The following is a 139539-nucleotide window of genomic DNA, read 5'->3' on the forward strand; positions in this document are numbered from 1 at the left end:
CTGGAGTTTATACACCTGCCTTTGAGAAGTCCGTCCAGCTCTAGGGCTTTGTGAAGAGCTCACAGAGTCACCTGTCTGCTTTCCTGGCCACCTCTAACAGGAGGGCATTGGAGCACAGTCCCATGAAAATCAGAGCGTCAGAAATTACCTTCTATGGGTTTTGACAAATGCAGAATGATGTGTATCCATCATTATAGTACCACCCAGAGTAGTTTCGCTGTCCTAAAAATCCTCCGTGCTCCACCCGTTCACACTTTCCCCACCTCCAGCCCCTGGCAACCTCTGATCTTTTTACTGTCTCCAAAGTTCTGCCTCTTCCAGCATGTCAGGTAGTTGGAATCATACAGTATGTGGCCTTTTCAGATCGGCTCCTTTCACTGAGCGATATGCCTTCAAGTCTTCCTGGTCTGTTTGTGACTTCATAGCTCATTTCTTTTTAGCTCAGAATAATATCGCACTGTCTGGATGGGCCACGGTTTCTTTACCTGCTCGCCTTTTGGAAGGTATCTTGGTTGCATCCAAGTTTTGGCAATGGTAACTAAAGCTGCCATAAACATTCACGTGCAGGTTTTTGTGTGGATGTAAATAAACGTTCAGCTCATTTCAACCAGGTGAATACACATGTTGGATCGTTTGGTTAAGAGTGTGTTTAATTCTGTAAGAAACTGTCACGCTGCCTGCCAAAGTGACCACATTGCCTCCCCCCCAGTGACGTACGAGAGTTCCTTCCGCTCCACATCCTCGTCAGCATTTGGAGTCGTCAGAGTCCTGGATTCGGGCTACTCTAATAGGGGTGTGGTGGCATCTCTTGGTGGTTTTAATTGGCCATTCCCTGATGACATATGATATTGAACATTGTTTCATACCCTGTTACCCAGGTGTTTTCTCCTTCATGGGCCTAATGCAGACATTTCTTCCTCCAAGCAGAAAGAATTGGCTTATCGTTGTGGGAGAAATATGTTTCTAGACTGATTGGGCTAAACATTCCCTTAACACATCTTTTGAAAGTGATGGAGAAGGATATTAATACCAAGTAACTTTTCCTTTTTTAGATGCTTTCAAATTAGACAATCAGTGCTAAAATAGGGAATAACTGGGGCCCTCCTTAGGGGGTCCTGGCTGGGGATGGAGCTTTCTCAGCCACATGGATCCTTGGAGAACGGAGTTTGCTGCTTTGCAATGGAGGGAAAGTAACCAATCCAGACTGTTCATTACTTTGCAGAGAGTAAGATACTAATTGATTTGAGATGTTTCTACATTCCTGCTTCCCACGTACGTACTTTAGGCCAGGCCAGCTGGATTTTAAGAGAGAAAGGAAAGCATTATCTCTCTGACAGAACCAGTTTGCTTTTAATTCTGTCAAACAGAAGAAGTCTAGTGTCCGAGCTTGCTCTTACTAGGACAGCAACATTGAAGACCACCATGTCAGCTACGGTGAGGAGCACACAGAGGGGTGGCCCTGTCCTGTCATGGGAAAACAGTAATAACATGCAGACATCAGCCGGGATAGCAAACATCTACAGATAAGAAAATGACGGCCAGGAGTATCGATGTCCAGCTTGACTATGACGCTTGGGCTGGTGAAATCTCTAGTTGGACATTAGTGGTGGACACTGTCTGCTCTCAGGCACACCTCTTGAGGTGGGACTGCCTGACATCTGAGTGGCTGTTGGCCCAAGATCCTTAATAGGACCCCACAACAGTCAGTGCGTAGGCAGCACTGGTCCTAGAGACTTGGATTATTTTCCTCCTTAAGCATTGGGAATTAATGAACCCTTAGCTTTCTGAAATGTCTCTTTAATTCATTATGCCCAAGAATCCAGGCCAGATTCTTCCTAAACTCACCTGGACTTGTGCAACTTGACCATGAGCTTCCTGGTCCTCAGGCCCATCCTGGCCAAGCTCTGGTGAGTGTCACTCTGAGATGAAAGATGGGGAAGTGACACATCTTTTCACATCGTCTGAGGTTTGTGTCTGGCCAAAGACCCTTCACTGACGGTGCTTTTCAACCAGCTCTGAGTATCACACAAAGCTTTCCCAAATAGTCTTTCCAGAACACAGAGTTTTAACAATCTCAGTCATTCTTTCCTAACCAGCTCTTCTGTAGGTGCAGAAGAACCCATTCTTCCAGTGTTATCCAAAAAGCAACCCGGTTTCGGCAACTTCCTAAACGAGATGTCAAGTTAGAGAGGCACAGTGGCAAAGGGCCCTCCGACGGCAGGGCTCTTCTACCTGGAGGCCTGCATCAGTCTTCGGAGGATGTAGGTTTGACCTCCTCTTTCCCACTCGGGGCTGAAACAATGCTCACCACGGAACTAGTATGGATGTTGTAGACGTCCAGTCTCCCCAAGACCCTCCCTCAAGCATCTACGCTCCAGTCCAGGTGGGCAGTCTCGTCTCCTTCCTGGTGGGAGAAGAAGGCCCACCATTCTTCCAGAATGCAGGTGAATGATGTCTAAGCCTTTATGCCCTGCCTCACAGACGGATACCTGCCCATTTGCCCGCAGATGTCTAGACACACCCCTAAATGCAGAGGGATTGATATACTGTTCCATTATATACCTGTTCGTCTTAGATAAAAACTGACTGCTTTAGCAGAAACAGGCATTGAAGAAATAACAATGTAATATTTTGTTTATATTATATTTGACTGCATGGAGGCTTTTATAAATGAAAGGTGAACACTCTGAAATAGTATCCTTGAATTCTGTTAGTCAGCAGTGATAAAAATATGACTTTTTAACCCCATTTTCTTCAAGGAAAAGGGGAGAATATCATTAAAAAAAATAAAGCCCTGGGAAAGTGGTCTCCTTCCAGCAGTTTTTGGCTGGGGCACAGTTGATCGACAGTGCTCATTAGATCCCGTCACCCTGCAGTGAGGCCCAGGGAGTCCAGAGAAATGGTTTTGCTGACTTAGCATTCCATTTATTTTCTTCTGACACGTTGGGTGTTGAAATGACCCAAAACAAAGTGGCGCCTGGGTGGCTCCGTCTTTTAAGTGTCTGCCTTCGGCTCGGGTCACGATCCCAGGGTCCTGGGATCAAGCCCCACATCAGGCTCCCTGCTCTGCGGGGAACCTGCTTCTCTCTCTCTCCCTCTGCCTGCTGCTCCCCCTGCTTGTGCTCCCTCACTCTCTGTCTTTCTCTCTGTCAAATACATAAATAAAATACTTTTTTAAAAAAGAAAGAAATGACCCCAAACAGCTGCAGCAGTATGACCAGAGCATTCTACCACCAGTGATTAGGACAGACAGAGAGATGAAAGGGCATCTTCCAACAGGAAGGTCTGGTTCCTTGCCAGGTACAACTGGCATCCCGACACATGGGGATCTGTCTTAGCTGTTTGGAGTTTTCCGTCCCCGGTCAATTGTGGTTTCTGAAAAAAGCGAAGCATCATACGCTCTACAATCATGTTCAGTATCTGTTATTGCCTCGTGGTGGGACCACAAACGCAGAGGTGGAAAACCACGCACGCTTGTGACCTCAGGGCTTCTGGGGCCCAGGAGTCTGGGCACAGCTTAGCAGGGACCGCTGCACACGTCTCTCCAGGCTGCAGACAAGGTGTCAGTGGGGCTGGGGTCCCATCAGAGACTCTACTGGGAGAGGATCCCCTTCTAAGCTCATGCAGTTGTTGGCAGTGCTCAGTACCGGCGCGTGTGGGACTGAGGTTGCCGTTTGTGGCTTTGAAGAAGCCAGAAGGGGAGCATCGCCTCAGAAGGTGGGTGTTGCAATCCTGCGTATCATAATCACAGGAGGAGACGTCATGGCTAATTCTCTGTGGTAACTGGACTAGGACATGGGCTACCCAGATATTTGGATTAGGGCATGCCTGTGAGTGTGTTTGTATTTGAATGAAGGACGGAGCAAAGCAGATTGTCCTCCCCAGCGCGGGTGGGCCTCACCCAGTCAGGCAGAGGTCTGAGCAGAACAAAAGGCAGAGTAAGGACGTCCTTCTCTGTCTTTTTCAAGGTGGGACGTTGGTCTTTCCTGCCCTAGGACTGGCTCTCCTGCTATTGGCTTGCCTGGTTCTCAGGCCTCTGGACTCAAACTACTTGGAATTACACCGCTGACTTTCCTGAGTCCCAGTTTGGCAGAGGCTGGTCATGGGACTTCTCAGCCTTCATCATTGCATAAGCCAATGCCATATAATAAATTACATACCTATGATCTGTGAGACTGTGAGCCCCAGGAGGGAGGGATCACGGGGCTGCTGTAGATGCAATCTGTTACAATTAGACACCTTCTGAAGTTATTAAATATTGTACTTCTCTATAGAAAAATGTCACTTTTGGAGCATAAGGCAAGCAGGCGAGGGTGCTCATGGACTTCAGAAGGAATCCAGTTAAGACCATGGGGCAGCAGAGCATCTTTCTCAGAAGTGGGTGATTTCAATAGTATTTGGGGGCAGAGTGGAAGGCACCATACTGATACTCTCCAATAATGCAAACATTATCTTTTAATATTTTTAAATATATCCATGTGCCAGACCGTGTCTGAGAGCTTTCCAAATGTTATTTCACTTCATGCTCCCACCTGGGCCAGGTGGCCAATGCTATTATCATCCTTGTTATGCAAATGAGGAAGCGGAGGCACAAAATTTGGGTGACTTATTCAAGGTCACGTGTAGGAAACTGTGGAACTAGGATTCAGCCCAGTGATTTCCACGGCTCTGCGTGTCCTCCCAGCCTCCACAAAGTTGGAGCGGGGGCCATGGCCTGGCAGAGGTGTCCTCTAGTGAACAGCTCATTTGTGCTCCCTGAAACTCACACTCATCGGGCAGGTCGGACCATGATGGAAGTCAAGGCAGGGATCCAGGGGAAAGGGAGGGCTTGCATCAGGGTAGGGAGAGAGGCAGCTGAGCCCAAGTGAGGAATGGCAGAAGGAGGTATGACCTGTGTTAGAAGCTGGGATGGGCAGGGCAGCAGGTGGTCCGAGACACCCCTGGAGATGGGCTGGTGCAGTTAGAATGAGGGCTCTGTGCTGTCTGGGGTCGTCGGAGTGCCTGGCACAGCAGCGTCTCTGACTTGCAGATTGGAAGCTCCAGCATGGTGGCCGTGGTGGGACAGCCTGACACTGTTTCTTGTGATGAATTTGGAGAAAGGCTGCAAAGGGTGTGGCTTCAGAGGGCCAGCACACCTGGTTCCTCAAAACAGCCACCGAAAGTCTCCAGAAAAAAAGCAAGACGTGACTTTCTCTCTTATGAATTCTCCATCTCTTTGTATCATATCAGATGTCTTTTCCCCCCAGTTGTTCTAAAATATAATTGGACTTCTGAACTATGGATTTGAATGTAAATTGTGTAAAAACATGATTCAAATGAGTTTTTTAGAGCTGAAAGTGCTTTCCCTGACTCCTGGCAGAGTCCGCAAGTCTCAGGTTGCAAGTGTGCCTAGATCCAAAGGACGGTGTCCCCTTCAGGCTGGCCAGGGGAGGGCAAGGCTTCCCTGCAGAAGCTGAGCCTCCTTCACTTCTCTGTGCTGTCGTGGAGGGTTCTGCCCAACAGGACAGGAGATTCTCCAAATGGAATCAGTGGGGCAAAGGAATCCAGACGGCAGTGCCTTGGAACCCTGGATCCAGAAGAGATTGAAGTCACTAGAGGATTTTAAAAAGGACCGCCTGGGGACGAAGCCTGTGCTTGCTGTGTCCCCAGGACGGTGATGGTGGGAGTCGGCTGGAGCACGCTGATCGGGGTTTGGCCACCACGACGGCCTGGGAAGGAGGTTCAGTCACCATTGAGGCTCTTAATCCCTTCACTTGGCCTTGAGGGTATGTTTGTCACTTTTCCCTGCCGGCTGTTATTTTAGCTACTTACTTGTTTCCAGCCTTTCTCAGCACCTGGGCAGGACTGCTTCAGCTGCCCTTCTGCTAGAGCACCTCTGACTGTGCTTGGCACTGTGCGTGGAAGGCACTCCTGACCCTGGGAAGCATTCTTTGTGGAGGGTACAAGAAGTTCTCTGCCTCGGCGCATTTCTACTTTGAGCAAGATGGCCAGTGGGTATAGTCTTCCCACAGTTGGCAGCCATTGAGCATTCCCAGATCGCATGTGAAGGAGGCCGTCCCCGGAGGCCTTGCTGAGGCAGAAGCTGGGACACAGAAGGATTGGGAAAAAAACAGGTAAAAGGTGGGAGGGAAGTCCCTGCCAGGAAGAGTGCCAGATGCCGCGAAGTCAAATGGGGAAAAGCTTCACAACTGAGCCCTAAGGGTGCTGGAGGGGTTCTCAGTCAGTGCAGGAGCGGCCGTAGGGCAGATGGGAAATCACCTGCTGCTGGTGATTGGTTGTTTTTTGTTTTTTGACTTAAATGCTAAAGATTTTACTTCTCTCTTATATAAAGTTTCTGTTACCACAGGCCTTTGGAAAACCTCATTGCTCATGTTGATTCCAGAATCCAGGTTCCTTCCATTACGTAGCTCCACAATCTCTCGGGTTTTTGTTTTTTTTTGTTTTTTTTTTTGTTTTTTTTTAAAGATTTTATTTATTTATTTGACAGAGATAGAGACAGCCAGTGAGAGAGGGAACACAAGCAGGGGGAGTGGGAGAGGAAGAAGCAGGCTCATAGCAGAGGAGCCTGATGTGGGGCTCGATCCCATCACGCCGGGATCACGCCCTGAGCCGAAGGCAGACGCTTAACCGCTGTGCCACCCAGGCGCCCCCTTTTTTTGGTTTTGTTGTTGTTGTTGTTGTTGACATCTGTATGTTTGTATCTGTGGTTTTTTTTTTTTTTTTGATGTAAAGTTCGAAGATTCATTAGCTGCGTATAACACCCAGTGCACCATGCAATACGTGCCCTTCTTAGTACCCATCACCAATCTATCCCATCCCCGCACCCCCCTCCCTTCTAAAGCCCTCAGTTTGTTTCCCAGAGTCCATAGCTGCTGGTGATTGTTAAGACAACCTCTGGAACGCCCCCTGACTTCAACCCCTTCTTGCCAGGCCAGCCCCACCCTCTGCCCTAGCATGTGTGACATCCAAATCATAAGGCTGAGGTCGCAGACAGGCTGGGTAGCAGAGGATGAGCTCGGGAGCCTGCCTCTTCCAACAGGGGAGGACACTGAAGTGTGGAAGGAGGTGCTGTCAGACCCTGGCTCCAAGTGGGGGGGGCAGATGAGCCAGGAGACACTGTGGGAAAGGGCTTTTGCCTCTGCCCTCAGCCCAGAGACAGGCACTACACGGTAATTTTGGCTGAGGGAGGCCAAGGGTGGGGACATAGGAGCTCACAAGGGCCTCCAGACTCGGAGGGGTGGCTCCGAAGGGAGCAGAGCAGTGAACGGGGTGCCTGGATGCACCTGCTTCCCCAAGGATCCCCAGCCACAACGGAGGGCTGCGGCCAGGGGAGCGGGCCAGGGGCCACACCGCTGACCAATTAAGGCTGGGACACAGGTTCCCCGAGGAGAGGCTGCAGGCCCAGCAGTGGGGCTATTTCCCTGCCCAGTGGGCACTAGTGGACAGGGCCGGGGTCCCATGTTGAATCCTAGCTAAGAGCTGCTCACAGTGGGGTTGGGGATGCATGCTCACACATGGGAGAAAACAAAGGCAGTGGGCCTCCCGGGGGGGGGGGTGCGTAGAAGGCCGGCCGGACCAGCAACCACTGACTTATACTTACTACAGGGGTGAGTCTGTGCTTTGAGAATGAGGCCATGGCACAGCCCAGCGGCAGATGTAGGGGCTCAAACTGGCCTAGGGAGGGGCTGAAGCTTCTGGAAGTTGCTTCTGCCCCAAGATGGCCACCCCCACACAGGCACTACTAACTTGCTTCCAAGGAGACAGGGTCCCAAGACTGTGATGGTTTGAAAATACACTGGCCAGTGGTGTTCGGTGGCAGACTGGAAGGCAGTGACAGGCACGGCGCTCCAGACCCTCCTCCTGAAAGCCGCCACCTCCCTGCGCAACTCTTACTTCGGGATCCAGACCCTTGGGCTTTGGTGCCCTGGCCCGCCTTCCGCTGAAGCAGGGGCTGTTCCACCGTGGCCTTCCTGCTCCAGCCAGAAGCAAAGTGAAAGCTGTTTTCTGTCTTTAACAAGGGTTTTGAACCCTGTGCATGATTCCAGCCTCTCTACTGGTCTTCACATGGACCTCGGTGGACAGTGGGATGTAGCGTGAACCACGAAGGTCACGCGGCGCTCACCTCAGATCCTTGGCGCCCAGCCTCCTGGGCACCCACCAACCCTCGTGTGTGGAACATGCTGGGGTGTCTACCGCTTGGGCAGCCGCTAGCAACAACTTGGGGAAATGGCAATGTTTTAGATAAATAATTAGCATGGAACCATTCCACATCTGGACAATTTAACATGTTCACAATCAACCTCTTGGTTGTGTTGAATATGTGTCCGATAGCCTCGCACAGTGTCGTCGTCACCGTGACGGGTCCCACAGACGCACGCGGTGCTGGTGTGTCAGAGAGACAGTGTGAGGAATCAAAAGGCAGATAGCAGAAAATGAAAGAGCAAATCACTCACGTCTCTTCCACTGTGATCGAGCAAAGGTGTATCTTTATAGGATGAGGCCACTTTTGGACTAGTTTTTTTTTTTTAATGACAAAATTGGGTTAAAATGTGAATAAAAACGATATTTTTAGTTAATAATATTCCCTTTTTTTCTGGTCCAGTTTACACTGTACCTGGAGAACCTCCACTTGGAACAAACTGGTAGTTTTTAAACGGTTTATGTAAATGTGAAAATATTTAATGAAGCCTTAAAACTTAGTATCGTGTACATAACTCAGCATGTGTATACACACACACACACACACACACACACACACACAGCACAGTAGCATCAGTTAGAGCGTACATCGTATATATATGCTATATACACAGTATAGTAGTATAACTTCATGACTTTGAGTGTTCCTGGGAAAATGTTCATATTTTGGCGATTACCACATTTAGAATGAATTTTTAAAGGTTTCAGCTTTTCACATCAAAGAGCTATGTGCAAAGCTGGCTGATGTAGGAGCCTGTGAACTCTTGCGTTATGAATCATCAAATGTCTTCATGGCTTGACATCTCTAGAAAGAACCAAGTGGGGCGACAGTGTAGAAATGGTTCTTGCGTGTGCATTCTGTTCTTTGCAGGGCCAAGACTTTGAAAATGAATGTATTATTTCATGAATGAAATTATTAGGTTTTCACAAATGAAATTTACGAACAAAAATATTCATAAATATTTTCAAATGTCTTTCAAATATATTTCAAAAATATTTTCAACTATATCTCAAAATATTACTCATAAATATAATATTCATAAAATATATTCTGAATGAAAGTATTTATTCATAAATGAAGTTATTATTACTTATTCAAACTGAAATTTTACTTTCTTTTTAAGTACAGAACTCTTAAGCCTGAATTATGTCTGCCTGCCAACTTGAACTAGAATTTCTTATGGTTTTAGAGTCCATACTTAGTATGTGATAAACTGTTTCCAAATCCTCCAATAACACACTCGTGATTTAGTCCGTGGGATAAATCCTTCTGAGCTTTGACAATAAAGCAAAACTTTCAGTAATTTTAAGTCCAGGGATAATGAATATCAGAAACGTAATTATTAAAATTTGCAATGGTGCACTTATTAAATTCACACTGAATGTTCTTCAAAGAACATGCAAAAAATTTTTTTTAAATTCAATGATTGTTTACGGCTAAAACTTCCTAAGTTTTGAGAGAAATCAGCTAAACTTTGAAACTCACAGTTAAAAGATTAAGAAAATGTTATGTTCTTGAGTGTAGTGGGTAGATGACCCTTTAGAGACCAACCGCGCTTGGGGTTCATGATTGAGCGGTGGCAAACTGTAAGACCATCAATTACTGGGACTTTGATTAGCATTAACTACCTGACAATCAAAAAAAAAAAAAAGGTGAGAATGAGAGAAGGAAAGGAAGGGAAAGAGAAAAAGAGAGAAGGAAAAAGAAGGAAATTGAAATTTGGAGATTTTCCCCAAGCAGCCTCACTGCTTCACCCCCCCCACACACACACTCCCTCCACCCCCTCCACCCCCACCCCCTGCAATGCAGGATGACAGCTCCTGGCACGGGACATCCTCACCAGCACTTAGTACAGTCAGGCCTGTTAATTTCAGCCATTCTATCACCTGTGTGGGGTATGTTATGGTTTTACTTTGCATTTCCCTTGTGACTAAAGATATTAAACAGCTTTCCATGTGCTTATCTGTCACAGGCATATCTTCTTCAGTCACATGTCTGTTCAAATCATTGAAAAATCCAGCCTTTGACTCCCACTCCCAAATGTGGTTCATATTCACCTCCTCCAATACTTCATTAGTTCCGATCTTCGTTTCCTCTTCTCTGAACTCACTGCCTCCCAGCCCCTTCCCCGCACCCCGCACTGAGTCTCCACATTGCTACCCCAGAGGGACAGTGTCTTTCTGTCTCCTTCAGCTGCCACGTGGACACCTTCTTGCTCTGCTCCTCACCTGCCTGTTTCATCATGGTCCCTCCCCCTCCCCCTTCTCACTTTGTTTTCACCAACATTGACTAAATGTTGAGCCTCCTTCCTCTTCCACACTCCAGGCCCCTACAGGTATGACTTGTGCCCAGACTGTTTCTCCCTGAATCATGCAAGTACTCTCTCCTCTCTGAGCGGATGTGGCGGCCCTCTGTCCTTTCAGTTTTCCATAATGCAAACGTCAGGTTGTATTTTCATGTACATCTGTCTCCACACCGGCCCACAGATCTCCTGAGGACAAAACTGTATTTTGCCTTTGATCGGCCTTGTCTCATGCAGAGCCTGAGCACCGTGGGCCATGGTCTTCTCCAGAGCCCTACTGACTGAGCGGCCTGTCCCTGAGGTTCTCCCTTGGGCCCCAGGACTCAGCGGATGTAGTATTTATCCCGTGAAACTCCCCCCCACCCCCACCAGTCTGCAGAGGGCTTCAAGAACTCCCTGTGCTGCCTTGGACCCCGAATCACAACAACTAAGACAACAAAGGCATGTTAAAGACTCTGTCCTAGGAATCCAGGGGCAGCCACGTGGGTCTCTCCAGGGTCCCGCTCGGATCCGCGAGATGTGCCTGCCTTGTTGCCCCATGTCTCCCTTCCGATTTACATATCTTGGCTTCACTCTTCTCACAATCTAGGCTCCATGGCCCTTCTTTATATTCTCTTTTTTTAGAATTAAGAAATAAACAACACATAAAACCACAAAATATAACATAACCACCCAGTATAAACAGTCATATCTGAAAAATTAGATTTGATATATTTTCTTCAGATTTCTCAAACCATCAAGAAGAAATGACCATCACAGAACACTAAACTCACCTAGACTCCCTCCTCAGTCCCCCTCGTCCTCAAAGATAACCACAGTCATGGGCTTAATGCGTCTCCAGTCCACATTTTCATACTTTTATTACACACGCGCTCTCGTTTCCTCTCAAATTGCAAACACTGTATTATTCTCCAGTGACTCACTCTGTCACGTGCTTCCTTCTCTCACCAAAAAGGTAACTAGGTCTGGCGGTTCTAGTGAGACCACTTTGTCTCGCAGGTCACCTTGAAGCAAACCTCTGATCAGCTTTTGTGGAGAGAGTGTCTGAAACCATCCCGGTCACAGAAGTACAGAGAATGCTTTTCTGTAACACGCACAGGTCAGATGTTGGACGTCTTAATTGATCTCGTGTTTCTCGGCTCTTGGCCTTTTGTTGTATTTTCTAGGATCAACTTGATTTTACCCTCTACCTCTTCTACCGCATTTTTGTTTTCTAATTTCCTAGGTTCACTGTTCTCGGATAATTTTGTTTTCATTGCATCCTGTTGTTGTCTGGGTATAAAAACTTTTGTCTTTAAAACACTGAGGTATAACGGACATTCAGTGAACTGCATATATTTACAGTATAATTTGATGCATACAGATGGGAAACCATCACACAAGCAAGATAATGAGCATCAACCCCAAATGTTTTCTCTTGCCCTGCTGTAAACCTCCCCCCCTTGCTCCCACCCGCGGGCAAACACTTACCCTATACAGTACAGTCCGTGCTCTTTTCTGTCGTGTTTCTTTCAGTCAGCATGGTGATTCTGAGACTCTGTCACTTCGTTGCTGCCGCTGAGTGTATTCCTCTCTTATGGCACGGCAGTATTCCGCTGTATGGACATAACCACCAGACGGTTAGTCATTCACCTCCTGAGGGACACCTGGATTGTTTCTAGTTTTTGGCTGTTGCAAACAAAGCTGTTATGAACATTCATGTAAAAGTCTTTGATTAGATATATGTTTTCACGTCTCTTGGGTACTTAATTACCTAGGAGTGAAATGTTTGCATCATATAGCAAGTGTGTGTTTAACTTCTCAAGAAACTGCCAGAATGCTCTCACCATGGCACATTCTCACTAGCAGCATCTATGAGTTTCGGAGCCTCCGCATCCTTGCCAAGACTCCATTGGTCATTTTCTTCAATTTTAGTTATTCTGAGAGATAGGTAGTGCTGTGTCTCATTGTGGTTTGATTGGCGTTTCTCTCATGAGCAAAGATGGTAAGCATCTTTGCATGTGCTTACTTGCCATTTGTATGTATTCTGTGGTGAAGGGTCTGTTTAAATCTTTTGCCCATTGAAAAGATTGTCTTAACATTTTTACTGTTGGAATTTGAGAGTTCTTTATGTATTTGGATGCAGAACACTTATCGGGTATGCAATTTGTCAATCACACCAGCGGTCCATTCCTGTACATCACTGGGTCATATTCCAGGGCACCATGACCCTCTGTCCACACACCTGCAGATGCCCAATCTCCCCGATGTTACATTTTTTCCTAAAACATTTCCTTTTTGCTTCTGGAGTGATGTTTTTTCCAGAGGCGTTTGCTTTCCTTTCATGATGTAGACTTCTCTAAGCATCTGGTGATCCTTGGTCATCAGTGCCCATTGCTGAAAAGGCTCCAGAAAAGCTGAGTGGGGGCCTGTACCTGAAGAGACCATGCCTCCCTGGGCCCCCAGGGGACACAGGGCAGATGGTGGCCAGCGACTACACTGGTGGATCGCTAAGAACCAAAACGTGGGGAATGTATTTTTCTGGAACACCAATCCCTAGTTATTCTGGGTCTCCCCAAATAGCTAATTTTTATTTATGAAAGGCCCCCTGCTCCTTCCCCAGCCCTGTTCCCACTGTGTTTTTCCCAGAAATGGGTATAAATACAGCTTCTGGATTTTATGTGCTATTTGCGGGGTGCAGGAATGGAGGGGGCACTGTTGGCCTGCATTTCGAGGTGTGCATTTCACTCCCCCCTTCCATCAGCCGTGGCATTAGGAGCTGCCATTTCAGCAGGGCACACTGTGGGCTCTCCACCGCTATGGCCCCCTCACCTGCCTTATCAGCCCCATCCCTGTGCCCTTCAGTTCCCTCACAGTGATTGTCACGGGTCAGGGTCGGGAGGGGGAGTAAAAGCATGTGTTCAGTTCATCATATTGAACTGGGAGATTTTTTTTTAAAAGATTTTATTTATTTATTAGACAGAGATAGAGACAGCCAGCGAGAGAGGGAACACAAGCGGGGGGAGTGGGAGAGGAAGAAGCAGGCTCACAGCGGAGGAGCCTGATGTGGGGCTCGATCCCAGAACGCCGGGATCACGCCCTGAGCTGAAGGCAGACGCCCAACCGCTGTGCCACCCTGGCGCCCCTGAACTGGGAAATTTAAGTGTACTTCTAAAAAACATAAAAACCGTTCCTAATGTTTTTTTTTTTTTAAGAAAATACCTTTCTAAATCACTATAGAAAATGAAAAAAAAAGGAAGTTGCAAACAAATAATAAAAACAGAAAACATGATATAAGGCATCTCAGTATAGCAGTTAGTGGGAGAATTTGAGCCAACTTATTCAATGGCAAAGTCTGCTTATCATGTTGTTAAAGATAACCAAACAAAGGGAGGGCTAGGAAATGCTGCATGAATTTGCCAATGAAAGCAGCAGAGTGGTAGTTTTCTCATGAAAGCTGGGTCCCAGGAGAGCAGCATTCGGCAGGAAGAGCATCTTATATTGTTAGCAGGGATAGATAGAAAGTTTTGCAGAATGCCAGCATCAAAACACAGAGCACTGGGTGTTATACGCAACTGATGGGTTATTGAACACTGCATCTGAAACTAATGATGTATGTATGTTGGCTAATTAAAACACACACACACACACACACACACACACACACACAGCAAGACCTCTTAGAAATACAAGGAAAATTGGACACGGAAGAAAAATAAGGCTGCAGAGAATTTTAACAATATGATCAATATACCCGAATTAACAAACCACAGAATAAATAGCATCAACTATAGAGAATGGCCTTGTTACTGTTATAAAAGCCTCAAGTCTGCAAAAGGAAAAGTCAAAATCTGCAAAGGAGAGACCTCACAGCACACCACCTCTACTATATCCACACGTGTGAAAAAGAACAAAAGCCTTTCAATGAAATCTCCCAAATGGTTGAAAAGAAAAAAGCACCATTTCCAATAAAAATTAATTTCCCAGAACTATTGAGATCAAAGCAAACCTAAGAAGTACAGCTGGAGACCATTTAGGGTCATAATTCTAGGAAAATGTGGTCAGCGTCACTTCGCAGAAACACACAGGCTTAAAGGCTGAAAATACACCTACTGAGAAAGCGGCTGAATGAGGCGCTCCTCCTAAGCGGTTATGAGCACAATGAAAAGATCTCCCCTCCATTAGAACAATGAAAATAAGATAAAAGCAGATAAGAAGTTAGGAGGTACAAGGGAAATCACTATAACAAAAATTAGTTTAGAGTAAAACAAGATAAATGGAGAATATCCAATGAGGAAAACAACCCACCAGGATCAGAGTGTCCAAGTGGGTGTGTTCTCATGGGCTGCCCCCCACACCTGCTGGCAAACCCTCCTCCTCGTTTCTGATCTGTATAGAGTATCTGTGAGAATCTCAAAAGAAATACCACAGATTTTTTTTTAAAGCAAAGAAATGATCCCATTGGCTGAAGTAGAAAACAGACCAATAAGTGTGTAAGAAAATAAAAGAATGCTCCAAACAGTAATCTCAAAGAAAGGCATTCCTGTTCAAATTGCACGAGAACCCTGACATCACCTTTGATTCAGTATTGTCTTCAAATTTCTTGCTATTCTAAGAAGCGAATAACGACAAAAGCAACAGCTTCAAATATTGCCAAACAAGAATGTGACATGTTTGCAAATGATATGACTGTGAAGCTAGGGAACTGGAGAGTAACCAAAGAACACCGTAGGAATTCATGAAATACTTCCAGCAGCATGGCTAGATGGGACAAATATGCAAACATCAATAGCTTTGATCCATCCTAGTTATAGAATGTAGTTGGGGACGCATTCTCAGTCACAATGTACAGAACATCAAACACCTAGGAATGACCTTCACAGAAATGCACGAGATTCACATGGAAGGTGTCCATTGCACAGCTCCACCGAGACCTGAGAGTATATGACACTGTGAAATTGTTAATATGTGGGAAGCAGGTTTCAGGGCTCACGATGCTGTTATTGTCTGAACGTCTAGAGTGAAGACGTGTGGACAGAATGGAGTCACACTGAAGACAAAATGACTGGACTTTACGTAATTTTATTAATTTCCTTATTGTAATTAACACAGTAATTGTTGACAGTTTACTAAGCTACAGTTTTTCGGAAACGGAGGGCAGGGAGCCCAGACAGAACAGCGATTCTTCCTATTAATCGTGCACCCAGTGCAGGCCGGCGAAACCAGTAAGGGCGCATCAAAGCCTGAGTGAACGCAAAGGTCCGGTGGCCCGGGCCGCTCCCGTGAAGGAGGAGCATTTGGGGAAGCTCCCCACTCTCATACCAGCATCCTGCCTCCGCCCGCCTGGTGCCCCTTCCAGAACACAGCAGCCCCAATCTGTCCTGATGTGCTCAGCATTCTGAGTGTCCCTGAGGAGATCCACAGTAATTATTGCTTCATGTTTTCAAGTAATTGGAAAATGGCCAGGAAAAGGAATGATGCTTATTTAATAACAAAATTTCTCTTAAAAAATGTGCTGTTTGCAGTTAAAATGAAGCATAGCTGCATTGGACAAGTTTTCTGTGAATTCTGAAACCACAAGAGACTCTAAAAATCACAAACCCTGAGAACACGGCTTCTACGTAAACCCTCGTGAGGGACACGGACCCTAGTTGGGAAGGCCAGCCAGGACAGGGTGCGGGGGGCCCGCTGGGTGCTCCGGACACCCCCCATCCCCTGCAGTGTCAGCGGGCCAGGGTGAACAGTCTGCTCCTGTCCCCGCTCCTGTGGTTTCCTGCGGTTTCCCCTCCACAGACGTGGCGTCCGCCCAAGCAGCACTGTCCCAGGCCCGGAGGGGAACTCCACCGTCTGTCTGTCCGAACTTGTGCAGTGGCCCAGAAATTTAAGAGCCTTCTAGTTCGAGATTTCTTTTAAATATCTGGCAATACCTGGTAAATTTTACGACTGCCATTTATCTCCATGGACCTGTCAAGGGCATCTAGAGCAAGAAATTCTGTTTCAAGATACTGTTTTGCAATATTGAGGGTACTTAAAAAACGTGCTTTCCAACATCCTAGTTCTACCCAAAAGGAAGAAAAAATCATCTTAAACCAGAGACTACCGATGCCTCTGGCAATCAGCATAAGGAGGCCCCCTGCCGCCCGGGGGCCTCTAAGAAGTCCGTTCAGTGGAAGACGGAGCCGCTTACCCCTTATAAGTACACCCAGCCCCCTGTCCTGCAGTGGAGTCACCTGGGGAGCCAGGCTGTAGAAAGTGCCAGACGCCTTTTGTCCAAGACTCAGCTGGGCCTCCTGTGTCTCCTTTCTGTGTCCCAAGTTCTCTGCCCCACAGCACCCACAGTGAGATCCCAGGCGTTTCCCTGGGGCTGTGGCCACACTGTGGGTGCCCCCGGGGGCCTCTCTGACCCAGCGAGATGAGAGGGACCATACAGGCAGTCCTGCCTTTATCAGGGGAGGGAGCAACAACACCTTTGGCCTTGAACTGCTGGCTGGAGTGGGTGGCATGAGGGGCGGCGACATGTTTCAGCCCACAGAGGCCACCAGAGGCAGCTTGTCATTCTCGTCTTGCACACACTTAGCTGTACGTAGTCAAAACAGGAGACTCCAGAAGCAGAGAAATGGTTTTTTCTCTGGAATGACCCAGAGTTCCAGGTTCTCGACCCGGTGTACAGCCTGATCCATCAACCCTCATCTCAGTCTGATTAGTCTGTTATTAGGTAGCTTACAGATTCATAGGAAACAATTGCTACGGCAAATCTTGAAAAAGATGAAGTAGCAGGAAAATGACAGAGACATCATTCATTTATATAATCATGAAATTCTTCAAGTCAAAGATCGTTCCACTGACAATGGACTTAAAACAAAAATGGGATTATAATTTTTCTGAACTTTGGATAATCTTCAAATTTCTCAAGGTACCACCTAAAATAAGACAAAAAAGGAACAGTAAGAAAAAGAAATAATTCTGTCATTTAAATATTTAATGGATGCTGGCAAAAGGGACAACAGTTTTCATTATGCAGGAATATGGGGATTTTTAGGAGTAATACTAAAAACTTTGGCATTTCATATACATAGTGTGATTTTGTCTCTATGATGAATAATTAAATATATTTGATTCTAAAGCATGATTCATAAGCAGTAACGCATGTAATTCACTCAGGAGTGTCTCCAACGTCTTCTTCCTCTGGTGACTCTCCACGGCTTTCCAGCAGTCCCCAGGAGAGCTCCAGCTCCAGCCGCAGGATCTGTGGAACAGGCACCGGGCTGTGTGCCAGGGGGGCTCTCAGACAAATCTGGGAAGATGCGGTAGGGCCCAGTGCTCGGAACAAACACGCATTTTTGCTGTTGATATAAATGACATCAACAAGGCACCCCCATTCATTTTGGGGTAGTGGCCAGTTGGGGAGGGCGGCAGCTAAGGGGATGGAGTGAAAACTTAAAATAATTTGACAAGACAGAGAAATAGCCAGAAAACAAGGAGTTTTAGTAAGTACAAAAGATAAACAGATGAAAAGTCATTATGGGAAGCAACTCTGAGCTCATACAGGAGAATGTGTGCCGACAGCAACCTGACAGGGAGTGGGCAAACTCTGTCGGTTTCAGATGGCAGTGGGCAGACAGGGGACTGCAGCCCATCAGACCGCGGTGGGCACTTCCACATGCTGTCCTGCACCCTTGGGGAAGCCACGCACTCAGGAGCTGGGCCGCCGGCCTCCGGATCAAGCGTCACTTCTGACACGACCCCTTTCTCTTCCAGATTGGGATGCACTGGGAGACCAGAGCGCCCATCTCAGGGTGGCCTCTTCAAAGCCTCAGTGGTTTCTCTGGCTCACAAACAGCTTCAGTGCCTCCACGCTCGTCTCCTGGCAGTCCTACTCCTTCCGAGAGCTCGCAGTGCTGCCTGGAGAACAAGGAAGTCCTTCACAAACTTCTTCTGATAGGTCTTTCTCTTTTTAGCTCACGACGCCATCTGTCATCATGTCTTGAAGACGTATGGACTTCAACTTTCTAAGTGACATTACACATAATCTTTTATTTCAACAGAACCCCTTCTCCAAGGCTGTCCTAGATGGCCGGCCTCCACCTGCGGGAGTTTGGGGTGGACAAGCAGGCCCCTGCGCTCAAAGTACCGCTTCGCCGGGCACCACCGCAGCGTGTCCAAGCCAGCGTGGCTCCCGCATGTTAGCGCAATGCTCGAGGCTGGCGGGGAACAGAACAGTCTGAAAACATTCCTCTTTCCCATTCCTTGACATTTTGCCCTCAAACCACGGTATCTGTTAGCAACTTGGCCCAACTGCCCCAATGCTTCTGACCTAGAGCTTGATTATCAGTATGATTCTACATGAATTTAAATATTTCACATCCAATTATAGAAATAAACTCAGTGCAATAAAATACTCCTTTGAGAACATCATAATAAATCAAATACAGGGCTAGGAATAGCCCCATGGATTAATTAGCTGGTTTCACTGGATTATAAAAAAAAAAAAAAAAAAAAAAGGATAGCTTTTATTTTGTCCTCAGCTTGTAAATCCAACTTTCCTTTCCTTTCCTTTTCCTTTCCTTTCCTTTCCTTTCCTTTCCTTTCCTTTCCTTTCCTTCCCTTCCCTTCCCTTCCCTTCCCTTCCCTTCCCTTCCCCTTCCCCTTCCCCTTCCCCTTCCCCTTCCCCTTCCCCTTCCCCTTCCCCTTCCCCTTCCCCTTCCCCTTTCCCTTTCCCTTTCTTTTCTTTGACAGAGACAGCCATCGAGAGAGGGAACACAAGCAGGGGGAGTGGGAGAGGAAGAAGCAGGCTCCCAGTGGAGGAGCCTGATGTGGGGCTCGATCCCAGAACGCCGGGATCACGCCCTGAGCCGAAGGCAGACGCTTAACGACTGCGCCACCCGGCGCCCCAGTAAATCCAACATTTTGAACATACTTCCACTAAACTGAATTCATTAATTTTTCAGCAATTAAAATTGGTTTTGCACTGACATCAATATAAATAGCAAATGAATGAAAAAGAATCCTTTCAACTTGTGAAGCTTTAGGCAAAGAATACCTTTGGGTTTTTATTAACAGAGACTTTCATTCGGAAAATGAAATTATTTATTTCTATTCGTTTATATTTCCTACTCAAATGTTAAGAGAGATTTTTCCATTTTCATTTGAGAAAACAAAACATCTTTACCACTGGCTTGGCATGCTCTTGTTCAATCTTCCTCTGATGCAATTTCTTAAGATATCAGTATCATCTCATTTTTTTTCTATTATTAGAAACCAGGCAATATTCACTTTTTACTCTCTAATGTAACCAATGTGCAAGCAAAGCATGTTCCTCCAGAGGCCATGCCAGGGATGAGAAGGAGATCTCAGGGTGGGGGAGGGGGGGCGCTGCCTGGGGAGGGGGAGGATGGAAGGGAGGAAGAAGACTGCGGAAAGGAAGAAAGGAGGAGGGGAGGAGGGAGGAGGGAGGAGGGAGGAGGGGGGTGGGAGAAACGGAGGAAGGGAGTAGGGGTCCCCAGGACACAGGAGTGTTGGGCTGGGCCAAGATTCACTGGTTGTTGTCATCACTGTTCTTTCTCTCTTTGCTCATGTCCGGGCAAATGCCTTGTAAGACAACCCAAGCTCCAAGCTCCAGGACAGGCTCCAGGACAGGCCGGCGTGGCGTCATCTGGCAGAGGAGGACAGGAACGCTCCAGAATTCTCACACACGTTGCCTTTCTCTTTCCTTGTGGCCCAGTGGATTTGGGATGGCTGAAAGGCGGGTGTCTTGGTTTCCTAGGGCTTCTGTAACAAAGGACCCCACGAGGTGCCAGCAGGGCCGTGCTGCCTCCCAAGCTCTCAGGGAGGATCCTGTCTGCCTTTCTCAGCCTCTGGCAGCCTCAGGAGTGTGTGACAGCGTCACCGCACTCTGCCTCCACACATCACACGGCTGTCTTCGTGTGTGTGTGTCTTCACATGGCCTTCTCTTCCTTGTGCGCACCTGTGCGATTTCCCTCCTTATGAAGTCAGCAGTCCCGCTGGATCAGGGACCCACTCACTCCAGGGTGACCTCACCCTAACTAATTACATCTGTGATGACCCCTGTTGCCAAATAAGTTCATTCGTGGGGTTAGGACAACATATTTTCCGGGGGGTGGGGAGAAGACATAATTCAATCCATCATAGCAAATCATTACGTTTTCTGTCACCTTTGATGCTGTCACCCCTTTCCCAAGCCTTCCTTGGTGTGAGCTTTTCCTACCTCCGTCCCCCTCCTCAGCTCTGGCATAGAGACCGGTCCCGGCTCTCAGATCCCCCACTATCTGGAGCACGGTGGAGCACCTCGAAACATGGAGGCCTGGAGGGTGCTTCTCCTCGGATCTCAATAACCCTCAGGCTTTTGGCATAATGTCAACAAATATTAGCCAAAGAGACCTTCCAGTTCTGCCCGTTCTCTTCGTTATCTCTGGAAATAACCGTCTGCATCTTTAAATACTGCGCTGCAAAGAAACCTATGGATTCCGACTCTAGAAATTCTGCACGCGCTCCACTATGCCATGACATCAGTCCGTGCTTCTGGAGGCTTCTCTCTGCCCTGTTCCCAAGAGACGGCAGGCACTGTGGAGTCGGGACAATGCTCTGTGTCTACACATGCCTCCTAGGGCGTCAGGGGCTTTGAAGATCTTCATGAAATGTGTTTGGGGGAATGAAGCCAAGGAAGGGGGCAGAGCCCTTTCTAGCTCGGGGCGGGGGTGGGGGGGCAAAAGCGATCCACGGGGGCATCGGCGTGAGCTACCTGCGCCCTATTTCCACGATCACTGTGGCCTCAGGGGACGGCCCGAGATCTCTCCCTTCTGATAAGCCTGAGACTTTGCTCCCTGAGCCTCAGTCCCTTCATGCGTTGGACTGGGAGGGCCGTTCCCTAAGTGCACTTCAGCTATGACAGCCTTGGATTGGTTTTTATGAGTTTATATCGGTCACGAAGATCACAGGCCCTTTGGGGGATCTGATAAAGGCTGTGGCCCCACAGCTTGGAAAACAATGTGATTTCGAGGGTGCACAGAGCCCGGGCGCTCGACAGCGACCACAGGTCTGCAGAGGTGCAGGGCGCTCGCATGCCGGAGCCATGGGAGGGCCAAGCCGGGCTTCCTCCACACATGTCGTGCCTCTGGGCCCGGTCGCAGGCACTCGGCCTTCCGCACTGCGGACTGCATGTTTCCGGCCAGACCATGAGTCCCTTGCCTGACCTTCCACTTGACCATCAGCTCCAGCAGCAAACGTTCAAAGGAACTCAGAGTCAGGTGGTGCCAATGATGACGCTGACGTGTACCTGACGATTCCCTAGAAAAGGTTCTCCTCTGGATGTCTGTGTGGTTTTGAACTTGGTTAGCTAATGCCAGGTATGCCCTGGGATTCGGCAGTTCAAACGAATGTGAACATTTCGAACACTGAACGTGAGAATTGATATAACAAGGCCAGAGCACAAATTCAACATGTGAAAGTGTTTGAGAACTTACTGGTGATGCCGCTGGGCCCGGGTGAGTAAAATGCAGAAGGTGAAGAAAGCAAAGGCCCAGCCCTGGACGGACCAGCTGGCCAGGCCGTAGCCACACCACTCGACCACCTCCCCAAAGTAGTTGGCCGCTGTCACATATTCAAACAAGCCTCCTGCAAGGAAACACAGGCAAGGGGTGCACTTCCTACAAAACAATGCCCAGTAAAACACTGACCCACGAGACAGCTGTGGGCACTTACTTGGAGAACATAAACGCACTCTGGGAAACACACCTGTTCCAGAATTGTAATCAATGAATCACACCCAACATTACTAGTTCCACGATTTCATACCAGATTGCTGGTAACTATATACCTACACTGTTCATCTGAATATAAACTGCGGCAGCTTTCATGTACTTTAGTATGTCACTTCTCTAGTCAATGAGTCACAAGGATAAAACCTAAGGACACACGGAGGCCACGAAATGACAGTTAAGGAACTAGCTTAATCAGATGGCCCTATGCAGAGCCCTGGACCCAAAATGGAAGAAAATAATAATTTTCGAGGGCAGACTTATTCATTCAGTCGTCCATTTTCACAGATCCTTCAAATCTACCTGAAAGGCCAGGCCCTGCTCTAGGCACTGGGAGTGCACCGTGGACACCACCACCCCCTGTTGGAACACTAACCCCCAGTGTAGCCCGCGAGGCAAGCATGGAGCCCAGCAGATGGTTGGGAGTGCTGTGGAGCAGAGCAGGTGAGAGGGGTCCAGAGGTCAGGCTGGGGGCAGAGGGAGGTCTGGTCGTGGCTGTGGCTGGGAAGGGGCCTCGCTGGCAGGTGAGGTTTCAGGCCGCAGTGGTTGGGACTGGGGCGCTCCAGGCAGCAAAGGCTCTGAGCTGGGACAGCAGAGTGGCATGCTCCAAGGACCACCTTCGGGCCACAGTTTAAACACCTGGGATTTATAGGGTTTTTTCTGTCATTTGTTTGTTGTGTTGCTTTTCCCCCTGTAGGGTTTCCAGGAAGATAAGGATTCCAAACTAAGCCCGGCCATGTGATTTCTAGTTCCACTGGCGTTTTAGTTTTACCTACTGAGTCTTAGAATATTTTTTAGTTTTAGAAGCTCCCTTGCTTTCTATCTTTTATCTATTTAGTCCTTTCTATAGTATATTACTCCTTTTCTAATTTCCCTTTTAATTATTTAATTATTTTATTTTAATTATTATATTTTATTATTTTAATTATTATATTGTTAATTATTTAATTTCTCATTTCCCTTTTAATTATTTAAACAATTAGGTATTCACTTTATGATGTGTTTCTATTAACTCTAAGATCTGAAATTTCGCAAGTTTAATTAGCTTTTACTTGAGGCACCATATGTCGTCATGGGTTTTGTGGCTCTTATTTTGTGGTGTGTGGTCTGCTAGGCTCTCCGAGGCCTGAGTTGAAGACAGACCTCTTTGGGGATCTGGGTTTGCGTGGGCCGGATGTGTGAGAGCACCCCCTCCTTAGGACCACACAGATCTTAACGCATGGCTTGAGGTTTTCGGACCGTCCACAGTTGGCGCACATGTGGGCTACAAACCGCACGAGGGCAGCTAGTGGTTGCGGACTCCCACGAGTTGGGTCCTAGACCCAAGCACTTGCCCAGCTTTTGCCCTCTGATGATTAGGATTTCCTTTCTCGACACTACACGGATCCATTTTAAAAGATTTTAAAAAAACGTACCCAATGTTTTTAACTGTTTTCAGACAGAGGACCAGTTGTCTATCCTGCTATTGCCAGAAATGAGGTATTGGGCACCCCTGTAAACTGTGAATTCTTCCTCATATTCTCTTTCTAAACAGATACAACTAGTTTCCTTTATGCTTAATAACCACTCAGCCAGAATCGGGTCTTTTATCATTCTAATAAACAGTAGTCATAGTGATTGCTGTCAGTAATCCTGACTCACAGGGCAAACTCCCGGCTACGGCTATGCGTTAGTTATCTGATCTGACAAAACCGAAACAGCAAGGCATCCTGCAGAGCAATCTGGATTTAAGCCTCCCGTTTTCAGTACATACCCCTTGGTATCTTATATCCAGTCTCCCCTGGCTTTCGGAGATTCCTCAGGATATGGTCTGAATGGATGTTTACCAGCATGCCTATTAACCACAAGCAGAAACCTACAGAAAAGACAATACAGAAGAGTATTTTGGTCAATAAACCGGGAAACTCCCAACGCCAAGCCTGAATGAACGGTATTACTGTAGTCCATCCTATTATCATTGAGCCACGTGAGCCACAACCGATAGGGAACATCATTGTAATAAATATCATGCTTCACTTAGAGAAGTGCTGCACGCGGGTCTGGGAAAGAGGCCTTTGTTCTTCTAATATCAATAAATTATGTCGTCCGTTCAGAATACTCCCATGTGACGACTGGCGGGCTCTGGAGTAGGACTTAGGACCCTGACCCGGGCTTCTTTCCAGGAAGAGGAGGCACCACGCTCTGTGGGTCCGCCCCGCAGGAACGCTGTGTAAGGCGTGGCCAAGCGCTCCACGGGACCACGAGAAGACGGGCCAGCTGCCCAGGGGCCCCTGCATCGTCACTCCTGCTAGCTCATCCCTGGTGCTTCTCTCTTCTTTCTTCAGCGCCTCGTTGACACAGGTCCATGTCCGTCCATGACTTCGCCTGCCACTCCCTTCCTGCTCTTCGCCAGCCCTGTTCCTGGGTCTGGCCCTCTGCCTCGGCTCCCGACAGAATCCCCAGGGGCTGGCTGCATGGCTCCCCAGACACTTCCTGTAGCAGATGTTGCCTCTGCCGTCCCTAAAAGTCTTTGGAAGTTTTTCATCACTTAGAGGGAGACTTGTTAGTATCAGGCAAATTAATTCCAACAAGAAAAGGCAAGACATCCAAATAGTGTTTTATAAAAGGAATAACTTGATCTGATAAAAAGAGTTAATTCGATAGTCTTGTGGTCCAATGGTGCTGATTGGTGGCACCCGATTCCATATCGAGGAAACCTCCAAGTGGAATAACACTGTCATCACTGTGTCCTCGGTCAGCCAGCGGCATGGAACCCTCTTCCAGCTATGACAGGGACAGGGGATACATTCGGGTCCACAGCAAGAATCCTCCTGATTTCACCACTGTCGACAGTTTTCTTTGTAAATAGCTCCTGCCAAAGCTCGTGATGTGTTTTATAAGTCACTCACTAGATCCATAAATGTATAGTTGATTTGAGACCTATTTTGCATTTTGGTATGTCCCCTGTAGATGATCTGGCCCCCAATGTGAGGTTCCAGAAAGAATCATGTTCTCAAAATGCCATGTTTTCCTTATTTCTTTTCTAGGAGACAAGCTCCCTTTATTGCCCAGATTGGTAAGAAAACTAGTATTTGTGCTCCTCTAAGCTAAACATTTAATTCTGTTTTTGGGGATCTTAAAGTTAAAATCTTTTAGATTAATGACTTCTACTGCTCTGAAAAGCTTTTTTGTTAGGAATTATTACTATTTGCTTAACTCTTCATGGTAAGTAGGATAAATGCAATTAATTATTCATGTTATTTTATATTAATCTCCTTACAAAAACTATAAACTCTATGAAATAAGTATAACAGAAAAGTAACCTAGTTTGTTTCCCTGTTGGCATTTTTTTTCATTTTTGATTCCTCCTGTTCACTTGTAGAGAGGTTGAGAGGTCTGTATAAAATTTAGTGGTGTTTTTAATGTTAGACCACCTTCAAAGACACTTGCAGGTGATGTGGTCTATCTGCCGAGCTACTTCTAATCACATTTAAATTCACATTCACATCAAACTCACAAAGGATTCTTTGCTTTGTCGTTGTTCATCAAACATACCCAAACAATTCATCATAGAAATGATTTGTGGGGGAATCTCAAATGAACAGGTAAGGCTTACATCCTTTAGTTAACAATCCCCTTCCCCTTGCCCCCAGCCACCTGCTCTCTGGTGCTCAGGTCATGGACCCTAGGTCACGGACCAATAGAGAACCAGCACGGCGGCTCTGCTATTTTCTCAGTGCAGACCTTGGGCTGCATGTTTAGCCATCGGTCTCCCTTGCTCGTGTCAAAGGTCCCTAATTTCTGTCCTCTCAGGAACTTGGGGTTGCAGAAAGCATGTGCGGGGCTCCTGGCAGAGAACGAGGCCTTCTCTGTAGGGCCCCTGCAGCCTGCTTTCTCCTCCTGCTGGCAGGGGCATAAGAAAATCAGGTAGTCAAAAAGCGGGTAAGTCAAGAAGGTTTTGGGGGGGGGGGCACTGCACCAACAAAATCACTTGGGTCTGGAGTCTGGTGGAGGCGGGCTCTGGGGAGCTGCCAAGGCCCGTGGGGACTCTCACCCATCCCCCACCTGGTGGCTGCGGGGGCACGTGCCCTGCTGCCACGGCGCCCCGGTATGACACGTGAGGACATGGCCTTGGAAACGGAATTTTAATTCACAGAAAAAAATATGACTGAGAAATGGGAACGTGCGTTGTCAACAACAGAGTACTCCTCCTGCGTCAGGCTCTCCATGGTCATGTGCTCGCACATAGAGAGATGCCAAATGAAATGGGAGGCCATGTTAGGGTGCTAAAGCCAAGAGCTAGAGGACCCTCCGAAACTTAGAAGAAACTTCCTCAAAAAGAGCCTCAAGGTGATGTATTTTTTGACACTCTTCCATATTACTTTTGACTGCTTATGTTTTATTTTAATTTTTGCTCAGAACTCACAAGGCTCTAATTAGAACTCAAAAATGATAAAGATTTTAAAAAATCAAAAACTTTACACACGTAAAAGCTTATTCAAATTAGAATAATCAGGAAACTCTACCTGCCTTGTTGGAAGGTGACCCAGTAGGCCTTTTTCTCATCTTCCAGAGGGAACCGTGGGAGGCTTAGATTACACGGCCAGCCAGTGATGGAGTTCCTCAACCTTCATCTGCTGCTCACTCTGCTGGAGCCTGTTGCTATTTTTAGGTCTGCTTTAGGAACAAGTATTTATGCTTTCTGTGCCAACTTGGCAATGGTGCCGGGCACCTGCATCATCCGCTGCTGCTGGGGCCACCTGCCTCTCTGGTGCTCAGGTCATGGACCCTAGGTCATGGACCATCATAGACTCCTGTCTCTCTCAAGGGTGTGGGCTTTCTAACCAGGAACTGTGGGAACATGAAAACCCACGTTCTGATGAAAATGACGGAGTGCATCCCTGGGGGGACACTTACCTACTAGAAATCGGGGATCCGTGACCCAGTCGTCAGCATACACAGCGTGCTGGCTCAAGTATCTGCTTTGCAAGTAGCCATTATAGACACAGAACATGGATGCCAATACAAATGTAGGTAAAGGCACCGGCTTTCCTCCTCGGATCAGGAATGGGAAAATCAAGGACCTTAGGAAACATGAAACAGAAACACATTTAAATAAACACAGACCAATGATAAGGAATCTCATTTCTGCAATTCTATTTCATGTCTTGGGTTCTTAATCTTGTTTCCTTGTCCAGAAGTCATTCTCAGTAATGCTCATACTGATATACTCTGTTCAAAGCAGAATTTCTAGATAAAGAATTAACCATGTTTCAATAATGTTCACCACAGTGCACAAACTCAGGATTTTTTTTTAAAAGATTTTATTTATTTATTGGACAGAGAGAGACACAGCGAGAGAGGGAACACCAGCAGGGGAGGGGGGAGAGGGAGAAGCAGACTTCCTGCCGAGCAGGGACCCTGAGATCATGACCTGAGCTGAAGGCAGACGCTTAATGACTGAGCCACCCAGGTGCCCCCAAACTCAGGATTCTAATTACACTGAACGTGAGACAGACACACAGAGAGAAAACTAAAGGCTTCAAAAAGCTCAACATTTGCATTAGCCTCCCTTGCTCTCCTCTGAGCAACGCGACTCGGGGGTCACCATGATGCCATCCTCAGGACGGTGGCGGTATTTGCTGACCACTCACCACCCAACTCATGGCACCTGGAGGCACCCGCACAGGACACCATGACACACAAGAGACAGAGCACGAGATGGACTTAGAGTGGGTAAGCCATCTGCTCACGGTCATAGAACTAGTGAGTGGCTGAGCTTCAGTGTAAACCTGGGTAGCTCAAGGGTAACATTTTTCTGTTTCGCCACACTAGTGAACGGTTAGGGAGAGAAAATAGAAGGACAAGAAAGCGGACCCTTATGAAGAAAAGAGGATGCAATATCATACTCTGAATTTCCTCTGTAAAATCAGTATGTAATATGCTGAGAGAGGGCTATCGCTACATAGCCTATGGACCTTAAGGAGATAGTAAGGAACTACCGTCTACAGCTTCATGCCAATAAATGTGACCATCTGGACAATACAAACAAAATCCTTAAAAGACGCAGGTGACCAAAACTGACCCAAGAAGAAATTGACAACTCGAATAGTCCTCTATGAATGAAAGAAATTGAAGTGACTTGTGAAGTTCTAGAAAAGGCCCAACTCTTGGGGGACGGGACCAGCTGCACAGAGACACAGGGACATTTCAGGGGATCCAACTGCTCTGTATCTTGATTGTAGTGACGATTACATGCTGTATGCAATCATCAAAATTGACCAAACCACACGCTTAAAATGAGTGAATTTTATCCTACATAATTTATATCTTAAAATGGGGAAAACATAAAAGCTTATTATTTGTTTCCATTCTGGCCATCTGCTCCAGGGCGAAAACAGAGCTGATTCTTAGCAGCAGCAGTAACAGCCTGATAGCACAACGCTGGCTATGTGTTCTCGAGGTATTCTCTTGTGACATGCTCACGCAGATCCTGGGGAGAACATTTCTGTGATCAAAGGCAGTCTTCAACCTTCTCATCTTGTTCAGGCCAGCTCCCCCCGAAGCAGAATTCATATGGGTTTAGGGCAAAGCACTAGTTGGATGTAAGCATGGGTCTGGCCATGGTGTCATCAGTGAGGTTAGTTGTTTGCCTGGAAACCAGTGTTGAGAAGCACCTCAAAAAGAACAGGGAATCTCAGCCATTTCTCTCTGCATTGTGGAAGCATGGTTCACACCTGAGCAGAGTTGGGACAGTGAGCTGGCGTCTAGGATGCAGGCCCACTGCAAACGTCTGTACTGCACTGGGTGGATTTGGTTTTGACTGGGGTAACTGTGTGTGTCTTGGACCATTGGGTGCCTTTAAAAACATTAAATAAGATTTTGACTTGCTGTGCCCCGGTATTGTGGTTATGGTGCTTTTCCCCCACCCTGTTCCTTGGCCAGGAAAGCCAGAAGCAAACAATCAATGCAGAAGACAAAACAGTTCTCACTGTCTCCCTTAGCATCGAGGATGCAGCCCCGTGGCTACAGTCGGCTTAGGGGACTAATTCTCTAGCCAGGGGAACACAGAAAAGGGCCAGAGGATGAGGAATTGAGAGAAAACGTCCCTGGGAGTTGTGGTCTCAGGGAATTTTCCAGAGGGCAAACTATAGGACAAAGCCGACAAAATGATACAATTTCGAGTTTGAAGACCTACGTACAAAAGAGCAGGAAGCAAGAACCATGAGAGATGCCAAGGCTGGACTTGGTTAGAAAGAAGCCTGTGAAAACATGGAGTGCTCAGCTCCCGAGAGCCTGAAACTGGTGACCTGAACAAAACCCACGTAAATTCAACGCAGGGTAATAGGGACACAGGGTCAAAAAGGGGAAAGAACAAAGTGTGGAAGGCTGAAACATAAAGAATCGATACTAAAGGATAATGACGTGGGAAGACTTCCGGGCGAGATGTCACAAATGTCTACATTATAGATGAGCAAAGTGTTATAGAAGCAAAGCCGAGCGAACAGTTTGCAGATGTGGTAGACACTGCTCTCTGGAATATGCAAAAAAAGTTAAAGACTTTCCAAGTGAGAATCATGCACAGCCAAACTGATTTGTTTCTCCTCATTCAGTTTCAAGTTCAGGGCTGAAATGTGAACAACTGGCAAACGGGCTGGCACCTTATGCAGGTGAAACCCAAACCTGTCTTGTGTTGTATTCACATCCCCCTCCTCATCTGTCACGAATGTCCCTTCCATGCCCGTGATAGCAACAGGAGTCTGGACTAGGTGTCAGCAAATACAGTCTCTGGCCCAATTCCAGCTCACCATCTGTTTTCATACAGCCTGTGAATTAAGAATGGCTTTTACCTTTTCAAATGGTAGGGGGAGAAAAGTCAAAAGGATATTTCATGACACGTGAGAATTATGTGACATGCCAATTTCTGCGTCCAGAGTACCATTGCAACACGGCCCCAGTCACTTGTTTGCATACGTTCTGTGGCTGCTCCAGAGCTCCCGCAGAGCTGGGCAGGTGTGACCCGGCGTGTAATATGGTGGTCTCATCTGTCTGCGTCCCTGTGCGGGGCATGCACGTCAGCGGGAAGCAGCATTCTGAGGGCATGTCGCTGTACCACGCATCTCACTTTATTCTCTCATCAGTGCCTCCCTGTCCCGTGAAGACAGGGAAAGTGGTCCGGAGACCCAGTGGAGTGTGGCTCACTTTGTTACCACGTCAGATGGCACGGCAGTCTCTGCGGTACAAGGACATCTTGGCCGTGTCAGAAGACCACACTAGAGGTTGGCATTCACAGACTAAGCGGTCCTTGCGACATCATCCCCAACTCACAGGAGAGCAACAGTCAGAAAAAATCAAGAACTTAAAACAGAATCTAGTTACAGAGTTTTACAAAAGGAAGGAAAACAGGGCTATGACCACTGGAAGTTACCAGGTGCCACCTTTTGTTATCAAGCAAGGAGAGTCGCACGCCCACGGTGAGCTCACTGACTGCAGCAAAGAGACACAGCCAGATGATAGAAACTTGGTGAACACAGCGAGCCTTTCGGTGAGGATGTCAGAATGGAGAAGTCAGGATGCCAGAAGTGAGGTCAGCAATAAGTTAAAAAGCAAGGTCAAAATCTGAGTGAGCAGTCTTGTGGGCTCCTGGGGGGTCACGGATGCTGACATGGCTCAGTGGTGGGAGCCTGGGCTGAGTTCTGAGTGACCGAGGAGGAATCAGGCTCTAAATGGTCCTCATGCAACAACCAATGGTGACAGGATGTGCACAGAAGTTGAGGAAACACTAATTCAGTACAATCTGAGGTGAGATCTGCTAAGATGTTGTAAATGCTGGAGTTTTGTAAAAACAAACACGGGACAGACTTCAAAGCTTGTGAAAATGTAAGGTGTTTAAAGCTATTCTCTGTATCACGAGGTACTTTGCCAAAATAAAACCAAACCAAACCAAAATCAAATCTATTATTGCATGTGATTGAACCAATCGAGTTAACAGTGAACTTGACCTTCTGTCCATGGACTTAACCACTGTTCTGAGTTCATCAGGCTCCCTACTCAGCGGGACAGTCTGCTTCTTCTCCCTCTGCCCCTCTCTCCTCCCTGCTTGTGCTCTCTCTCTCTCAAATAAATTTTAAAAATCTTAAAAAGAGAGAGAGAGAGAAAATCTCATTGCCCATCAATCAGCATTAAGGGGTGAACACTTGCCATGGATATTGATTATGGGGAAAGCTAACTCTGAAGCCCAATTAAGTGAATGTTATCCCCAACAAATAAAGAGTTCTCCTCTTCGTGTTCCACCTGTTACAGAAATTAAGGTACTAGAACTGCATTTTCTCAATAGAAATCTCCGTGAAGTCTCTTTTGCAGCATCCCTTATTTTGTCTCTTGGCCCACAAAGCTTAAAAAAAAGCACTTTATGGCCGTTTTCAAAAAGTTTTGACCCTTGACATAGATTAAAATAGGAGTTACACTGCGGAAACCTTACTGTGACTTTCTTAGCCAATGCTCTCGCTCAAGGCCCCAGGACTTGGATTGCAGGCAGCCTCTTTGGTCTGGGGTCCACCTGGCCTGTGAGATGGGGTCTGTGCATCTGGGTCCTCAGGTGCACAACGGGACAGAGAGTGGCACTGATTCACTCCAGGGTGTGCCCTGGGGGAGCCTGGAAAACACATGCCTAGAGGACCCAGGAGAAGATTCACTTTTCTGTGGTCTCACATGAACATCAGAAGCACGGCAAGGACTGGGAACAGGGATTTAGAAAGGTTGATGCAGATCTCTTCTTTTCCTCTCTTATCTCTACCCTTGAAGGGATAGCAGTGTCCCTGACGTCCACAGGCCTGGCCATAAAATCACTGAGGTCAGGAGAACAAGCTGGCTCAGGCAATGCCACCTATGCCTTTAGACCTTGGGGACGGGGCAACATCCTCCTCCCGCAGCCTCTCCTTCCCCACAGGCTGAGTTCACCGATGTGGACCAAGCACTCCCGGCTCTGGGGTCCTCAGCAAGCCAGATGGTGATGCAACGCGCTTTCCAGAGGGGAGCACTCTGCTCCCTCTTGCTGTTTTTGGGATTGTCTTTTTCTTTTTAGATTATTTCCTTCCGCTCTACTTCTTTTCCTTGGAAGTCCATGCAGCACATCAAGGGTTTCAAAGGAAAGGGTTTCCTTTGGATTGGGCCAATTAGGAACCAAAATGGGGCAGGGGGGCTTCTGCGCATGACTTTTATCTGAGCCTTCATCTAGACACTAGAGGGACAAGGGCAAACCAAGGGTTGCAATGAACCCCAGGCTGTTTATCATGGTGAAGGATCCATTTCAAGACGTTGAGGCCAGGCTCTGTGAGGAAGGTCGACATGGCTGCTGGACCCACAAAGCACTTGTGCCGATTCAGTGCTGGGGCCCAGGCCATCTCAGTTCTGACAGGCATGGGCATTCCAAAGCCCTTCTCACATGGTGTCTCTCTACTGATGAGCACCCTTCCACATAGGAATTGTGGGAAACAGATACTAGCTCTCTTTGAGAAAACATATGAAGTCAGAAGTTGAAAATCCCTTAATGTGGAAATCATCTGTAAGATAAATCGTGAAGAGCTTGCACTTAAAAGTGCCTTATTTAGGTAATGTGTTATATAAATCTATGCTCTGTTCTGATAATGAGCTAAAGGACAAAACTGTCGGGTCCCAGGGAGCTACAAAGAGATTCTGTTTTCTACCTCATCAGATGGAGTGTGGGATTGAATTTGACACTTTGTTTTCTACCACGTTACAATATTCCTTTTTTCCCCCTTCTGTTCCACCTAAAGAAACAGTACTTACTTTTCATCAAGTTGTTATTACCATGGAAACTATTATCCATGGAAAATCTCTGGGGCTGTGAGACAACGGGGATGGCAGGACACGTTTGACGAGGGATTGAACTAGGAGCTTTCAGAACCTGAATGTTTGTAGACCTCTGATGGCCAGGCAGCCTGCTGTCTGCCTCCTGCATGGGTGAGTTTCTAAGCTTGGAGAGAGCTAAGTGTTTCTCGCAGTTCCTGATGCAGTGTGTCTAATAACTCCTAATCCCACACAACATGCCTTTTTTTTTTTCCACACTTCACAACTGTTACTATTAACCTATGTAACGGATTGGGGCCCGGAGGCCCAGAGCAGGGTGGTGACTTGTGTGATGAACGTAGAGACTCGGAAGTGGCAGCTCCAAGGCCATGTCCCCTGCCCAGGTGTTCTCCCAACAAACTATAAGGATAACATCCAGTTACTTTGCAATGAGAAACTGGGTATTCATTCAACAAATGATTTGACTCTCAAAATAAAAGCAATTGGAAATTGGGTCCCAGGTACAATGAAACATCCGATTTGGTGATTTGGCAGCAAACCTAACAGAATCATTTTTAAATACTTAAAACTGAAAGTGGTTGTTATAATTTTAACAACTATATTACTTTTTCTCAACAATTTGACATCTTTGAAATCTACAGCACTTCCAAGATGTGGGTCAGTTCCTGCTAATTTCCTCCCTTTTTTTTTTTTAAAGATTTTATTTATTTACTTGACAGAGAGAGAGAGACAGCCAGCGAGAGAGGGAACACAAGCAGGGGGAGTGGGAGAGGAAGAAGCAGGCTCCCAGGAGAGGAGCCCGACGTGGGGCTCGCTCGATCCCAGAACACTGGGATCACGCCCTGAGCCGAAGGCAGACGCCTAACGACTGAACCACCCAGGCGCCCCTAATTTCTTCCCTTCTGTAATGCTCTTTTGCAATGAAAGGCACAGATACCTCATAAAGCCACACACTTAAATAAGCTCTCTGTGCTTTTAAGGCAAGGTTACGAATGCAATGAATATTTCACTACCTGTCATTCTATACTTTTGAATAAAAGTTTTTTTTTTTTAATTATTTGAATCCACAAGGCAAGGGCCAAGGGTTTAGTGTATCCTTCATCTTCTCCAGTTCCCTGACGTATTTTAATATTACACGTGACACACAGCACATTTAAAAGAGAGACTAGGGCCAGTTTCTCCCCACAGGGCCACCACTAGAAGAGAGCAGGAAAAACGAGGAATCCATGCAGGTATGATTCTTTGAGGATCACCATCAGGGGTAACAACAGACTCGAGACCCTGCAAGCTCAGGGATCTGGCTGAGCACCGACCTTGGGGAAGGTGTTAGAAAGACGAGGCCTTGTGGGCATGAAATTCTACACTCTGGGAGCCATTCAGCGCTCTCCTTCTGCCTCATGGTAAAGGTGGTCCCTGGGCCCTCAGTGGTAATCGGCACCATGTGCTCAAGTGGGACTTCGAAACAACTGCTAAATGGACAAGCGAACGAATAAGCCCAGTGACTCATTTGCTAATGCACCGAGTGGCAAGAGAAAATTCATGAGCAAAGGCAGCTTGAGCTCTGTGCATATTGGAAAAAACCTGCGTGGCAGGAGAGAAAGCGGTGGAACAGGGAGTCCGACTGCAGTTTAGGGCCCATTAGGAGGGCCTCTGACAGATGCAGAGCCGCTCTGCACTGATACTGGGGACCACAGGAAACCACTGTCCACAGCTAGCGTGCACGCGCCTGTGGGAGGTCAGACGCTGCTCCACACATTAGCAAAACCAAGGGTGGTGTGAGAAGACACCGCCCAAGCCCTCCAGGACTCAGAAGCCCCTTGATCAGCATGAGACACCTCAGTGCAAACAGGTTTCAGGCAAACACTGTAACTGTCAAGGGCTGTGGGAAGACTATGCTGTTTGTCATGGATAACGAATGTTCCTACAAGTGTCCTTCGCCACCCACGGGACTCTAGGATGTTCTTTCGCATAGCTATCCCCTCTTCCCTTCCAGCACGGCCTTCCCTTCTTTCTCGGACTCTTCAGCCAGAAAGGTCCTATAGATGTTTCTGTCTTGCATTCCTGCACTCCTTAAGGGAGTATCTTTTTTTTTTTTTAAAGATTTTATTTATTTATTCGACAGAGAGAGACAGCCAGCGAGAGAGGGAACACAAGCAGGGGGAGTGGGAGAGGAAGAAGCAGGCTCATAGAGGAAGAGCCTGATGTGGGACTCGATCCCGTAACGCCAGGATCACGCCCTGAGCCGAAGGCAGACGATTAACCGCTGTGCCACCCAGGTGCCCCTCTTTTTTTTTTTAAGATTTTTATTTCAGAGAGAAAGAGAGAGGACGCAGCAGGGAAGGGCAGAGGGAGAGTGAGAAACTCAAGCAGACTCCGAGCTGAGCACAGAGCCTGACGCGAGGCTCAATCCCATGACCCTGAGAAAACGACCTGAGCTGAAACCAAAAGCTGGATGCTTAACTGACTGTGCCACCTGGGCGCCCTGGGAGTGTCTTGTCTCTATATCCCCAATAATGAGTACGGTGCCAGGTATGTAAATCAATCCTCAGAAACGTGTGCAGAATGAATACATAAAGACACACAACGTGTCCCTCTTCTATATGCAAACACCCCCTTCCCATTCACTATGGGAAGCCCCCCCCCCCCGGCTTTGGTCCTCATTACTGTTTCAGGCAGCTAGAACATCTCCTAGGGCAGGGCCCTGCCTCATTTTCAGGTAACCTCAAAGCTCAGCAAAGAGCCCCTGCAGACATGTCCTGGTTCTGTAAGGCGCCATGTCAGCGCCTAGCATGTCCCCTGGTGAGTCTGTCCCGCCACCAGCCCAACTCAGGCTTGTACTCACATAGTCCCCTGTCTCCCTTAGTCCTGTGTCACCTGCAGGACCCTAGATAAATGGTAGGGTTGCACAAATGGTGACTGGGTTGGCCAGATGGTTTACAGCAAGTGCTACATGCTGTTTGAGCTTCCGTTCCCTTCCAAGTGCTCAAATGACCATTTAATAAATTAGCTACTTGGGTAGAATGGAAAATGTTTATCTTTTCTATTTGGAAAACGTAAATGTCCCAAAACCACACAGGCTCTATGTGCTGTCACATGTACAACTTGAAACAGAATAGCCCAGCAGGTTGAAAAGCTACACCTGACCTAGCAAATCCTCTAGAGTCCTTCTCTAAAGCCACTGCTCTTGGACTCAGGGGTTCAGTCCCAACAACCCCTTGTCCAATAGCCTTGGGTAAAACACCTGAATTCTGTGTCTCAGTGGCCTCCCCAATATGAAGGGTCAAGTTCTGGCACTCTCCAGGTGACTCTGGCCCCATTGGATGCTGCATTCACCCAGCCAACCGCTACAGTGAGTGGATACAATGAGACAGAATGCTTTAAGTTAAAAGGCTCAACTCAGGCTTTCAAAGCTCGGCAAATTGTTCTCTTTACACAGAAGTTTCTTACTGGCGCTTGAAACCGGCAGCAGTGTGCAAGAGCAATACGCGGAGTACATACGTGGCTGTGCCCATCTGCACAGCGATATGGAATGGTCTTGTTAATCATCTATTGGACATTTGGATTTGCCAGCGCTGTGCAAGCATTTTATGGAGTTGTCTTTAAGATTTTATTTATTGTCAGAGAGAGCGCACAAACAGGGAGAGAGGCGGGAAGAGCAGGCAGAGGAACAAGCAGACGCTCCGCTGAGCAGGGAGCCTGAGGTGGGACTCAATCTCGGGATCCTGGGATCATGACCCAAGCCAAAGGCAGACTCTTAACTGACCGAGCCACCCAGGTGTCCCTGGAATGGTCTTTATTCAAACTGATGCTAACTGCACGGGCTGGCACCGTCACTGTGCCCACTCCGCCGACGGGGAAACGTGCTGCAGAGAGCAGCTTAGTAACTTATCCACGTCCCTTGTGATGCGGCTAGGATAACACCTGGGAGTCCGACTCCAGAGCTCATTTTTGGCCATTAGAGAAACAGAGAGACGCAGGTTCTAGCACATTTATGGAGAAATGCGCATGACATGAAAATTCTGCTGACATTCAAATTGCAGTAATGCTTGACCACATTACAAAAAACAAAAACAACAACAAAAACCCTGACAACAATTTTGCTCACTAGAATAATCTTGAAGAGTCAGGAATACAGGACTCAGAAATCCTGTGTTGAACATTTGGGCCTGTTTAAAGTGCCTGCATACCACTCCAGCTGATTCCCTATTTCTTTTTTTAAGCTTTTATTTAAAGAAAGAGAGAAAGAGCACAAGGAGCAGAGGGGGAAAAAAGGGAGGGGGAAAGAATCTCAAGCCGACACTGCCCTGAGCAGGAAGCCTGACACAAGGCTCAATCTCACAGGAAGCCTGACACAAAGCTAAATCTCACAACCCGAGATCATGACATGAGCCGAAATCAAGAGTCAGCACTTAACCGAGCCACCCAGGTGCCCCTGACTCTGTATTTCCAGTGCTCCAGTAGACCTGCCCTGCATGCTAACCCTTTCTCTACTTGTCCTGGAGGCATCCTATGGGTTCTTTGCTTCTCATGGCCCCGGTCAAGTTTCATTCCAGTGAAGGCAGTCCACCTGTCCTGTAAAACACCAGGAGTACTCAAGCACAAACTACAGAGGCGCCAAGCCCTGGGTTAACTTTTACACAAAAATCATTAGCGTTAACTGTTACAGTTCCACATTTCAGATTATCAGCTTTGAGGCGTTGACAGTTCTCACCAGACAACAGTTTTAAATGATCGCTATGAAAAGGTGAATTTAACCAGCACTTTCTGACAACTTTTGAGATTTTTGGTTATTAATGTGTATGATATTATCTTTTCTTTTTGGATGCCCTTCAGTGGTGACAAACCAAGATCAGGTTTTTCATTCAACATGGGCTATAGATTTTCTTGCTTTACTTTCTCCCTTTGGTCATTTGGATTTTCAGTGGCCATATCACAGATATGCACAGCACACACAGTTTGAGTAGAGGCTGAATGGCCAAATGCTAAACTCCGTATTCAGCTGAGCTCAAAAGCAAATGTCACCATTGTAAAATACATTTCTGGGATATAAGAATAAACCCACAATTTTAAGCTAAAAAATTTGCATAATGGTATTTTTTTTTTATCAGACATTTTAGTCAGATTTCAAAAGCTCGTATGTCCTGACACAGGAAAGGACTCAGGGGGTTACTGATTGCGTGCCCGCTGTACTGAAGTCACTAAAAAAGGAAAATGTTTTTTCTAGGTGTTGTACCTGTGACATTGCTGAGTGAGCTAGCGTTCACATCCTCAAGCTTCCTCCCCTCTCCTAGTAGCTAGGTTATACACTTAATTCCTCTATCGCTACCTCTCCAGCCCTCTCTAACCCCCCTCCCCCGCCCGCCCACTTTCCCAGACTAAAGGTGCAAAGTTAACCTGTCCGCACCAGGGGAGGAAGGGGAAGGTGCTGGGTATTGGGCGAGAACAGCATGGACGGATGGAGCCAGGCACTGAGAGAGGACACCAGGGAGGGATGAGCCTGGACAGGGCGCGAGGGAGGGCGTGCAGAGTGGTGCAGCTAGGAAGGTCCAGGGAAAAGAGGCTGCAGGGATTCGGCATGGGAGCGGGGGAAGGAAAGAAGGGACGGGGACCGGTGAGGAGAGGAGTGTAAAGTACATTTGGACATGTCAACTACGGGAGAGGGAGCCAGAGGTGCCGGCGAGGGCGCCACGGCGGGTCGCAGGCAGGGTCCTGGGGGACAGAGGCGTGCGGGGAGGACCAGCCGGCTGGCAGTTACCGTTGCGCGTAGTGGACGAGGAACATCGCCAGGAGGATGCTGTTGGGCGCGCGGTGGAGGCGCTCGGCCGCCGTGCGTGCGCAAACCCACAGCGGCACCGCCAGCGAGGGCAGCTCCTGCAGCGCCCAGGCGGCCCGCGCCGGCACCCGAAGGTCGGGGCCCGGCGACGTGTAGCGCCCGTAGACCGAGTCCGCCAGCCCGAGCACCAAGGATCCCAGGAGGCCCATGGCGCACTGCAGGTAGGCGAGCACGTCCAGCAGGAACCTCTCAGCCGGCTCCATGACGGGAGACAGCAGATGCGCCCCATAGCCCGGCGACTGAGGCGGGCCACTTATAGGGCGGTGGCAGCGCCGGTGAGGGGGCGGGAGGCGCGGTTACCTGAGGCGGGCTCCGGCTGCGGATGCCAATGACCCGAGCCGCACCCCACCCCTCCCCCGGCGCCCGAGGCGCGGGAGCACCACTCCCGCTGGTTGAACTAGATCCCGGCAGGCGCGGCGGGAGGCGGGCCGGCTCCGCCCCCGCGGCCGGAGCCCCGCTCCCCTCGCCGCTGTGCGCACGTGCGCACGCGCGACCGCGGGCTGTCCGCGGAGCTGCCGGAGCCCGCGCGGGCTACCTGGGAGCTGCTCTCCGTTGGCCCCCTTCCCGCTCAGGGCTCCCAGCGTTTCTCTTTGGTCGTTGCTCTGCGGGAGCAAGGGTCACGGCGCTTTGGGCGCCTTCCCAGCAGCGCCCGCGGGCTCGGGAAAGGCGCAGGCGCGGAGCCCAGGGGGCCTCACGCGCCAGCCCGGAAATCCGCGCGGCCGGCGGTGGCGGGACGCTGTGTGCGGGTGGCGTGCGCGGCCGCGTGGGCCATGGGGCGGCGGGCGCGGGGCCGGCGGCTCCAGCAGCAGCAGCAGCAGCAGCAGCAACAGCAGCGGCAGCAGCGGCCCCCGCGCACGGAGGACGGCGCCGAGGGCGGCGGCAAGCGTCAGAATGCGGTAGGAGCCGGGGCGCGGGCGGGCAGGGCCCCGGTTCGTCTCCCGGCTGCCGCGGCCTTCGGGACGGCGCGGGGCTGCTCCTCCGCCCCTGGGTAGACGCGTCTGTCGTTCCTCAGGGCTGGGAAGGCGGGTACCCAGAGATCGTCAAGGAGAACAAGCTCTTCGAGCACTACTACCAGGAGCTCAAGATCGTGCCTGAGGGCGAGTGGGACCAGTTCATGGAAGCGCTCAGGGAGCCCCTCCCGGCCACTTTGCGAATTACTGGTTACAAAAGGTAGGGGGTCGTGCAGAGCCATGATTTCCTGGAGTTGGGGTCACTTCAGGACAAGGGTGCTCCCCTCGCCCCACCTGGCCCCCGATGAGTGTTAAGGGCCGGGAGATGCTTACCGGTGCTGTGGATTCCAGCGTCTGGAAGCATTGAGGAGGGAGCAGAGGAGTCAACGGAATAGGCCTGGGAGGTGTTGCAGGTCAGGAGGCTAGAAGACACGAAAATACAGTCTGAGAAAGCATGGACTCCTGGGCATTCGAGAGCTGAGGATGCCTCCTCTTTGGAACACTTAGAAAATTTATGACATTACATAGTTTGTGCGAAACTCTGGGTTTCTTGTCTTTTTAAATCTTTGTAGTTCCATCTTTCCGAGATAAGTTGCAAGTAAATATGAACTGCAGGAATATTTAGGAGGGAAAGAATGCAGCAGTAGTCTGTTTAGCTTATCCTTTAGCGATGAAGCAACGAGAGTTTTAAACTGGAAGGAATAGGGTAGAAAGGCCGTGATGAAAGAGGTCTGCTTTCAGTGCGAAGATGGTTTTAGTTTTAAGACACTTGTTATCTTAGGTTCACAAAAGATAAAATATATTAGCCTTTCAGATTGGATCAAAACTTACTTATTTTTTAATAGTCACGCAAAGGAGATTCTCCACTGTTTAAAGAACAAGTATTTCAAGGAATTGGAAGACCTGGAGGTGGACGGTCAGAAAGTTGAAGTTCCACAGCCCCTGAGTTGGTAGGTAAAACAAGTCTTCATCCTGTTGGAGGTTTTCTTGGGATTTTAATCTTTCTCATCTGACAGCTTGGTTTTTGGCAACGTGTTTTCTACTAGTGCCAGAGAATCTAAATGTACTTTACAGACATCTTTGTGTGCTCTTACCCAGGGCTTTTTGCCCATATTACTTTATACCCGTGTGCAGCTTTTAGTGCAGTTTGAGACTCTCTAAGACTTAATTGGTTCAGTTAAGTTTTGCAAGTCGATCAGCCTGTTTCCTTCTATGATGGTACCACTTCTACCCATTTCCATTTAAACCTCTTGATTCCTCACTTGGAAACTTGCCGTGTGGCTCTCCTACCTTCATCAAAAGGACTCAGCCTGACAAAGGTTGCGACAGACAGCTCCAGCTGATTCTGTATTTCCTTCCTTCTTTTTTTTTTTAAGGTTTTATTTATTTTAAAGAGAGTGCACACAAGGAGCAGAGGGGGAAGAAGAGGGAGGGGTAAAGAATCTCAAGCAGACTCTGCCCTTAGCAGGAAGCCCGACACAAGGCTCAATCTCACAACCCAAGATCATGACATGAGCCGAAATCAAAAGTCAGCACTTAACTGAGCCACCCAGGTGCCCCTGACTCTGTATTTCCAGTGTCTCTAGTGCTCCAATAGACCCTTGCCCTGAATGCTAACCCTTTCTCTACTTGTCCTGGAGGCATCCTTTGGGTTCTTTGTTTCTCATGGCCCAGTTCAAGTTTCATTCCAGTGAAGGCAGTCCACCTGTCCTGTAAAACACCAGGAGTACTCAAGCACAAACTACAGAGGCGCCAAGCCCTGGGTTAACTTTTACACAAAAATCATTAGCGTTAACTGTTACAGTTCCACATTTCAGATTATCAGCTTTGAGGCGTTGACAGTTCTCACCAGACAACAGTTTTAAATGATCGCTATGAAAAGGTGAATTTAACCAGCACTTTCTGACAACTTTTGAGATTTTTGGTTATTAATGTGTATGATATTATCTTTTCTTTTTGGATGCCCTTCAGTGGTGACAAACCAAGATCAGGTTTTTCATTCATCATGGGCTATAGATTTTCTTGCTTTACTTTCTCCCTTTGGTCATTTGGATTTTCAGTGGCCATATCACAGATATGCACAGCACACACAGTTTGAGTAGAGGCTGAATGGCCAAATGCTAAACTCCGTATTCAGCTGAGCTCAAAAGCAAATGTCACCATTGTAAAATACATTTCTGGGATATAAGAATAAACCCACAATTTTAAGCCAAAAATTTGCATAATGGTATTTTTTTTTTTTTATCAGACATTTTAGTCAGATTTCAAAAGCTCGTATGTCCTGACACAGGAAAGGACTCAGGGGGTTACTGATTGCGTGCCCGCTGTACTGAAGTCACTAAAAAAGGAAAATGTTTTTTCTAGGTGTTGTACCTGTGACATTGCTGAGTGAGCTAGCGTTCACATCCTCAAGCTTCCTCCCCTCTCCTAGTAGCTAGGTTATACACTTAACCAGTGCTTTGGTTTGGAGATTTGACTGATGGTACTGGTGTTTGACGCAGGGGCCATCTGATACTTTCAAAAGAAGTGGGTTTAAGGTTGCCTTTGTGCACATTTCTAATTTTCTTGCAGGTTGGCTGCTTCATATAATCAGTGGAAAACCTTTGTTCCTTAAACCTCTTGTTTAAAAATGCAGCTTTTCAGATTTAGTCTGATAGCCAGTAAGAGAAGCTGAAAAGCATGCAGTCCTGTAGGAAAAAGGTGCCTCTGTGTGGGTCATTGTGGGCATTTTCTTCTGCAGGTTCCGAGAGATCCATGAGAATTAGGCTTGCTATTTTTATTGTTCTCTGCAAACTGCAGTTAAACTTTTGTTAGCCCTTGTACCATTTAACAGGTGCTTTTCCATCTTGATTGTTGGACAGCAGCAAGGGGTACATCAATAGGCAGTTCTCCAACATCTGAGAAAGGCCCTGTGGGTTGTCTGGTTGAAGAAGCAATAGGAGTCACTCTCTAGTAACTACCAGTGATTCTTCTCACATTGCTGTTTGCTGTAATCTTTGAGCACACAGCTGAAGGGTGTGAAAAACATACTGTGTGATTGGGTTCCTAACACTCCGCTTTTCCATTATCAGTGATAGTTGCAGAATAAGTTTTACTGTACAAGCATTCAGTCAAATTTGCTGATCATGTGTGGGCTACTGATAAGAGTCTTGGCAAGAAAGCAAGGAAGAAACTTACCAAGACTTCAGTAGTTTTCTGTGTTGTTCAAAAAACAAATAAATTGTGTAATAGTCTTAAACTTTAGGTACATAGTGGAATTAAATTTAGGAAAGTGTTTTTGGGAACCATGTCTTCTAGAAGGAATATTAAGTGTAGGACTCATAGCTTGGGCAGATTTCTTTTTTTCCTTTTTGTTGACTCAGAACTGTAAGGTATTATCCCGAAGCATTTTTACAAAAGCCTCGTTTTAACAATTGGTTGTTGAAGAGTATACCTTATTGTCATTCTGTTTATGTTCTTTTTAATGTGGATTGAAGATGACTTATTGTAAATTATATATTATCAGAGATTTTTTCTCCTGTAAGAATTTTTGAGGTATAAATATGACAGTGGTACTTTTAATTCATCCTCAGAAGACCTGACAAGTTTCCAAGTAGGACTTTAAGGACTACATTTGATTAACACAACTAAAAATTAAATTTAGTTCTTTAAGATATCTTCTTGATGTTAAAAGCTACAAAGATTTTAATAAACATTTTTTGGTCCAAAAAAATGGTTCCTGAAGCTATATAGGACGCATGCTTTTTCATTTTAACTGTCAGTTTTTGTATTTAATGATTTGAAAGTTCTTAAGTATTTTTTTTTTAAATTAATAGCTTTCACAGTCTAAATTACTTGCCGTGGAATTTTCATCCTAGTAAATTTCCATTTTTTTAAATTCAGTCTGATAGGTACATAAGGAAATACTTCCTCAGATTATATCTAAGCTGCTTATCTTTATTTGAAAATGAAAATTCAGCTATTAATGATTAATAGCTGAATTGAACAATTCCTGGTTGATTGAATGCATGTTGCATTCAGTTTCATGCTGTTTTAGTGATTTGGCAAGGTGGTAACTTGCATGATTCACTATCCTTGATTACATAAAGTTCAGGGTTGCAAGAAATTTCGTAGAAGTCATTGATCGTGTACGGTTCAGTGTTGCAAGAAATTTCGTAGAGGTCATTGATCACATTCAGTTCGGGGTTGCAGGAAATTTCATAAAAGTAGGCTTTTGGCTCCCAATCTTGCAAAGATTTTGCCAAATACTGCAGGTGAGAGCAAATTTGAGTGTATTCCCACCATTTCACCTCTAAGGAGGCCAAATATTTAAAACTAAACTCTTTTTTAATGGCCTGAGAAGTATGGTTGTGTTTTGGTTTTAGATTTTGGAAGCAGGTTAAATACTGAAAAAGCACCAGGCATAGGGAAGAGAGACAAAGTTCTGGGACAGCTGGAGGGCAGCTGTGAACAGATTCAGCCAGTTTTATTTTCATTATTTGGTAGAAAGTACTTCCCAGATATATCTCATAAGCATGATAGTCGAGTAGTGTCTTAAAATATCCAGGCCTGAGTTTGTTTTAACTAATCACTCTTGTTTCAAAGCAGTCATATTGTTTTGCAAGTGTTCTGGTTTCATTTTCATGGCTGTCACCTTTGCTACAATTTGACGCTTGGAAATACTGAGTAATGAGTACTAAAACTGAAGTGAGACTTATCACTGAGTACCAGTCACTGAGTACCATGTAGTCCATAGCGTGGTGCTGGGTTGGGTGAGTGTGGCTCTGTCATAGCAGCGTGCTGACTGGAGTCGTTGGAGCTCAGTGATCGGCGTGAGCCACGTTTAAAGAGACCTATTTCCTAATTGCCGATGTCATCATTCTAGAAAGTTTAAGTACAGAAATGGCAGGAAAGGCTTCTTCATTCTTAGGTCTGTATAAATAATAGTTTAGGAGTGCAAGTCAATGCAGTGGTGATCCCAGGGTTTTTTGGTGTGTAAAGTATTTCAGTACATTATTAGGCTGTTTTGTTGTAGACATAATGAAAAATACTGTAGAAAAGATTGCAATTAAATGTCAAACATTTTGATAGCTCTTCAACTGTGTGATTTTGTTTGTGTGATCTGCATTTTTTTAAATTGTTATGCCTTTTTTTTTTTTTTAAGATTTATTTGCGAGAGAGAGAATGTGTGGAGGGGCGTAGGGAGAGGGAGAGTACCAAGCAGACTCCCTCTGAGCGCAGAGCCCAACTTGGGGCTTGATCCCAGGACCCTGAGATCATGACCTGAGCTGAAATCAAGAGTCAGTGCTTAACTGACTTTTTTCCTGATGGTCTCTGTACCATTATTAGCATAGATAGTGAAGAGCAGAGGAGTCTCCATTTTCTCATCTATTCTTGAACATTCATCATTGCAGTTTAATGGTAACATCATGTACGTATCTCTTCAAGCCGCCTGGCTCTCCTCTTTCTGCCTGGGCCGTGATCCAGTTAGTCACGCTGCAGTATTGGCCGGCTACACGAAGAGGATCGTGCATGGGAGGGAGTAGAGCAAAATTGGGTGTCTCATTGGTGTATGATCTGTAGAAGCAGGAAGTTGTTAAGAGAGCACTTTAATATATATAATTCGTGGATGCTTTATTTTCTTTTTGGTCAGGTATCCTGAAGAACTTGCCTGGCACACAAATTTAAGTCGAAAAATCTTGAGAAAGTCTCCACAATTGGAAAAGTTTCACCAGTTTCTGGTTAGCGAAACTGAATCTGTGAGTAGATTTCTTTAGATTTGTTGGTTCCCTTGAAGCTTGAAATGCGCCTCAGTATCTTGGTTCTAGTTTTGTCCCCACGTGTCACCGGGAGCGATGGGGTAGATGCGGCATACAGAGAAGTGTGTTGGTCGCCTAATTTCTGAGGACTCCTGCAGCTCCTCTCTTCTTTGATGTGTCCAGTTGTGGAATTCGGGGAGGGTGTCAGCCGCAGTTGTCCCCTTGGTGCGTCATTTCCTTCCTTGCTCGCCTGGGTCCGCACTGCACGGTCAGGCGGCGACTCCGTCCGCTCCTGCTTCCTCGTGTCTGCTCTTTCTGGGCTCCGGTCTCTGCTCCACCTTCGCCACAAAAACCCAACAAAACCTGACCTTGACGACTTCGGTTCTCTCGCAGCACTGTGTCTTCACCCTGCCTCTTTGCCGTCCCAAATTCCTGGGTTCGGTTCAGTCCCCGAACGTCTTAGCTTTAGCCTCACGCCCCCTCTGTCAGAGTAGCCGCTCCCGCCTGCCTCACATGATTCAGCCAGGTACCTGCGTGTTTTTAGTATTGAAAATCCGAGTTCCCCCTTCCTGTTCTCTAGTCTCCTTTCTCTAGCCCAGGAAAACCTCAGTGTTTGCCCAGATGCTGTTCATTTCTTTCCATCCTGAGCTCCTGGGTGGGCTCGCAGGATCCCTGTGGTTCCCACGCGTCTCGCCTCGAGGCCCTCGGCCCTGCCCTGTTCTCTGCTGGCCCCGCAGCTCTCCTGCCCCTGCTCCATCCCTTTAGGTGACCTGGCAAACTGGCCTCCTGCTGGCCGAGCTTTCCACCCCACCCCACTCCCACCCCCATATGGGAAAAATGAGAGCTAGGTGCTGCCTCATTCCTGATTTTGTCCTTGGGGCCGTACAAGAAGGGGTTCTCTGGCTCCGCGCTCCACCCAGAAGGAGGGTCAGGTGAGGGAAAACGAAGAGAACAGTTCAGGTTTGAACTTCGGCAGAGCAGAGGGTTTGTGGGGAGTGAGTCCCCCGCAGTTGGGCAGACTGAAGAGCCGGGTTTCGGTGCAGGAGATGGGAGGTGAGCGTTGGTAGCCTGGATCGCTGGGAACCGGTGCAGGTTTTTCCTTGGGCGTCAGTAGGGTGAGGTGCTCTCTGGGGTATTCGAAGCAGGCTACAAAGCCCCTTCGGAACATGCATGTGAAGGAAGTGACTGAAGGCCGGCTTGTCTAGTCAGGGACCCTGTCCCCATACATGTAGCTCAGATGCTTTGATGGAAAACTTGGACAAACGTAGGAGGCAGGCTTATCAGGATCGTGCGTTTAACTGGAGCTTGGAATCAGTGTGCCTGGGGAGTGGATGGAGATTCAGATCTTCTCCACAGACTCCTTGCTGGCCAGAAACCTGTGAGGTGAGCATCTGCAGGCCCAGCTGTGCGTCTGTATTCGGTTCACACAGATGTGCAGGTGTGAAGTGGGCGGCGGTCGCCGCGTCGCTGCTGAGGTTCAGAAGAGCCAGGCTGTCGTGAGGCAGAGGTCTCCTGGCAGCTGACGTCCTCTTGTTTTTAAATGATTACTTCTAAGGCATTCGGTCTTACGGCCGTTGAGCTAGAGCAGTGAGGGAGGCCAGTGCTGGACCCCGTCAAGACCAGACATGCATGTCGACAGATGCCCTGGCCTGCCAGCAGAGACCTAGAGGCTGTTGGCTGAGTGGGGGTGCTGGGACATGGGAGCAGTGGCTGGGTCTTCGTCTTCTTGATGGGCCGTTCTTGGGAAGAGAAAGCAGACAGGGCTCTTCTGCAGGCAGATGAGGGCTGAAATAGAAGTTACAGCGTTAACTGAGAGGGAAAGCCTTGCTGGCAGCGGGCATCGCTCCCAGCCGCCGAGAGTACGGCAGTGCCCGCGTCCACCTCTGAGAGCTGCTTGTCCAGCTTCCGTTCTTTCTCGAGAGGGCGGTTGGGCGGCGTAAGTTTTAACTCCCCTTTCTTTTATAAAATCCAGGATTATACCTGCATTTCTAATATTCTGACAGTAAGTTTTGCCATTAATGGTCATTCTTCCTTAGCCTTTTAGGTAGCAACCATTTACCCACTAGTATAAAAACCTGTCCTGTTTACATAATGTTCTGTGTGATAGTATTAACTGTTTTATTGCATGTATGAGGATTATGTGTTCTTTTTCTGTTGCATATGAAATAATGCCCAATATTGAAATTTTCTACCTTTTTAAATATTCTTCCTGATTTTTTTTTAAATTTTTACTTTCTAAGGGAAATATCAGTCGTCAAGAAGCCGTTAGCATGATTCCACCACTGTTACTCAATGCTCACCCTCACCATAAGGTATTGTGTATTAAACAGAAAGTCTTTGTTTGTTGACACCGTTTTTTCTTAATATACTTCTTGGGTGGGTGGTTTTTTTTTTTTTTTTTTTTAATGCTTGCTTTTGATAGAGAATGCTTATTTTAGGTTCTTTTTGCATTTTTGTCTTATTTAAATTTTACAACCCATTAACTGTGTTTCTCCTCTTTTAAAGTTTGCTTGCTAATTTGTTTACTGCACAGATTATCTTCAGTGGTCTTGACTGACTCGGTCAGATTGAAAATCACGATGAACATGTTCTGAGAACTTGTTACATGCCAAGCATTGCTTTGTGCTCTTCCCATGCATTAGTTCATTTGAACATCCACACATCCCGGTGAGGGTGGATACTGTCACTGTCCCTGTTTTTCCAGATGAGCGAAAGGAGGCAAAGAGAAATAGAAGCAACCAGCTCAGGGTTCGGGGGCCAGCAAGTGGCTGGGCTGTTTGAGGTCTGGGGGTTCTGTCCCTTTAGCAGGCTGCTTATAGTGCTGCTTGCAGTTAGTGTCCTTGCTCGTCCTCCCCTGAATGGAGTGCTTCCACGGGCCTCTAGGGCCATTCTGTTCTTGTGGACAGAGTATCTTTCTCCTGAGATCCCTGGAAGTTAAATATATGACGTTACAGATTCCTTCTGTAAAGAAATGTATTTAAGTCTTACAAATCAAAATACTAGAATGACTCAAAATTGTTTTGAATTAAGTGTCGAAGCTTTGATTTCTTACAATAAAACATCGAACATTTCTTGCTTTTTAATAGATCTTAGATATGTGTGCAGCGCCTGGATCAAAGACCACACAATTAATTGAAATGTTACATGCCGACATGAATGTCCCTTTCCCAGGTATGCTTTGGACTGCTCTGTGGAGGGTCGGGATGCCACTTTGCTGGGTGTATATGAGGAAGAGATGGTAACATTGCCTGTGGGTTGGGTCTTCTGTTACAAGCAGATGTTTCTGTCCCCAAAAGTAGGACAGGACATTTCGCACACCACTATGACTAGTTCCCAAACCAACATGTTCATAGATTGGATTGGGAGGGTGGCTTCATTTTAGAATTGTGTGTGTCTTTTGTGAAAGCAAATGGTGTTTCTTTGTTAAGCCATAGTAGGTAGATTCCAGTTTGAATCTTTAGTTGTAACATTGTCATGTTGGGTTTTTGTGTTTGTTGGTTTTGTGGTTACTCACTGCCCAGGCGAGATGCAGTGGAGTGTCCTGTAGAGCTGCTCTCGGGCCTGCCAGCTTCACATCTCACCATGGTAGGCGACAGTATTGGACTTCATGTGTGAAATGGGCACCATCCTGGACTTAGGGGTGTTCTGAGCGTGCAGAGGGCTCAGACCACGGCAGCGATCGAAGTGTCGCTGGTGCTCCTTTCTGGGGGTTCTCTGAAGACGTCTGCCTGTGGTGCTGTTAACACTTTTCCAACGTTTTATCTGCTTCTATTTCCCCTTCCTTTGTTCAAGCCACCTGCTCTCCTGTTCTCATGGGCATGCTTGCTTTGTTTGCTCTAAGTGTTTTTTTCTGTGACAAATAACTTTGTTATAAAGTCTTTTTTATTTTCTGTTTTTAGTTATTTTTTCCAAATTAGTGGTAAAGAGCCTCTTTCCATTATCAATGTTTTGCATTTCATATTTTTTTAAGAGCAGTCTTAACTATAAAATGTTTTTAGGCATATGTGCCTTTCTGCCAGTGGTGGAACCAGAAATGAGAAGAGGTGGCACCCCGGTCTTAGCCAGGGGTTCAGACCAGAATTTCCCAGGCAGCCTTCAGGAGGAGCCTGGGCCCCACCCCAGACACCTGATTCACAGGTTCTAGAATGGAGGCCCAGCATACATGCGCAGTATTTTAAGCACTTGTCGGGATTCTGTTGCCTTCTACCCTTTCTCACTCCCCTCATTCTCCGTTTTAATTGTTATTAAAAATAATAGAAAAGATATTTTTGGCATAATAATTGTTACAAAGTGAATAATTGTTCAGTAATTAAAAAAATAAATTTTGCAGTTTGGGAATTTCATGTGATCATAAAAATCTATGCTGAGCCATCTTTTTGGACTACTTTGCTTATTCTGGCAAATCTTACGCTTGGGTCGTAAGTTTGGTGGATTGCTGCTTTTCACCTGCCAACCAGGAGCTTACGTATTTCAGAAAATTATTCTACTTATGCTGCATCTCACCTGCCACTGTGACTTTGTGTTCTCAGAGGGGTTTGTCATCGCGAATGATGTGGACAACAAGCGTTGCTATCTGCTCGTTCATCAGGCCAAGAGGCTGAGCAGCCCCTGCATCATGGTGGTCAACCACGATGCGTCCAGCATACCTAGACTCAAAATAGATGTGAACGGGAGGAAAGAGATTCTCTTTTACGATCGCATCTTATGTGATGTCCCTTGCAGGTAAGAGACCAAAAAGGCTACTATCCACTAAGGAAATCAAATCGAATGTAGACCAACATGAATTTGCATACAGAAATACGCACAGAGTTGTACACATCGTTTTCGTGGCAACTGGTATGAAGACACAGACTCTGTGACCCTAAATTAGAAGACAGACACTCAGAATTTTAGTGCCACCCAGCACGGCAGGGCTAGGGTATGGAACAAAGACACAAGATGGGATGGTTCTGTAATCTTCACAAGGGTAAAGGAAGTCCCCGAGAGGGTCGTAGCATTGTAAGCTCTGCCTAGTCATTCCAGGAGATGATCATTAGGAGTGATTGTTTCTCCCAAGTGTCCCCATTCCCAATTCTGCCTCGTTGTGGAGTGATAAGCAATCACACTGCGTTTTTATGACAAAGCTTCTGATATTCAGCACAGTGCAATTTAGGGGAGTTCAGACCTTTCAGAAACTCACTGTGCCTGTATTTGTACACATACATTTCTTCAAATTTTATGTATAAGTATTAGATTTTTAGCATTTATCTGTAAGATAATCTTATGGCACAACTGAATAACTGGGTTTTTCCAGAAAGAAAAGGAGAAAACTTAGACCTCTTTTAAGTTCCTAGAGGCAGTGACGTAGGCCATGGTCACCTTGTGAGCACATGAATTTGTGGAGCTCGGAGTGCAGAAATCACTGCAAAACTCTTGTTAGCACGGAACACGATGGTTACATAAGACGCCTGATACCACACTCCATCTTGTTTAAACCACAGCAGATTGTCTGCCTGTGGCAGAACTCATTGTGAGAAAGTAAGTCGTTAATATGAGTAGGACGGTGCTTTAAAATTCTTGCAAGAACGCCCTGTGAATTAAAACTTAAAATGGGTCATGAGCCACAGTTGTCTGATCTTTCCTTTAGATCGGATGTTTTCCCATTCCTGTGCTCTTTTGACCAGAAACCTATAACTCTCTTCTCATGTCATCTTGAAGAATGCAGGGACCTTATGAGCACCGAGTTGTAAGCTGAGGAAGTCCTAAATATTATGGTATAATTTTAAGCCACCATTGTACCAGCAAGGGATGTCATTTGAAAGCCATTATATCTCAGGGCATTTTCATCCTTCTACATCTCCTTCCCCTCAAGTTAACTAGACCATCGAGGGAGCTTACTCTACAGAAAGCCAGCAGATCTAGGAATTACCCTGTAAAAAAAAGGGGTAATGTTAGACGTAGACAGAAAGGTGAATTGATCAAGTCTGTATTATAAAATTTACATGGAAATAATTTTCATTAAGTAAAATTAGAAAATCAAAAATGTTTAACTGATGCATAGAAAAATCTTGATATTGGCTTAATTGGGTTTGCTGTGGAAAATCCCTTATGAGCATAAGTTTATCATTATTCACATAAGTCTGATTAAAATGCCACTGTTGATTAACTGACTTGTTAACTGACAGAATCCAAATGTCTTCACGGTTCTGTGTCCTAGGTCTGAAAATCAGTTTTGCTAGTATTTCTCTTAAATGGAAGCAAATTGATATCTCTTTAAGTCTTAAACGAGGTTATCTGTTCAATTCTGTTATTTCCTTATCTAATTGAAATTAAAGTGTAATTTAAAAGTTTAATGTCATTAATGTCCCCAAAGCAGAAATAGAAAGTTGATGGTAGTTTGTGAGAATTTAGATGATGTACTAATTGGTGTTTATAATAATAAAAATACCCGTCTTGTAATTTAGGTGGAATATGACATAATTGTTAAACTCTAATTGGTCTACCTGGACAGAGTTTTTAAGTTCTTAAATATCTTCCTTTCTAGTGGAGATGGCACTATGAGAAAAAACATTGATGTCTGGAAGAAGTGGACAACCTTGAACAGCTTGCAGCTGCATGGGTGAGTTGGATCTGGTGGGCTGTCCCACACGGAGCCGGGGAGGGGCAGCTGCATGGGTGAGTCAGATCTGGTGGGCTGTCCCACACGGAGCTGGGGAGGGGCAGCTGCATGGATGAGTCAGACTGTATCTGGTGGGCTGTCCCACAGGAGCAGGAGAGGGCTATTGCTGTGTTTGGGGACAGCATCTGGAGCTGGAGTTGTTAATGGTCACCTTTGAGAGAGTTTGTGTACATATCAAAAATAGTTGTTTTCAGAACCTCTTCAGAGTAGTAAACTGATGACTGTACATTTCAGTTCATTCAAATGAACTGAATTTATTATTTATTTAATTTATTAAAATTGCTTTTTATTTATTAAAAGTGCCTTTTATGACAATTTCCTGTAACATTTCAAGACCTCTCTTTTCCATGAAATGACCACTTACCTTTTACTGTCCTACTCATCTTTCTTCTTCTGTTTTCTGTTCTTTTTTGTTGAATTATTTTGCTTAGCATTTGATCTCAAATATTTATTGTCTTTAAAGACAATTTGGAAAATTCTTGAAAGTTAGAAGGAAAAGAAGATCTCATAACTCAAGGATAACTTCCGTATTGTCCTGCGCACTGTAGTGTTTTCTGTGCATTGGGATGTTAGCACACCCGTCTGCAGTATATGATTTGCAGAACTCTGGGTTCTTTTGTTCATTTAACATTAGCATTATACATTCTTTTTTTTTTAATATTTTATTTATTTATTTGACAGAGAGCACACAAGCAGGGGGAGCAGCAGAAAGAGGGAGAAGTAGGCTCCCTACTGAGCAGGTTCGCCTATATGGGGCTCGATCCCAGGACTCTGGGATCAGGACCTGAGCTGAAAGCAGACGCTTAACCAACTGAGCCACCCAGGCGCCCCGGCATTTTACCTTCTTAATTGTAGAATTGTGGGTGGTCTACAGCGTACTAATGAATATTCACCATAAATAACTCCGGCAGATTTTGTTTCTCTGTTACAGTACTTTTTAACTGTTTTGTGTGTGTGTGTGTGAAATAGATACTAGGATTAGAATGTACTAAGGGATATAAGTTGTTCTTAGAAAAGTCAGATAGGGGTGCCTGGGTGGCTCAGTCGTTAAGTGTCTGCCTTCGGCTTAGGACGTGATCCCAGAGTTCTGGGATCAAGCCCCGCGTCAGGCTCCTCCACTGGGAGCCTGCTTCTTCCTCTCCCACTCCCCCTGCCTGTGTTCCCTCTCTCGCTGGCTGTCTTTCTCTCTGTCAAATAAATAAATAAAATCTTTTAAAAAAAGAAAAAGTAGGGGCGCCTGGGTGGCTTAGTCGTTAAGCGGCTGCCTTCGGCTCAGGGCGTGATCCTGGCGTTCTGGGATCAAGCCCCACATCAGGCTCCTCTGCTGGGAGCCTGCTTCTTCCTCTTCCACTCCCCCTGCTTGTGTTCCCTCTCTCGCTGGCTGTCTCTCTCTCTGTCAAATAAATAAATAAAATCTTTAAAAAAAAAAAAAAAGTGACTTGCTTTAAAAAAAAAAAAGTCAGATAATGTGTACAGGTATGGAGGCTTTTAATGGTGAAACTCACATGATATATTGACGTCAGTCACTAATCAGCTTTGTGCTTTGCTTGTCGGCTTGTTGGGAAGGGCTAACAGAATAGTAAACGCGTTGTTTATATAGAGAGATGCTTTTTTGGTTGATACGAAACACTGCATATGGGTTTTTTGGAACTTCATTGAGAACCTTAAAGAGTTCTTTTTGTGGGAATCGTTTATTTTGTATTTTGTGTTTTATCGTAAACCTGTCATAAAAACATGTAATAAACGTGTGGTATAATGCGTGCTGTGTGTGCTGCCTGGATATGTTTGGTCTCGGGGTGACTTCGTATCTGACCCTTAGCTTGCAGCTGCGGATTGCAACTCGAGGTGCTGAGCAGCTGGTGGAAGGCGGTAGGATGGTGTACTCTACGTGTTCGCTAAACCCCATCGAAGATGAGGCAGTCATAGCGTCTTTGCTGGAAAAAAGTGAAGGTAAGCGTGTGCGATAATAAAGTATGACATTTTCAAAATGTTGTTTATTGCTATAGTATATATTCACGCAGACCTTTTCCTGGGCGTTTGCTAGTATGATTAGCCTGTAAACCCTGAAGTGAGCTGCCCTTACTTACAAACATGCCTGTGTCATGGGTTTGTCATATTTAATGAATTAGGAGGATTGCCTATTTGTTATCTGTTAAGTTTGAAAGATTAGGTCAGTCCTTATCACAGTGGTTCTTTGAAAAAATCTTAGTTGTGGTAAAAGACTTGTAACTTGAAGTCGACCGTCATTTTAACTATTCATAACAGTGTGTTTTGGTAGTGTTAAGAACACTCACGTTGTGTAGCCGATCTCTCTAGAGAGGTTTATGTTGTAAAACTGAAATTATGAACCCATGACACAACTCCCCATTTCCCATCCCATTATCCTCTGCTGTCTCTGAGTTTGATCACTAGGGATCTCACAGATGGGATCAGACCAGATTTGTCTTTCTGTTGACTGGCTTATTCCACCTAGCCCACCGTCCTGAAGGCTGCTCCATGTTGTAGCCGCTGTGAGGGCTGAAGATGCCCACTGTGTACACGTGCCACATTCTGTCTGCCCTCTTCTCTGTCCGTGGACACTAGAGGTGCTCCCCGTTCTAGCTCTTGTGACTCATGCCGCAATACCGTGGCTGCACGGGTAGCTCTTTGGGACCCTGCTTTCAGGTTTTGGGTGTATAACTTGTGGAATTGCCGGATGATATGATAATTCTGTTTGTTTTGGGGGTTCCCCCATACTGTTCTACATTCCCACCGACAGAGCACAAGCATTCCCACTTCTCCACGTCCTTGCCGGCTCGGCTCTTGTTTCTTTCCACTTTCTTGATAGTCCCCATCCTAACAGGCGTGAGGTCGTAGCACACCGTTTTATACAGGAAACCGGACAGATGGGGTGAAATGTTTTTAAACAACAATTTCCGTGATGGTTTGATGTAAAATATTTCCTCTTACATAAGTTTTTACTGATCTGTTAACTTTCCCATCATACTCTCCTTAAGGGCTGTAATGAGAAATTTTAAACTAGGATTCCAGAATAGAATGTTTCCACATTGGCTACACACGTGCGTATGAAGGAAGTTGGAACGTAAACACTGAGACAAGTATCCACAGCTGTTTCAGCTTCTGGTTACCTTGTTTGCAGTGCTGACTGGCCTGTGCTGTGTGTAGTTTGCTCTCTAGTGGTTCTCACCTTTGGTGTCCTTGAGGTTGGAATTTAGTATGTTGTTTTTATTTTGTTTGGCTATGCTTAAGTTGGCCTGTGTAAAGGCATGATTTCTGAATGGTGCTCTTTGCAGGGTCATGGTGTCTATGTTTGTGGTGGGACTTCATTTCAAAGGCATGTGAAGAGAAGGACTGATGGCATTGAGTGGTGACTGTAACCGTGGCTGTCCTCTGCTGTGTCATTTTCTCACTGGGCAGGTGGGGGTCCACTCTGAGTTTGCTGTGACAGCCATCTTTCTGCATGTGGTGGTTTCACACCGCCGTGTAGACTCCCATCTCCATCATCTGTCAGAGGCGCATGTGTACGCATGGCTTCGTGGAAGAATAGTCCTTTGCTGAGCCTTGTACGTGACAGTGACTGAGGATTTGGTAGGGGTGCGGGCCCCACCTGAAGGAGCTCAGACCTGGCTGCAGGCAGGGTGGCTGATAGGCATTCAGTCTGCACACTTGGGGCCAGCATCGGCATCTCCTGACCCCCATGCTGGCGGGGAGTCACTGCTGAGCCCTGCCTGGGCAGGGCGTGTGGGACAAAGCTAATTTCTGCCAACCCGCATTATTTAGTGTTTGGTTTTAGAAGTAAGAATATTTAGATAGAATAGTATAAGTCAGCACAGTGCTTTTGTCAAAGATTTCTTACGAGGACACCTCTTCCTTGAGGACTTTTTTGCTTTATTTTTATAATCGTCTGAGTGTTTCATAGCATCTGCGGAGCTTTGTTGGATTTTCTCTTCTGTGCGGGGTTCCAGTCTGTATCTGTGATCTGTGGTTGGAGGCGTGTTTGAAAGGGTTCCCTTCGTGGCCCCATCTTACAGCTTCTTATGATGCTGTCCCTGTGGACACAGTGTTTTTAGAGCTGGACTGTTGCCCTTCTGGGCAAGTTTAGAAAACTAACTTGGGCCTGAAACAGAACGTTTAGAAATTTTCGAAGTTCACTTCAAATGTTACTTTTTTGTTCTGGGTTGTTTACTAGACGTAAAGGCATGAAGACCCATGTCCTCTAACTGGCATGTGTCTAAAAGCCAGGAGTGGGTCGAATGCTCGGAGTCCTAGCCTCGTGGTATGTTCTTGGGGGCGCGTGCGCCACTGCCACGGGTCTCACGTCGGACGCGCCGTGGGACTCTGCAGCTGCCGCTTGTCTCCGTTGTGCGGTAACTCATGTGCCACAGTGTCTGTCGTTTTAAGGGTACGACTAGTGACTGTTAGTGAGTTTCTGCGCACAGCCATCCCCACAGGCCAGGCTTAGGCCGTTTCTGCCGCCGCCCGCCCCCTGCTCCGAAGCGTTCCGCGGGCCCCTGTGCGCTCACTGCTTGTGCCGCCCCTGCCCCAGGAACCACTGCCCTTCCTTCCATTGGTATGGAATTGCTCTCCCTGGGCATTTTGTAGAAATAAAACCACACGCTGTGTGATCTTTTGCATCTGTTTTTTTTCACTGGGCACAATGCGGAAAATTATTATTATTTTTTTTTTTGTACGTAGGTGCTTTGGAGCTTGCTGACGTGTCTTCTGAGCTGCCAGGACTAAAATGGATGCCTGGCATCACACATTGGAAGGTAATCTTTCTGGGAGAACTCTGGCTCCTGAGAGCAGGTACAACTGGCCAGGCTTGTCAGAGTCGTGACCGTTGTACAGCGGCCACATTTGGGTAATGTCAGTAAATACGACTTTTGGTGGTACAGTTTTGGTTTAGAGTTAATTTCAAAATTCTGTTGAATGACAAATGGTACGATTCTACAGCTGTTTTTCTCTGGAAATGGGAAAGTGTCCTTGCCTTTATTCTGCAATGAGAAATCAGTTTTGTGTATTATCCCTGTAAGCGTAGCTCTGCTGTGTTTTTATTACTGGCTGGGATTCAAGCTTCGTTTCCAATATGAAACAATTTACTTTTCAATTTTAAACCAGAAACAACCTGAGGCTTATTTAGAACAAAACAAAACAAAAACAAAACCTACGTGGAAAATGCTCTTTTACAAAATGATGGTTCTGTTTGATGGAATACAAGATCGTCTCATTTTTCTTCTCCCACACAGTCTCAGCTTTGGAGAGCAGTGAGAGCTGCCGTGTATCATGTTTGAGAGCATTACATGAGCACCCTGTGATTTTCTTATTATTAGACAGTGGGCTGATTTGGAGTCCTGCCCTCTCCTTTTGCAGGTAATGACGAAAGACGGACAGTGGTTTACGGAGTGGGAGGGTGTTCCTCACAGCAGACATACCCAGATCCGGCCCACCATGTTCCCACCAAAGGACCCGGAGAAGTTACAGGCGATGCACCTAGAGCGTTGGTGAGTTTGTGGGACTTGCCGAGGGTTGGGAAGGTGGGGAGTTGGGGCCCTCTGGCATTCCTGCAAGGCCTGGGCCGTGCATGTGGCCGACCTAAGGTATGTGACCTTGCCGGCCAGAAAGAAGTTCTCATTTCCTTTTGGCTGCTGGCATTGAGCATTTGTAAATACTGCAAGTGATGAGGACCCAGACGCTCGAACTTTGCACGCCACCTTAACTGTGTGCAGAGCACACGCTGGCCGTCCCAGGAGTAAGGTTTGCATGAATACTGACCTGAAGACATGATTTCTCTGTCACAGGTCATCTTTGCAGTTTTTGTCTTAGTACGAAAAGAGTGTAGTTTGAATCAGTGAAAAAGCGCATTGTAGGGTTTTTTTGTTTTTTGTTTTCTTTTCAGTCTTAGGATATTACCACATCATCAAAATACTGGAGGGTTCTTTGTGGCAGTATTAGTGAAAAAGTCTTCAATGCCATGGAATAAACGTCCACCAAAGGTAAGCATCTTTTGAGATAACGTGGCATATCGTGTAAGCTTTCTGTGCATTCCGGGCAGGTGGTGACAGTGGGCAGTGGAACATTTTTGGGTGTGGAGAACAGCTGAGCATGAGCATGTGTGTAGTGGGGCAGGGATCCATTTAAATTTTGAGTTTTCCAAAAAGCGGCCATGTCTTAAAGGGATAGATGCATGAAAAAGGCAGACTTGGGGGATTATATTCCTTCTGCATCTGAAGTCCAGTTCTTTAATAAAAATTGGAAAGATATAATGACTCCTCTGTGTCTCAGAGTCAGAGCCCCCAAGCTGGCTTCTGTCTTCTGTTCCCTGGGGGTTGGTTCAGTTGAGCCCACTGCATGTTGACAGAACTCTGCCGGCCTCAGGCCAGTCTGTCTTCCCTTTGGCCGTGAGGGACAGTGATAGAGACTTTGTCCAGGGCTGGCCGAAAAGGAGACAGAGAAGGCACGAGCCATCCTAATGAATCACCTGCCTCCTGGGTTGTTGTAGGAGGCCCTGAAGCGGGGAGGGTGAGTAGGAGGGCAGCCTGTCGAGTCTTGCCATGGAGTACTTGCTGTCCTCCTCTTCATCAACATGACATTTATTTCGCTAGTTTGTACCTCAGCCTTTCCATAATGTCAGAACATGGCTGGGATCACGGTCTGAAGGTCAGTGTTTCTTTCAGATGAATGCTTTCGAAGGAGGACAAAGAATGCTTAGACTTTGGAGAGGCAGAAAGGGAAGCATTCCTGGGATATGGCTAGCCCACATGAACGTCTGAGTGTAAGGCCTCACACGGGCCGAGGAGTGGACCTGGCACTTCCAGGCAGGCACCGTGCTGGTTGCGGGAGGCTGGAGTGTTTCACTCTGTGTGCTGTTCTGGACTCTCCTCGGTCCCGGACTCCAGGGTCGGGAGCTCTGAACAGCCTTGTCACCGACGTGGAGTTCCAGCCGCATGTATAACTTCCATGTCCTTGCAGCCACTTTTCAGAGTGCACACAGGGGCGCCTGGGTGCCTCAGTTGGTCTGCCTTCAGCTCAGGTCATGATCTCAGGGTGCTGGGATTGAATCCCACATCGGGCTTCCTGCTCAGAGGGGAGTCTGCTTCTCCCTCTCCCTCTTCCCACCACTCCATGCGTGCGCTCTCTATCTCAGATAAATAAATCTTGAAAAAATAAAAAAAAAGTACAAGGAAAAAAGTGAAATTAATTTTAATATTTTATTCATCCCAGTAGACTTAAAATTTTATTTTGTTGTAGTCATATAAGAAGTTATTAACGAGGTATTTTCCGTGCTTTCATACTAAGTTTTTAAAACCACGTGAACTTACAGTCTGAGGTTCCTCTTCCTTGCACTGGTCACCATGGAAGCAGTGAGAAAGCTGGCCCAGCTCACGGCTCTAGCACTGCACTGTGGGGGGGGGGGGGGGTGTTGAGCCAGTAGTGTGTGCCCAGCGCGGGCTGCCTCGCCCTCGGGCTGCGTGGATGTGTTTGTTCTGGGACCGCCTACATAGATGAGCCTCGGACTTCCTTGGCATCTGCCGCTCTGGTGTGGGGTGTGGCTGTGTAGAACGGCTTGCTGTCACCTGCTCCTGTAGTGATAGTCCGCCTTGCCTTCCCTGTTGTTATCCCAGTTCCTCGGTTCCTCGTTCCCTCCACTGAGGAGATAGGTGTTGGTCACCTGCCCTGCACACGGGGACAGCTCAGGTAGAGTCCTTGTCTTCAGGATGCCCCGATGTAGAAGTGGGGACACCTGTAAGCACAGAGCTGGCGTTCCAGCCGGGCAAGCCGAGCTGACAGCGTGCGGGTGGCGCTCAGCAGAGATGGCGCAGAAGCAGCGTGGTGGGGAGGGGGCTCTTGAGACGGGCTGGGAGGGAGAAGGACTAGCATTTCCAGGAGCTAGAGGGGGCAGGCAGGGCACAGGCCATCGCCACCAGGGCAGGGTGTTCGGGTGACTGTTTGTCTCTGTTGTCTTTTACCTTTAAGTAAAAGGTATTTGCCGGGAGGCGGTGTTGCATAGCATGGAGTCCCACCAGCTCGGCTGCTTTAGAGCTTTGTGACCGTCGGGAGTGTGTTTCACTTTTCTGTGCCCAAGTGTCCTAAATTCACCTGCCTGTGACTTGTTAAGACATGTTGTTTTAAATAATTTTTTATATAATATTTTGTATAAAATGTATATGAAGCAGTTCCAGTAAGTCAGCTGTTTTGTTCTTCAAGCCAGATTGATACTGGGGCACCTGTGCCTGCCTCCCGTTCCTGGGGCCCTGTCTCCAGGTGCCCTATATCCGGGGCGGTGGCACTGGCCTCCCCAGGCTGCAGTTACTTACACACGTGTCCTGGCCCCGCCTGCTGTTCCGGGGATCGTGTCTGGCCCGCGTACGTCCTTGAGCGCGCCTGACACAGCGCGGGTGCGCAGTAGCGTCTCGGAACGAAGACGAGCGGGCTGCTTTGTCGGCATTCACTGGGAAGTAGCCTGTATGTGCCCTTGAGGGGATTAAGGTGGAAACAGTGCCCCAGATTTCTGCGTGTAACAACGAGTAGACTTAAGATATTTCCAAAACATTCTGTTGCCTTCTATATGTCAAATGCCGTAGAGAAATACGATGGGTTTTGTGTAGCGAGTGTTCATTTTTTTGCGGCAGTGTAGAGTGGGTTGTGCTTGGAGTGTAGACGCACGTGCCCCCTGTTGCAGCTGCAGGGTGAGCCGGTGGAGCCCAGAGAGCCTGTGCGGTCCAGCCCTGCGCACCCCACAGAAGGAGCCGCTGCAGACCCCGCTGAGCCGGAAAGTAAAGCCGTCAGTGGGCTCGATGACACAGACATAACGGAAAGAACTGAGAATGTAGAGAACAGCGGAAGTAAGAAGGACGGAGTGTGTGGGTAAGAGAAGGGGTTCTGTCTGCACCCTCCTGTCTTCCAGCCCCTTAGCTTGCAGGGACGTGGGGCCGTCCTGCGGCAGGTGGGTGCCACTGTGTGTGGTGGCGGTGGGCGGGGCGTCGAGTGCGTGTGGAGAGCCCAGGCCTCATAGGGCTGAGGAGAAGGGCCGGTGGGCAGGGGGAGTGCGCTGCTGGCGTGTCGCTTTGGGACTGATTATGGTGCATGTGTCTTGTCCTGATTCCTTCCTCAGTCCTCCTCCATCTAAGAAAATGAAGTTGTTTGGATTTAAAGAAGACCCGTTTGTATTTATTCCTGAAGATGATCCATTATTTCCACCTATCCAGTAAGGATTAATTCAGCTTAATAAATTCTTGTTATAAACGTGTAACTGCTCACATTTGGCCATATATTTTTATTTAGTTCTGTATAGCATCTTTTTTCCCCCTCATAACCGTTTGGTAGATGACACTAGAGAGTGTACGGTGAGCCGCCAGAGACTGTAAAATGCCGAGGGCGAGAGGGGTTGGGGGGAGTGGGGACTGGACTGCGGCCCGAATGTCAGTTCCCCAGCAGAGCTTCCAGATCCGTGGCCGAGGCCACCTGCCCAGGTCCTGTGTGGGACGTGGGGAGTGGGTCTGGGTGGGAGGTTGGGGACCCCAACTGGAAACTTCTGGGTGGAACAGAGGGGGAAGGTGCTTCGGATAACAGGCTCTGATTTATCTCTTCCTGCTTAGTCAAGTCTCAGTATCCATTCACCACGGTGGGCACTTGGCGCTGCCCTGTGGCTCGGAACCTTTCTCAGTGGGCCTAGGTGTTAGGTCACTGGAGCAGCAGGTGAGTGAGGAAAGTTGTACTTGTCAGTGAGGGTCCCTGCTCTAGTTGTTTCTGGTGAACTCGATCAAGTGTGGACAGTGGGTGTGCACAGCAGAGCACATGTGCCCTGAGCCACAGATGAGAAACTGAGCGCTGTCGGGGGAGAGAGCGTGCTGGAGGCCGCCTGTCCCTGTTTGAACCACACTCGTAAGCAGCTCTGTCTTGTTCATAGGAAGTTTTATGCATTGGATCCTTCGTTCCCAAAGATGAATTTGTTGACTAGGACGACGGAAGGGAAGAAGAGGCAGCTCTACATGGTCTCCAAGGAGCTGAGGAATGTGCTGGTGAACAACAGCGAGCGGATGAAGGTGCGTGCGGCCAGGCCGCGGGGGCTTCTGGTCTAGCTCGCACGCCCCTGGCGCCGGCTCGGCGTGTGCGCAGCGGGCAGGGGACCCCGGCTTGCCTGGTTTGATGTCTGCTCTGGTGATTTACTAATCCAAACTAGCCGCACTAGACCAGCATCATCTGAGAGCATCAGGGAGGTTACTAGAAGCCCTACTTTGGTCAGATGACTTATAACGCTTTTCCGATTCTTCTTTCCTTCTCTGCCCACACCTGCTCACAGCTCTGCCTCCTTGGGGTAGAAGGGGTTATTTTAATTGATTATTCAGCTTTTATTTATATGTGTGTGTCATCTTCCTGTCTCGCTTACAGGTCATAAACACGGGGATAAAAGTGTGGTGTCGGAATAACAGTGGTGAAGATTTTGATTGCGCTTTTCGCTTGGCACAGGAGGTAATTTGGGACATAGACTTGGTAGCGGCAGCCGGTGGTAAACCCACGGGCGTGGGTGCCCTGCAGCTGGGCTGGCGCCTGCGGCCTGCGCACTCTACCCCAGGGGCGCGTCTGCTTACACCCCCCCCAGGGGTGCCCACCTCTGCAGGGAGGTGGGGGCTGGACGTGGCGTGTGGAAAGGCCCCAGGATAGCGGGTGATTGTTCTCATTCGTGATGGTGGCCTCTCTTTATTCCCACAGGGAATATACACGCTGTATCCGTTTATTAAGTCAAGAATTATCACCGTATCAATAGAAGATGTTAAAATTCTATTAACCCAGGAGAATCCATTTTTTAGAAAACTTAGCAGTGAGACATACAGCCAAGCCAAGGACTTGGGTAAGCAGTTGAACTTGCATAGCGGTGTGACTTGTCCTAAAGACAACGAAGATGGGGGTGTGCAAGCTTGTTAGAGCTTTTCAGTCTTAAATTTTAATACATCGTGGCTTTCTACTGACTCTTGTCAGCTTCCAGAGGGTTTTGTGGAGACAGAAGGCACATGTCAGCATACCGAGGGCCAGAGGCACCCCTCAGGTTGCCCTGTTTCCCCAGGCACCGGTGGAGGCCTGTGCCGCCCACCAGCCTGCAGGTGTCGGTCCCTGGCTGTCCCGTGAGCCAGAGTCCCGAGTGCCCACGGCCAAGCAGGCCTCCAGGGCAGGGCCGCGGGGACGCAGGGCACGGCTGGCGCGTGGGCTCATGTGTGTCCCGTCACGAGCTGGAGGACACTAACCGGCACAGGCTGTCGTGTTGGGTTGGCATTTCATCAGCCGGGTTGAAGCAGGATGCGGGTGTTGCCAGCTTCTCCTGCGGCTTGGCCAACCCCCCCAAAATAGATCCTTGGTCACGTTGTTGTTTTCATGTTTTGTAAACTTCCACTTGAAATTATTCTAGTGATATTTTCACCTAAGAACAAAAATAATTCTACCAAGAATTCTAATTTTGTTTTTCGTTTCATTCTTGTTTATTTTTTATAACTTTGTTCACTGTTTCTGGCTCAGGTGGCACAAAAACTGCACAAATCAAGTTACTGCAATGATGTGGTTTTATGTTTTGTGTCTGAAACCGAAGGATACAAAGCACGTGGGGCGGAATCTGTGCTGGTGTCTCAGGCAGGAGCCGCATTTAAAGTGGAGATTATTTTAAAGGATGAAGGGACCGTTTGCACTTGTTTTCTGTCTCAATCCCTACATTTAGATGATTGCAGTATAATTTTTGACAATTTTTATGTGTATTTCGTGCTGTTCCTGGAAGTTGAAGCAATTATTTGTTTCATCTTGAATTTTGAGACTTAACGAGTAGTTAATCCCTGTCTCCCTGCTGCTGAGAGAGACTCTGTCGCTTCACCTAAACCCCCGAGTGATCTCATGCAGTCCCCTGCCACGTTGCCGGGACTGCCCCGCCGGGACTGCCCCGCGTGGTGCTCGGTTTGCTGGTGGTTCTGTGTTTTTAGAAGGAGAGTCCTCTCATCTCCATGGAGATTCTGGAGACCAAGAGTGCGGATTGTTTACTGCTCTCTCTGCAATGCTGGACACACAGACAGCGCTGGTGACAGGCAGGCTTCCCCAACACATGTCTGTTTCTCTTCCAGCCAAGGGGAGCATCGTCCTGAAGTACGAACCGGACCCTACGTAAGTGTGGGCCCTCCTGCCAGTGGGGGGGACTGTGGATGATCATGGAAGCCTTTGAGGAGCATTGTCCTAAAGACAGTGTTGTAGAAATTTTAGGACAAATATTATGTCAGCATCAAAGTACTTTCTTAGAGAACATTCAGTCCAGGTCAGACGTATTGTTATTTAGAGAGTAAAATGTAGAGTACTGCTTCTCTGTGCCTGAGAGATCTGTTCTGATGTCTGTCTTAACCAGAATGAATGGAAAGGTTGAACAGCCGAGAGAGGTCGAGTCTTTCCGTCTGTACCGTGGGTTCAGTCCCTGTCTGTGGGTTCCCTGTTACGCACACATCAGGCAGTGTTGTTCTGAGGCAGGGTGTGGGGTTCGCTCCTGCATGACTGCTGTCCCGTGGTGCTCACAGGTCCCCACGCGGCCCCCCGGAGTCTGCGGAGAGTAGGCCCCGAGGGTCAGCACTTGGTAGAGCGGGTGAAGAGCTCAGGCAGCGTGCTCCGTGCACCTCTGCTAGGGAGTGGCAGAGGCGGGATTTGGTCCCAGGACTGGTTTCACGTGTCACAGCCACCTCTTTCCAAGGGCAGGAAAGAAGACAGCACAGGGCTGGAGGGGGATCTGGGGGAGAGCTTAGGTTGAGTCTCGGGCAGCTCTCTGGGAGGTGGTGGTTGGCCAGACACTGAGTGGTAAGAAGGAAGCTGAGCAGCACCAGTCCTGAGGAAGGAACGAGCTAGAAGGCAGCCAGGGTGGAGCTGGCAGCGGAGGGCAGGCCCGAGCCCCCTGCATGGTCTCCACGGCCTCCAGCTGCTGTGAGGAGAGTAGCCAGTGCGTGGGCCTGAGTCTGCGGGTGCGGGGCAAGGGGGGGGGGCAGCAGGGGAGGTGGGGGGCGGGAGCCAGGGACCGAGGGTTGGAGAGAGTGGGGCACGTGGAGTCCCGCCGGGCTGAACTTGGAGGCCGCACAGACGAAGCAGGCTATGGGTGGCAAAGGTACAGGAGTGTTCAGGGTCGGCTTCTGGGTTTGAGTTGCTCAGGGGTCGTCCAGTAGAGGGAAAGGTGGGGAGAAAGGACATACTGAATTCAAAAATGGTGGGATAGACAGCAGGAGACACAGGCCGCTGTATGGAAGGTTTGGGAATTGAGGGGACAGGTCATTCTAGGTGTGGATCTTCAGGGCTCGTGAGCGTGTCCGAGCTGCGTCAGCCGCGGGCTTGGTGCCGCAGCTCCGAAGGGCGGTGTAGATGGGAACCAGGGTTTGCAGGCTCTCGTGCCGGTATCAGAGGGCCCGGGTCCGTGAGATGGCGGGGGGACGCGAGGCAGGAGAGAGAAGACGCAGGGAGGAGCAGAGACGCGAGGTGCCGCACGCGCAGGCCGAGCCGCGGAGCCGGGGTAGAGCGCGCTTGCCGGGCCTGTGCGGTGCGCCGCAGCGAACGGGCTTTTCTGGGGCAAGCGGCCGGCTCAGAGAAGGTCTAAGTTGGGAAGGCTTCGGCCTGCTTCCATACTTGTGGAAAACCCAAGAAAAGGAAAACGGCTGTGGGTTGGCTGGGAACGAGGGGCGGTGTCGCAGAAGCGTTTAGACTGGGACCCAGAAACGGGTCCGGAAGGTAAGGACACCGTGTGCTCTTCCACTCCCTCACTCCAGTTCTGTGAGCTGGTGCGCGTGCGGAGGCAGCCGCCGGAGCCGCTAGATGGTCAGAAGCGGGGGGGCATTGGGGGCTCTTGTTTTTCCCTCTCTTCATGTTTTCTCGGTGTACCGTCCAGGCTTTACGCAGGGAAGAATGGAAAGGCACTGAGGAGTTTCCCTCTCTTTCTCTCATTGGTTCAGCCCCTGCTCTTTCACTGTGTTGTCTGGTTTTTTTTGTTTTTTTTTTTCAAACCTGATCGGAACCCTCCTGTGTTAGTTCCTTCCTCCGCCTGCAGCCCTGATGCCTGGCGTGGCCTAGAGGGGGATGGAGAGTTAATTTAATGGGGCTCTAGGGGCCGAAATACGAGAGCAGAGTCACACCTGCGGGGAAGTGGTGATGTGCTGCAGGGTCCTCGGTTAGGGGCACGTGAGTCACATGGTAACTGGCATCTTCACCAAGGAAAGGGGATTTGTAGTGGCCTGGCGAGCCTGTGGGGGGTCGCACAGACTTGGGAAAGCAGGGGTGCTTTGGGCCCCGATAACACCGATGCTGGAAACGGGTGAACAGGGTATGCTGGGGGTCCGTCCTGTTATGTGAGTAACCGAGAAGAGTTGGGGTCACCCCGCCCAAAGTAGGGGATGCACGGAGTGGCAACAGCCTGGGCGGTCTGGCTCCCAGCCCGGCTGTGCAGACGTGAGGTCTCACAGGTGGGTCTTCGCCTTTGAGAAGATGGAAGTATTTGGAAATGCTGATACTGAAAGTGTGTGTGAGCTCTGGATTTGGGGGTTATTCCATTAGGAGCTTTAGAAAGAAACCTGGCCAGCATGAGCATGTGAGAACATTTAGGACTTGACGCAGGAGCAGATCTTCGTTTGAGAAAAACGTCTGTAGGATCACAGGCTAAAATGACTCCCAGTGCTTTGGGCATATCGTTTGTGGAAAGATTGCCTCTGAATTCCTGAGCACTTAGGAGGACACTTGATATTCACACACGGCCACTTTTTTGTAGGAAACCAGACACCCTTCAGTGTCCCATTGTGTTATGTGGATGGCGGGGAAAGGCCTCCATTCGGACTTTCGTGCCCAAGAACGAACGGCTTCATTATCTCAGGATGATGGGGCTGGAGGTGTCGGCAGAGAAGAAGAAGGAAGGGACTGTTGTGGCCCAGCAGAGCGCGAGCAGCTGTGGGCCGCCCGGGGACGAGGCGAGTGCCGAGCACGGAGCGGAGCCGGCCGCCAGCGCAGACAGCAGCGAGGACATGAGCCCAGACGTCAGTGTAGACGCCGCCCCGGGTCCCTCGGGCCCTGCCCCGGCGGAGGCCGCCCTGCCCCGGTGAGGAGGACCCGGCAAGGAGGCCCCGCGCCATCCGAGGGGAGAGTCCGCAGGGGCCCCCACCTCGTGTCCAAAGCCAGACCCAGAACTTCTGGCCTGTAAAATACAGGTTTTTGAAGACTGGAGACAGATGGAATGATAGACTAGTCGTGGACGATCTCAGTACTGCTTTCATATATTTTTTTAGCTTTGTTAGATGTTGCTCATTTTACTATTTCTTTGGCAAAACTGGGTCCGTTGTGCCTCTGGCCGGCGGTAGTCTTACTCCTCTCAAGAAACAAACTGCCCTTGCAGGAATTTTCAGGTCCCTTCTGTTATGCCTATATTGGTCTTAAAGTCAGGTGTTTCTTTTAATTATTATTTATAGAGAGAATCTATAACTCATTATGGGTCGTTGGAAAACCATCCTGTAAACTTTAATAATTGCATTAAGTTGCACATTGGCAGTGCGACATTAATATGTGGTGGGTTAATATCTGAGGTGTCAGATGACTTCTGTGCCTTTGTAACAAAAGGTAAAATAAACTCTTTTTCTCAGAGTAAGAGCTGTCTCGTGATACTAACTGTGAGGGTTTTGTGTGCTTTTATTGAATGGAGTGCTTTGTAATTCTAGTTTTTAAATGGGGTTGGGATCCTTGGAACATTTAAATAAATTATTAATGATGATGTGTATGTGTGTATGACTTGTTTTACTCTTCATGAGGTGGAAGGAACAAGCTTATTTTTGGGTAAATGGAAACATTAGATTTCCAGCATTCTTAGCTCGTAAAAAGAATTTTAATGCGAAGGTTGCTCTCGAGGAAGTAGTTTGGTGTGACAGGCCTATAGCCCTTCCTGTGGGCTCACCTGTCCCGCAGACGGCAGCGTTCATGCCTCCGCTGCCAGGAGGCTTGGGTGGGTGCAGGCTGGGTTGGCTAGGAGGCTCGAGTGGCTGGGAGGCTCAAGTGGGTGCAGGCTCGGGTGGCCGGGAGGCTCGGGTGGGTGCAGGCTGGGTTGGCAAGGTGAGAAGCGTCTGCAGCCCTAGCAGCCTCCCTTGGGCACTGTTGTTATGGGACCTGAAGGGGATGCTCATGAGGCAGGTGCCGCGCGCCCACATCCTTCACATTGCTGTGTGCCAGGCAGGGTCCTGGGGGCTGGTGCTGCTGCTCATCCTCAACGGCCAGTTTCAGCGTCATCAGACAGGAGAGTGGCATGGCGAGCCTGCGTGTCCCCATCCCCTAGCTGGCACAGTTGTTAACAGTCCTATTTCATCAATACCCCCAGCTCTTTGAAATACTTGGAAGTAAGTTGCACCCCTGGAGCCCCAGCTCCTGGTGGTTAGAAACTTCAGATCTGGAATTAGGCGTGTTCGTTGCTACAAGGTGTCATTTCTCACAGACCAGACAGAACGGGGAATTAAATGTCTCTGTGAACACATACACACAATAGTGTACATAGAAACACGTGCGTCTTAGTTGTTTGTTTGTTTATTTTTTAAAGATTTTATTTATTTGACAGAGCCAGTGAGAGAGGGAACACAAACGGGAGTGGGAGAGGAAGAAGCAGGCTCCCAGCAGAGGAGCCTGATGTGGGGCTTGATCCCAGACGCTGGGATCACGCCCTGAGCCGAAGGCAGACACCTAATGACTGAGCCACCCAGGCGCCCCTAGTTGTTTAAACAGTTGCCAGTTGTTCAAACCCTGTTGCAGCAATAGGTCTGATTCCAGCCCATGTTCTGGGTTCTGCTGTCACCTCTCCATCTGTATGGATCACCCCTTTTGTATCAGATGGCCCTGATTTTCCCCACCGCATTTATGTATTTGTACGGCCTTTGCGTGCTCTGAGCCCCCCCTTCAGCTGGCTCTGGAACACGGATCCAGACCCTCCCGCACCCAGCGGCTCTGGCAAGGCCACACTTGACCATCCTTCCCACTGCTTCCCTGGAGACCGTCACTGATCGGGGCTACCATGACCTTGAGGGGAATCTCTGAGTTCTCTTGCAGTTTCCCATCCAGAGCTTCTTTAAAAGGGGGCTCTCCGGCCCTGCATTGCAGAGATTCTTGCGTGTGGCTGGCGTGGAGTCCGAACCCCACATGGTTCTGATGTGTGGCCAGGTTGAGGGACCATTGGTTTGAATAATTACCTCATCTAACAATGCGATACAAATTATAACCATTGGTGTTTTCTTTGCAGTAAAGATGGCCAATATTTGTCTAGTTGAGGTGCTTTACAAACTTTATTTAGTGCCGTTCTAATTCATAGGCATGGGTAGATTGTCAAGACCAAATGCTGCGTGACAGAGCCAAGGTCGAAAACCAGCTATGTCCACACTGTCTCCTAATTACCGTGACCTCATTTGGACAATGAACACCCTTGTGTATTTGGACAGATCTCTTCCCAGTTTGACATATAAGCAAACCAAGGCCTAGATAGTAACAGCCATCTGACAGGACAATGCCCGGCCATCAAAATGCATTTAAGTGATTTACTTTCGGGAGAACCCACACAATCATTTGCACAGGGAAAATTTAATAGCATTGCTAACTAATGGGGTTGGAGTGATGGGGGGTTGGCTAGTAAAAAGGATGCCGAGGAATATAGGAATGACAGGAAGAACAGCTGTTGTGCCTGGGGAGACCTGCCACCTCCCTCCCTGGGGTTTGTTGGGAGGGCTGGATAGCAGAGAAGTTGTGCCATTCCGTATCAGCTGGGCTTGCTAGAAATCTGCCCTCTAGGCTGCTAGGGAAATCCTTTTCAGCAGAGGCACTGTGCTGCAAGAGCCTGCTGATTCTGGGCACGGCTGCTGGCCGCTGGGTGCGGCGGGCCGCTCTGCACTGTGGAAGCCGGGCTCTGGGAAGCCACGTGCTGTGAGTAGCCCGAGGATCCAGGGCATCGCGGCCAAGCAGCAGAAGGCCGGCTTCCTGCAGTGTCTCCATGGTGCCCCCCACAGACAACGCACCACGTGGTGCCAGCTGGCAAAACACATTTTAAGGGCCCAGATCCGTTTAGATAGAGGGTCATGACTGGTGCATATGGAGGCCTGAGACCATCAGTTGATGACTGACCTGTGACTCATTTAATCCAACAAGCTAGTAGAGGCAGAGGGAGGGGTGTTATTTACCCTGCTTACAGATAAGAAAATGGAAGCAATAATCCGGCACAGAGTAAGTGACAAAGCCAGGAGTCCAATTTTTAAAAAACTCTTGACCAACATGAGCAGAGCCAGCTCAGTTATACGTGGGGGGGGGGGGTCATCTCTGCCCTGGGGTATGCCCCCTTTCATGGACGGGCGCATTGCAGCAGCCACTTCATTGGGATCTATTTTCAAGATTTTAGCAGCTTTTCAAAATTGCCAGAAATGAATGAAACTACAGAGGGACAAAGGTCATATTTAAGTGTGTGTCTTTTTTTTTTTTTTTGGATTAATGCTATTTAAAATCTCTAAGCTTTTTTTGTCAAATGTAAACTTGAACTTTTATCAAAACAGAATAATTAGGGTCGGTCTGGGTTGAGCTATGAATTGAATCCACACATAGAATTTCACTGCCTCCCAAACCTGAGTGAAAACTACGCTAACAAAATTGTAACAAAACCAGGGAAGGGGAGTGCAGACACTGCAGTTCTGGAAGCTGGCAAGCAAATGGAAAGGCGGTCATAGAGAAGAGAGCAAGCCCATCCCTCTGTGGGGGCAGCTGAGAAGCAGGCCTGGTGCCCCACAGAATTCTTAAGTCTCAGACCTGGCTGGGTTCTCGAAGCAGGTGGTTCACTGCTGGCCTGGGGGTGCTGGGCACAGTGGAGGGCTGGGGGATAGTGGCTGTCTGTTCACCTCCCTTCCCTCGATTCCCGGAATGTGTGGGGCAGCCTGACCGCGGTCTCCTAGCGGGAGGTCTTTGGAAGATGCTTTTCTGGACCCTGCCCAGCTCTAGAGAAAAAACTTAAAGATCGTGGCCTCACTATTGCATCTCTCAAGATAGAGCCTGTCACATCCCCCCTCAGAAAGGACAAGCTGCTCCAACACACTGCTTCGCATCCCATATGCTGTGTAGCCCGCGCTTAACTGGGACCAGACCCCCAGCAGGATCAGCGACATCTGACCACAGCCGCTGCCATCAAAGATGGGGATCAAAGCAAACAGAGAAAGGCAGCTAGGAGGAGGCATAGACTACACAGGGAGCAGAAAAGTTTTTAAAAATCCCTGTTATTGAAAAATTAGCTAAACAAAGCCTGATGAGACCGTTTACAAACCAAAAAAATCAAAGGGGGTGTCGCTAACATGAACAATTACACTGAAGGTTTTTCCTCCAATTGTAATCCACGACTTGGCAAGGGGCGTCTCCAGAAAGAAGTCATTGCAGATGGCAGAGCTGGCTGAGGAAGGTTCTGGTCTGTGGACGGACACGCTCGTATGTGCCTGGGCCACCTCTGGAGTGGACCCCGTGGGTCAGGAGACAGCGCTCGTTTCAGGTGGGCTAGAAGGGAGACAGATTTTTCACTTAAGACTCTCTGTGCCCTTTGAACTTTGAAACGCCTATTGAGACGAATAAAATAAATTTCCTAGAAAGAATGACAAACGCGCATCGCCCTGACCCAGTACAATGGCAGAAAACCAGAAGGACCCTGGTCCCTGTGCGCAGAGTTCTGGTGAACTCACTGAGCCGGAGCCACGTGGCGGAGCTCCTGGTGGACTAGAATCTAGGGAGCCCCAAGAAGTGGAAGTGAGAAAGGCAAGGTGCAGGGAAGTGTGTTTACCCTGCTGCCATTTGTGTAAACAGAAACACGTACTTTTGGAGTGCACAAGCTAACTGAGGGAGGGTGCGGAAGAGGTTGGCAGTACTGGTTGCCTTGTGGGGGAGGGGATTTAAGTGGGCCAAGGCCAAGGTTAGGATGGAGATTTTGAACGTTGTATCCATTCAGAAAATGATTGTAAACAATACAGGAAGTGTGCATGCACATGTGAGTCCAGAGGCAGAATTCCTGATGGGCGTCCATGACCTGTGGTTCATGTTTCACGTTAGTAAATGCAAGTCTATCCTCAGAGCATTTCTCAGGAAACAGTTCAAGCTGCCCTTCTGCTCTTGCTCACAGTATCTTGGCACCTGGTGAACAGCTGGCTGTGGAGGGTAGGCCCCTGGCCCCTGGAGGCAATTGTTCACATTGAATCCTGGCTCGGCCGCCCACCCTCCATGATAGCAGCTTCCAAAACTGCCCCTGTGATCCCCACCCCTGGTGCTCCCTATGGCTGTGGGCTGGACCTAGGGAGTGGCTCCCAAGGCAAAGAGATTCTAAGATAAGTTTCCAGAGATGGTGAATTCTCTGTCTTGCTAGACCTATCTTGCTGAATCAGGAGTCCCAAGAGCATCTCTAAATTCGAAGGTTCCCTAGGACTCAGCTTGTAGTTGGACTCACAGCCCTGATTTATTACAGGGAAGGGATTGGGGAAAGGGGCACAGGGTGACCTCTGGAGGAAAGCAGGCACGAAGTTGCAAGAGCCCTTTACCGGGGAAGGTGCGTAGTGTGCCCCTGGTTCATCCAGCAAGATGGGGCAGCGTGTGTGACTATTGTCTGCCATGGGAGCTCACAGGAGACTCAGCGCCCAGGCCACACGGGCACATTCAAAGACCCAGACCTCCACAAGGGAAGCAGGTGTTCACTGTATTGTTTGCATAAACAGTTCAGGCACAGTGAATCCTCCTTATCAGTTAGGGTGGGGGAACACTCCCAAAATCAAGTTCCCAGATGCCAGCCAGCAACCAGCCTTGTATTGGTGCCTTCCTGAGGACAGCGGTCTCAGCCCTCCTGTGATAACCTTTCCTGGTGCACCTGCTGTGCCAGCTCAGTCACTGAAAAGTGAGCACCATGCTGGAGGAGCAGGAAGTGAGCACCATGCTGGAGGAGGAGAAAGAGAGTATCCTGCTGGAGGAGCAGGAAGTGAGCACCATGCTGGAGGAGCAGGAAGAGTGTCCTGCTGGAGGAGCCGGAAGAGCAGCGTGCTGGAGGAGGAGAAGGAGAGTATCCTGCTGGAGGAGCCGGAAGTGAGCGCCATGCTGGAGGAGTGGGAAGTGAGCACAGTGCTGGAGGAGCAGGAAGAGAGCGTCCTGCTGGAGGAGTGGGAAGTGAGCACCATGCTGGAGGAGCGGGAATAGGTCGAGGCCCCTTGTCCAACAACTCCCATGGAAGTGAACCCCACCGATAGCCACATACGTGAGCTTGGAAGTGGGTCCTTCCCTAGTGAGTCGTTTTGGGGTTTTTAAGTATGGCTGACACACAAGTTTACATTAGTTTCAGGTGTACAGCATTGTGACTTGACAAGTTCATTTGTTGTGCTGTGTCTACCACAAGTGTGGCCACCGTCTGTGCCCCTCGTTGAGTCTTGAGAAGACTCCAACCTCTTGAGAGACCTTGATGCCCAAGACCCCCTAAGCCACACCCAGATTCCTGCCCCACAGAAACGGAGAGACAAGACAGTTTCAAGCCCCCTAATTCTCTGGCGATCTGTTGGGCGGCCATAGATGGCGGATACAATGGGCCACCAACTGCGTGACCCTGGGCACGTTTCTTGACATCACTGGGCCTCCATTTCCTCATCTGTGAAATGGGCATCATGATGGGGCTGCTAGGAACTGAATTCATGATTATGTGGGACATACTTGAGGACGGCAGCTGGCAGCCGGTGTTTCAAGATGGCTGCTGGGCTTTTTGGCTCAGGCTCAGACGAGGCATTCACTGATAAGCACTTAGTTCTTTCTGGTATCAAATAAAACCTTGTGGTCAGGGGAGACAGAGCATGTGGGTGAAGTGTGTAACAGCTTAGCTTGTGGGTTCTGCTCACACAGTCTGCGGCTGTGACGGTCCCCAGTCTCGGTAGTGCAGTCAGGGAAGTGAGGCCCTTAGAGCCAGGCATGTGGGCCTGCTCTCCTTCCTTCTCTTCGGTTCGGGGACGGGGCGTTCAGGACGCTTCCCCCAGGCTGTCAGGGACACACAGCCCAGCAGCTGGCCCCAACAGCAAATACGGCCTTCGAACACCTCTCCCACTACCAGCCCCTCCCATCCTCAAAGCCAAACTTTAGTATTTTAAACTAGTGGACAAAAAACTAATAAAAACTGGAAAACATTGGCCCAGTGTTAAAAGTATCCAAGCACCTGGGAAATAATGCAAATGTTTGTTCTGATTTGATTTTTTGTAAGATTGTTGTTGGTGTCTGGAGAAAGACTGCCCTTTTTAAAATAAAAATAAATATCTGTGGTTTGTTTTTCCAGGTGGACTTTGGTTGCAGCAAATACCATTTCCCAATAACAAAATTTCTAAATAGCTCAACCAGTTTTAAACATGACAACCACAAGCAGTATAAAGTCTCCAGAGCCGACACTAAAGGGACCTGTCCAGTACTGGCATATGGATATGCTTTTTTTAAAATAGTTTTTTTGAAAGATTTTATTTGTTTATTTGACAGAGTGAGAACGAGAGTCCAAGTAGGGGGAGCAGCAGGCAGAGGGCAGAGGGAGAAGCAGGCTCCTCACTGAGCAGGGAGCCTGACACCTGGCTCGATCCCAGATCAGGACCTGAGCCAAAGACAGATGCCTAACCGACTGAGCCACCCACACACCCTGTGAATTTGCTTTTCAATAACCAGTCATCTCTCACTGATCGCATTGGACCCATTTACATTTTCGCAGGGCTCTTTGAACGTGCTAGACAAATCATTCCTTGCAGAAGAAGAGACATAGAGCAAATGTAAATGCATAACAGTGCAGGGCTCTCCTTCCCGGTGGTGAGTGCAGGAAATCAGGTCCCAGCGGGTGAGGGAAGGCCAAGGTGTGCTGAGGGACTGGCCTACATGGGAGGGAGGCCACAGTTTTCATTAGGCCGATGAAGCAATGTTTGCTTTCCTAGGTTCCCTGGGAGACAGACTCCTGGCTGGAGATGTGCATGTGGGGAGATTGGATCGGTCCCTTGGGGTTGGGTACACACACACACACACACACACACACACACACACACAGACGAGCGCGGGCATCTGCCCCCCCCCCGTGAGACACACTTGTCAACACGGCAGGAGGACAGAGAGGCACTATGTCTTCCTAACCGCTGCAGGAAAAAAGTCCCCAAATTCTATCAATCCAACCAAGGAAAGCGGAGGAAGGGGGAAAAAATAGAAATGAGGAAACATAATAAACACAAAACACAAATAGCTCAAAAACACGGAAAACAGGAGTGACCATGCTCACGGGAGATGAGGGTGGGTCTTTTTTTTTTTTTTTAATTGTGTTTCAAAGAGTTCAATGTGCAGAGAGTTCAGTATTTGAGAGGCGAACCGGCTCCAGGCCCCATCCTCCTCCATGAGGCCACCAGTGGGAAGTCTGTCCTTCCAGGTGTCCCCCTCCCCCACACACATCACACAAATGTTGACATCTATGCAGAACGTCCAGCTTCCAGCAACTGTTTTCATTGAATAATATTGCATGGAGATCATCTCCCAGGAGAAGCTCCATTCTTCCATAAGATGCAGAGGGGCCATTTACCCAGACCCCGTGAACGGACTCTGGGGTTGATCCCAGTGTTTTGCTACTACCCGAAGCCTGTAGTGAATAAACTGTACCTTTCGTTTCAAATGTTGCCCAGGCTTGTGGATGAGAATAAACTCCCAGAAGTACTACTTACTGGTCAAGGAGTATGTGCATTTTAATTGTGAAAGGTATTAGGTGTGTCGATATTAATATAAAATAAGATGGAATTCATGGCAAGACACATTACATGGGAAAAACAGGGATACTTTATAGATTTTATAGTTATAAAATGTAGAGCATATTTTGCAAGAAAGTACAACAGCCATTAACCTTAAGCACTTTACAAGAAAATATTGAAAAAGGGAGAAAATATTACCAGTAGAAGAAAATGACAAACTACAATTATACTGAGAAATTTTAATAACAGCATTGATCAGAAGTTGACTAAGGATAAAGTGGTCTGAGTTAGCAATTCACAAGTACGAGTAAGCACACAGTCATGAAACAGAACACATAGTCAGGGTGATCGATAATTCATAAGCTTTTGGAAAGACCAATAAAATAGATCTTTGGTACCTACTCAGGAAAAAAAAAAGGAGAGAGAAAGCCGTTACACTACTGAAGAGATTCACATTTGCAAGAACACCACATTGCCTTTCAAGCCAATAATTTGAAAACATAGCTGAAATGAAAATTCCCCGGGAAAGCCTAAGTTACCAGCCTTCTTTCAAGGAGAGGAGAAAAACCTGGGTAGGAGGAAGAAGCAGTCAGTTGGAGGTGTCCCCACTTTCATACCCCCCCACCCAAAGCGGGCATGGAGCCCAGGGAGGTTTCCAGGCCAGCTTTGCTGCATTTTCAGGAAACACCTATTTTCTCTGTTAAATTCATTTTATAGAAACAGAATGTTTCCCCTGTTATTCCATGCTGGCATACCCAGGGGGCCCCGCATGGACAAGGATACCAAGCAGAAAAGGAACGATTCTGCCAACGGTTGCTACCACTTGCGTGAGAATACCTGAGCACTAGTGAAACAGAATGAACAGGCAGAAGGGGTTCAGCGTGATGTATTCATGGGGTAAGAGGAATAACTTTATATAATACATAATTACATATTTAATTACATAAATAATAATTACATATTCTATTCCATGTGTTATAGATAGTATCATTACATACCCATGTTATAAAATACATTAGACATGAATTTATATATTGTAATATAATTATATAGGAATCATAAAGAATATTAAGAGATCAAAGGAGAAAAATCTCGATTTGCTAAAATTCGAAACTCCTTATTCTAAAAAAGAGCAATAAGCTAAGAATGGAAGGGAACTTATTTAACTTGATAAAGGATATTTATCAGAAATCCTATGTCAAACAACCTACTGAATGGTAAAATACTAGAAAAAGGAATCGTCTAGTCCACACTGAAAATCCTCACCCGTGCAAGAAGACCAAGAGAAGAAATCAGGTGTAGTAGGAAGAAAACGGAGACTAACCCTGCAGTTATTTGCGGGTCAGAGAATTACCCAGGCATGAAAATCCAAGAGAATAAACGGGAAAGTTATAAAAACTCATTATAGTTCGGTAATCTGATAAAGATGAAAGACATCATAAACAAAGATTTTGACAAGGTGACACATTGGGAGAGAATATTCAACATATAGATAGTACCTAGCACATCATGTCCATACCATATGTGAACAGCTTCCACAAATCAATAAGAAAAAAGATGAGCAATTTACAAGTAGTCAAAGGTCATAAATGGGTAATTTCCAGAAGAGGACATACAATAGCCCCACTCATACTGAAAAATGAAAAATGATAATATCAAAAAATACCATTTTGCACCCATCAAAGTGACCAAAGTTTAAGAAGTAATAATACCCAGTGATGATGCTGGTGGGGAAATGGGTACTTTTGGTTACGTGCTGTCTTTTTGGGAGGTGGGCTTTCCCTGTGCTTCTGGTTGGATTTTGGGGGAGGCCGCATTGCTGACACCACCATCGTGCCTTTGGGTTTAGTGAACGTCTGAGTACGTGGATCGCGGTTGCCCGGGGACGCGGTTCCAGGAGCTGCAAGGAGGCAGGAGTGAGATGCATGACGACTTTCCTCCCGGCAGCCTCATCCTCTCGGGGTGCTGGCAGCGGCCACGTGTGTCTGTGCAGGGGATTTCATTTCCGTCCTGCTGGCTGTGACGCCTCTAGAGGTGACAATCCCAGGGGAGCTCTTTGCAGTGTGAGATCCACAAAGAAAACAGAAGCCATAATGATGTTCTCAGGTGTCACGGGAAAGTCTGAGGGCCGAGAGGCTCCCCTGCCACGCCTGCTCATGTCAGCTCATACTAACCCGTGAGGCGGCATCTGGGCCTTCTCTTCGCCATGCTCTATATTGGCTCGCTTACCTTGCTTACTGTCAGCCTCCCCGCTCTCGGCAGCAGGCTCTGTGAAGACAGGCAAGTGGTCCCTGCCCAGGGCCTGTGCCCAGTGGACACTCTGCAAGCATCTGTCGAGTGAATGCTGGTGAAGGAATCCTCAGCAGCAGGTGTCCTGCGTGAAGGCAGCCGCTCAGGGGCGGCACTGAGTTCTCTGTCCTGCCTTGTGACGTTCTCTGCCTCAGGGTTACGGTTTGAAAGGAAGGAAGTGGGGGGGGGAGTCGCCGCTTTGCCTATCACAGGACTCAGGGAGGGGGCTCAGACGAGGCCAGGGCCCCCAGCTCCTGCCCAACTCGGGGAGCTGGCCCTCATTGAGCAGTGCTTGAGAGATATCTACTGGCCAGCGATCCCTTGGACCCCCCACATCTCCTTAGCCAGCAAGTGCGGGGTGCCCATTGTCTCTCTGAGGTGGGCCTCCAGACTTGGCCTTTTTAGGATCAGGAAGCAGGGGGTTGGTCTCAGAGGGCGTTGCCTGCTGCCCCAAAAGGGCAGCGCTGGGAGCAGACACTCCCTTTGAAGCCTTGCAGGGAGGTAGTTTAGAACACATGTACTCAGCTTATGAATACGGATTTTACATTTGGAAGATGACACTAAAAATGTTTTTAAAGAAACACATTAATTGCAGGAAATGAAGTTCCTTAGAATCCTCTTGGCCAGTGGAGCTATGTAGAAGACTCCCCTTCCAACCCCGGGCCACACCCCACCTCCGCATGGAGTGGATCAAATCTTGGGGCCAGGGTGAGGGACACACACTCAGCCTCACCCGAAAGGGACAGTAAGGGTCCGGAGCCAGTCGGAGCTGTGGAACCGGAAGGTGGGGCTGGGCTGGTGAGCCCGTGGGCCGGGTGGGCTCAGGTGGCCTCGGGTGGCGTGTGCCCACGCCTGTCTCACGCTTGGGCATCTGGGGGGGGGACACCGCAGGCACATGCATCTGAGTCCCCACGGGGCGGACTGGCTGCTGGAGCTGCCACCCTAACCGGCCTGCCTTGGGTCAGGGCGCGTGTGCAGCTGGACCTGAGATCCCCAGTCCCAGGAGCAAAGGCACCAACGCCAGCCGCTGCAGAAGGAAGTGCAGACCACAGACCGTGGTGATCCGCCGGTGGCCCCTGTGCTCCCGGGACCCTGTGCTGAGACCTCAAGTTGGCCCCAGAGGCAGGGTGGCCTCGCCTCTCCCCAGTGGGTACAGCTTTCAGGCTGTCAGCTGAGGGGACAGCAGGGGCAGCTTGGAGCCGTGGCCAGGTGGGCTGCCCTGGAGCAGGGACCCATGCGCCCAGCTGCCTTGGGCTGGCCCGGGAGACAGGGAGATGGCAGGAGCCGGCTGAGTCCCCGGCTGCATGTGGGGGGTGGGGGGTGGTTTTGCCCTGCCTTAACCACAGTGGGGCGCCGGACCCACCCTCTCTGTCCTGGGCCCCAGTAGGTTGCCGTGTGGAGTGGAAGGTCACGTGGATCTCTTTGAGATCATGTGCCAGGTGGTTAGATAGCATTGCTCTCATTTAGGGACATTGGGAAGCGAATCGTCCCGGTGGGCTGGATAATGAATGACTTCATTTTACTGACAAGGAAAGAGAAACAGGCCAGCAAATCAGCCACCAGCCACCCCCTGGTCTGGGGGCCTCTCTTAGACCGAAGTAGGTGACCGGTGGGCTGGATTCCCCTGAGCTGCAAGCCAGCAATAATTAATCCTCAGGATCTGAAGAGAGCAGCAGTGCCCCCATTCTGCGCCACCTGCACCTGCCACCTCCCACTGTGTCTGGTCAGGCCCCCAGGTGTCCTCCACTGGGTTCTCCCCAGGGGCTGCATGTGGGTTGGCACAGTGCGATCCCCCCTTTCTGACCTCTTAATCCTGTGTTTTACGTGTGACATTCTTCCGGGGACAGCCACAGCTGGGATGAGCTTTGTCAGGAACGTGTTTTTCTATTCCCCTGAAAAAGGATTGGCAGGATAAGCGTTTCTCCTCTTTCCTCCCCGGTGTCTATCTGTGTCTCCAAATTCTGGCCGAAGCCCACAGTCCAAGGCCTTGCGTTATTTTAAATTCAGTCAGATTTCCCCCAGAAATCGAATGTGAAGGTTGTGAAGTGGGAGCCATTCTTCAGCATGTCTGCTGGGCTCCTCAGGGAGGCCAGGTGTGGGCAGAATCGGGGGACACCGACGTGGGTTCACTGCACGCTGCCAGCCACGTGGCCACCTGGCTATGTGACTTCAGGTGACAATAGTCACCTCAGTTCTATCACTGTGAACACAGGGGGCTGGACATACTGATCTCTGACCTCCCCCCGGCTTAGAAGATGGGGAAGCGTATGGAGAGTAGAGTTCACATTTCATACAGTGTGTACGTGTGTGGAGGGGATTTAAAGTCAGCTGAGCTTTACAACACTGGAGTGGGGGACTGAACCCAAAAACATGAAAAAAATTCATGAATTCAATGACACAAATATCTCCTCTATGGAAAAAGAACAAAACACAGTAAAAAATACACAACTCTATAAGATAGTAAAAAAAAAAAAAAAAAAAAGACAAATTGGGGCACCTGGGTGGTTCAGTCGTTAAGCGTCTGCCTTCAGCTCAGGTCATGATCCCAGGGTTCTGGGATCGAGCCCTGCATCAGGCTCCCTGCTCAGCGGGAAGCCTGCTTCTCCCTCTCCCACTCCCCCTGCTTGTGTTCCCTCTCTCGCTGTGTCTCTCTGTGTCAAATATATAAATAAAATCTTTGAAAAAAAAGAAAGAAAAGAAAAAAGACCAATTGAAAGGCATTCCAAATCAGAGGACTAATTTCTTTAATAAACAGAGTGCCTCAAGTCAAAAAGAAAAAGACAGAAATAGGCAAAACATATAAATACTAATGGCCAATAAGCATACGGAATACGCTTAGTCTCATGGGCGAATACACATTTAGGCAATGAGATACCTTTCGCCTTTTTCTCTGCAACACTGTATTGGCAAGACGCCCTCACACATCGCTCACATGCTGATTAAAGCTCTGGATGGCAGTTTGACGACCACCGTCGGATTAAAAACGCCCGTACCCTTTGACGTGCGAATTACACTTCCGGGAACCTACCCAACAACCACGTTGGTTCAGTGTACGGGTGTTTATGCAGGGTTAACCCCCGTGGGCTAGTAAGAGCCAAGGATCGCAAACCAACAGCCAGTAGGGAATTCAGTAGATGCCCATGTGTCCAGCAGAGAGTAATACGCCACAGTTGCTGAAAGAATAGGGTGGCTCTCTGTTACCAATATAGATTGTGTTTTTTATTTTGGATTGTTTTTCTCACACAGGGGTGTAGGAGGGATTTGGGGTGGGGGAAGTGGGGAGCTACATGGGTAACCCTGTCTCTTCCACATCACCCGGAATCAAGGGGAACTGACAGCGTGTTGCACGTGAGCCCTGCACCCATTACTCACTCTGTAGGCTGATGTCCAGTCCTGGATCCGCACTCCTGGGGCAGTCATACTGCTCGGGCAGTCTGCTTCCTGGCCTCAGTTTCTCCTCTATAACAGCAGGACTAGCAAGGGGCTAGGGACTGAGACCTGAGAGCTTCTCATGAATTCTTACCCAGTGCTCTCTCACTTTGGGTGGGAGGCTGGAGGACAGGGCTCTTGTCCCCACACAGTCAGAGGGTGGCTGAGGACCCGTGGTGTGTGGCTTGCCGTCTGGGGGCAGCTCGCACACCAGCACTCCTGATGTCAGGCCGCTCATGAAGGCCTACTCTGATGGGAAGGTTAATTCTACTGTGTTTGCAATGATCCATTTCATGTGATGCCCTGGCTAAGCTATCACCCCCAAATCTAGGTACTGCTGTGGAGCTGTTGTGTAGTCAAGCAGATAACCCTTCCTGGTGTGGGTGGGTCTCGTCTAATCAGTCGAAGGCCTTAAGTGCGAAACTGAAGACTCCCTGAGAAGGGATTCTACTTCAAGACTGCAGCACCAGCCCCTGTCCAAGAGTCTCTAGCTGGCCCTTCCTGCTGGCCTGCCCTATGGGTTTCAACGTGTCAGCCTCATGACTGCAGAAGCCGTTCCTTTACCTTTCTCTCCTGCTCCCCCCATGTATTCTTCTTCTGTTTCTCTGCTGGAACCCCAGGTGACAGAATCCTCCCAAACCGTGAGCTTTCAAACTTCATTTGTAACTCAAGGTTTGGCGTGTTTATTTCGGGTATGTATTTCCCCCTCTAGACTGCTTTTGGACTCACTTAGGAGGTGAGAATAAGGGGAGGGGAATGTTTCTCCTTCTCACGGTTCTGTGAATCAAAAGCACATGGGGGAGGGAGTGACTGGAGAGAAAGAAATGGTACAAGAATCTTGAAGAAGGCCAATGGGGCCAAAGAGATGAGTTCGAGAAGACACGTTCTTTTCTAATGTCTGATGGCTGAGATCTATGAAAAACCAGTGCTTTCGGGGAATACTGTTGGGCTCTTCATTTTGACCAATGCTTTTGAGGAACAGCACAACTTTGCTTTCAGGAGCTTTGAAACAGCCTCTCCTCACAGCCGGGGCTTAGGGACCCTGCCCACCTGCTTCGTTGTTCAGGGAGGGAGCGACTGCAGGGGTCCAGGGGGGTCTGAGCCCTAAAGCCCCGGGGTGACACTCGAGGTGGTGGACAAGCTTGGTGCCAGCTCCCAGGCTCTGTCTGCTGCCACTCACCCCACACCCCAGCACCGCCTTTTCTGTTTTTAAAAAATAGTGCTGGTACTTGAGGACAAGACAAGTATCAGCCTGTAGACTAATCGTAATGTCGGTGATTTACTGAATGTGGGATCTCGATTTGCAGCCTATATAATACCTGGTAAACACGAGTGTGTCATCTTGAGGTTCAAGTATAATTTCAACAATTGCAAGAACATGATTCAGAGAAGAGTGTACGGTGAGCACGGATCAACGACTCATGGGCGACTGTCTCCACTCAGGAGTGCGGGGAGCAGTAAGGCGGCCAAGCGGTTTCGTGAGCATTTGAGGAGCAGAGACTGATACAGTCAATTGGACGAGAGATGCCTGAAAAAGCTGGATCCCAGCATTCCGAACTGGGTAGCAGGCCACAGGGCAGTAGCTGTAGGGCCTCTGATGTCATCTTTTCTACTAGACAAATGTCATTTGCAGTTCACTAAGCTAGTAGCCAGCATCTGGGAGCGTGGCTCGACTCCAGGCACCAGCAGATGCGTCCCGAGCGCAGGAGGTAACCATTGGCAGGGAGTTAAGCACTCCTGAACTCCGCGGGGTCTTCCTGCCTCTGTCGTCTCAGCTCACAGCCTGGATGCATCAGGAGGCAGAAGGGAAGCTGTGTTCACTGTTACCGCTTGGTCTGTTGGGCAAGAGGGGCCACCAGTCCGATGATGTGGTCAGAGAGTGGGTTGAGCCCTGCCGTGAGCTCAGTTTCCTCATCTGAACCGTGGGGAAACATGACCACATACTATTGTTTTGAGGATCAGATTCATGACACATGTAACCGTGTGGCTCGTGGGCAGTAGGCAGGGCCCCCTGCCCAGCTTTGGGGGAGCGCAGACAGGGCGGGGATCACCTCCAGCAGCTCTGAGTGTACGTGCTCCGTGGGGTGTTTCGGCATCCTGCCTCTCCTTCCTCCTTCGAAGTCTTGGGGGTAGTGTCTCTGATGCCAGAGGCTATCTTTTCTTGCGCCAAGTCCTCACAGGACTGGGGGGTACATATTTCTTCTTGGCATGCTGGAGAAGAAACTGGAGAAGTGCAGGAGCGGGGCTGAGAGGAAGAGGCAGCAGAGAGGCCGGGGCTGTCTGGACCTCCAAGGTGTCCGGATATGGAACCAGCAAACAGGCCAGCTGGGAAAGCCTTGGGCAAGGTCACCGGATTGAGCAAATAAAACTACAGGTCACCCAGATACATTTGACTGCCAGATAAACAATGTCTATCTATTTTTTAAGTATGTGTATGTCCCATGCAATATTTGGGATATACTTACACCAATAAACTATTTGTTGTTTCTCTGCCATTCAGATTTAACCCCCATCCTGTATTTTATCTGGTAACTTTAGTCCTGAGACCAGCAAGGGCAGAAAGAGGAACAGGACCATGGCGGGAGGGGGCAGGTGCTTTGAGGGGATGTCCCGGGGGTAGTGGGAGCGTGGGGGAAACTGCCCAAGGACAGGTGACCTGTGCAGCTGCAACGAAGGAGGAGCAGAAGGGCGCCGTGCCAGCCAGGGGCAGCCACACACTGTGTGCAGAGGTGCGGGAAAACGGTCTGGGCGAGGGCTGTAGAAATAAATGGATGTCACCAAGAGAGAACAGCACGGGCTATTGACTCGGAGCGTGCTGTGGCCCGGAGTCGGCCACTGTCACTTGTGTTTGGCAGAGACTCACAGGCAGGCCGAGGAGGGGGGAACCTCACAGTGGGAAGAGGAGTGGCTCGGGGAGGGGGTGCGTATGAAAGCTGTCGGTGTGGGGGGGTGGGGGCAGGTAACTAGAAGTGGGGTGCCCTAGGTGGTGAGTGAGGGGAGTCTATTTGGCTTTCTCTGGCTAGTCCTAAGCAGGAAACGGCACAAAACAATAAAAACACAAACTTATGAAAGCTGTCCGTTACTCAACAGGTGCGTGCACGAGCCTGCTGGGCCGTCACTGGCACCCGCAGGCTGACTTCCCGCGGGTGTGACCTGGAGAGCCGCGCGGGGGCGGGGATTTCACGTTCGTCACAGGTGATGATGTTCATGGTTGAAAAGGTCCATGTCTCGGAGGGTCTGGTCATCAGCAGTGGTCCTCGGCCCCCCTCTGAACTCTGCTTTTGCTTTTTCATTTGCCTTTAAAGTTTTAATCGTAATGTTCTCCTTTTGTCTCTTGATTCAGCAATTGAATTGTGTTAACTTTTTTCTTATGGGAAATTTCAAAGGCACGTGTGTGGGGAGGAGGCTGCAGTGACCCTTCCTTGTGCAAGCATCATCCAGGGCCAACAAGCGGCATTTGGGCTCGTCTTGTTGTCTGTGCAGACGGGGCTTCCTGATGCAGACAGACACACGTACACACACACCTGCCTCAGATGATTTTAAAGCAAACCCAGCACAGTCTATCCTTTCCTTCATAAATATCCCGGAGACACAGAGGCAGTTGTTCTTACCACACCGTGACATGGTTTTCTCGCCTAGAAAGTGCAGGGTGGTAGAGTTGAACCCTGCTGTGCTGTGGTTACGGAAAGCCGGCCAGGATCGTAGCAGGCTTCGGGACACGTGTGGCTCCTGCACATACCCGGGAGACCGCCAGCACGTCGATCTCGTGCACAACTGGCTGTGTCTCGAGCACCTGCACTGGGGAGTGCTCCATAAATCCTCCTCGAATGACTGCGCCTGTCCCGAAATAAGCCGTTTCCTCCCTGATGTGCCCTGAACCAATTTCTTCCCAGACTGCATTAGCACTCCCTGCAGGAATTCGCTTCTTGCTCTAATAAGCTGAATACCCTTCAATGAAATCAGCTTGAATTCTAATTTTTATCTTATTAGGACGTGTTCCCCAAATGATTATCCAACCTACTGGTTCTCCGCCTGGGCCGCCCATTAGAACCACCTGAGCAGCGCTGAGAACACTCTGGAGAACCTGGTATCACCAGTCTGGGGGCCGTGGGGCCCAGGCACGGGCTGTCTTAGCGTCTTCAGTGGTTCTGCCAGGCAGCCTGGGTGGAGACTGCTGTCCCTGCATCCTCCGAGCACTGACAGTGTCCGGACCACAGACCTGATGATCAACACAAATATTGCTCAGGATAACTAAAGTCATTTATTTGGCCCAGTTTTTTTTTTTTCCTTTCGAGCCCAGGCAACAGCTGGAGCCAGACCATTAAACCAGCCAGCAAAACTAATTGAAAACCTCAAGGGGCTCCCTTTCCCAGAGAGATGGAGCAGCTCTCACGGGCCCTCCCAACTGTCTGGGTCTTGCATTTGATGCTTCCGAGGTCTCCAAAGCAGGCTGAGCCCTTCAGAAGGGTAAAGACTCATTTTTATTCCTTCTGCATCCCTCAGTGAAGGCGCTACAAACCAAGCAGAGAACCTCAGTGGGCACCCATCGTCGCCTGGTTATCATAGGTTAAATCAGATTTAATGGGACGGCCAATACACATGGGAAGGTGTGGTATGCACAATTCTAGGACGACCCCATATGTTCTGTCCCCTGATGGCTATGCCCTGTACCATCCTTTCCCTGGATTGCAGGCAACCAGTGACTGTGATGAGATATGCCTGTGAGTAGGTTACTAATCAGTTGACTTTGCATTAATAAAAAAGGAGTGTATCCTGGATGGGCCTGGCCTAATCAGGTGAGCCTTCACAAGGGACTGGACCCTTCCTGGAGTGAGGGGCTTATGGAGGGGTCCACATGACAAGGACCTGAGGGTGACTTCGAGAAGCTGAGAGTGGTCTCTGGCTGCCAGCTTGCAAGACAACAGGGACCTCATTACTGTGACCACAAGGAAATATATTCTGTCAACAACCTGAGCAACACCAGATGTGGCTCTTTCCCCAGCCAAGCTTCCAGACAGGGACACTGTTGGCTGTGACCCTGAGCAGAGGATCAAGCTAATGAATGCTCGGGCTCCATGGAAACGTGAGATAATAAATTTGTGGGGCTTTGTCTGTTTGTTTAGGTTTATTTATTGTAAAATATATATAAAATTTATCATTTAAATCATCTGTAGGCATAGAATTCAGTGGCATTAAATGCACAGTACTGTGCAACTATCAGCACTATTTCCGGAAATTTTTCATCTTTCCAAACTAAAACCCTGTTCCCATTAAATAGTAACTCCCTGTTCTCATCCTCCAGCCCTGGCAACCTCCGTTCTACCTTCTGTCTCTACGAATTTGACTATTGTAGGCATCTCCTACAGCTGGAATCATGCAGTATTTGCCTTTTCTGTGACTGGCTTCTCTCACTCAGTTCAATATCGTCAAGTTTCATCCATGTTGTAGCAGGTGTCAGAATCGTCTTCCTTTTATGATTGAATGATGTTCCCTTCTATGGATGGACCACACCACGTCTATGCACCCATCTACGGATTGTTTCCACCTTCCAGCCGTTGTGAATACGCTGCTGTGAACATGGGTGATGGGAATCTGCTCGAGTCCCCAGGTTGCTCAATGTTTTGTAGGTTGGTACGCAGCCCTAGAAAACTAATCCAGAAGGGAAACTCGATTCTAAAGGGAAGTCTTCCTGTGGCGCGTTGTGTTTGAAGAACATACACATTGTAAACGTTTCAAACCTTGTATGTATTTGTCCTGCTTTACTTGGTCAATAGCCAAGGGTGAGGAACGTGAGCAGAAGTGGCCCGTGGCCAGCTCTGGTGCACGGCATTGCAAAATGTTAGTCTCCCGCACATAGTCCCTCTGCTCCCAGCTCCTCTTCCTCCAGCCTCCCCCAGCCTCTCCCGGATGGGTATGTCCCTGTGACTCTGTGCCTGGCGCTGGGTCAGTATGACACGGTCTCTTGCTTCCCTCCATCCCTGGCCTGTCAGGGCTCACAGCCAAGGCGGCTCCCGCTTGCGCCATGGCCCGCAGGAGAAGAAAGGGCAGCAGGTGTGTGCCCCCAGGCTGGAGCGCAGGAAGGCTGAGAGGGCACGGGCTGGCAGCTCCATCTCTTGGGTGGGCAGAAAATCCCGCACTTCATTTCCCAGTGAGATTATGATGACACGTTTTTGAAAACAGTTCTTTCAAGCCCTCGGAAACAGCCAAGAGATAAACAGCATGTATTTTTAAATCAAACGGAAAGCCTGTGCCTAGAAAATATTTCTACAGGGCATGCCTTGCTTGCAGGACGATAGCCATGACAGCTGGTGATGTTTCAAGAATGAATTTTGAGGGTGTCCGTGCATTTTAACTTAGACTAAAAGTCAGTCTATGGAGTTCTTACCCATGAGAACAGAGATTTTTAGCATGACAGTTTTATGTACGGAACTGCTGCCCAGCTCAGAGGGAGAAGGAGGGGCAGCAGGGTTGGCTTTGCCCCAGGCGGTCAGTCTCTCTCCAGTTCCTTTGAACGGGGGTTGGGATAAGCTTTGGGTGTCCAGCCCGGCCAAGTGCTGAGGTTGATTGGCAGGGCTGGAGAAAGCCTCATGACTTGAGGGGGCTGTCGGGGGCTGCTGGGAGGGGTTGTGTGGATGTGGGAGCGGATGCAGGTGTGGGGGAGAGAGAGGCACAGAGCCTGGAATGTGCTCACGGGCTCCCTGGGTCCCAGGAAGTGCAGACAGGGTGCTGCCGCCTTCGCCAGATGTATCTGACCCACAGTGCTTGTGCTCTGCAGGACGTTTGCAGAGAGCATCTCCCGGGAATAACGTTCTGAGGTCTGGCCTTAGGAAACGTGGCTGCAGATAAGGGGAACAGGGAGGTGCTTTGTGGGGCTTCGAACAGGGAGCCTGCATGCTCAAGTGGGGTGTTTATATGGTCAGCATGGCTGTTTGCTGACCTGGGCCCAAGTGCAGCAGACGCCTGAGCGGGCCTGGCATCTTAGGGGTCAGTGTGGTCACGCAGGAGACACTTGCTAGGTCCTGCCCCCGGAGGTGGCTGTGGGAGCAGAGAGACATTGACTCCCAGTGCATTGGAAGTGGAAAGCAGGAGGGAGCTCAGCTTGGGGATGCCGATGCCCCGAGGTCCCGTGTGCAATCCCAGAGGAGCACGGGCTTGTGGGGAGAGGTACAGGAGTGCAGTTGGGGTACCCTGAATTTGAACATGGAGGTTGATATGTGCCCCCGATCTCTGTGTCTCATGTCCCTCATCTGTAAATGGGGACAACAGTGGCCTCAGTGGGTCAGAGAACTCAGTGGGTCAGCAGGTACAACATGACAACACGGACTGGCTCAGACTGAGTGCTCGATGAACTTGCCAACCATGGATGTACATTCTACAGAGAGCTGCCGGGAGGGGCTCAGTGTTCTCTCTGCAGCGGGCACCCCCTCCTGTGTATGTCAGTGCGTCCAGCCTCTCTGTCTCCTCGGGCCGCGCTGGCCAGGACCCTCAAACCCAGGCCCGTGGTGATGGCTCAGTGATGGCAAAGGTGGCGGGCCAGCCACTTTCCTCCCCGGCCTCATGCTCGGAAGGGCCCTGGGTCCTGGTCCTCCTGCATCCAGCTCCTCTGTCTGCCTTCCAAGGAGCCCATCATCTTCACCCCAATCAGCCTGCCTTCCTGCTGGGCCCCTGGTCAGCCAAGGTAGGACCATGCTGTCGTCCCCACCCAGAATGTCCCTGTTCCCCGCTGCCCACGGGGCAAGGCTGAGGTCTAATTGCACATCTTCAGCAAGTCATAACACTTACTGGTTTATAGTGAACACCTGCTAACAAATTTCAGTGCAACAGGTACTTTGCTAGAAATTTCATTCTCAAATATTTGAGGTGGTTCTATTACGTCCCTGTTTATAAATGACAAACTAAGGCTCAGAACTTGCCTAAAGGCATGGCACTGGGGTCAAAAGATCATGTGGCCGTGACTTCCAGGGAGACCGAGGCAGGAGTGGGTTCTGGGAGACAGCAAGACAGGATCCCAGACAAGGGGCTGCACCTGAATTTCCAGGTCCTACATCCATGCCAGCTTGACTTCGTTCAGTTCTCGATGTCTGTGAGTCCTGCACAAAAATCCCTGCTTCCCAGACCGTAGAGTGAATATGAGCCAACTTTTCCTTGTAATGCAAGTGCCTTCAGTAAAATAAGTGGTCAGGTACCTGTCTCTTATTACATTTTGCATTTATTTTTCTTCTTTTTGCATAAGATGTTTTTATGCATTTCAAAGAGGCTAGGGGAAACAAACCCCATAAAGTAAAGGAGAACAATTCCTACTGTCAACATAAACCAGTTGATTATTTGTTGCTTATGTATGCAAATTTTTTCTGTATCTAAATATTTTATAAATATTTTATGAAATGTTACGATAGCACCTGCCGTGCTGTCATCCGCATGAACTGTACGCCACTGACATCTCTGTAAAACTTTCGGTGGCTGCAGAGCTGTCGTTGAGTTAATGAGCCACCGTTTATTTGACTGTGTGTTGTTGAGTGTCTGGTGTGGTCAGCACCCTTGTTAGCACGCAGACATGCCAGCAGTGGGCAGACACTGGATGAGAGATTGACGGACTGATCCATTAGTAAGATGGAAATCTATGAGACCACTTCATGGAAAGAAAACTTCAGATACTTACGTACCACTATTTCGAATTCTGACTGCAGATTAGACTCACTTGGGGGACTTTTAATAAATAGTGGTCCCAACCCAGGAGATTCGAATTTAATTGGCCTGTGTGTGCCCATCATATTTTTTGGTTTTGTTTTTAAAGATTTTATTTCTTTATTTGACACACAGAGACAGAACACAAGAAGAGGGAGCAGCAGGCAGAGGGAGAGGGAGAAGCAGGCTCCTGCAGGGAGCCTGACACAGGGCTCGATCAGAGAGCCCGACACAGGGCTTGATCCCAGGACCTGAGCCGAAGGCAGCTGCTTGGCCAGCTGAGCCACCCAGGAGCCCCATGTTTTTTGTTTTTTTAAAAGCTCATGCTAATTTGCAGCTATGGTTTAGAAACGGAAACAGCCTTTGTTTGTTGTTTGTTTTGGTAACTTTAACTTAATTAAAACATTGTCAATTTTTGGGAGGGGGGGTCAGGCAGCTCCATGAACATGCCTGATGACATAGGCAGTTTTTATGAAACAGCTGCTTGTTTGTATCTTGATAACTTGTAAAATGCCCCTCTTGCTTCTTTTTGAACTTCTTCCCATTTTACTCCCTGGGATGGGCAGGTTAACTGGAGATCAACCAGTGGAGATAGAAAATTTATTTGAGACAACGGTCCTTTGCTCATTTTAGGAGCCAGGTGTGACCTTGAAACCCAACTAAACAAGGATAGAGCAAGACAGTCAAAGAGCATGCCCACCTCCTTTATAAAGATGGATCCCTAGCAAAACAGTAAATGAACCCCAGAGTACGTGAAAATGAAAATAACGAATACCTAAGAATTGCCTAGGGATGCAAGTAAGATTCAGTATTAGAAAGTCTGAAATTGTCATTGCTTTGAAAGAGAAATAATCTCAGTAAATGCAGAAAAAGCATTTGGTGAAGTTAAGCATTCATAACAAAAAATGAAAACTGTCTTATTAAACTAGGACTAAGAGTAATGTTCTTCACCTGATAAAGGATACCTAAAAATATACAAATTGAACCATTCTACGAATGAAATATTGAAAGCATCCACTGAAAGACAAGGATGTTCTATATCTCTATGTTCCTTTTTCACTTCTTTCAGAAAAACATAAGATAGAAAAACAGGGAAATTTGTCAGTATTTGCAGAAATTACACAAGTCTATAAATTAATAGAAAAATACGTGTTTATCAAGGTGGCTGGGGATATAAAACTGATTTATAAAAGTCAGTAACAAAAAGTTATAGTAGAAAAAAATCTCTAGGGGCGCCTGGGTGGCTCAGTCATTAAGCGTCTGCCTTCGGCTCAGGTCATGATCCCAGGGTCCTGGGATTGAGCCCCACAGTGGGCTCCCTGCTCAGTGGGAAGCCTGCTTCTCCCTGTCCCACTCCCCCTTCTTGTGTTCCCTCTCTCTCTGTGTCTCTCTCTGTTAAATAAATAAAATCTTAGGAAAAAAAAAAGAAAGAAAAGAAAAAAATCGGTAAGTTCAAATTCAAGAAGTAATTTGTAAAACTCCTACACAGAAAACCCATGGACACAAAAACGGTAAAGGAGGACCAAATACATGGATGCATATCTGTGTTGATGAGCAGGGAAACTTAATAGCATAAAGATACACATTCTCTCCAAAGAGAGCTCTAGGTTCAATGCCACTCCATTTAGAATCACAGAAGGTTTTCATGAACCTGACACTTGAATTCTAATATGTATAGTGAAAATGACGGGACTGAGAATAGCCATGAATGTTCTAAAGAAGAAGAAGAAGGGGAGGAGGTTGGGTCTAGCAGATGTCAGGTCTTACCATGCATGGCAATTAGTAGGAATAAAGCTGTGTGCTGTTGGGTGAGTGTAAAAATCAAACAATGTGACACAATACAGAACCACATTGGTTGAAGGGGAGACTGTTAGTAAATGGAACTGGAAAAGTTGGTTTTCCTTTGCCTGTACAGAAGACGGGAAAATGGGATCCCCTACCTCACACCATACCAAAAATTTAACTGTACTTGACCTTCCACAAATAAATAAGAAAAGACAACTGACTTTTAAAAAATGGGTAAAAAGACATAAATAGGCATTTCAAAGAAGAGGAAATACATGGAGCCAGTAGGCTAAGAGGAGATGATAAACTTCATTAGAAATCAGAGTCATGCCAGTCACACACCATGTTTGGCAAAATTACGAAGTCTGATGGTGCCAAGTCTTGGAGAGGAAGTGGATCAAGAGTGTATTTTGTCCCCATGGTGATTCTGTTGTACAAGTGAAATGAATGTAACATTGTGTGTCAACTATACTCAAAAAATTTTTTTGAAAAGATTATATTTTATGTGTTGCGGGTGAGATTGTAGATCATTACGACCACTTTGGAAATCAATGTTGTAAATTTGAACATTAGCATACTTTACAATCTGTAGATTCCATTTCTAGTTATAGAGCTGAGACCAACACAGATGCATATAAGAAGTTATGAACGAGAACGTGGATAGTAGTGCTGTTTCTAACACAAAACTGGAAACATCCCAATGCCAATAAAAATTGGAGTCTATTCGCACAATACAGTACTAGATCTATGGCAGTGAAAAGGAATAAAGTACAGCCACATTAAAGACGTGGTTTCCTTTTTTGGAACATGGATGAGAAAGCATGTCTTAAAGGCCTCATATAGTATGGGATCCCCTCCATATAGCATTTTTTTTTGATCCTTTTTACACAGTTTTAAAAATGCATAGCTGAACAAAATATGTTTAGGCCTCCTTGTATATGTCATAATAGTTTTTTCTTAAAGAAAAGAAATGATGGACCCCAAATTCAAGGCAGTGGCTGCCCCTGGGGAAGAGGCAGAGTGATAATGAAAAGCGTGCCCATGAAGGTATTAGTTATCTGCGGTGTCCTCAGCCTTGGGTTGGCTGCTGAGTTCAGGGTGCTCATATGTAATACAGAAGGACGGACGGATATAACGAAGTGGGCCATGTGTGGAGCAGTGCTGATATTGTAACCCGAATCTAGGATTATGCACAGACCTCTATTCTGTGCCTCTGAGGTCCAATTTTGTAAAAAAAGAAAAAAGAACACTTACTTGAATTGAGCTCCCACACATGTCGAGAAGCCCAGGAAGAAACGTACTGTTTAGAAATCTACTGGGTTGGGGGGGCGCCTGGGTGGCACAGCGGTTAAGCATCTGCCTTCGGCTCAGGGCGTGATCCCGGCGTTATGGGATCGAGCCCCACATCAGACTCCTCCGCTATGAGCCTGCTTCTTCCTCTCCCACTCCCCCTGCTTGTGTTCCCTCTCTCGCTGGCTGTCTCTATCTGTGTCGAATAAATAAATAAAATCTTAAAAAAAAAAAAAAGAAATCTAGTGGGTTGGTGTCAGGTTCCAGATCTATCTTAAATCTACCTTCCAGGATGGACAGACTCTGTCAGTCCAAGGGTGTGTTGTGCAAGACTGAAAGGTTCTGAGACATAACGCTACAAACATCTCTCAGACAGCCTTGGTTATCCCCACCCAAGGACATGCCGGTCGCGTTCTGTGCCATTCCAGGACCTGGGGAGAGAGTCGCATGGAGACGTCAGGTAGCTGTCGACAGCTTTCTCTGGCGCTGTTTGGGTTTTGTCTTTCTGGGAACACGAAGCGGCATTGTGTTCCAGGGCTTGCTTGTGCAGGAGGCCCAGAGTCTGTGAACGTTCGGAGAACCTCCTACTGACATGTAAAGGACTTCCTTCTCGGACCTCGAGCTGCTCCTGCCTGACACCCTCTGACCCTCTGTAAGGAGAGTGATGAAACTCTGGCCGGCTTCACATTAGGGGATCTTCTCCATCACGATGCGGCTAACCTCCCTCAGTTGTGTTCAGGCATTTCTCTTGTGCTTTGCTCTGACTTATATTCCCTACTGAAGTTATTCAATTATCAATTATTAAAGCAACCTGTTCGTGCTCAAACACTGGGTCCTTGAGCAAACAGTTTTATGTTGCTCAAAGACAGAGCCCGGTGGAAAATACTGTATTAATGAACAAACCGAATCGACTCACGGAGGTATTTGGTATGTGTAGTCTTTAGGGCACGCATTGCAAACGGGCTCTTTAAAATGTAAGGACCCCTTAAATGATCTAGCTTCCTTCTGGCCCCGCACAGCCTGTGGGTGCTGCCTAGCGGGGTCTCTCCAAAGAGATTCAAAGGGATGAAGAGGACTGTGATTCGCTGAGAAGTACAACTTGTCTGTACTTACGCAGAGCCGCTGAGTGGGCTTGAAGACGGCCCGGTGATGAGCTGCTACCGCTGGTTCCGAAACCCTTCGTAGCTGACTCTGTTTTGGTTGTATGTCGGAATAGCGAATCGTCCTAACACTCGGTGGATCTCAGTGAAAACAGCGATGCTATTCATTCACAGGATTGCCCCTCTTCCTCGCCCTGGAGGGTGTGCTGGGGCTCAGCGGGCCTGTTCGTAGGACCTCTTGCATGACTGCCCTCGGGCAGGTGTCCTCAGGTATGCGGCTGGCGGTGGTGGATGCCGGCTGTGAGCTCGGACCTCAGGCGGGCACTTCGTGTGGCCGCTCCACGTGGCCCGGGCTTGCTCCCAGCGTGGCAGCGGAGTAGAACTAAGTCCCAAGATATAGAGTAGAAGCTTCTCTGCTTTGGGCCTGGGCTTGCCAAAACTGGCACTCGGGGTCATGCTCCATTGATAGATGTGAGCCCACAGCAAAGGGGGCATTTCCATGGGGGCTTGAGAATTGACAGAAAGGGGGCATGCGCTTCCATCAGCTCGGTAACTTGAATGCTGGCGTTGGATTGGGGAGCAAGAGCAATGCAGGAGATGGATCTGGCTTCGTCCCTTCAGGGAGATTACAGTTTCATTCCCTCCCTCCCTCCTTCCCTCCGGAGCATGTGGAGACCGTGCCTACTGGCCAGGCCAGGCGCTTCACAGCAGTGCTGGGACACAGCTGCTTCAAGTCCAGCGGGCAAGAGAAGAGCCCTCCATCCGCGCTCCCAGCAGGTGAGTTACGCGGTACATGAGGGGCCCAGCAGGGAGGCCTGGGGCTAGCAGCAGGGGTGACCTTCCCAGGGAGACTCCGTCCCAGGGGCCTTCACGGTGGCTCAGCTGGGGGCCAGTCAGCTGCAGCCCCAACGCCCCCTCCTGAGGCTGGCTCCCAGTCAGCTTCCTCCAGGCATCCCCACCCCACGGTGGGGCGGTGGGGGGGGGAGGTTGGCAGCCCCCAAATTAACATTAAAAATGAATGAGGGCGAGATGGTCAGTTAGGTCCAGGAGCCAAATGGGAGGTAACAATCGAGGCCTACTTCCCTCGTTGTCATCGTTCGAGGTGAGAAGGAGGTCCCCGCTCCCAGGGTTCCCTTCCTTGGTGGGGCCCCAGACCAGGGACTCTTGCCTCTTTGCAGACTCGGACTCTCGTGGAGGCTGGGGGAAGGGGAGGGGAGGACGAGTGGTGAGTGGGAGTGGAGAACAGGCCCCCAGTGAGGCAGTGAGTAAGGGCACCTGGGCTGGGAATTCAGCTCTGGGGGTCAGCACGTCTGCTTGGGGGTTTCAGTCCCAGACTTCAAGTCCTTTCAGGAAACCAGTGCACCTGGTCCCCACCTGCTCAGGTGTGGGGGACAGCTCCCTGCTGGAGGCCCATGGACGAAGCCTCCCCACCTCCATGGCCTGGCCTGAGAGCTCACAGGTAGTTTCAGCCTGGGGCTGGATGATTGGAGAATGAAGCTAGACCCCCAAGGTGAGGCTGTTCAGGGTGGGATAGGAGAGACCCCAGCTCCAGGGCTGGCAGGTGGAAGGAAGTCAGAGAGAGTGGGCAAGACCCGCAGGGGTGGGTTCCACAGCCCCTCTGTCCTCAGGGTGTTATTCGTCAATTTACCATCCTCCTGCCCCCCAAACAATCTCCCCCAGCTCCCCTACCACCACCCTAGTTTGACGCCTTGCTCTTGCTGTCCTAAGGAGGCTTACAGCCTTCTTTCTCTCCCCACTTTGCAACATCGCCTGCACCCACTGGCTGCCCTTCCGGCCTGGTGTCCCTGCCCCCCTCCCCACTGCTGCAGGGTCACTGGGTCCCCCTTCCTCCCGAAGAACGTTCTCTGTGTTTGGGGCACGTCCATTCCCCGCTGCATTACCCATGGAAACCCAATTTCATATGAAGCACTGTCTTTTGAAAAAATGAATGATTCCAGAGCCCCTGGTAGCTAATTTGGGAGGACTGCTGGCCAGCCCTCACCTGGCCCCTTGGAGACAGCGTCACCTGCTGAGAGCCTGCCCCAGGCACTGCGGGAGTGCGGGGTGTGCGTGGGGCTGAGTGCGCAGCCAGCAGGGCACTCCCTGCCAACAGCCTTGTCCATGGCACCGATCTTGGGGTGGGGGGGTCCCCGGAGCTGTTTGGTGACAGGTCGGGTTTCACTTCTTCAGTTTGTCAGTGTGCTGGACTGTCTGAGCCAAGGCACGATTCCCTGGGAAACTGGGCTTCCGGAGGCTTTGCGGGAGGGAAACCCTCGCGGGTGACCTTGAGTGTCACTTGCTCTGCGGAGTGTCGTGGGCAGTGCTGTGGGGGGACAGCCATTCTGTTTCATCTTGGCCAAGAACGCACAAGCTCTTAGAGGAACAGCTCGTCTTGGCCGGAGCTGTTGGCGTCTAGACAGCCAGCTCGCCAGGACCTGGAGCCCGCACCGAACGGAATGAAGGAGGTGGCAGACGGTTCGGACCCGGTACCGCTGTTGGTGCTGACTCACCCAGACGCTCTGGGCCGGGAAGGGCGCCCTGGTGGGCTGCCTCCCAGCAGGGACCCGCACGCTCTGGCCACGTGAGCTCAGACCCGGGAGGACAGACTCCCCACAGCACAGGAAGACTCTGGATGTGGCAGCAGGTTTTGTGCTCGGCCTGAAGCCGCTGGAGCTGGTGTTCCAGAGCCCCTGGGGCCAGGGGATGGGCTCCCCAGAGAGGGGAGGAAAGTGGGAAGCGATGACCCTGTGGCTTTAGGAGATTAGGACAGCCGGGGAGGCGAGAGTGGGGCCTCGTCACCTCCCCAGTGCCCCTGGCTGCCCCCCGCTGCACTCAAGTGACATTGGCACTGGGGCCCCAGGGGAAAGGCCTCTTCCCTCTCAGAAGACCCCAGCGTGAAACTGCCCACAGCTTCCCGGGGCCTGCCGAGAAGTGCAGGGGGAAGGGGGCAGTGCCCAGAAGACCCCATCCCCTTTCTGGGGCTGACCCACCATGTTTCAAGAAGGCAAGACACGGAGCTAGCTGATGAGTCCGTTTGCAGGCTGGGTTTTCAGCCTGTTAACTGGTCAGGGCTACTGTTACCCTGGGCGGGGGATCGGTGAGTTGGGGGAGAGCCAAGTCGCAGCCAGTTGGGCCAGCTGGGGGGCCCCGTGGGATTGTCCTCGCGCTAGGGGCTGCCTGCCCCAACTCAGGGAGGCCCGCGGTGGTCCCGCCGACCCCAGGCAGCATCCTCTCCGCATCCAGTCCTCCCTCCTGCTCCCATCCAGGACAAGCCACCACCATGACCCCTGGCCACCAGCCTGGAAAGCTCTAGAATAGCCAAGAGAATCTGTCTTGATCGTCTTTTTCCTGCCAGCATAGAACACAGAATTGGGTGGGGGCCACCATGCCACATGAGTAGCTCACTTCGAAATCAGTTTTCTTGGACAATTTGGAAGTGTTCTGGATACAAAGCACAGACCATTGTATTGAAGTAAACATTAAAATGTTAATATTAAGGGCTCTCTGTACCTATGAGCTCAGTTCTTTTAGATTCCACATGGAAGTATCTCTCTTTCTCTGTCTTCCTATCTCACCCACTATCACGCCCTCACGGTCCAACCAAGTTCTCACAAACGGCAGGATTTCCTTCTTTCTCATGGCTGTGTCATGTGGATCCGCCACGTTACCTTGACCCAGCCATCCCTCCGTGGCACTTAGGTGGTCTTATGTCCTGACGATTGTGAACACTGCTGCTGTGACCATGGGGGTCCCAGATATCTTTTCAATTAGTGTTTCCTGTGCCTAACTGCCCACAAGTGGGATTCTTGGATGGGGTGGCATTTCTCTGTCATTTTCCGAGGAGCCTCTGCACCGTTCCCCAGCGTGGCTGCACCTGTTTGCCTGCCCACTGGCAGCACACGAGGGGTCCTTTTCTCCACGTCCTTGCTCCCCATCCTTTCTTTCTTTGTTTTCCTCTGGGAATAGATGGGGAGCTGGCCAGCAGGCAAGGCGTCGAGTAGATGCCATCCACATGCCCCACACCAGCTGGTCCCTCCTCCTAGATCCCTGAGAAAACAAGATGAGGGTGAAGGGAGGGTGTCTGCCCTGTTTCCTGCCGTGCTTCTGTCCATAGCGGGCATCACAGAGGGTGTGCTTACTGCCTGGTCCTACCGCTCCACCAACATGGGGGGGGGGAGTGGTACAGAAATAATAAGATCCCATCTAGAGAAAGCCACTTCTTCACTTGACTTATTGCGACAGAAAAGGAAAAAGGGCCATTTGGAAAACGTTGGGGGAAAAATCCCCTGCCTGCTCCCAGTGTCCAGTTTTTGATACAAGTTTTCTCTATGCTCCGATGCTGCTGTTCCGCCAAATGCACGCTTCGAGAGGGCCCGCCACCCCCTGGCAGAGGCTGTTCTTAGCAGCAGCAGTTCCCAAAGACTTAGCAGGTGCGATGGCGCTACGGGAACTTTCGTTGATTGCAGGATCCTGAAGCACTGCGTCTGCGAGCTCCGGTGTGGAGCGACAAGGACGCGGTGTCAGGTGGAACGACTCGTGCCCTCCAGGTCGGGGAGCCCGCAGCGCCGTAGCTGCCCCAGGGCTCCGGGGCACGCAGGTCCCTAAATCCACCTGCTGCTTTCAAAGTGCTCTCCTGTCCAAGCCTTGAAAACACCTCAGACGAGCGGGGAGCTGCTGAGATGTGTACATTAGGGGAGCGTGGCTTTCTTCTCTCATCCCGCTCTCGAAATGCTGGCATTCTGCTTGGGCAGCTCGAGCCTCCCTCTTAACGTTGCCGCACATTTGTGACTGTGTGTATTCTGGCTGTGGGCTGATTTAAATGTCTTATTTATTTGACACAGAGAGAGAGAGAGAGAGACAGAGCGCACACAAGCAGGGGGAGGGGCAGAGGGAGAGGGAGAAGCAGGTTCCCTGCGGAGCAAGGAGCCCCACGCTGGGCTGATCCCAGGACTCTGAGATCCTGACCTGAACTGGAGGCAGATGCTTCACCGACTGAGGCACCCAGACGCCCCCTGGCTGTGGGCTGATTAACTCAACATTTCCTGCACTGCCTGTCCTTGCTCTTTCCACTCTGTCACTGAAGCAAAGGGCTGGAAGCTTCGGGTGCTTTAGCCAGATCAATCCACACCCTCATCCTCTGGGTTTGAGCGAATAGTTGTTATTACAACAACTAAGGACACAGGGTGGCAGCGCTCAGAGCCCTGCCTCCCCTCGGCGTGAGTGCAGGAAGCCTGTGTTGAGTACCCAGGGGCTGGGAGCCTGCATGTGCGTTAGGGGATTTACACATCTTCTATTCTATTCTACTTCTTCTTTTTTTTTTAAATAATATTTTTAAATTATATTATGTTAGCCACCATACAGTACATCCCTAGTTTTTGATGTAAAGTTCCATGATTCATTACTTGCGTATAATAACACCCAGTGCACCGTGCAATACGTGCCCTCCTTACTACCCATCACCGGATATCCCAGTCCCCCACCCCCCTCCATTCTACTTCTATTCCTCAGGAATCCAGGTTTAGATGTTCACCTGCTGCTGTGTGTGTCCTGTGTTCAAAAACTGGCAGCAAACTCGGCCCAGAGGAGGGGAGCTTCGTATTATCAGGAGCTACAGGTAACTTCAGGACAACTCAGCGGGGCTTCTGAGCAGGTCCTTAGCTCCAAACCTGCTCAGACTGGCTCCCACCAGTGGCCACCAGGCAAAATGCCTTCTGGGGGTCTCCCGGGCAGTAAGTGCTGGTTTTACAAAACAGACCAACTGCCATCCTTCGGTGTTATTGCCCCCCCCTCCTCCCCCTGTGGGTAGCTCTCAGCCTCTCACGTGAGCAACTCCCATCCCACGAATGTCATTCCCTGCACCTGTGTTTACTTGGGAGCCCAGCAGACTACAGGCCCAAAGGGGCCTGGGGGAGACTGGAGAGAAGAGGGCAGAAGCCTGTGACCGTGGGCGACGCCTACACCTGGAGGGGTTTACCTTCTTCTGCTGGCTGTCTCTCCCATAGGCAGTTTTTTCTCAGGATCCTGCCAGTGCTTCCATGGGAATGACTTTTTTACGACAGCCTTATTGAGATGATTTGCATACTGTACATTCACCATTTAATGTGTAAAATTCAATAGTTTCAGTGTATTCAGGTATTTGTCACCGCAATTAATTCAGCAATATTTCATCACCTCCAAGAGAAACCCCATAGCCTTAGCTGTCACCTTCCTGCCCCACAGTCCTCCGCCTCGAGCGAACACTGATCGCTTTTGTCTCCCTGGAGTCCCCTATTCTGAACATTTCCTATACATGGAATCACACAATAGGTGTCCTTTTATAATGGCTAATTGCAGCGCGCAGAATGTCTCCAAGGTTCACCCACCTGTCACCTAGCTGGTGCTTCACCCTTTCTTACGGACAGATACTCTGCCCGCGCACGGACGGACCGCATTCTGTTTGGACAGGTTTTTGGGTGGACATGTGTTTTCACTTCTCTTGGCATCGACCTAGGAGTGGAATGGCTGGGCCACAAAGTAATGTGACGTTAAACCGTTTTAAGAACCACCAGATGGTTTTCCAAAGTGGCTGCACCATTTTCCATTCCTACCAACAGTGTGAAAGCTCTGACTTTCCACGAAGTGAGCCTTGACCGCATCCAGTCCTCATTCAGTCCCAGGGCTAACACCGGAGTCGAGGTCCTCCAGCCTCATATTCAGATGAGTGCGAGGGCGACTGTGCTGCTGGACTCGTGCCACTCACGCCGCGGGCTGCTCTGCACCCGCCGTCCCCCCGCGGGGCTGACAGCCTGTCACCCTGATGAGGCTGCGGGATATTGGTGAGGTTCGGTGGGGTGGAGTCCAGAGCCGATGACCAAGAGAGAATTCTAGAGACGTCTTTGGTGCAAAATGGTGGTTTATGAAATCACGGGGACAGGACCCGTGGGCAGAAAGAGCTGCTGCCCCGGGTTGTGAGGGTGGCTGATTATATACTATGGAGTTGGGGGAGGTAAGGAAACAGGGAGGTTGAGAAAGTACTTCCATATGTTAAAGAAAACTCACAGGACACCGGAGGCCTTGCCCTTGTCAAGTTAAGGCTGTTTTTCCCTCTAGCAAGGCATTAGCATTGAGATGGTTGGGGGCTTCCTGGAGGCTTCAGCTTATAAGGACATTTAAGTGTATTTACATTTCCTTCTGGAAGCTAGGTTACTGATAGAAATGCTTCGTTCTTGTAGATCGCTAAGACATTCGTAAACTGAGGGAGACTCAAGTCTTGCAGGATTGTGGTCTCTATAGGTTAACTATTCCTTTGTCCTTCAGGGCAGCCAGGAACGCTTGGGGAATGTCACATACATCCCATGGGGGGGGAGGGTGGTGCATGGTGTCAGTTTCTGCTTTGTCCTCAGCTTGCCTTCTGTTCCCTCATCAACCCCATGCCCCGACATTTCACCCCACTGGGTAAAACAGTGACCCGCCCATCATGAGCCTCTATAATCTGGACCAACTTGGCCAACGTCATGCCACATCGTCCCTTCCCAGCCTGCCTCTTCCCAGCATGAACCTTCCTTTCTAGACGACCCTCCCACTCACCACGTCAGGCCTGTTGGGGGCTCCCACTGCCAGGATAAGAAATCTCTGCTTCTCAACACCTACCCTGCCCAAAGTCATCACTCTCCTTACCTCCGACACTGGAGCTCTGTTTGACTCCATGAAGTATGCGGTCTTGATGTTGTTTCTTCTGCTGCCCTGTCCTTGGCCATGAACATGAGCTGATGGATGTGTCCACCCACTTCACTGTCTATCAAAGCTCAGTTCCCTCTCTGTTCCTGCTCATGCCATTCCTCATCCGCAAGACTTCACAGACCCCACCTGTGGTCCTCCTCTGCCTCTCAGTCCTACCGCTCGTATTTACACCCCACCGTTGTGCTCTTACTGACATGCCCTCTAATGCTGTACAAAATTTTATGGTGTTAAAATACTTTTTGGTCTCCTATATGCCACGGGATTCCCCTTGAAGGTAAAGACTGCATCTTTTTTTTTTTTTAAGATTTTATGTATTTATTTGAGAGAGACAGAGAGAGTGAGAACAAGAGTGAGAGAGAGAAAGAGAGAGAGAGAGAGCACACAGAGGCAGAGGGAGAAGCAGGCTCCCGCTGAGCAGGGAGCCCGATGCGGGACTCGATCCCAAGACGCTGAGATCATGACCTGAGCCGAAGGCAGCCGCTTCACTGACTGAGCCCACCAGGCACACCAAGACTGCATCTCAAGGAAACTTTTCTCCTGTCATGGTGGCAGAAAGTGAACATAGTAAATCCGCAATGAATACTTAGTAAGTTGAATCTCACCAAATCACACAGAAATGAACTAAATGTCCCACATGAGAGCCCCAGATTAGAGCACGTCTGAAGCTAATAAAATGGCTGGTAACTGATGTGGGAGGAGCTCTAGTGTGGGAATCGTCACATCCTGGTGTGGGAAGGGGCTCGGGTCTGCGTTCAATCCCCCAGTGTTTCAGGTGGGCGTCAGGCTCAGCCCAGGTCACAGGGCGAGGAACCAACCACAGCTCACTGCCTTCTCCCCTGCAGGAACCTGGGACACCGTGCTAACCTGCTCCCTGGGAGCCAGGGCCCTCTCCCTCCATGCATCCGGCTCATGTCTATACCCACCACACCTCCAGCACATGCAGGACATGGCGGGGTCAAATACACATTGTGGGACAAATAAACGATTCTGTGAAGAAAGCCAACCGCAACGCTGTACCAACTACGGCATTGATTTGACTTCTTAGCGGGAAGAGCACGTGAAGTCGAAAGGGCGGAGAAAGGGCCAGGGGCTCCTCATGGTCACAGCTCATGTTCCATGGGGACACACCAGGTGCCCAGTGCTGCTTAAGCACTTTACGTGGGTGAACTTATTCAACATGTAAGCAGCCCCAGGCAGTCCCGACCCTGAGGCCCCTGAGGCACAGAGAAGTGTAGACACTGGAGTAGGTCACACAGCAGACAGGCAGTGCCTTGGCCCGCTCCCTCCTCCCTGCTTCACCTCTGCCACCTGCTTCCTTGTTTGCAGACTCCACTGAAGCACAGAAAACAGAAAGGACTCATGAAACACCCACAGCCTTCATTTCGGTCTCAGTCGACATTACACGGTTGCACATTAAGAGCTCTGGGTCAGGTTCCAGCTCCGAGTCTGCGAGCATTTTCACTGAATCGTTGGTTGGAAATCGGCATTCTGCAGTTGGGTGACAAAGAAGCCGAGGCTCGCAGACCCCTCTCTTGTCCGATGCTCTTGCCCGGCTGGCCTGGGAGGGCGATGCTACAGTACACCCCGGTTCCCTGTCTTGGTGACCGAAAGTGAACATAGCCCTGGGGTGGGACGTGAGATGTGAAATAAGCCGCTTTTCTAGATGCCCAGATATGCATGCAGGGCTGCCAGGGGCTGCTGTCTGTCTGACGCTCTGTGCTGCTGAGATCCACGAACTTCTGGATCATTCGTTGCCCCGCTGGGCATGGGGGCTTTTTGCAGAGGCTCCGTGAGCTGTGGGGACAAAAGTTTCAGTTACCTGGGTGCCTGACTCCTAGGGCACAGTCACTCCTAGGGCACCCTGAGCAGAGGCTGTGGAGGCTGGCTGGGAAGGAGGATGGCGAGCCACTGTCCACTGGGGTGACTTCTATAAACTCCCCTCATCTCTGCAAGGGCAGGGTGTGCAAACTGTGCAGAAGAGCACTGGACCAGGAGTCAGGACCAGACACCCCGCTCCAGCCGCCCGCTGGCAAGTCCTTGCCCTGCCTGAGCCCTGTTTTCTCCATCTGCACAGTGGCCAGCGGTCACGCCGCACCTCAGAGCCACTCGGGAGCCTTTAAAACGTACCTCCCCCCAGAGAACCTTACTTCAGGGGCCTGGACCATGTCTGGGCATCAGCATTTCAAAGGCTCCTCTGTGCTTTTGAACCACAGGGTCGAGAACCACAGGCCAGATGAGCTTGTCCAGCTCCACAGCGAGACACTGTTTTATCTGGAAAAATAAGCAGGTTGCCCAAATAGCAGATCTTGTCTGGCAGGGGAGAAACATCAATAAACTTCTTTATTCAACAAATATTTGTCAGCGTGTCTGTGTGCAGAGCCCTGGGCTGGGCGCGGGTGGTGGGAAGGCAGAGGCGACCGATGATGTTTATCCAGGGCGTTCGGAGCACCGAGTGTTCCGCTAAGCACATCAGGGTGTCCGTTTATCTTGCCTCCGCAGCCCCGGCAGAGGAGCGCTGGTCCCCGTCATCCCCTCCCCAAGGAATCACGTCCCTGCCAGAAAGCAGGCAATCCCCCCGAGTTAAAAGGACAGTTCTGAGCCGGCACATCGGTGTGGGTGTGACCGCTGTGTCAGGAGCCTCAGGTTACCTCCTCCCCCACCAAACATCCACAGTTTAGCATAAAGAAAAATGTCATTCCGGAAGAGTTACCAAAAATCTGCAGGGAGTGGGGCTTTCATCTTCCTGAAACCTCAACCTTCCAGTTCCTCTGGACTGAGTGGGCCTATTATCCTGGGGCAACGAGCTTAAGCAGTCAGGCCGAGAGCCAATAGACCTTCCCTTCTTCCACTTTTTTGTTTTATTCGGGCCCTCAAAGAATTGGGTGATGCCCGTCCATATTGGGAAAGGCAATCTACTTTACTACAAAGTCTACGGATTCAAACCCCAATCTCTTCTGGAAACGCTCTCATAGGCACATCTAGAAATCCTACTCAACCAGGTGCCTGAGCACCCCCTAATGCTGTCAAGCATTAACTCTCACACCGACCACCCAATGACCCATCCTTCCATCTCTCCATGCATCCATCCATCCAACGACTTTGCACCGAGCACCTCTATGTCCTGCTGTTGTGCCAGCGCTTGACAATACGCAGTGGAGAAAACAGGCCAAGGTACAACCTTCATGACACTCAGAGAAAATGCTAGAAATGAACAGATGTGAAGGATTGTTATTCTTACTCCTTCGCGTTAGTGATGTGTACAATGAGGCCCAGGAAGGGGACGTGACCATCAAGAAGCAGGAGACGGTAAAGATGGAGAGAATGCACGTGTCCTGACTCTATGCCTGGTGTCCTCAGAGGTCAGTGTGTGCTCCCCAGCACTGCAGACCTGGCCAAGCCAAACCTTGTCTGTGGGTATGAAACAAAGAAATTGCTGATGCTCCGTATTAGAGATCTCCAGAGAAATAGAACCAGTAGAGTGGTTAGATAGATAGATAGATAGATAGATGATAGATTTATTATAAGGCATTGAGTCACATGATTACAGAGGCAGGCAAGCCCTAAGATGTGCAATGTGAGTCAGAAGCTGGAGACTCAGGAAGAGCTAATGTTTCAGTTTGAGTCTGAAAGCAGGAAAAAGCTCACGTCCCAGTTCTAATACCTTCAAGGAAGAAGAATTCTCTCTTACTCAGGGGACGGTCAGCCTTTATGTACAGTCAGGCCATCAACTGACTGAATGAGGCCCACCCACAGGAGGGAGGGCACCCTGCTTTACTCAGTCTGTAGGAATAAGGTCCAAGAAAAGGAAGACCACTGGGCTGGTCCTTGTCCCTTGGTATACTCCCCAAATGCCCACTCGTGATGACAGCAACTCTGAGTTGGGAATGGCCCAGGGAGGGGAGAAACCCTCATTTAGAGGGTCCTACAACATAAATAATGGAGAAACAGGGGACCTGGATGACTGGAAGCAGGACAGAGACAGTGGGTCTTGCTGTAGCTGACCTCAGCTCTCGTCCCTGTGGGAGACGACACACTGGGATCCCAGCTCTGGGCAGTGATTTGAAACCTGAGATGTTAACGGGCACAGTAGAGATCTTTGTGGAGGCTGATGTGCCAGGCCGGGTTAGAAGACCCTATGGGGAAGAAAGACACCACAGTGCCCCAGCTTGTAGCCCCTCGGCATGTGAGAGGTGTGAGCTGGCAGATGAGACCTGTCGGGCCAGTCCTCCCCGGGTTCTCGGGGGAGGAATTGTTTTTTCCTGATCACCAGACCAAACAGCAGGCCACGGAGGAACAGGACAATTGGCTGTTCTTGGCTTGGGGGCCTAGAAGACAAACGGCACAATCCTGCCCCTTCCAGCCTCCATCTTGGCCCCCTGCTTGGCCCTCCAAGGGCTGCTGGCCAAGACCTGCGGATAGCGCCTCACAGAGCCCAAGTGTCTCCAGGTGGCCCGCCACCAGAGGTGAGCTAGACCTGGTGAGAGCTAGGTGTTGAGCAGGCAAGTGTTTCTGGGGAGAAGAGATGAACGACAAACCCAAGTAGACAGTTGAGTAGAAGCATGTGAACGGGCCGTGCCTGGGCACAGCTGCGGCGACTGACTTCAGCTACTTCCTGCGACTATGGCAGAAGTTGCTTTGTTGCTACTGATTTACTCGTCCTCTGTCTTTTATTCATCTGCCCATACTGTCTTTATGCCTGTTGATTTGACTGTGGTTTCTCTTTGATAATAAGTCCCCAAAGATGCAGTCCCTGAATTAGATTCAGACACCCATGATAATCGATTAGACACGCATGTGTTTTGTTGAACCCAATTTCAAAACCCAATTTGATGGAGTTTTTCACTTCTGAATGGCCTCAATATATTCAGCACATTCTTTTGATGACTTATCATTCGTTTATACATCCAGTAACTGTGAGTCGAACATCTTTGCACTTTGCTTTGGTGTTGTGGTGATAGAGCATGGGTCATGCGTGACTCTGCCTTCTCCAAGGAGTCAAATACATGAATACCTTGGTGAGACTGGTGTTTGCGAATTATACGATCACCTTGCAAAACAAACCAGTAGAATCAGTAAAAGATTATGGTGCTAAGTCAGCAATGTTGACAGGTACCTGATTAAGTTAAAAAATGAACAGTATTTCTTTACTCCAGAAATCAACTAGGGAATAACATATATTACCTGCCATAATAACAAAAAGTAGGAAGTGTGTAGGAATCATTTAAGACTATATGAAATTTCAATGCTAATCACTTTAAAGCTCCAGTGAGGGACCTAGAAGTTGGTGGGAATGAATGGGAAACAATCCATGCTCTGGGGTGGCATGCCAGTGTGTCAAGAAGACCTCTCTCCCTAAATTAAGCCATAAATCCAGCACAAGCCCAATCACATTTGAATATTTTAAGGGACTTCACACAAAATTTGTTTGTGATCTCTGAAGACTTTGAAGAAGAGAAAGAGGAGGATTTGTCCCACTAGGTATCAGGACATTCTGGAAACATGAAGTAATGGAAAAAATATGGTACATTTGAAGGAAAACAGAACCAATGGAGTCAAAAGAGCCCAGAAAGGGACCCCATACACATAGAGATATAACATACAGCAGAAGTATTACCTCCTAGAAATAATAGAGGAGAATGTGAATGGATATCTTTGTTGACGCTTGTTGGATAAAATCCCCAAATACTATAAGACAACAAACTATTGATTAATTTAATGCTACCACGATAAAGAGTTCTGTTCAGTGCTTATTGGGAGAAGATCTTTATAAGGCCTAAAATAAGTTACACAAGTAAACACTGAAATTAACAAGGAAAAATCAAAAATCCCAATAGAAAAATGAGCTAAGGGTACAAAGAGGCAATTTACAGAAGAAGAAACTTCAAAGGCTCAGCAAAAATAGAGTTGTTGAAACTCACTCGTAATTAAAGAATTGCAAATTGAAAAAAAATGTTCTCACTTTACACCCATTAAAACAATCACTTGACACCCATCAGACTTGCAAACATTTGAAAGCTGGATGATGCCGTTTTCGCCTGCAGATAGAACGCAACTTCTCTTTGGAGGGAGCACAGACTAGGTGTAGTCAGTCATTCTTCAGTGCAACCCATCAGAAGCCAGGAAAAATAAGTGTATGAACATCGGTGGCCCTGCTGTTCTGCTCCCACATGTGGATCCAAGAGAAACTCCCACCAAGATTCTTGGGGTGCGTTGTGTGAAGACGTTCATCACAGCCTTCTTTATGCAGTGGGAAGGTGGCAGCCTCTGGAGGTCCTCTCTGGGGGAGAGGGTGGGCAGGATGTGGGGCAGGCACCAGGAAGGTTCTAGTGTCACTGGGAAAGAATTCTGTAGCTGTGCTGAAGATCTATCAGGACTGTAAGTAAGGAAGATTATTCTGGAGAATCTGAGTGCCCCTGAGTCAATCAGTTGAAGAAACTCTGCCTGTGGACAGCAGCGTCAGCTGGCCCCCGAGGTCCAGCCTGTCCTCCCTGAGGGCCTGCAACTCCAGACTTGCCCAGCCCGGCCTCCACAACTGGGTAGCAGGGCCCACAAGGGGCCGTGCTTGTGGGTGTCCATGTGGGGAGATGAGGAAGGAACTTGCAGATCAGGGGCATTTGCAGGGATGGCATCCCCTCTCCGGGGACTGGAGGCTGGGGATGCTCTTTCATGGGGCTGCTGTCCGTGACCCTGGGAAGCCAGGGGCTCCTCCAATTCCCACCCACCAACCCCATGTACCAGCAGTGGCGGGTCATACAATGAAAATCAGGTGCCTGCTCACTTTTCAGGCCACTTCCCTGCAATGACGCTGTTCGTATATATGCACCCCTGCTGTTCTGTTTCTCCGGTGCAGCCCTGGGGGGATGCACACACGATTGGTCCAGCTCTGGAGGCAGCTAGAGGCCACAGACTGTGTACATGGTCTTAACAACATCGGGCTGGATGGAAAAAGCAAGAAACAGCCCGAGACCCACAGCCCAACACACACTAATCGTGTAAGAACACAGGCACCCAAAATATCCACCATGTTTTACGGGAGTCTGCAAACAAAAGGTTGTGTATCACTCACAGTGGAGTGTGTGTGTGTGTGTGCATGCGTGTGTGTGTGTGTGTGTGTATGAGTGTGTCTGAAGAGTAGGATCGGGGAGGAGGACAGTCAGGGATGAATAAACTCATAGAGCAGGACAGGTGCCTCCGTGAACCAGGGGTAGAGAGAGTGAGTGAGGATCCATGAAGGGGGCTTGGTGTGGGGATCAGGAGAGGCTACAGGGAGTGACGGATGGAGAAGCTCATGTGAGGACCTGTGGAGAGGACAGGTGGGAAGAGGAGAGGCAGTGAGGTCGGGCTAAGTCTTGGTGAAGTCACATCCAGTGAGACAGTGTTGGAGAAAGCTGTGGGTGGGGAGAGACAATTTTGCCTGCTCTTCCCGGCTTTGCCCAGGGGAGGGGGGGGGGGACAAGCATCTCCCAGCGTGGTCTCCGTGGAGACATCTGCCCCAACTATTTGCAGCTCTAATCAGTTTATTTTCTCTCTCTTGCTCTCTTTTTAAATAGAGCAAGGTCCTTAAGTGCAGGCTGACTACTTCATTTTGGGGCTCAGTTGGAGAAAAGTGCTTTGGTGTGGTCCCAATGGCTGGTTCCTCCCCTTTATCTAGTCTCCTCTTCTCCTACAGTAACAAACCCTGGTTTAATTTGGGGCATCAATGAAAGATACACATTTTTAATTTCCATTGCAGCCAGGTTCTGGACAATAAGATGTAAATCAAAGTGGTGTGTCAAGTGTCTGTTGACACTTGACCTATTTTTAAGAGACGGAAAGCATACCCTTCTTTCCTCCCATCTTCTTTCCTGTCATCTGGAATGTGAATGTGATGCCTGGAGCTCAAGCAGCTATTTTGGGCTATAGGGCAATGCACTCAGGATGGTGGGGGAGCTAGACAGATGGAGCCTGGTCCCTGACATCCACGGGGTCATGATACCAGTCACCCAAATAAACCTCTGGTGGGAACCCCAGGCTTTTAATGCCAGGGACTAAGTCAGAACTTCTGCCAGAGATGACATCTTTAAGTTGATTTTATGTGAGAGAAAGAAACCTCATGTTTAGTTTCTGTTGTTTGGAGGTTTTCTTTGTATGTAGTGGAACCAAATCCTAGCACCCCTGGGAAAGGTGATTAGGGTGAATGGTGATACATCCTGGTAGCACATGGCACAGGTCTTGATGATTAACTGGTACAGAAGGTGTGAGGAAAAGAGAGAGGTTGAGGTGTGGTGCCCCAGTTTGGGGCTTGGTAGCTGGGAAAGCGGCAGGAGGAGCATGTTAGGGAAGTTCGGTTGATTCTGGGCAGAGATCCTTCAGGCTGTTGGAAGTGGGGCTTAGTATTGAGGGACAGGCCTGGGTAGAGATGGCACCCATGGGTAGGGGAGCCACGATTAGTGAGGTGACCCAGAGGGTGCAGACCGTCAGTGGGTAAGCACTGCCGCCAGCAAGCAGGAGGGGCGAGGAGAGGCGGGATGGGGAGCTGGCATGCCAGGGTGGGAGGGACCGAGACCAGCCGGCCACCTGGCATAGAGCTGGTTGTCGTGCATCCAGTGGTTATTTATATTTTCTGGCAAAACCCCAGAGCTGAGGGAACTGTAGAGAGAAGAGGTGGGGACTGCAAAGCATAGAGAGCGGCAGTAGAAAGGTCCTGGGTGCAGATGGGTAGGGATGGAGGTGTAGCCCTAAGGGGCCCAGGGTGCCTGGAAGGGGCAAAGGTTGGGCAGAGGACGCATGGGGATGGGAGCAGGTCTAGGAAGGAAGGAGGGAGGGAGGGTGGGTGGAGGTGTTTGGGGTGAGGGTGGGGTCAGAGTTCCAGAGCTTTGCAGTGGACCAGGGTGTGGATACATGAGCTTGGGGCAGTGCCTGACCTCGAGGAGTGTGGGCTCTGGGGACGTCCTCAGGGGGCAGCAGGGCCACAAGGGGCCACGCTTGTGGGTGTCCGTGTGGGGAGATGAGGAAGGAACTTGCAGATCAGGGGCATTTGCAGGGATGGCATCCCCTCTCTGGGGACTGGAGGCTGGGGATGCTCTTTCGTGGGGCTGCTGTCTGTGACCCTGGGAAGCCAGGGGCTCCTCCAATTCCCACCCACCAACCCCATGTACCAGCAGTGGCGGGTCATACAATGAAAATCAGGTGCCTGCTCACTTTTCAGACCTTACCTTATGGGCCTCAGTACATCATAAGGGAGATAAAGGTGCAGCTCTGGTTATAGCGTGGTCGGCACTAGAGCCCTCCCACCCCGCCGCAGCTCCATCCTGCACGGTGAGAGGGGTTCACACCCTCAAGCCCCTCAGCTTTGTGAATTGCAGTTGGAAAGATGCTGGCTTCATGGGCTGTTACTGAAGCAGCTGCAGAAGAAACAGTGACCAATAAAAGCACGTACCCTGTTCTCTCTTCTGTGTCCCAAACGGGGCTGCTGCTCCCTTCCGTTTCCTGCCTCGGTTTCTCGGCTCCTCCCTTCCCTAGAGCCCCAGCATCATCTTCACCCACCTGGCTGACTTAGACCTTCCGTCTGGGTCTCAGCACGGCCTTGGCACCTCCCTGGCTGGGCCTGTGGCCTGGTGGCTTTCCAGCTGGACCTGTGCCCCTACGGTCACGGCGTGCCCCTACGGTCACGGCATGCTCATGCCGAGCCAGCCCGGGTCACACCAGGTACTGATTCCGTGTGCCCTTCCTTTCGGGGCGGGGCCAGCATCTTCTCCCGCAGGGCTGCCAAGGGCTCTGCACGCGCTCGCTGCGGCCACCTGGACCTGAGTGGGAACTCCCGGCCGGGCTCTTGTTAACAAGAGCGTTATTGACATGTGACTCACACACCACACAAGTCTCTCACTCCATGTACGATTCCTCGGTGTGATGGACAGGGCTCTGTGTCAGCCTGGCTGGGTTACCACGTCCAGAGAGGAGGTGAAGGATTATCCTGGGTGTGTCTGTGAGGGTAATTTTGGGATGAGATTAACATCTACATTGATTGAGCAAAGCAGGTCCCTTAAAATGTATCTCTTTCCTTAGATACATGTATCCTCCTGGCTCTGAGTCTCCGGAGAACCCTGACTAATACAAGCGGTCTTTGGTATATTCACCAAGTTGTACGACCATCACCAATTTTAGAACGTTTTCTTCAGCCCAAATGAAGTGCCGTAGCTTAATCATTTATCTCCCCAGGTCCCCCCTTCCCCAGAGCCCGGTGAGCACTGATCTACTTGCGGTCTCTTTGGATTTGCTCCTTCTGGACCTCTGATATAATTAGAACTGCCTGATACGGGGTCTTTCATGACCTTCACTGAGCTTAGTGTCAAGGCCCATGCATGTTACAGTGGGCATCAATACCTCGCTGCCCTTTATCGATGAATAATACTCCATTGAATGGACAGACCACATGTTTTATCCATTCATCATTTGGTGGACGTGTGGGTTGCCCACACCTGTTAGCTATCATGAATGGTGCTGGGAAATTTCTGCACGGACGTATGTCTTCATTTCCCTCGGCTGTATCTCTGCATAGTTTAATTACCTTCTTATAACTCTAACCCTGGAGATACTCTGGGGCCATGACTGGAGGCTAGGCTGCTTTCTTGCTGCAAAGCCACAGCTGTTTCTCACGCTCCGCCCAATGCAGTGCCATGTCTTGGCCACCTTGTCGCTCTGGGAACCACCGCTTTCCCACTCAGGGCTGTGTCTACACTATTTGCCTGGAGAATTGAAATCCAGACAGGCTAATCCAAAGACCAGAGACCAGAGGGTCTCCTGCACCCGTGACAGGCGGGGGTGGAGGGACGCTCTTCATCACCTATGGCTGCATAACAAATTATCCCAAACCTTTGTGGCTTTAAGCAACACCTAAGCAAGACCCTGCTTTGCTGGGTCCTCTGCTGCCATCATGGTGTTGAGGCCTCAGTCACGTGGAGCTTCACAGAAGGATTGGCCCCCAACCCTCTCGGTCATTGTTGGTGGGGTTCCCTTCCGAGTGGGCTACCGGCAGGCCGCTGCCTCAGGGTCTTGCCACATGAGTCCGTCCAGCATGGCAGCTCACAGCATCAGAGTCAGAGAGAGGTTGCCAGCAAGACAAAGTCGCAACCTTTTGTAATCCAATCATAGAAGTTGACTTCCCTCAACGTGGCCGTGTTCCTGTCATCATCGGGGGAGGGGATGACACATGGCTGTGGACACCAGGAGGTGAGTACCCTCGAGCCATCGCAGAGGCTGCTGCCCTGGAGCTCAGAGCAGTGCCGTTCAACAGAAATGTGACACAAGCCGCCTATGTGTCATTTTAGTTCTTTTTGTAGCCAAGTGAAAGTAGTAAGAATAAGCTGGTAAAATTACCTTTAATGATACATTTTATTTAATCAAATGTATCTAAAATAGAATTCCAACACATAACCAATAAAAATATTGTAGAAATATTTCACATTCCTCTCTCCTTTCCGTACTCACTCTTTGACATTCGGTGCGTATTCTAGACTTTTTAGCCACGTCTTGATTTGGACAGGCCAGGTGAGACTAACAGAGGTTTCCTAGGTCCTCAGAGCCCGGGGGGATCCCTTCCTGGGAGAGCTCCTGCGTGGGGCAGCCATCTGGCCCGGCAGCCTGACCAATACCACTCCACTCACAACTCTCGTCGTCACCACTGTGTGCCCGCAGACCCTTCTTGCCACATTCACGAGAAGTTAAGATTCAGGCCCTAGGAGCACAAGATCCAAAACACATTTGCTGGTTGTTAAAGTAAACCATCCTCCCCTATTAGCACTGTGGGACTTCAGGTGTTTTGAAGTCTTAAGAAGGGGTGACTAATTGTTGGAACAGGACTTCTGGGGGAAGGAAATCTCTCTTAGACTCCAGAAATGTTTTGTGTGTTTGTTTGTTTTAGTGAGATGAATTCATATTTTTCTCTTCTTCCAGTTTTCTGTCTTAGGATGTGACCATATGCCATGAACTTGGCAGATGGTGATGTTTCAAAATTAAATACCCAGTTTTCTCTGACTATTGCTGTCCAAGTGAATGGTCCGGTGGACCTCCCATCCCCCTGCCATCTCCCGGAGTGGCCCCGCCCACAGCCACGGCCACTCCCACACCTTCCCGCTGGCTGTCCCCAGCTTGGCACTTGCTCCCTCCCTGAGCAGAGATGCCAGGCTGGCGACAGAATGTGGCAGGATTGTTCCAGAATGTTTCTCTTCTTAAAACCTTCCATTACAGTGATACAATGTGGGGATTTTCCTTCACCACTTAATACCATGTCTGAGTGGCAATTACAGAACAATGAAGACAGATAAAACCTGTCAGTAGACACACATTTTAGTGGGGGAAAAATCCCTTTCAATATTTTGAAAGAAGGATAAACAAGCCTGGAACCAACGTACACCCACATAGAGCGCCATCCACACGTCTCCGCTAAGCTGGACCGGGGGAGAGCTTATGGTCGAGTCCTGAGCTAGTGACATTCCCAGGGAAAGCAAGGACACCACAGGTGGGGTGAGGGCTCCGCTCGGTGACCTCATGCCAGGAGCCTGATGGGGTCCGAGGCTCATTACCATCTCTGGTCCTTGAAGTCTCTGGTCAAAGTTGTGGGGGCTTGAGAAGCCTCCCATGTCACCCACATAGAGATGCGTGTCTGGTCGGCGTGTTCCAGAGAAACAGAATCAGCAGCATACGGACACAGAGGATTCGATGTTGCGGTCCTGAGTGTCAATCCCGCAGGGCAGCTAGAGGGAAAGTCAGGCAGGTTTTCTCTGGTGCAGTCTTGAGGCCGAATTGCTTCTCCTTTGGGAAACCTCAGTGTTTGCTCTTGAGGCCTTCAACTGCTTGGATGAGGCCCACCCACGTTATGGAGGGTCATCAGCTTTACTCAAAGTCAACTGATTTCAGTGGTTATCACAGCTAAAAAATACCTTCAGAGCAACACCCAGCGTGGCATCTGGCCGAACAGCTGGGCACCATGGACAAGTTGACACATAAAGATAGGCCACCGCAGTGGACAGACTGCGTCTCCAGACCACGGCCTGGAAGGCAAGGTTTCTGATTTCATGTCCTCTGCTGGGAAGCCTTGGGCGAGTCTCTTTGCACAGCCACACCTCCCTTATCCCCAAATGGGGTAATAGTCATACCTTCCTCGGGGGATGTGGAAGGGCTGGTGAGGTGGGGCTGGGGTGGGCTGGCTTTGGGGGTTGGGGTGAGTTATGTGACATGGCTGACAACAGAAGCAAGGATCTGCAAGGATCCTCCCTCCCTGAATTTGGGAAAAGCTGAGGCTGAGGATGCTCAGAGGAATAGGCCTCGAAGATGGAGGACTTGGGGTCCCTGGGGAGATGGCTGGGTGGCAGAGGGCAGAGCTGCAGGCCCTCAGGGGGACCAGCTCCAACCAGGGCCTCTGGGGTCCCTGTCCAGAGACAGTGGAGTCTGGGGCCCACAGTGACCAGTGTGGGGGGACTGAGTGAGGCCTTGAGTCCGTGAGGACCCCCCAGAGTCTCACGGCCTTGGCTGAGACCCAGTGTCCTGCCCTCACAGCAGACTGGAGGCCCAAGTCAGAATTAAACAGAGTTAAAGACATTTCTGCAGAAGATGGCGGAGGAGTAGGGACCCCTTTTTCAGCCAGTCCCCTGAGTTGAGCTGGATAGGTACCAGACCAGCCTGAACATCCACGGAATCAGCCTGAGACGCAGGAAGATACATCTGGATCTCTACAAATGAACATCTCCAGTGCTGAGTATTGAGGTACGAAGCGGGGAGCCGTGAAACCTCACACAGATATCAGAAGATAAACAGAAGGGGGAGGGAGCCGCCGCATTCAGGCGCTGGGAAGCAGTAGGCACCTGCACGGGGGAGCGGGCGGACTCACGGACTGGCACCCGCGAGAGAGCAGACTGAGACCGTGAGCCGGGGAACGCGTGACCAGACTGAAACAGAGCTCCAGAGCTCCGGGAGGGCTCACTGGAACCAGACTGAGACCAGGAGCTCCGGGAGCGTGTGGGGGTGGCTGGCGGCTGGCGGCTGGCGGTGTTAGAAACACAAAGGATAGAGACGCGCCGGCCCTGGAAGTGAGGGCTGGGACGCCGGGTGTGGGGCGCACAACTCGGGACGCTGCAGGGTTGAGCAGCACCAATAGAAACAGAGTTAAAGTGGCCAGAACATCAATGGTCTGCGATCCCTCTGTCTGAGACAGAGGCTGAGATTCGGCCACTGCTGCTCTGACTCTCAGAAGAGGCACAGCAAACCGCCAGGGAAAGCCGCCAGAGAACAAAAGCCTGGAAATACCGGCTCACAGTGTGCCCACTGCCACCCCCCCTTGTAGGGGACACGGAGACTCTACCCAAACAGGGTTGCCTGAGTATCATTGCGGCAGGCCCTGCCACCAGAAGGCAGGCTGAAAAATCAAGAAGCCCACATCCCTAAGATCCCTATAAAACAAGGGCGCACGGCCCGGGTCCCGGTCAATAATTTGGGCTCCGGACAACCCCGCAACCTCTCCTTATCTGAATGACGAGAAGGAGAAATCCCCCCCAGCAAAGAAAAGACAATGAAAAAGACAAATTATCAGAAATGGAATTCAGAGTAACAATGGTCAAGATGATGTGTAGACTTGAAAAAAGTATTAACGAAAATGTTAATGAGAATATAGAATCTCTAAGGGCGGAAATGAGAGAGAATCTGGCAGAAATTAAAAATTCTATGAACCAAATGCAGTCAAAACTAGAGGCTCTGATGGCCATGGTGAATGAGGCAGAACGTATCGGCGAATTGGAGGATGGGTTAGTAGAAGAGAAAGCTAAAATAGAAACTGGGCTCAAAAAAATCCAATCTCAAGAACGTAGGTTACGGGAGATTACTGACTCAATGAAGCATTCCAATGTCAGAATCATCGGCATCCCTGAGGAGGTGGAGAAAAACAGAGGTCTAGAAGAGATATTTGAACAAATTGTAGCTGAAAACTTCACTAATCTAGCAAAGGAAACAAGCATTCATGTCCAAGAGGCAGAGAGGCCCCTCCCAAGCTCAACCACGACAAACCTATGCCATGTCACGTCATACTGCAATTTGCAAATATTAGATCCAAGGATACAGTGTTGAAAGCAGCCAGGGCAAAGAAATTTCTCACGTACCAAGGCAAAGGTATCAGAATTACGTCAGACCTGTCTACACAGACCTGGAATGAGAGAAAGGGTTGGGGGGCATTTTTAAAGCTCTTTCAGAGAAAAACATGCAGCCAAGGATCCTTTATCCAGCAAGGCTGTCATTCAGAATTGATGGAGAAATAAAGACCTTCCAGAATCGCCAGTCATTGACCAATTTCATAACCACGAAATCAGCCCTACAGGAGATATTAAGGGGGGTTCTATAAAAGTGAAAAGGCCCCAAGAGTGATACAGAACAGAAAGTCACAGCCAATACAAACAAAGACTTTACTGGCAACATGGCATCATTAAAATCATATCTCTCAATAATCAGTCTCAATGTAAATGGCCTAAATGCTCCCATAAAACGCCACAGGGTTGCAGACTGGATAAAAAGACATGACCCATCCATTTGCTGTCTACAAGAGACTCATTTTGAACCTAAAGATACATTCAGACTGAAAGTAAAGGGATGGAATACCATCTTTCACACCAATGGACCTCAAAAGAAAGCTGGGGTAGCAATTCTCATATCAGACGGATTGGATTTTAAACTAAAGACTATAGTTAGAGACACAGAAGGTCACTATATTATTCTTAAAGGATGTATCCAACAAGTGGATATGACAATTATAAATATATATGCCCCCAACAGGGGAGCAGCAAGATACACAAGCCAACTCTTAACCAGAATAAAGAGACATATAGATAAAAATACACTAATAGTAGGGGACCTCAACACTCCACTATCAGCAATAGACAGAGCACCAGAGCAGAAAACCAACATAGAAACAAGAGCTTTGAATGCCATACTCGACGAGTTGGACCTCATAGATATATATAGAACACTACACACCAGAACCAAAGAATACTCATTCTATTCTAATGCCCATGGAACATTCTCAAGAATAGACCATGCTCTGGGTCACAAAACAGGTCTCAACTGATACCAAAAGACTGAAATTATCCCCTGCATATTCTCAGACCACAACACTTTGAAATTGGAACTCAACCACAAGGAAAAATTTGGAAGAAACTCAAACACTTGGAGACTAAGAACCATCCTGCTCAGGAATGATTCAATAAACCAGGAAATCAAAAATCAATTTAAACAATTTATGGAGACCAATGAGAATGAAAACACAATGGTCCAAAACCTATGGGATACTGCAAAGGCAGTCCTAAGGGGGAAATACATAGCCATCCAAGCCTCACTCAAAAGAATAGAAAAATCTAAAATGCAGTTTTTATATTCTCACCTCAAGAAGCTGGAACAGCAACAGAGGGACAGGCCTAATCCACTCACGAGGAAGCAGTTGACCAAGATTAGAGCAGAAATCAATGAATTAGAAACCAGGAGTACAGTAGAGCAGATCAACAGAACTAGAAGCTGGTTCTTTGAGAGAATTAAAAAATTGACAGACCACTGGCAAGACTTATGCAAAAGAATAGAGAAAGGACCCAAATTAATAAAATTATGAATGAAAAGGGAGAGGTCACAACCAACACCAATGAAATTGGAAGGATTATTAGAAACTTTTATCAACAGCTATATGCCAATAAATTAAGCAATCTGGAAGAGATGGAGGACTTCCTGGAAACCTATAAACTACCAAGACTGAAACAGGAAGAAATTGATTTTTTAAACAGGCCAATTAATTATGAAGAGATTGAAACAGTGATAAACAACCTTCCAAAAAACAAAACTCCAGGACTGGATGGTTTCCCTGGGGAATTCTACCAAACATTCAAAGAAGAAATAATACCTATTCTCCTAAAGCTATTTCAAAAAATAGAAACAGAAGGAAAGCTACCAAACTCATTCTATGAGGCCAATATTACCTTGATCCCCAAACCAGGCAAAGACCCCATCAAAAAGGAAAATTACAGACTGATTTCCCTAATGAATATGGATGCCAAAATTCTCAACAAGATCCTGGCTAATAGAATCCAACAGTACATTAAAAGGATTATCCATCATGACCAAGTGGGATTCATACCTGGGATGCAAGGGTGCTTCAACATTCGCAAATCGATCAGTGTCATAGATTTTATCCAGAAGGAAAAAGCCAAAAATCATATGATTCTCTCAATAGATACAGAAAAAGCATTTGACAAAATACAGCATCCTTTCCTGATTAAAACCCTTCAGAGTGTAAGGATAGAGGGTACAGTCCTCAATCTCATAAAAACCATCTATGAAAAGCCTACAGCAAATATCATTCTCAAAAAAGCTGGAAGTCTTTCCCTTAAGATCAGGAACATGACAAGGATGCCCACTCTCGCAATTACTATTCAACATAGTACTAGAAGTCCTTGCAACAGCAATCAGACAACAAAAAGGGATAAAAGGTATCCAAATCAGCAAAGAAGAAGTCAAACTGTCTCTCTTCACAGATGACATGATACTCTATATGGAAAACCCAAAAGAATCCACTCCCAAACTATTAGAAGTTATAGAGCAATTCAGTAATGTGGCGGGATACAAAATCAATGCTCAGAAATCAGTTGCATTTCTATACACGAATAATGAGACTGAAGAAAGAGAAATTAGGGAATCCATCCCATTTACAATAGCACCAAAAACCATACATTACCTTGGAATTAACTTAACCAGAGACGTAAAGGATCTATATTCTAGAAGCTATAAATCACTCTTGAAAGACATTGAGGAAGACACAAAAAGATGGAAAAATATTCCATGCTCATGGATCGGAAGAATTAACATAGTTAAAATGTCCATGCTACCCAGAGGAATCTACACTTTCAATGCTATCCCGATCAAAATACCAAGGACATTTTTCAAAGAACTGGAACAAATAGTCCTTAAATTTGTATGGAACCAGAAAAGGCCCCGAATGGCCAAGGAACTGTTGAAAAGGAAAAACAAAGCTGGGGGCATCACAATGCCGGATTTCGAGCTGTACTACAAAGCTGTGATCACAAAGACAGCATGGTACTGGCACAAAGACACATAGACCAATGGAACAGAATAGAGAACCCAGAAATGGACCCTCGGCTCTTTGGGCAACTAATCTTTGACAAAGCAGGAAAAAAGACAGTCTCTTCAATAAATGGTGCAGGGAAAATTGGACAGCTACATGCAAAAGAATGAAACTTGACCACTCTCTCACACCATACACAAAGATAAACTCCAAATGGATGAAAGACCTCGATGTGAGACAGGAATCCATCAAAATCCTAGAGGAGAGCATAGGCAGCAACCTCTATGACATTGGCCACAGCAACCTTTTTCATGACACATCTCCAAAGGCAAGAGAAACAAAAGATAAAATGAACTTGTGGGACTTCATCAAGATAAAAAGCTTCTGCATAGCCAAGGAAACAGTCAAAAAAACTAAGAGGCAGCCCACGGAATGGGAGAATATATTTGCAAATGACACTACAGATAAAAGACTGGTATCCAAGATCTACAAAGAACTTCTCAAACTCAATACACGAGAATCAAATAAATCATAAAATGGGCAGAAGATATGAACAGACACTTCTCCAATGATGACATACAAATGGTAACAGACACATGAAAAAAATGTTCAAAAACATTAGCCATCAGGGAAATTCAAATCAAAACCACACTAAGATACCACCTTATGCCAGTTAGAATGGCAAAAATTGACAAGGCAGGAAACAGCAATTGCTGGAGGTGATGTGGAGAAAGGGGATCCCTCCTACATTGTTGGCGGGAATGCAAGTTGGTACAGCCACTCTGGAAAACAGTGTGGAGGTCCCTTAAAAAGTTAAAAATTGAGCTACCCTATGATCCAGCCATTGCCCTACCGGGTATTTACCCCAAAGATACAGACGTAGTGAAGAGAAGGGCCATATGCACCCCAATGTTCATAGCAGCATTGTCCACAATAGCTAAGTTGTGGAAGGAGCTGAGATGCCCTTCAACAGATGACTGGATTAAGAAGTTGTGGTCCATTTATACAATGGAATATTACTCAGCTATCAGAAAGAATGATTTCTCAACATTTGCTGCAACATGGACAGCACTGGAGGAGATAATGCTAAGTGAAATAACTCAAGCAGAGAAAGACAATTATCATATGATTTCTCTCATCTATGGAACATAAGAACTAGGAAGATCGGTAGGGGAAGAAAGGGATAAAGAAAGGGGGGTAATCAGAAGGGGGAATGAAGCATGAGAGACTATGGACTCTGAGAAACAAACTGAGGGCTTCAGAGGGGAGGGGGTGGGGGAATGGGATAGACTGGTGATGGGTAGTAAGGAGGGCACGTATTGCATGGTGCACTGGGTGTTATATGCAACTAATGAATCCTCGAACTTTACATCAAAAACCAGGGATGTACTGTATGGTGACTAACATAACATAATAAAAAAACATTAAAAAAAAAGGCATTTCTGCAAAGAACTGTATCGGTCTTCCGTGCCCAGGGTCAGGGACTACAATGTCTGCCTGCCTTCACTCAAACGCTACCAATCACCGTGGTGTGCGCTGAATCGTGCAGACCTTGTGGCCTTGTTTGTGGCTTCCTGGGGAGCCCTGTGTCATCGGGACCAGCCCCAGCCAAAGCTGCATGGAGAGGCGGGTGTGTTCCGCCCACGCCACCGCCTCAGGGCCCCCGGCTGAGGGCCTGCACCTGCTCGCTCCTGCCAGGCAAGCCAGTCAGGGACAGGGCTGCCACGCTTGGAAGGAAGGTGGTGAACGCTGGGAAGGCAGGTGACCTACTCACCTTCCTTCTGCGGCCGCACCGACGGCTGGCATCCGCGGGAAATGAGCCCCGCTCCTCTGGCTTCTGGTCCATGCCTCTCTCTCTGAATCCTAGGCTCCCTCACCCGAGCTCCGTCTTCCCTGAGGCCGGCAGGTCCCTGTTCTTCCAGGGGGAGTGAAGCTGTGCCGGCTGTTTCTGCCCTGTTGTAGCATGGAGGCAGACGGGCTGTCCTGTCCTGGGTCCTGGAGGTGGGGGAGACCTGGGGACGCCCTCATCTCTCCCGCCTTCTCATTCAGAGACCTCTTTAACAGCCCTCCCCCCTTCGTGGTCTTCCCAAGACGGGAGCCTCCTGCGTCCCGAGGACATTTCTTCCTGGGCAGCTGCTCACTTCCTCTGAACGTTCTTCCTCACGTCGGCCGGGGGTTATGATGTGTCTCAGTTCAGAGGACACTTGATGCCGGCCAGGAGGATGTCTCTGGCCACGGCCCCGCTGCTGACTGGGGACAAGACCCCAGCTGTGCAGCGAGGGGCGGGAGGTCCCAGCGTCTATCCACGAGCGCGCCGAGGCCGTGCTGTTAGTTCAGCACCAGAGACACTTGATTTTCCTCTCTGCCCAAGCACACGATTAGCAGAGAGCAGAGTTTGGACACACGGGGGTGTCCCCGCGACCAGGGCATGGACCCGATCTGTGTGAGGCTCTGCACGTGCTCTGGAGGGAAAAGCAGCGCACGTGTCCGTGAGTGGAGGGACAGATAAGCACAAGGTGCTCGTCGGACCGCGGCCTGTTCTTCAGCCTCCGAAGGCAGGGGACTCGGACCCACGCCGCAGCGTGGACGAACTCGGGGGCATCACGCCGAGTGCAGTAGGCCGGTCACAGAAGGACAGGTCCTGTGTGATTCCACTCGCGTGGGGGACCCCAGAGTGGTCAGCATCAGAGACAACAGACGGTGGCCACCAGGGGCTGGGGAGAGAGAACGGGGAGCTGGGGTTTCGTGGGGACAGACTTGTGGGGCGGGAACAGGGACCCGTTCTGGAGCCGGATGTTGGGGATGGTGGCGATTCATGCTGCTGAACCGGGCGCTGAAAATGGCTAACAGTAAACTTACAGCATACATACTTTGCCACGATCAAATTGAAATTAAATAAAAGGGAAAAAAAATCAGAAGTTAAAGAATAAAACAGAAGAGGAAACCTCACCAGAACGTCACTTCCAAAGCAGGGCAGAAATACTCTCCCTGTGTCCTGCGGCCAGTGGGTGAAGGCGCAGGCCCTCAGGTCCGGTGGCCAGGACACAAGGAACAGGCTTCAGCTGGGAAGCAGTGGAACCAGGGCACCAGGGTGTGGAGATGGGGGCTCCCACCCCGCTGCCTGTGTGAGGGGCAGAGCGTCTGGCCCAGGGCTGGCTGGGGGGTTTGTGCCATCCTGGGAGCAGGCCCTGTCAGCCCCTCTCAGGGCTTCCTCAGGGGGCCGTGACCCGATGGGATGCTGGAGGGCTGCACTTTGCTGTGCTTTATTATTTTCCTCGGCACCAGGCATTCCCAGGGCCCACTCTGACCCCAGACCCTCAGCCTCAGCCTGTGTACAGACCAAATTGTTGGCCGCCAAGTTCCGGTGCTGAAGCCCTAACTCCCAGCATGACTGTAAGTGGGGGCGGGGCCTGGTGGGGGTTAGTTCAGGCTAACGTGGGCTCTGAGGCTGGGCCCCTAACCTCGGAGGACACGGGTCCTCCCAGGAAGAGGAAGCCACGGCAGGCACGCGTGCAGGGGACAGTCCGTGTGGGAAACAGGAGAAGGCCGTCCGCATGGGCCGCGGAGCGGCTTCCGCAGAAACCAAGCTGTTCTCTTGATCTCGGCGTCCAGACTCCAGACGATGAGAACATGAAAGTGTGTGTTGCTCATGCCGCCTGGTCGGGGGTGATCTGTTCTGGCAGCCCGAGAAGGCTTCCGGAGACAGCCGCCTTCTGGTGTCTTCCCGCTGGAAGCTTGCTCCCCATCCCGGGCTGGTCTGGAGGGAAGCACGCACCACCCCTAAAGCCTCAGACAGCCGCGTGGGTTCGAGTCAATCACATCACGTTCTCAGCTCTGCTTCTGGCTCGAGGGCCCTGCTGGGACCAGGCCGGTCTCGCTGCTGCCCGGGCCCAGGGCCCCGTGCACTCCAGCCCTGCTCCCCATCTCCTCTATCAGCCCTGTCCGTGGGACTTGGCTCCCACTCGGAACCCCTGCGGGGTCGGCTGGTGCATCCTCTGTGGTATAACCTGGGCCTCCTGCCTGGGCCCCTGGCCCCGTGTTGAGCCCCACAGTCTCTTGAAATGAGATGCAAAGGTTCTTGTGAATGAGACCCTCGTAGCTTGGACATCACCTCTGTCCCCTCCATCCCTACACCTGCCGGGCTGGTGACCACACCTGCACCTGCTTCCTGCCTGTTGGTGACAGAGCCCTCGGGCCTGCGACCCCAGCGCGGCAGATCCTGGGGGTCCTCGCAGTGGCAGCGTGGCCTCCAGCACCGGTGCCCTCAGCCGCTGTGGCCGAGTACCCTCCAGGGGCTCTGTCCGCACTGCTGTCCCGCAGGAGCCTGCGCTCTCTCCTCCCGGCCCTCTGGCAGCTGCTCCCACAGCTGCTCAGCGTGTCCGTCACACAGCTTGCCCTCCCTCCCCTTTACCGGCGGGGAGTCCTTGGGGTGTCCCGGCCGTCTCTCTGGATGAGACACCTCTGGGGACAGGAATAAGCCAGGGTTCTGGCTCGGGGCCTCCTAACTTCTCTGGATTTGGGGTCTAGAACTTTTCCTTACTGTCTTGCAAGCTCAACCAAGCATTGGAAAGACACGCACCGGGCTTGTTCGGTGTGTTGGAGCGGGAGACGTTCTAGAATGTCACCCCTTCCAGACAGTGCGAGCAGAGAGGCGTGCAGCCTGCACTTCAGTCTCTTCGTGTGGCCCCAGCAATGCAGGCATGGTGGCTGCTCCCCCCGGATCCTCGCAGACCCGTCTACACCACGGCTGCTGGCATCGGTCCGGTAGCCATGAGCGTCTCTGTCGGATGCCATCTCCTTCCTCCGCGAGTTACAGAAGTATCCGCATCACCCAAATCCAGGAGCTCAGGCCGGCACCAGCTCCATTCCAGCCAGCTTGCTCTGCAGGCCCTTGGCCCGAGAAGCTGTCTCCAGCCTTTGCTCTGCCCCGCGTGGAACCCACTCTCCTTCCCAGTGTCTGCACAGCCCACCGCACACCGCACCTGGCTCCCTGCAGCCACGGCCGCACGCGCCCCAGTGACAGGCTTGGGGCCCCCGCAGCTCTGGAGACGTCCATGGGGAGAAACACCTTGAGTGGACAGGGGGCCCTGGGGGCCCTGGGTCATCAGCTCTCCCTGTGGCTGGCCTGTGCTCAGACACTGGATGACACTGTTGTTCCCTCCGCTGGCCCAAACCCGGACACCGGGACCTCGGGACCTTGGGACCTGGGGAAAGACTTGGGTAAAACGCCCCTGAAGCAAAGGCGCCGTGTCGGCCTCACAGGACCTCTAGACTTGTCACTCAACAGAGGGAAGGAGGTCCTGTTGCTCTGACTTGTGGTGGAAGGACCACGTGGGCCTTTGGGAAATCATCAGAGACAGTCACAGGCAGGCCGAGGTTCCAGGACTGCGCTCTGGAATTACAGGGTGCCCGTGCCACACGGAAAGTGAGTCTGTATTTGTTCACTTCTGATGTTCCCAGACGGCCTCTCCCACCATTCCTGATTCTGGAAACTTCCTAGCAGTGACTCGGAGAAGACACATAGGTTCTTTAGGAGAGCCTCACTCTGTTACCCTCCCTACAAAATGGGTCCTGTTGAGAGGTCGGCAGGACAGAGGGACACGCTGGTCATGGGGCGTGGAGACCTGGGGTGAGGCAGGGACACACCGGTCATGGGGTGTGGAAGCCCAGGGGAAGGGGGGACATGCTGGTCATGGGGTGTGGGGGCCCGTAGAAGGGGGGGACAGGCTGGTCATGGGGTATGGAGACCCAGGGGGAGGAAAGGGACACGCTGGTCATGGGGTGTGGGGGCCGAAGGGGAGAGGGGACATGCCGGTCATGGGGTGTGGAGGCCTGGGGTCAGGCTGTCTGAGCTCAGGGACTGTGGGGCCCTCATTTTCTTCCTGAGCAAGAAGAAACACACTCTGGCTCGTAACTCAGCACTGCTCTACTGCTGACCATGGCAGAGGATTTGGGGTCCCGTCTTCTCCCATTTCCAGGGCCGGGTCTGGATCCTCGGCTGTGGGGAGCACCGAGGTGACCAGAAAGCAGGGCTCGTGCTGACTTGGGCTCTCTCTGCCAGGCACTCCGCTCCAAGCCCCATGGGTCACCTGCTGCCCCTGAGTTAGGCCAACCACCTGCTGTAGGCCCTCCCATTGGCCGCAGGTTTTTTAAAGGTAGGTTAGGGACTTGCTACCAGCCCCCTCCCTGCGCAGGGAGCAGGACAGCCGAGGGGCAGCCTGGGTCCAGGGCGGGGGTGGGCAGAGAGGATGGCTGCCGCCAGCCTGTGGATGCCCTCAGACCGAGCACCGGGACCTCTCACAGGGAGGGGAGCCCCATCCTTCCTGCTGTGCTAGGGAGCCAGGGCTCTGGGGTCAGCCGGGTGGTGAGGCGGGAGCAGGGGATGGAGGGAGGGCCAGCTGCCCTGTTCCAGCAGGGCCTGTGCTCCGATGCGGTTAGCCCTATGCTGTCACGGGGTTCTAGGGAGTCTTCCGTCTGCCCATAATCAGGGATGCACGGGGGGACAGGTGAAATAAACTGCCAGATAAAATATGGGGCACCCAATTAAATTGAAATTTCAGATTAAAGAATTTTCTAGTATCAGTATTTCTCATGCAATATTTACCCTGAAAAGTTACCCACTGTTGTCTGAAATTGAACTTCTAACTGAGCTTCCTGTATTGTCCCCCCCCCACCAAATCTGGCAACCCTTCTGTGGTGGGAAGTGCATCCCTGTAAGAAGCGACGTGGTTCACTAATCCAGGAATCCTTTCTCTTTGAGCTTCTACAGGGCCAGCCCTCACTGCGGCCCCATCAGAACCCCAGGGATTCACTTCCTTGGCCTCTGTTCATTCTGCTCACAGACACTTACTGAGCACCTGCTGTACGTTGGCAACTGGGAGCCCCCGAGGTCCCCGCCAGGGGGGACGCTGTGGCCTCCGGATCAGGTGGGACGATGGGCGGGTGCCAGAGGAGCCGGCGCAGGAGGGCCCTGGGTGTGGGGAGGATGACGAGGGCTGGAAGGGCAGGGCCAGCTAAACACCTGGAAGGTGGCTCATAGCCCAGGACGGTGGGCATGGAAGGAAGCCCACATTCATAGGGAGGCAGACAGCCAGAGAAGTGAAGCTTAGGGAGGCATCTCTGCAAGCCAAGCCCTGCTCTGGGCACTGCGGGTGCACTGTGGACACACCCCCATTCTAGAAGCCCCGGTGAGTGCCGTGAGGAGCACAGCCATCACGAAGGGCCCAGAAGTGGGGCTGGGGTGGAGGGAGATTGTGGTTACAGACGATGTCTGGGGAGGGCCTCGCTGGGCAGCTGAGTTTGATCCAAGGCTTACAGGGAGGGTCCTTGGCACTCGGGCGGCTCACACAGAGGTCACACCCTCCATGGTGGCTTTCTTTATCCGAACTGCTTGCCCAGGTTGGGGCCTCGGGGCTAACCGCTCAGGTGTTCTCGACGCGGGTCCCAGAACCGTCCTTGGGGTCCCCTACCCCCTGCCTTTCTCAGGCTTTTCCTGGAATCAGTCTCCCTTGCATGTTCCTGTGTCCTGGGAGCCCGGCTCGATGACAAGGAGAGCATCACGGACGCGCCTGGCCCTGGGGGCACTTCATGCATGGGCCGGTCTTGTGACTGTCCGGGCCCTTCTCCGAGCCGGCCACGCTGCCAAGGACACGTGTGGAACCTGCGGCTTCGCCCGCGGGCTCTGGTGCCCAGGGGCATTGGTCTCCTGGGGCTGCTCTCACAGGACCACCACTAGGACACGAGTCTGTTATCTCACACTTCTGGAAACCGGAAATCTGAAAGTCAGGACATTGGCAGGACTGTGAGTGCTAGAGGCTCTAGGGAGAAGGCTCGTCCTGCTTGTTCTGGGTTCTAGATGTCACCTGCCCTCCTTGGGCAGGGGCTCCTTCCTGTGTCACTCGGGCTTCTGCTTCTGTCAGCCCATCTCTGACTGAGGCTCTTGCCCCTCTTAAGAAAATCACACTCCGGTCCCACTGGACCCTCCCAGGTAATCCAGGAGCATCTCTAGCTGAAGGTCCTGACCCGATCACACCTGAGAAGTTGCTTTGCCATGGAAGGTCACAGAGTAAGAGGCTCTGGGTTTAGACACCCTCTGGTAGGTCTTCGGGGGTGGTGAATCTGTAGTCACAGTGGCTGGGGCTCCCCCCCAACACTGTGGGCAGGGTGTGCCTGACCCGGGGTACAGGTGTGTCCCCCGGCTTAGCACCGAGCCGTCTGTAAGCTGTCTTCTTACACGCCTGGAATTCCACTGGGGAGAGAGGGGAGGTGGCGACAGACCAATGGCTGCCTGTGTGTAAATGGGCCCTGTGACCGCGGTCTGCAGGCTGGCCTGGGCCTTCGTGGGGGGACCTCCAGGCATCCTCCCCATGCTCTCCACACACCTGTGGGAGGCGCACTCAGGACCGCTACATTCCTGCCGAGGCCGCTGGGGAGCGAGCAGGAAACACCCCCTGCTGGTGCCTTTATTTCCTTGTCCCTGACCCCTACCAGCCGCGGTGAATCCGGGGTCTCCCATCCTGCTCCCCTTCATTGCCTGGTTCAGCAACAGCATGCAAGTACACCGAATTTCTTTCCTACCCTCCTCACTCAGGCAGACGCCCTCTGGGGGCTCTGTCTCGCCGTTTCCTGTCCCCATCTCCTCTCTCATTGCTCTGACACCTTTTTTTCTCCTTTTCTTTTCTTTCTTCTCTTTTCTTTGCTTTTGCTTTTAGTAAAAAATTACAGGAAATATATGCCGTCCCCCCCCCGAAATGGAAAAAAGAAAAAAAGAAAAGAGAAGCCACGCGAATAGCAGCTTAGGAAGCTCCCGTGGGCACCGAGGGCGCATTCCGAGCGAAGGCTGTGCCTTGAGGCCCACGCAGCCTGCTCCCTGCCGGGGCTCATGTTCCAACGGCCCCGCTGGGCCCACGTGAAGTGTCGTCCCAGCCGGGCACCCCCAGTGGGAAGCAAGCCTTTGTGGGTGCATCTCCTACTTTGTCCAACGTTTAGAATCATGGGGAAGGAAAGGAAGCTTTTGAAAGAAAGCAAATACAGTTCTCCGTACGAGAGAGGAAGTAATTACAGGGTGAACTCTGGATGGGTATTTCCGCGCAGGTCCTGCTTATGGGGCTGGTTCGTGCCCTGTGTGTGGTTGGGAAATGCCAGTCTCGTGTGTCAGGCTTGGAACCGACGGGCAGGCGCCCTCCCACAGGCCCGTCTCACCCGCAGACCCTGCCTTTGCATCAGGTGCGTCCCTATGCCCGGGCCCCAGGGGTGGGCCTGGTCGCTGGGACCACCGGCTCCAGGGGAACCCGTCAGGGCCAAATCCAACCGGGGAGGCACTGCTGCTCCCTCCTTACCTCAGTGACCCGACCACAGGTTAATGACCTCACGTAGTCCTCGGGGCTTCATTTAGCAGCGGCCGGGATCAGCTTGGGGAAGACAAGTCATCAACGTCGCCTAGAGCCACCCACGCATTCCCACATGCCATTCCGAAGCTATCAGCCCCAGAAAAGGGGGATGCCGAACCTCTCTCCTTCCTTGGTCCCTCTTCCTGACCTCCCTCTAATCAGAATATTCTCTCTGCCTAGTTAACCCTTCCCCAGGCCTCCCAGGATCGACCGCACAATCAGGCCCAGCAGGTCTATGCACGGGGCCGAGTCCCGCGGCAGCTGAGAACCATGACGGCTACATGAGCAATGGACACGGGGTCCGTAGTGTGGGGGGCACATCCTGTGTGGATTCATCCTGGGAGAAGTCTGGACTCTCTGCTGGTGGAGAGAGGGGAGCGAGTAGCCAAGGCAACCAGGAGCACATAAGGGGAAAGGGGAGAGGGGCCTTTCTCTCTGGGCTGCAGGCTGCGCCATCCTTGGGGGTCCCGGGGCGTGTAAGCCCGGGGTGCCTGGGCCTGTCGAGGGCAGGTTTGCTTCTTAGAGGATGTCAGTGTTTCCTAGCAGTTGTTGGGGATGAATTGATAGGGCTGTTTTTTTCTTCTTGGAGAATTACTTTTTATAGCAAAATTAATGTCCTGCTGCTCTTTCTCCTGATGTTGTCATGTCCCCCAAGATGTCGTCTGTTCACAGCCAGGCGGGTGGCCGGCCGCGGAGGCACTGAGCCAGGACCGTGGGAAGGCATCTGCGGGTCCCCACGGCGGGACGATTGCCCTCCACCGGTGACTCAGGGAACACCTCCCTGCAGGTCTGCGTGACTCAGAGCAGTTTGCTCTGCTGGAGGAAAACCCAGTTAAAGCGAAGGCGCACTTGGGCGGCTGGTGATTCACTCCCCCAAAGGAGTCAGCGTGGGGTTTCACTCCCCCGAAGGAGTCAGCGTGGGGGATTCACTCCCCCGAAGGAGTCAGCGTGGGGTTGCACTCCCCCGAAGGAGTCAGCGTGGGGATTCACTCCCCCGAAGGAGTCAGCGTGGGGATTCCCAGTGAAATGAGCTGAGTTGCCTTCGGCGGATGCTTACTCAGGCCAAGCTGAACCATGTCGGCCTCTCCCCCTGCTTCCTCCGCAGAGTCTCTCTTGAGGACGCTGTGGGCCCGTGTCCCTCCTATGGCAGGGCCTTGGGCGAACGCACGTGCTGAGTGGGGCAAGACACGGCCAGGCCTGCACCCCAACTCCCACCAGCGCCCAGATGCCGTGGAGATAGCCTCAAGCTTGAGGTTCCATGGCGGAGGCGTGATGCCTCCGGGGGCACAGGCACGGTCAGCCGTCTCCGGAGGAAGTGACCTGGGGATCACTGAGGAGGGAGGGCCTGCCCTGCCAGCATCACGACCTTGGACTTCGGGTCTCCAGAACATGTGGTTTTAATCCGCCCATGTGGTGATCTGTTGTGGCGGCCCCGGGAAACAAACACGGCGGCCAAGGACCCCAAAGAAACCACAACCAAACACCTGGGCAAGGCCCAAACTCCCCTACCAGAACCTTCTCTCCACCACAGAGTTCCACGTCTCCGGGTAGGGGCAGAGCAGGGCAGACATGTGAGGATCGACCGTATAGTCAATTTTTATTGCTGTGTAACTTCCAGCAGTTAAAATACACACACGTATTGTCTCGGAGTTCCATGGCTCAGGAGCCCAGGCCCGGCTCAGCTGGGTCCCCTGCTCGGGATCTCACCAGTTAGCGATCCAGGTGTCAGCCGGGCTGCATTCCTTTCTGGATCCTGGGGTCTCCTTCCAGGTTCAGGCAGTTTCTGGCAGAGTGTCAACCCTTGCACCTGTAGGACTGGGACCCCTGTTTCTTCTTGGGGTCAGCTGGGGCCTCTCTCAGCTCCCAGAGGCCCTTGCGTCCACTGCACATGGCCCCTCATGACTTGGCAGCTTACTTCTCAAGGCCGGCAGAAGAATCTCTCGTTTCAGGGAAGGTCTAGACTCCTGGATTCCTTCTTGCCATGTAGCAGGACGTGATCGGAGGTGAGGTCCCATTATCATTACATATTCTACCAGTCTGCCCCCGTCATGGAAGGGACTGTGCAAGAGTGTGACCCTTCAGGCGTGGCTGCCTCAGTGGGAGCATCTTTGCTCCTGGTCTGCTCTCCGTCAGCCTTCAACTTTGTCCAGGTCGCTTCCTTCTACCCCTGGGGCCCACTATCACACCATTGCGACCTCTGCTCCTTACTTAAGAAAGCACCAATATCACTAAAATCTTGGTGCTTAAGTATTTTGGGAGATTTAAGGAGAGAAGCTCAAAGGGGTAGTCTCGGTGAGAGAGCATCAGCTAAGCTCTCAATCCATGAAGGAGGGCCACCGGTCCCAAATCTGGCAGAGTTCCTTCCGGAGGCTTAGAGGGCGAACCCATTGGATGTCTCCACCCTGGCCTCTGGCCTTTCTGTCTGTCTTTGGTATTGACTCATCCTTTCAGCCTCTGCCTCCCTATTCATATCCCCTTCCCTGTGTGTCTATGTCTCAGATCTCCCTGTGCCTTTCTCCTATAAGGACACCTGTCATTGGATTTGAGGCCCAGCAAAGGCTGATCTCATCTTGGGATCCTTACCTTAATTGCATCTGCAAAGACTTTTTTTTTTTTCTTCCCCAGATAAAGTTGCGTCTCCAGGTTCTGGGGCTTAGGACTTGGACATATCTTTTTGGGGACCACTATTCAACCCACGACTATATATGTATTTTTTCCTTCATCCTCTAGGACGACCCCTAGTTCTTGGATGCATCACACACGTGTGCATACGTAGATATATTTTACACTTGCACGGTGACACCACTAGAAGTAACAAGGCCCCCATTTCTGGTCTCAGCTTCATAATATATTAGAGAAGACCCTGGACTCCAAATGTAATGTCTTGCACCTTTAAACACCTTCCGAAAAATGAGGTCTCTGGGTTATAAAGAATCCTTTCACTACTAGAAGTCATTGCAATAACCTCATTTTAAAACCTCCGTGTGCTGGGAAGGAAGTGTTTGAACAGACTCTGAGCTGAGGACTCAGCCGGGGGCAGATGGAACCAAAGTAAATGACAGAGTTATTTCCAGTGATCTCTGAGGCCCTTTCCAGTTCATTTGTTAAATAAATCATTGGCATGAAGATTGGGAGTGGGAGCCTTTGCTTTTATTTCCGACACTTTCTAGAGTAGACTTAGCAAGCTCCAAGCCATTATTTACTAAAAACAGCATTTATCCCCCCATTAGAATGTGGTGGGAATGTCTGACTCTCGATGCCATGAAGTCCAGGGCTCTGGGGACAGGACAGAGGACACAAGGTCCCCAGCAGGTGACAGCGGGGATCCCAGGGAGGCCCTAATCGCAGAAGAACGAGGGAGGCAGCATGGGATTGCATGGGACTGTATCTCGTTTGGGAAGGCAATATGTTTTGTGGAAAAGCAACACCGAAAAACGTGGAAACTGAGTCAAGTGAAAAGAAAAGCCCTGAAGCAATGAGCATCGGATTTCATAAATCAGGCGCGCTCCTGCATGCGTGTGTGCGTGTGCACGCGCGTGGGAATTTGGTAGAAGTTAGAAGTCCTGTCACAGGAAGCATGATCTGCATTACTTCAAAGGGGCAAACTCTGGAAAGTCGTAGCCAGAAATATTCCCTGAAGGCAGAGACTTAAAAGCTGTTTTAGGATTGACTTAATGTAATGTTTTAGTGACACTGGAAACCAATTGACCGCGTTTAAGTAAAATCAGATTAGAAAAATCAATTCACTCTTTTCACGCCAGTTTCCTAGCTCTCAGCTTGGCTAGTGCTGCCTGGGAAGTCCACCTCGCGGCCCCACCTACAGAGAGGATACGAGAAGGTAGTTCTAAAAGGTCTCTGAGAAATTAAAAGCGTGGCAACTGTAGAAACAGGAAAAAAACCCGGAATGGTTCCTACGGGAACGTTTATTCATGCTGTGTAGAGTTATTTAATTGGTTTAACCTTCAAGATGATTTATTAGAAAACCTTTCATGGCCCTCCCAAAAATCTTTTTGTAAAAAATGCTCTGGGAGGGACGCCTGCATGGCTCAGTCAGCGAAGCATCTGTCTTCAACTCAAGTCATGATCTCAGGGCCCTGGGATCGAGCTCCACATCGGGCTCCCTGCTCCGTGGGGAGTCTGCTTCTCCCTCTCTCTCTGCCTCCCCCCCACCACACCACTTGTGCTCTCTCTCTCTCTGACAAATAAATAAATAAAATCTTTTTTAAAAAGTATTATTGGGCGCCTGGGTGGCTCAGTCGGTTAAGCAACTGCCTTTGGCTCAGGTCATGATCTCAGGGTCCTGGGATCGAGCCCTGCATCGGGCTCCCCGCTCAGCGGAGAGTCTGCTTCTCCCTCTCCCTTTGCCCCCCCCCTCCTGCTCGTGCTCTCTCTCTTGCTCTCTCTCAAATAAATAAATAAATCTTAAAAAAATAAGAAATAAATAAAAATGCTCTGGGATTAATTTAAACAAACAAAAAGTTATACTTTTAAAACCCCCGCATCCTGACCCTGTTTCCTCTCTGCTGGCCAGTCCCTGCGTGGTTGTCCAGGATCCCGACACGGGCAGGCTAAGCAGACTAAGCACCATCCGTCTGATAAAACACTCTGCTTTGGCAAACAGATTCTGTGTCTATCCACCTCAGTGTCTCTACCACTCCCCACTGTCTAAGGAAACATAACTTGTTCCATCAACAGGTTGCCTTTACTCTGGCAGGAGTAGAAGAACTCTTTAAGACCAACACGTAAAGGGACAAACAAAGCAGAGGTCAAGCACATGCATTTTGAGTGTGGTTTTTTTTTTTTTTTTAAGATTTCATTTCTTTATTTGAGAGAGAGACGGTGGGGTACGAGCAGGGGTAGGGGACAGGAGAAGAGGGAGAGAAGCAGACTCCCCGCTGAGCATGGGGAATGGAGCCCGACGTGAGGTTCCATCCCAGGACCCTGAGATCATGACCTGAGCCGAGATCAAGAGTTGGACGCTTAACCGACTGAACCACCCAGGCGCCCCCATTTTGTGCTTTTTGATCAGGCCCTACCTACTGACTCAGAAACCACACCTTAAATTCTTAGTGTTAGGGTCCAGCTGCCATCCTGTTGGGTTTTTAACTTCTGCCTTAAGAAAACTAGGTCCCTGGACAGAGACTACCCAAGCCACTGCCATCAACTCCTCCACCCAGCTGAGCGTCGTGCGACGGGGACAGTGGGCGATGGGTCACGTACTCACCTCCATTGCCCAAGAGAAATTCACAGCCAACGCCGGTGACCTCCCCGGCCTTCGCCCAAAGGCATGAAACGAACGACCTCAAGTAGATTTCAACTCGCTGCTCAAGCTGCCGGCTTGATCAGGCCAGATGGCACTCACTGTTACCTCTAAAATAACAGGTTGGGGATCAGTTCCAGGCCGGGCACGGGCTTCATGCTCCCACACGCCGCCTGTCTGGTCATCTCCGCCCTCGACAGCGGACACTCGCTGCCTACGTTTAGGTAAGAAAGTGGCAGCGGAGTGTCTCGGAGACTACGTACGTTCCTTAACCACGTGTGAGAAGAGGCAGAGGGGGGACTCAAGGCTGTTGGACCCCAGAGCCCTACTCAATACTAGAACAGTCACACGTTCAGATCTGAAAAGGAGGATGTGCTCTTGATGGAAAATGATTTCAAATATGGACACAAAGGCTGGGAAATTTCTCTGATAAACAGTTTAAAATGAAAACCAGAAGCCAGTTTATATACTAGTGTGAAAAATTAGCTGTAGTACCTTTTAAACAGATTGAACATAGGGTGTGTGAAAATTGTCACTTTCTGGAATTGCTACCCTGTAACGGTTTTTCAGAGGGGTCTCTCCGTAATTCAGCATTAGTTTGGGCTACAGGATTGTGCTAAGCACACAATCTCAACTTTAATGGGACTCTTTGGCAAACATGTAAAACAATCTTTATAATGCAAACGCAGCTAGAGGAGAAATCTGCGTCACAGTGACGCTTAATTAGATGCAGCTCAGTTACATTTCATTGATTTTTACAGAGAATAGTGACTCAAAGTTCGGATTTAGCAAACCACAAATAAACCAAAGCACAGAAGATCAGAGGGCAGCACATGACAGGAAACCACCGGCGATGGGCCACGCTAGGTAATGCACATGGAGACCCAGACACATTGCAACATATACCGAACATAGACCGTGCAAGGGCTTCGACGAACATTCTATAGAAAGATATTTATTGGTTTTAAAGTTTTGCTTTTCTGAATCGTGGTTTTTTTCCCCTGAGGACAGTGCCTCTAGATTATTTGACTCATGCATTCGCCCTCTTCTGAAAGTCAACATTTCTCCCCTGTTTCCTTCCCCTCCGTTTGAGGACCACAGAATCGGACAACTTTAGAGCAAGCATACAGCAAAGCTCCAGTGTGAATTGTGAGGACAGTCTGAAAGTCTACCAGAGCCCAAGATGTGTAGATTGGAACCCTGCTACGGTCACGATGGAGACAACGAGCATGAAACCAAGTCATGTTGGTGGAGCAGGTGGACAGGAATACAGCGAAGCTTATCCAGCCACAGTCGTTCTGCTGTTGCTCCGTTATGGACCTTATCAAGATCTATTGATATAAAGCGATGTCTACAAAGCAGACAGCCACTTAATTTATCTCCAGTAGAAGAAATGAGGAAGCAGCCTCTCTCTCTCTTTACTCTGTAGGAGAAGCAGGGTCAGTCTGCAGCGGGAAGCAATGCAGATATTTACTCCTCAACACATACTGCCTTACTGACCCCAGACGGTGACCTTGGAACCTGACTCCCTCTCCGGGCACTCTGCTATTTGTCTAGCCCTGTTATGACCTTGACATTAAACCTTGCTTCCCTTTGTATCTACACTCTCTTCAAGTACTCTGCCTTGATTATGTCTCTTTGCCAGCATACTTTGTTCCTTTGTTTTCTCCTGGAGCCAAGGGAACATCGCTTATTGCCTCCCTGGATGTCCACAGTGTTTGTTTGGCCTTTGCAGCTCATTGGCCACATCCCGTGGGTCAGACGGATCCCGGGGCTGGGTGACCCTCTCTACTACGTAAACAGGAGGGTGCAAAAATCAGAAAGATAGGGTGGAGCATAACGTAAAACTAAGGAAAGCCGCAGATTATATTAGTGACTTTGGAGGGCAAGAGCACTGATGAAGATCGCGTGGGCTGAGCTCCAAGCCCTGGCCCCCCAGAGCACTGGGGGGTGCAAACTGCCTTCTCACCAACTTGTTTTTCTTTTGTGATGGATCCCTCTGGGTGCTTCCCAACCAGCTGGGAAGGCCTATGGCTCAAGGGCAACCCAACAGCGAGCTCAAAAGTCTGCCTTGAATGTGGGCCATGCGAATTGCCTCATGGTCCGTGGGAAGCATCAGAAAGCACCAGCAAGATGCTGGCCTTGGCTTCGCCCCTCCAGTTGACTTTGGAAATGCCACACAACCCGTCTGGGCTCGTTTCCTGTCCTGCAGAGTGTCTGAAGGTAGACTAAGTAACTTCCCAGATTCTTCTCTGCAGTTGGGAAGTTAAGTTCTGTCCCTTTGGAAAACAAATTCCATTAAACTTTTGCACGCTGTCAGAAGGATTCAGATAAAACATTGAAATATAATTCTAGAGAAGGGGCCAGCCCCACTTGCCAGGTTAGGCTGTAAGTTTAGCCTGTGTCCTGTCTCCTGAAATCAGATCTATACAGAGGGTCCCTGCAGGTGAGAGTGGCAAGGAGCTGCCCAGGCATCCCCTCCAGGGCCAGCGTGGACGAACATCACGTCCTCTACAAGGGAATCCCTCCCCCACTTCTGCACCTGCCCTTCTTCCCTCTTGCTCAGCCATCGCTCATGGAGTCTGCCCTGGCCACCCGTCAGGGAACCTCTGGGCTCGGACGAAGTGTACAAGTTCTGCAGTGCGGTCTAGCAGCTAGCTGTCTCTGGTCACCACTCATTTGTTGGTGGTTCCTGAGTATTACTCTTTTTTTTTTTTTTAAAGAAAGTACTTATTTATTTGACAGAGAGAGAGCGCACAAGCAGGGGAAGGGGCAGGCAGAGGGAGAAACCGACTTCCCGCTGAGCAGGGAGCCCGACGTGGGGCTCGATCTCAAGACCCTGGGATCATGACCTGAGCCAAAGGCAGATGCTTAACTGACTGAGCCACCCAGGTGCCCTTCCTGTGTGTTATTCTTGTGTTTTAAATTCCTCTAGGGAAGGAGACATGTCTAAAACTTGTCGCTTCCCTATGTCAGAGTGAGTGGAGAGCTGGCCAGTAAGTCTGGCCGACTGACTTACGTAGGGGACTGCGGGCAGAACACCAGCGTGTGATCGCAAGTTAATTCTATTTGAATTATTGTAATTATTCAATTGGAGCCTTTATTCAAATGAGTTCTAATTAAAGCCCATTGTTTAACGTAGTGTTCCCCATATTTGAAAAGCGACACACAAAGTTCATGTGACAATTTCTGGATTTCCCAAGCACTTTCCCTCACGGCTTAGGTCAGTTCTCACACGAATCCCAAGAAACCAAGGCTTGAGCAGGTGGTCACCGGCCAAGTCACACAGATACAGGGGGCACCTGTCCTTTGATGGGGTCTTTGTCACTAAGTCCTCAGATTGCCCTCTCAAAAAAGAAGGTTGGATATTGACAGATGGAGTGAACTTGGGGGTTAAAACATTGGGGCCTAAACCCTGTTTTTTTTTTTTTCCCCTGAGTAATGGATTTTAGAGACTGTGAGTTTTCTAGGGCATACGTGTGTGTGTGTATGTCTCTGTGTGTGTGTGTGTGTGTCTGTCTGTGTGTGTGTGTCTGTGTCTGTGTGTGTCTGTGTGTGTGTGACTGTGTGTCTGTCTGTGTCTGTGTGTGTGTCTGTGTGTGTGTGCATGTGGGTGGAACTTGAAGAGCCAGTGGCCTGTGGTGGGGGGACACCCGAGGACAGCAGTGGGGGCCCAGTAAAACCTCTGTGTGTGCAGAAGAGGCATGCATGAGCTTGGGCTTTTTCCTTCCTCCAGTTCTGTAGCCCCTGGCAGACATGAATGTCTGCACCCCGTCCAGTCATCCCCCTGCTGTCTGTCTGAAGAGGGATGGCATTCTTGGCCTATGTGGAAAGGTGACCCTCCCCCACCCCGGCCACTTGTTGGGTCTGCAGCAAGCCTCCCTCCCAGCCTGGACCCCGAGGCAGGCAGGCCCCTCATGCAGGGTCAGTGGGACAGGGCCATGGCCGGGCTCCCCTGTTTGGCCAACACGGACCTGTTTGCTTATGATGCTTCCAGCCGCTGAAAAGGGAGTTCTTCCAAGTCCAAGTCAAAGCGATAGTCACATTTTCAACTATTCTCCACTGCTTTGAAAATGAGACAGTCTTACCCATTTAAGTGAAAAATGGCATTTCTTTCACTAAAGAATATTTCTTCTACCACTTCCAGTTTCTGACAAACCTAACGGAAATCACATGCAAAGGAAATCAAATTCAGGGTGTGCGGAGGCCTTGAGATTGGGCTGGGTCTCTCCCCTCCCCCCGTCGCTGTTGGCAGTGACCGAGCCCACCCGCAGGGCGTCACGAACCCCCTGGCTGCACCTCAGGGGGGGCACACCCAGAAACAGCTGCGGACACGTTCTCCCATCAGCGAGCAGCCCGCCCGGGAGCGACCGGCTCCGGAGATCGGCCGCGGACGGTTCCACACACGTTCCATACGGGTGTGTATATACTCTCTGTATATCCCCATGCATCCGTACGGTTCGAAAATGAGAGCTGCTTTACATTTTACATCAGAAGAGGGAAACATCTGGAAAGAAGTAAGCT

At 49.6% G+C, this 139539-nt stretch overlaps 2 protein-coding genes across 4 annotated transcripts; one reads left to right on the forward strand and one right to left on the reverse strand.

The window, feature by feature from the left end:
- Nucleotides 1–15543: 15543 nt before the first annotated feature.
- Nucleotides 15544–39300, reverse strand: SRD5A1 (steroid 5 alpha-reductase 1). Of its 3 annotated transcripts, none has more exons than XM_045795927.2 (5): nt 38820–39300; nt 27152–27318; nt 24009–24110; nt 21962–22112; nt 15544–17401 (listed from the first exon to the last, which is right to left on the reverse strand). In XM_045795927.2, exons 1-5 carry the CDS (start codon nt 39098–39100, stop codon nt 17335–17337), a joined length of 768 nt encoding a protein of 255 aa, XP_045651883.1. In that variant the 5' UTR covers nt 39101–39300; the 3' UTR covers nt 15544–17334. The 3 variants fall into 3 exon arrangements, with proteins under 3 accessions (XP_045651883.1, XP_045651881.1, XP_045651882.1); XM_045795925.2 differs by lacking the exon at nt 15544–17401 and adding an exon at nt 17408–18383; XM_045795926.2 differs by lacking the exon at nt 15544–17401 and adding an exon at nt 18391–18682.
- Nucleotides 39301–39436: 136 nt separating this feature from the next.
- NSUN2 (NOP2/Sun RNA methyltransferase 2) lies at nt 39437–67991 on the forward strand. Its single transcript, XM_045795924.2, has 19 exons — nt 39437–39793; nt 39910–40067; nt 40693–40797; nt 45480–45585; nt 47826–47897; nt 48672–48756; nt 50115–50307; nt 52109–52183; nt 54063–54193; nt 56939–57012; nt 57614–57744; nt 58140–58236; nt 60924–61108; nt 61356–61448; nt 62151–62286; nt 62633–62713; nt 62954–63092; nt 64342–64381; nt 67002–67991. The coding sequence occupies exons 1-19, from the start codon at nt 39668–39670 to the stop codon at nt 67327–67329; spliced, it is 2355 nt and encodes a 784-aa protein (XP_045651880.2). The 5' UTR covers nt 39437–39667; the 3' UTR covers nt 67330–67991.
- Nucleotides 67992–139539: the final 71548 nt, after the last annotated feature.

This window comes from Ursus americanus, chromosome 15, assembly GCF_024610735.1.
Source record: "Ursus americanus isolate L20-20 chromosome 15, mUrsAme1.1.p, whole genome shotgun sequence".
NCBI lineage: Eukaryota > Metazoa > Chordata > Mammalia > Carnivora > Ursidae > Ursus > Ursus americanus.

Bases quoted from the DNA above. Each gene is read 5' to 3' on its own strand.
- SRD5A1 (XM_045795925.2), bottom strand. From the start codon at position 39,100: ATGGAGCCGGCTGAGAGGTTCCTGCTGGACGTGCTCGCCTACCTGCAG. The intron at 27,319-38,819 runs GTAACTGCCAGC...ATGTTTCCTAAG, and splicing joins CTCGTCCACTACGCGCAACG to GTCCTTGATTTTCCCATTCC. The intron at 24,111-27,151 runs GTAAGTGTCCCC...TCTTTTCTGTAG, and splicing joins GGATCCCCGATTTCTAGTAG to GTTTCTGCTTGTGGTTAATA.
- NSUN2 (XM_045795924.2), top strand. From the start codon at position 39,668: ATGGGGCGGCGGGCGCGGGGCCGGCGGCTCCAGCAGCAGCAGCAGCAG. The intron at 58,237-60,923 runs GTAAGCATCTTT...CCCCTGTTGCAG, and splicing joins GGAATAAACGTCCACCAAAG to CTGCAGGGTGAGCCGGTGGA. The intron at 64,382-67,001 runs GTAAGTGTGGGC...ACTTTTTTGTAG, and splicing joins AAGTACGAACCGGACCCTAC to GAAACCAGACACCCTTCAGT.